Source organism: Anomalospiza imberbis, chromosome 2, assembly GCF_031753505.1.
Source record: "Anomalospiza imberbis isolate Cuckoo-Finch-1a 21T00152 chromosome 2, ASM3175350v1, whole genome shotgun sequence".
In the NCBI taxonomy this organism is placed as follows: domain Eukaryota; kingdom Metazoa; phylum Chordata; class Aves; order Passeriformes; family Viduidae; genus Anomalospiza; species Anomalospiza imberbis.
This window is the reverse complement of record NC_089682.1, coordinates 66,822,128-66,966,306: the sequence shown is the minus strand read 5'-3', so window position 1 is coordinate 66,966,306 and position 144,179 is coordinate 66,822,128. Positions and strand designations below refer to the sequence as shown.

Genomic DNA, 144,179 nt, shown 5'->3' with positions numbered 1-144,179 from the left:
ACAAGAACTGAAAACAGATGACAGGAGAGGAGAGGAGAGGAGAGGAGAGGAGAGGAGAGGAGAGGAGAGGAGAGGAGAGGAGAGGAGAGGAGAGGAGAGGAGAGGAGAGGAGAGGAGAGGAGAGGAGAGGAGAGGAGAGGAGAGGAGAGGAGAGGAGAGGAGAGGAGAGGAGAGGAGAGAAGAACTGTGATGGTGTAAGACAAACCATTTCTGTTTTAAAAATTCCATCAATAGTTTTTCACAGCTGGATATAATCCATTGGCGTAGGTCTCTTGGTGCCCATAGCTATAATATCGCAAAAAGTCATGGCCCACCAGCAGAGCTCTAAGGTAGCCGTCAGCCACCCTCCCACTCCTATGATTCACATCAGCTTTGGAAACTAGTACAGCCCATGACACAAAGCATTACTCCCAAGTCTGCTCTAATTCAGGAGAAAACTCCAGAAAGCTACAGCTCAGAGCAACTGAAAATCCACATCGCAGCATGCACTGCAGGGACTTCTTTCATGTGTCTTGAGAGGATTCTCCCTCCACCAGCTGCAAGCTGTACAGCCCTTGTATTCCTGTGAAGCAGTGTTCAAAGAGGAGTGTGAAGAGGAGGATGATGATCTGCCTGCTTGAGCTTCCTGAGGTAAAGAGTAGTTGTAAAACACTGTAAAACCATAGCCAGTTAGTGATTAAAAGGTGATACTGCAAATACTTTTTAAAGCTGCAGGTATTATTAACTACAGGAATTTAAAAATAGCTGCATAGACAATTTCAATTTACTTCAGAGGACAAATCATATCCAATGAAAAAAAAAAAAGCCTCCTGGAAAGGGTTAGAAAGCACAAGATGTTAGAAAATCTATGACCATTTGTGGCATTGCATTCTTTCCCCCGGTCCCGCACAGCTCCGGAGAGCCTGGAATGACGCTGCTTCTTGGCGGGACCCAGAGTTGCCGCTTGCTTCCGGGTGCTTCTGTGTTCCGCGCACCGGGTTGGGCTGGCCGCGTTCTACTGCCATGCACGAGGGGCAAGGCAAAGAGGAAAGAAATTGTCCACTCTGTCCATGTGGTCGGCTGGAGGGCTTTATTGTTGCATGGAGCTGTGATGGAGAAGCGTGACTCGCTCCCCAGCACTGTGTGGACAAAATGGCCCCAAACAAAGGAAGGAATGGGATTTTATGGGGGCGGGCCGAGGGACGCGCAAGCCACCCTCGCCCAATGGGGGCAGGCTACGAGGGAGTGACGTGGACCGGGGTAACCAAGGGGGACATGACAAGGGCGGACACGGGGCTCCGGGGCGAATGGGGTTGCAGGGGCAGGGTAACAGACACAGAACTCTCAGGAGTGGACGGGGGGGTGGTTACAGGAGTGATGAGGGGAAGCTCCAATGGTAATTGACCCGGAGCGGACCACCGCGGGGGGGAACATGGGGGTACGCAGGGGTACACAGAACCGGTTAACTAACATATATCAGAACCCCTAATCTGAACACAAACCTGGGATGCAACAACCATTCAGACAATTGAGCACTGGACTAAGGACATCTGTAGGATTTTCCCAGGATCAGTTTCTTACTCTTAAATTTGCAACTGCTGTATACATGCAAGTACCTACATTGGTAATGATTTATTCAGTAAACGTGGTAATCAAGCTCTTTCTCATCTGCTCTGAGCTTTATTTAATGTCTGTGAAAACGAAAGTGTACCATTTGGCATTTATCTTAGAAACTCAGGTCAGCCACTCATATTCAGGAAGCATTTAGAAGCTGTCCTTTCATCCACTGGAGCCACCCTATTGAGCAGCATGAAATCAATGACACACACTGTCTTTATATCCAGACCCAATGTGAGTAGTTTAGAAAATAATTGATGGCCTGTTTCTGTCTGCATAATGTATTCAATGTGCAAGCAAGCAATCGACTGTCTGGACTGCTGCACTTGGGCTGTTGTGCTTGAGAACAGCCACCATTTCCCCCCCTGCATGCAGCCTCCTGCCCACTGGATCTGCATAAGCATGGTTTCAGGTTCTGCCCCTCTTCTGAGCTGCTCTGCTTCACATGTTGGAAGTAATGCTCAGCCCACTGGGGTGGGTTCACCTTTGCTGTCCACCAGATGCCCACCAAAGCCACTTTATCACTACCCTCCCCACTTGGACAGGGGAGAGAAAATATGATGAAAGGTCTGTGAGTTGAGATAAGGAAAGGAAGAGATCATTCAACTTTTACCATCACCGACTCAATCGTGGGGAAATTAATTTAATTTATTGCAAATGAAACGGAGCAGGATAATGAGAAATAAGGAAAAAAATCTAAAAACACCTTTCTCACAGCCTTCCTTTCTTCCCGGACTCAACTCCCAGGAGTAAAAAATTCACTTACTTCCATTCATGGAGTGTCAGTGTCACAAATTAGCAGCCATTGTTTCATTTTTCTGTTTGAACACAATGAAATGGTGTCTCCCATTCATGGAGAAATTCTGCTACATTGTAATTAGAAGCCACTCTTAGTACAACCTGACAAAAAACATTTTTCTTCTTAAAGATCTAACTCTTTGTTGACTGCCATGTTTGCTTTTGAATTGTCAGTTGCATAAAACTCCATCCCAAACCCCATAAATAAAGCATTTACCAGAACAAAAGGATGCACTGACAATGGTGTCTTTTTCCAGAGTACTGACTTTGAATGGTATTTATCACTGTATTTATCAATACAGTGAACACCTCCCCTTCTATACAGAAGTTCATTCTGCTCTTTATTTCACAAAGATATTTTCAAAATAATGAGCATATCCATCTTTTACAAGTGCTGCACATTTAGACTGAGGTAAATAATAATTCATATTAGTTTAATGTTGAGTATTATACTTAGCTGTGGACTTCTAACAATAGAATGGGTACTGGTACCCATTTATAGCTACAGTTCTGTATGTAGCATAAAAAGAAATGGCACCATTAACTTTATCCCTTTTTTTCTTTTTGCTAACCCTTTTCATTATTCCTTCTTCCTCCTTTCTCAGCTGAAAAGTCTGAGATAAGCGTGATGTCAGCAGCAAAAATAGTAAAGTATTTAGCAGTTAAACAAAGGTGTAACTACAAAGAGGGACTGAGGTGATAAAGAGCTGCTTCATGGAAGCCATGGCTGCTCATAGTAAGATCTCTGCTTCTGTTAAGGTCTCTGCCTCTGTTGGTTTGCATTAAAGGATTACATACAGTCTGGAAATAATTCATATATATATATATGTGTGTGTGTGTGTGTGTGTGTATATATGTGTGTAGTTATACTTATATGTGGATATATATATATATGTGTGTGTGTAGATAGATGTAGATATAGATATAGATTTGGAAATCCATCAATTTACATCACCAAATTATATTCTAAATAGGAAAATTTTGGTGGAGACTGCTATTGATTAGCAAGGGGCAATCATGACTTCGAAATTCAAAAGGTGATATCCTGGTGCATGTGTGCCAGTCTTGGTTTGTGGGTAAGCTGCATATCCCAAAAAATAGGCATATAGTCTGACTATACCAGTAAGCTTGTTAGAAGGTGAGTAAAATCAGTGTTCTGTGATAATCTATATTAAATTATAATCCAAAACCTGGCATGATTCAGAGCTGAGCCTGCACTTTCCCAGGCACAACTGGCACACATACTATTCCCAGCAAGGTTGGATGTGGCAATCTCATTTTGGAGGGTGGTAAACCTTAAGTATATGGGATCCTACCTCATGCTTAAAAAAAAAAAGGATCATGCCTTATTTTGGTTACAATTATAGAATTTGTTCTATCTCATAGATGCATTAAAGAGGGGGTCAACAAGCACGTGGTTCCTGATGTAGCCAAGAAGTGTCAGAATCTCCCTTGTCTTGAAACAGAGTGAAAATTTAACAGGGTAGAAATCCATTTGGATTTAGGTGAAATGTGCCGTTTTTGAGCTTGCTAGCATAAGTAAAATATGCTGTTTAGTCTGGTAACTCTGAAGCACTAGTTAAACTGCCCCAGCTGAGGAGAAAGAATGCGAATTTCCAAGCTGAAGAGATAAGAGATATAAGATAAGAGAGACTCCTCGAACCTTGAAGCAGACAGGGCAGGGTGACCCAGGAGTTCTTTCTGTACTTTCTAATAAAAAACTAGCTACAAGTGTAACTAGCTGTAAGTGTAATGCGAAATCAGCAGAATGAATATGCATGAACCTATTATGAAGTTCTATGCATATGTAAACTAGTGAAGAAGAATAAAAAGGGATCGGGCATGCATGTCCTTTGAAGGTTAATGACCCCACATGCGTCCAGCGCTGTAATAAACATACTGTCCCTACAAATCTTTATAGGAATTGTGGGGTTTTGATTTTTTGTCCACGTTTCAGTCTGTAGCTGGAAGAAGAGCAGAGCACGGGCAAGGTGGAGAGAGAAAACAGATGTTTGGTGTGCAAGGTGCTTCTTTCCTGTGTGAAGCAATGTTGTGAATCAGCCATGTCTGGTGTAGCCAATGGACACAGAAATTAATGCCAGAATCTTCTGAGTCCTGTTCTCCCTACCACTCCAAGTAAAAATGCCTACAATGTCCTTTTTCAGTCACAGCTTGCTGCACAGCACCAGACCCAGTGATAACCACTAATGAAAATGGGACATAGTTATTTTTTCCTTGGCTTGTTCAGACAAATTAAGACAGTATGAAAACAGAAATATTAGCTGCTGACATTTACCCACTGGTTCTGGTAGCACAGCAGTAGGATGCTTGAAGGGAAGTATGGATGTGATTTCTGCTCAGTTCACTCAGTCTGAGTCAACCTCCCCTCTGTACACTACAGCACTATAATTAGTAGCAGTTCAATTGCATTTCACAAATTAAAGTGTTGTGTAAATTGTTCCCCTATTCAGCACAACACTTCTGCTCTTAAGGGATAATCCAGACCAAAGAACCAATCTGAGACTCCATGGAGAAAGACTACCGTTTCTCACAGAGCAGAGGGGAGAGAAGCAAATGAGCAATGTCTATTTATGTATCTGTGTTCTAGGTATGTGGTAGTTTGTAAAATTTTAGCCAGAAGTAGGATTGAAACTAGTTGATCTTTAAGGTCTCTTTCAGCCCAAACCATTCTATGATTCTAACATTTTGCTAGTGAAAGGCTGTTAATGTAGGAAAGAAGAGACAGAAGCAGAGGAGGAGACCAAATATTGCTAGGATAGGAAGCTATCCTGGACAAATCCTCCCTTCACTGTATAATAAAGCTGGTTTAAGAACCTGGGAGCAGAGAGGAAAGGATATCTGAATGCCTAGTCAAAGAGAACATGGGCTTTAAATGCTATTTAGTCCTCCATGAAGATTTTAAAACTCTGTACTGAGGACACAGAAGGCTTTTTAACATAGGCTAATGCTCTTGTGTTAGCAGCACAGTGGGTCATGTAACAGAAGTGGTTGCCTCATCCTTCCTAGATATCACAAGTACAACAGGGGACAGCAGCTCCTTTGGAACATCTCCATATATCCTTAATCAGGCTCTAACCTCTACAGCATTATTTGAGGTTGGAGCTCCAGGGTCAGACAAGGCACTTCCTCCTTTTGGGGGTGCAGACACGCCTGTCTGAATTTGGGCAGCAGCAAATAATGAACAGCACTAAACAGCAAGCTTGCAGTGGTGAGTTCAGGGATGCCAGCCCTTACTCTTGATACTGGACTGCACCTGGGCAACTGTTAAAATATCTGGAGTGGAGGACTAGACTGTACATGTCAGGGGATTGAACTCTGGAAGCTCAAATTTATGTCTGCCAGAATATGCTCCTACTTCTCCCAAGTAAAACCCACCTTCTCCATGTAGCATATTTAAAGCACAATTCCAGCAACAACTGTGCAAGATCTATTACCAGTCTTTTCAGTGTGAAAAAGTTAAAGTACCTTCTCAGACAGGGAAAAGTGCTTAGTGCTTGGGGTTTTTTTGATAAATAATCAATTTTATGGTATTTTTGGTGGACCAAATGGGTTCAGAAGTTAAAAGCATTGGTAAGACTCAGCCCAAGGCTAATATTAGAATATTAAATGATAGGAAGATCTGAGTCAAGATTTGAGATTTGGGCTCAATTTTACTTCATCTCATGGTAAACATTATTAAAACTTCTTAAATGAGAAATAGTGACAATATTGACTAAATTTTAATTTTAACAACATGAGTTGATGTCTTTCTTTTTTGTGAAAGAAAGGGTTTTTTAATGGGAACTTTCCACATTTGGCCATCATTTAGATCATCCTTTGTAGGGAGAAGATAAAAGACAATTTCACTGGGAGGTGGTCTGAAGTTGTTAGTGCTGCTGTCCTGTCTTGAGGAAAAAGCAAGACAAATTTTCAAGAGAAAAAAGAAGTAGCAAAGGAAGCAGCAAGGATGGAAAACACAGTGTCAGGGAGCAGCAGGGGAGACATAAGGTACATGTGACAGCGAGGGACACAATAGTGCCCCCCCTGACATGGCCCCAGCTCACAGCACCCAGCTACAAGAGCTGAGCAGGGCCAGGATCCAGCAGGGAAGGATCCACAAAAAACCAAGGGCAAGGCCCTGAGCCTGATGAGGCCACATCAGAGCTGCCCTTGAGCACAGGCAGCCAGACTTCAACAAGGACTTGGTGTATCGGTTCTGCTTTTGGTGTTCTTATTTGTTCTTTTTTTGAAGAATGTTAATATGATTCAGTCAGCTGCTCTGTGCGCAGGCCAACTTTATCAGCAGCATTACTAAACACACTTTCTTGGCTAAGGGAGGAAAAAAGTAAGAGAAGAATAAAAGACACAAAAAAGGTACAAGCAGGGGGGAAAAGGCAAAAGAAGCTCCAGATCTAATATTAAGACATTGACAAAGCTGGTAAAGGTGGAGATGAGGGATCTTTTGGGTCCCTCTGTCTGTCTCAAGAAAGTTACGCTAACTCCCAAGATGGGACATGCCAGCGCACTCATACTGAATTGCACTTCCAGGATGTTAGAGAAAGTCATTTGTCACAGGTCCAAATTATACTCTTTGTGTCGCTATATTAAAAGCTTCAGCAAAGGATCTAGGGTTAAACTGAGTTTTTTCCTACTTTCTTCATCTCATGCTCTTAGTTTCTTACGTTACCAGCTCTGGTTACTCTGGGTCCTCTGGTTACTCAAACCACACCCTTTTTGGCTAATATTAGTATGTCTCTTTGTTTCAAATTATTCAGTTTCTTAATTTTCTGCTTCGTCAGCTTCTACAAATACTTTTAGGTAACTGGCTGGATCAGATTCCTGTTATCCTGGCTAAAGTTAAATATAAGAAGACACACAAAGCTTTGAAAAATTGCAACCTTTTTCTTCTTAAAATATGTATCCACAAATTGCTCAAAGACGCTTCTGTATTGTGTAGTATTATGATGACACAGTCTTATTATTAACACAGTATTAATCTCCACTGGGAAAGACATGAAGTTCCATTATATGCCATTTCAATAGGGGGAAAAAAAGAGAAGCCGAGGAAGAACTGAAATACAGAGAAAAAAAATCAGCTTGCCTAAAGCTACACAGAAATTCTGCAACATTGGAAGGACTTGAATTCCATCTCCCTAACATATAGGCTAATACCACTCCTGCCTCATAAAAGCCTTTGGCAGTTTTATTTGCAACAGACCTCATGTATATCATATTAATGTGATGAACAGTGTTCATTTCCATCAGCACTGCAGATGAAAGAGGAGAATTTCTTAAGGCAAGGCCATTTAGAGGCAAAGAATTAACAGAGTTATTTTTAAAATATCCCACTCCCTCACCAGTTCATCACCATCACTATTAATTAACAAAAAAATATTGCAGTTCGGTGAATAACCTCCCTGTGTACACTGGTCAAAGTGGTCCCAGATGTGTTAGTGTGCAGTTCCAAGGTAGCATGTCACAGCTGGCAGTGGCAGCTGATAGGAGTTCCCTAAGTGCAGCTCCAACTCATGCTCCCAGTTCCAAACCAGCTCTTGCCTCCCATCTAGTGGCTGCATCCATGCACCAAATAGTTTATTCAGATTTTTTTTTAATTAAGGTACTGAACAAGTAAGAATCTTGTCTGCAGTAGAATAATGTAAAAAATTAACCCACATTCTCGGTATTTTCTAAATAACTTTGCATAACTTTTTAGAGTAACTTCAGTAAACTCAGTTACTCAAATATTGTTGGTTCCTTCAAAAGTCACTATAGGATCTTCAGAGCTAGGAGATTGAAAAAATAAATCTGAACATGGAATTCTTCTATTACCTCCATGAGTTTGAGCCCTGTAAGGAAGCTGTGTTCACAAACCTTTCACTGCCGATGTTAAAACAGAAAGCTTACTTCTCATCTCCAACAGCAAGGTTAAAATCTTGTGTGGAAAACTCCAGAACAGCAGCCTGTAAGGAAAAAACTAGAGGACTGAAAGAAGAATAATAAAATCGCAAAAGTGAGCACAGACTCTTGACTTTACATCCTCCAACAACCACAGAACCTGGAAGGGACCTCCAAAGATCATCTGGTCCAGCCTTTCATGGGACAGGGAGCCTCCATGAGATTAGGACCCTGTCCAGTTATGTCCTGAAAACCTCTGGGGAACAAGGATTTCCCTCCCTCCAGCCATGAGCTAACCTCCTCCTGTTTTGCACAAGCCATCTCCAGAGGAGGCAGGGTCAGTAGCTACATCACCTGAACAAAGAGGAGCACCAGCCCAAGTCACACCTGAGTGTGGCTCACACAAACAGAGCTGCAGCAAGGAGGTGGCAGGAAAGATGCCAAACAGCAGAGCCTGGTTCCTCACTGCACCCAAAAAGCAAATGTGTGTCCTCAAGGAGGGCTGCAGCTAAAAATGCCACTCAGCATCTGTAGTGTACAGAGTGCTGTATGTGGGGAAGGGAGGGCAAAGCAGAGATGTTTCTAGGGGATAACAGGGCCCAGGACCAGCCTTGGTGCAGCTGGCTTCTCACCCATTTGGGATTGCTACTTTTATAGGACATTAATCATCCGCCTTGTTGGCGAATATAGCCGGCAGAATACAAAGCAGTGAGTTATCCCATGTGAGAATATGCTGGCATTTATTGCTAGTCAATAGGTACTGGTAGTACTTTGGTGGGAAACATCTCCTTTTGAGTTTACTTCAGTATAGGACCTATCTATTTCTGGATTGTATTCAGCATCTAAGCACAGCTCAGAATTGATAAAGCCAGAGATACTTTTTATTACCAGCATGTACTTCTACTAGCAATAAGAGTAAATTAAACAAAGCCTGGGCACAGTCTTTAGACACAGCAAGCGATTATTTAAACTGTTTAATTGTTAGGATAGAGCCTGGGGTATTTTTTTACGCTCAAAGTCTCCTAAATAACTCCCAGGCATAATTTAGGATTTGGCATATGCCGTGCATCATTCTCAATTGAATTGTCGCCCCATTTTGAAGGGGAAAAGGGCTTGAAAGTTGGCCCCTGTGCAAAAGAAGTAATTTAATGTGGTACTATAGGCATTGCCTTTGGCTACATCCATGCTGCTAGAAAATAAAAGCACCAGACTAAAAGTTTAAATAATGTTCCCCTAAATACGTAAAATCTAGAGTTTCAGGAGCTTCTATAAACAGCTTCCCCTCATCATGGGCTGCCGAAATCAGAATTCTTTTTTTCCTTTTTTTTCTTTTTTTTTCTTTTCAGGAAGCAGCTCACAGAGTTCAAAAATTCTACCAGTGTTTGGAGCAGTTGTTTATAAAAAGCCTCCACTCTCCTAAGAATGCAAGGAAATACTGCAATTTAAATGGATAATTAATTTCTTATTTGTCTTGCTATTCTTTAAATAAAAGACAAAAATTCCCTGGTGATGTCTATTCCTGAGTAAGGAATTGTGTTCTGGATCTTTATGTAGTAGTGGTATAGGGAAGCATTTCCTTGATAAAGTCAACAAATTATAGAATCACAGAATGGTTTGGGTTGAAAGGGACTTTAAAAATCACCCTGTTCCAATCCCCCTCTCATGGTCAGGGTCACCTTCCAATAGACCAGGTTGCTCGGAGTCCCATCCAACCTGGGCATTATATAGATCAAATAGTTAATTTTTTAATTAACTAATTTGCATGATTATTTACCAAATATTAACAAATGTTAACTAGTAAGCTCAATTTAGTTAGTTTCAGTTCTAAAGAGCTCTAACTAATAACTCTGAGAATGTGTCCAGCATTTTTCACCACTCCTAATTAGGTTGTATACATCAGGAAGACCATGCAGGAAAAAAAAAAAAAAAGTGTTTTACCTAGAGAATTACAGGAATTACCAGTGTGCCATTGGTATGTAAAGAATTAATATTGAGTGATTATAAGTGAATGCACAAAAGGTTGGAGATTTGCAGAGTCCTCTAACTACTGGCCCTTAAATGCACCAGCTATCCTGATTTAAAAAGTACTATCTGAAGTACAAAGTAGCCTGAAAGAAACAAAAGTACTGCCTGAAAATGATGTGCTAAAAATTCTATAAAACACCTCAAGGAATTACCTAATTAAATTTAATTCAAAAAATCAGCCCTTTTTTGGTTTTCAAATCTCACTTGAGCTATTTCTGCTTTACAAGTTAAATAGCGGCTTTGCAAATGGATTGGACTGATTCTCAGTCTCTTCTACAGCCCTTATTCTCTTCTGCATCCAATATGATATAAAGGAGCTTCACCATAGGCAGTCTTATCAAAAGTCTGACACAGATAATGGTAACCTTCCCATAACTTAAATAATTTTAGTGTGAGGCTCTAAATAGTGACAGATCTCAAAGCCTGAAGTATTAATATGGATGGATGTATCAATTAATAAAGAACCTTATACTTATTTAAGCACAACCATTTTTATAAATACATGCAGAAATAATACTTTGAACCAGTTAATTTAGCAATGATTTTCTGCATTGAAATTAATGAGATCCCATTGGAATAAATATTATCATAGCTGATCCAAGGCAGAAGCATAATCAAGCAAGATTATGGAAATAACGCACTATCATCATAAATGCTAACCATATTTGTTTAATAAATTATGCTTCAGGCAGAGTCCCCAAGCAAAGTATCCTTAAAACCCAAAGATTCTTGAACTCTGTTTCCACTTCTGAATGATGGATGTGCAAATCTGTAAATCTGTAGTAGGCAATGGCCAGAGCTAGGTACAGAAGATATTGTTTAAAAAAATTAAAAGTATGTTAAAAATCATCATAATATACTTTCCTTTTTCCACTGAAATAAGCTGTTTTTCTAGAAACAGCATTCTTCTAGACAACATACTACAGTGATGGCTGTGGTGTGACAAGTGCTGTGCCTGAGACAGAGTTTGAAATCTCCCTGGCAACAAAGTCCCAGCTGTGTCTTTGTCTCAGGTGGTAGTTTTGTGTTGAGATCAATTGCAAAATAAGAAATACTTGCAGACTTCAGCCAATTAAGGTCTGTAGTGTGATGTCTGCACAAAGACAGCATACAGTTATCAAGCTATTTTGCACGTGTCAAGTCCATTGAGTTTGTATCCAAAGCACATAACTTGCTACATTTTGAAGCCTGTCTAAATGGTACCAAACTTCCTAGTGATGATGATGGTTTTGTGTTAATGTATACAGTAGTGCAAATACAGATAAGCAATGCTAATTCCACACAGGAGAAAATATATCACCATACTACATTCTAATAACCTTTATAACTGCCTCTAAACAATTAGCGCTGAAGTCTTTTTAACTCTTTCATCACTGTGAAGAGATTATGACCTTAGTCTTTGTCTTGGTTACATACTTAATTCACATTGCACTCTTGGGAATCACTGGTGGTATTAACATCAGGAGACCATTTTATTTTTCTGGTGCAAACAGCAAGATGTTCATAGGTCCACAGAGGGTAGTTTGGGAAGCAGATGTTGGAGATGGGGTGTTATTTGTTTGTATCAAAACACTTTTCTCATCTATGCTGCTTATAATAGTGTTGCAGCAAACACAGGGTTGATAAGGAGTGTGTGAAGAGCTGAGTAATTCTTAAAGCCTTTCTTCTGCTTGAAAAAGTTAATAACTACTTCAGGTATGCACAGATTCTGCAAAGAATGTCTCTGTACAGGAACTATACATCTCTGAGTCTTGAGCTGCTCCTTTTCAAATTCAGGACAGTTGGAGCAGGAGAAGTGGGTAGGCAAGTAACAGCACTAGTCAGTGTAATCCTTCTAAGTATTCTGCACCAACATAAAGATCCCTTTGCAATGTCTACACATAACCAACCTGATAATTTAAGTAGTCCTGAAAAAACCAAAATTTTCAGGCCTTGCCTCACCTTGAAATTAGTTTCCATTCAGCGATGAGTTGTCAATAATAAATACACCAACAGTTGTATCCATGCTTGGGCTTGTAAGGCTTGGTTGGTTTAACATAATCAGCACAAGTGTCTTTATCTATTCCAATTGGTCTCATAAGAGGGGGGAATTTCTAAGCAGGGAGAAAAAAGCCTAAATATTCCTAGATAGAGAGCACATGTCTAAATGCTATTTAGATACAGCAGGACAGGATGGTAACAGAACATGTTTTAATATAAGCCAATAGTACTTCCAAAGCATGTATTTGAATACTTTCCTGGAAGAAAACTAGTTAGAGATTCCAATGGCGTTTGCATGAGTGATGTTTGCTTAAATAAATGTTTGCATTTATTTAAAGACAAAGAGTGGGTGTTTTTTTGTTTCCAATTGTTTGTATTAATGTTCAGCCATAGCTAAGCCAGTTTCTTCGATAATATTCCAATGGCCTCAATCTCTACAGCATAAAGACTTAACTAAACAATAAATGGGACTGTTCACTCTTAGCTGCTATGGCTGATTAGTAAGGTTGTGTTCCTTGAGGAGTTCCTGGCTAAGGAACAGTCCTAATGAAGTACTGTCATGGCTCCCATTATAGTAATTAAACTCTGAAAATTACCAAAAATGGCAAATGTCTAATGTGGTTCAGAAAACAGCTGGTAACAATATTGCTCTGTGGCGCCATTTGGTGACAGCAGTGAGGGCCCTATTCTGTCATCAGTGATCTGGTGTGATTACAATGGGATCATAAGCATCAAGGGAAATTTATCCCAAAGTACTAATGTGGTGCAGGTGAACAAAACTGTTCCCAAGTCAATAAACAACATTGGGTTTTTTCCCCTGTTTTTTTTTTACAAGAACAGGGGATCAGCCACTCATTTGGGCCACCTGCAGTAATGAAATGGACTTGTCATTTAATGCTATTTGCAAACTTATTGAGCTCAGTCATAATCTAGTGAGATTTCTTCCCCTGCTGCTTCCTCCTGGAGAATTGGCCCAGTGTGCTGAGTGGGAAGAGTTACATCTACATGCAAGACTGTCTTTCTTTGGTCAGCATTTTCCTGAATGCAAAGTGCAGGTAAGTCAGCATGGCCACTCCTGAAACACAGAACTCAGGAAGAAGCAGGCAGGAAGGTAACACTCAGCAACAGCCCCAGGCCATTCACACATGCTTCTTAATAAAAAAAAAAAGTGCTTTTAAAAACTTCATCAACCATGATAATCTCGATGAAATGGTCTTCAGCTCCTTCAGGAATTGAAGAGGATCCCCCCTCTTTTCAAGGATATGATCTCTTAAGTAATCTTTTCAAAGATATGGTCTCTTAATCAGTGAAAGGAAATGATCCCTTAAATCAATAAAACCACTGGAAATAGACAAAGTAACATGATCCACAGTAACAGAACAGCACCACTTCAATTTCACAATCAAGCGTGCTGAAAAAAATGCCTGGTTTTTCATTCAGAAAAAATGGGGGGTTATAAACAACAAAAAAAAAAGTTGAGGAATCTACTTTTAAATTAAAATATCTCTTCTACAAATGCAAAGACAATGTGTTTAGCATCCAGTTGGAAAATCTGTATAAATATTTTCCTGGTGTATCTACCCTGCCCTTCCTAGAGATGAATGACAAAATGTTCAGTTCTACTCTAAACAGTGAGAACTGTCATTCTAAAGTAAGCGGGCCAAATAAATCCTGGATTTACAACAGGTTATGTTATTTCATGCTTAGTGAACTGGTCTTTCACCAGCAGAAGGTCTGCAGTAGATAGGTCACAACAGCCTAGCCTCTTGCCCTCTTGCCTACTGTGACTTAGACTGGAGCTGAAGGGCACACAGGGGGACAAGCTGTAGGGCACTGATAACAGAGGAGTCATGCTGTGGCCATGCTATTCAGTTCTCTGTATTATGTTCTAAAACTACTTGTAAGTTAGATATAGTCCAAATATTCATTAAAAATTAGGTGAGAAGCTATTTGGACAAAAATTATTTTTAAAATACAGTCTTCCAGGCTAACATGGAATGGAAACCAAGTTCTTATACAGCTTTTGCATTTTAGTTCTCTTTGGTTCTAGCTTCCTTTCTGGAAGCACATTTCTTAAAACACTGGCCACAGAATCATTTGTCTCTTTGTGCCTGGGAACAATGCAGTTTTCACTGACTATTTTTCATTTCTGTTTATTTGCACAAAATGTTTCTCCCCATGTGATAAACCATGTTATTTTGCTGCACAGTCCTAAACCTGAAACACTTTCAATGGAGTTCCCTTGGGGACAGAGGAATGGAGCCTTAGAATCACTAATTGTGTTTCTAAATATGTCTCACAGTAGCCTAGCAGGCTGTAAAGAATTCCAATATCTATAAGGAAGAACTGGACAAAAATAAAATCTTATTGACAAAAGCCAATACATGGCTAATACAGATGAATGATGGAAATCTGCCAATAATGGCAATGTCATTTCCTTCTCAGCTGTTCTTGGGGGCAATGCTCAAATTGTTTTTCTCATTGACCCCTTTCAGGAAAACAAAATCCTTTCCTGCCCAATATTTATTGACCAAATTTAGAATGAGACAGAATGAAATTATATTGACATAGGTTAGCCTGTAGGGTTTAATTAACACCACTGAGAAGTCTGATGCCCAGAAGGCACAGCTGCTTTCATATGGCATAAGCTGGTAGAGCCAAAGCCAGGAAGAGAGCCAAAGTGCCAGTGATGAATTCTGCATCTGTGAGAGCAGGGCTGCTGGAGACCTCCAGGAGTTAATCTGTAGGGTTTGTATGTGCTCCTTGCCAGAAGATACCATATGGCCCACAGCCTTGTGGAGTAATATCTCGAGTTAGAATCAAAGTGAAAAGAACCAGGCAGGGAATATTGATGAATCAGTCTTTTGTGTTCTACAGAGAACAAAGGAAGGCTCCAGCCTGCTTCACTGTACATCAGGTATGCACATACACACGAGAATCATCTATTCTCATCCTTCCTACTGCTTTGATATCCAACCCCTGACTAGACAGTTCAAGTAACCCACCCAAGTCAAGGGTTTGATTGCCAGCAAAAGATGCATTTACTGATAACTCTGTGATACAGAGAAGTGTGTAGTAGGTTATACTGTTCCCTTCTGAAGCATCCTGGTGGTCAGATCTTAATCTGAAGAGCTTTTCAGGAGAAGTCCAATGAGGACTGAGAAATGCTTTTGGATAGCAAAAAGAAGAGCTGCTTGCTCCCTACCTTCCAGAGATACTTTTTTACCCTTACATGTTCTTTTGTCACTTTCTTTGTCCTCATTTTAGAGAGTACAAGACAGATGTCACAGGGCAGCCTTTCTCCAGAGAGCAGGGACTAGAATGAAGCAATACAGCCAGGTGAAATTGCTCAAGCTCATCCCATGGAGTTCACTGGTTCGGTCTCAAAAACATAATTAAGTGGCATGAAAGGTACCTGAGCCAGTTCTGAACAAGGCAGCTGAGGCACCAAAAACTGTTTAAAAGCCCTGCTTGAGCCTGCAATAGTCAAAGAAAGTGGAACAGACTGAAAAGGGACAGCAGTGTGCAAAGAAAAAGGGAAAAAGGCTGGAGAAACCTGGCCAGCAACTAGCATCCCTTGTGAGCTCTCCATAAAGTGTCTTCATGCAGAAGTTAAATTGTTTGTCCGAGTTTCATTTATGCATGTGCACTAGTGGGCTACTGTCAGGGAGGGGAGCTTTGGTGGTCTAAATGCTCTTTCTGAAAGAGTAATATGGCCACTAAGAGGAAATTGCAAACTAATCACAGAAAAGAACTGTAAAAGGCCCTTAAGCAAACTGTAAAAGCTGTATAATGTTCACACATGCAGCTGGCCTGTGCTGCTGCATGACCACCACAGCACACACAAAATCCATCACTGTAAGAAACATCCCCTCCCTCTCATAACTGACAACAGAAGATGCTCCTATGTGACCAATTCCCCTTCTGTAGGAAGGGTTCACACTCTTTGCAGGTATTCTTTTCTATGTAGAGATTGTCAATTTTGCAGTAGCCACTCCCTGAAGGAGTTTCTGGGCTGGCCAGATTCTGCAGCCAGGATATTAGTCAACTCACATTTTCATTTCTTGGTAGCCATGACTGGACTTCAGCTATATTATATATAATATATGCTATACAGCACATAATATGTACTGTGTACCTTATATATATATGTATCTTAGCTTGATGTTTGAAATTATCATGGCAATAAAAAGATATGAGGCATCTAAGACCAGATGAAGATCCAAATAGTCAATTACGTTTTCAGGCCTGTAAGAATCCTTTAAAATATGGTTTTAGATTTGAGCTTCGTAACAAGTGAAGCCTGTTTGTACCTGGAACTGTGAAGTTCTGTTTGGCATAAAAAGTGAAGGAAATTTTGATATCATTTATTTTTTCACTGGGACTAGGCTAGATGAGTCTTCTGCTGCTGCTTCAGCATCAGAACACCTAGGACTGGAGAGGCAGAAGCTGACAGGATCAATTTGACAATGCTTAATGAGAGGACATTTCTCACTCAGCCACTGGATTTTGACAGCTTATTTTGAAATCTTGCAGTGTTTGCATAAGACAAACAACAAAGAGTATTCACAAGTTAAGCTGACATTATCTATCCAAGTTTTTAACTGTGAAGAGCTTCAGTACTGAGGAAATATTTTACTCTTTAGATCTTTTTACTTTAAAATTGTTGAGCCTGTTTATTCTCCTAATTACCCTGTCAAATAGTCTGGGGTTTATATTTCCATTTCTGTTAAAAAACTTCTGATTCTAGTTCTGAAACAGAACTTTCCACATATGTGGGGAAAGGCATGGCCCATCCGATGAACTGTGAAATTGGCAATGTGAAAGGAAACAGATGAAGTAATATTTTTCTGTGCAAATTTGCTTAAACAAGACTAAACTCACTGGCCTAAGTAATTAGTAGAAGATAAATGCAACAAAGATAGCTGCAGTATTTCCAGATGAAAACATCAAGCTAGTGCTTGACTTGATGAGACTCATCTGATATACAGTGATTATGTCTTTTCTAATTATCACAGTTCTCTTTTCCTTATTGTTCTAACAAAACTGTTGAAAGAACTTCATTTTAAGTCTGGAATCCATAGAATTCAAAATACAAATTTCAATCTTAAATGAAGTTAACATAATTAATGGTAATTTTTTAAGTTTCCTTTAAATTATGGTGGGACCTGACTCTCACAGGATCAGTAACTTTTGTTTTTCAGTAACTATTGTCTGGAATAAAAAAATGTAAAGGAAATCAATTGAAGTGATTTGAGCACTGGAGGTTCAGAATTCCCATAAAGCATGTGTAAGGTTGTCAGAGTGGTCACACTGGGTACATACACACAACTGGTGTTATTAAAGTTTTATACTTGCATGTCATCTTACCCAAGAACAGACTTCCAAAATAGCTTAGCTTCCATTTAGGCCCAAAAAAATACAGAGTCAAGTATTTTTTGGTCCATTTCAAGTACTGAGGTGGTTTTGAAGCCTTATTTTCACAGCTTTCCTGAAGCCTAAAGTGTGCAAGAGTGAGGTTCTGATTATGGTGCTGATTCTGACCTGCCAAAGATATTTGGAGAATTCCCAGCTAGCTCTCTGCCAGGCAATACTCAAGTGGATCTGAGAAAGATCCCTCAGCACAGCTCCCAAAACACAGTGTGGGTGACACTGCACAAGTTTTTGACTTGTTCCTTCAGGGGAGAAAAGCTAATGGCTGCCAAGTGCCCTCAAGCCCTGTGTCCAGCTGGCAACATGTATCTGCAGGTTCATGTGCTGAAGACACCACACCAGTTGGCTCAGAATCAGCTCTTACACCATTACAGACACCCCAAAATTTGAATATGCAAAAGAGTAACCTCATTGCAGGGCTACAGGGGTGCCAAACATCATCCAGAGGAGACCCACGTCCCAGTCTAAGGCAGTGTGGATGCTGAGGGACTTGCCTTCAGCTAGGTGGACTTGGCCAAGGGTGCCAAGAACCACACTCACTGAATTGTGTGACTGTGCCCTCAGCATACAGTCTGAATGCTAATGAGCTGCAGCTCTCAGAACTGCAGCCCTCTTCATGGCTTGAGGACACATTAAAGTGTGCTTTCAAGTTGCTGCCAAAACTTGTAGACCACCTGCAGAACCACAGCAGCTGAATCAGAAAGCATGACAAAACAGCTAAGTTAAAGTTGCATCTTCAGTTTTGGAGTTTTGTACAGTTTAACTGCTTTTATTTTCAAGCTTATTCCTCATTTAGATGGTGAAGCATTCTACAGCAAAGAGAATTGTTTTAGTTGTTTGGAAAACAACCGCCCTACCAGGTGTAACCTAAAAGTAGAACTACATAATATAAACTATTTCTAGTAGCACCTTGATACCTTGTTTAAAGGATAAGATTCTGCACCAATGCTACATTTGTTCTGCTGAAGTAACCAGACCTGTACTCATTTACACCAGCTGCTGCTTTGGTCTATTTGTCAAAGTACATCAATTCTTTAGACATATCCATGGTTGATGCTACAGGTCTTTTATGAGTTAGCCCAACTGGTATTAATTTTTCCTTGAGATTTCTTATTTTTAGATCTATGCATTAAGTACCATTAAGCAGTCTTTAATTTTAAACTTTTATGTCCCATTATATTACTTTTAAATTGTCAGCCAGATGATATAACAGGTAACATGATGGACACATCTGGCATCAATTAAGACTTTAATGCTAATAATGGTCTAAAAATATAGATGATTGGAATTACATGAGAACAATTTTGTCAGAGCATATTTAGACATGTGTAGGTCTATTATTCTAATGGTAAATTATCTTATCCTATGGCTGTCTTGGCTCTTCCCAAGTACAGCTGAAGGTCAGACTGATATTCCAGCCTTGAAAGTGGAAGAGACCAGCAGAGGGATTCTTGTTCTCTAACTAAAAGTAGAGCAAAGTTTCCTTCTCAGTTACGTTTGTTGCACATTGGTTGGAGGCACTTTACATCACTACTGCATGAAAAACGTGGAGAAGTTAGCGCAGGTAGAAAGGAGACTGAGAGATGCACATTGAGACTTGCAGCTTTTACATCTAGTGGAGTTCTCCATGGGAATGGGAGAAAAGAGAAGATTTTTGGTTTGCTGACTAAAATTATTCCACTTCAGTGGAATAAAGTTTCACAGGAAGTTTTTATCATTTTTCTACCTTTTTTCTTTTTGTCTTCTCTATCTTCTCTGTACTCAGAAGAGTTTCATTTCCCTCTTGCCAAGCTGCTTTGTTATTTTTCAATTTAAAAAATGCAAAAAAAAAAAAAAAAAACTGAAAACTGTTAGGATTGTTCATTCTATTGCAGTTAATGTCTGAAGAGGAAATGAGAAGAAAGAAAATATTATCAAAACTATGAAAACTTCTAACATATTTTATTTCTAAAAGTTGAAAGAACAAGAGCTTTTTGTTTAATTTTTGAGATCAATAGATGTTTAAATGAGGACAGATAACCCACTCGCAATTGAAGGAATCCAGCTGAATCCATAGAAAATTAGGCTGATACAGAGACTCTTTGCAGTATTTTTTTTCAGTCTGACAAGAATAACTTCTATAATTTCTATTCCTCCTGTTGCTCTATTCAGGACTTTGCATGAGCATAAGGTTGTATCTGTTCTGTTTAATTGAAACTTTCTTACCTAATCTACACAGAAACTATTGAAAGTGTTGGACATAAAAGCCTATAATGGCTGAATAAAGAAATTTACTCTCCAAAACTTTCTAGCTGTAACTTAGGTGTTTCTCATATCTCTGTCACTATACAGCAACTTCAAAAATATTTCACCCCTAAAAACTGGAATCGGTAGATAATTAATACCTCCCACACAGGAGTAAGTAAGTGACAAAATAAGTGCTTAGGCTATTTAGGCTATTCCTAAAAAGAAAATAAAAGTAATTCTTTCCAGAAAAAAGTTTACAAGAAATGTCTATGTGTGTATGTGTGCATGCATGTGTATGAGGAAGATTCTAATCTGACATGAAAATTGCATACTTGGCAAAGAAAAGCTTCCACATATAGGGCTTGCCTTTCTGGGTGGTTCTGAATGGCTGATTGTCATGTGTAATGTTTTGAAAGGTTTGAAATATGTGATTTTGTTAGACAGCAGGGCCCAGATCCTGCCCATCCCTGAGAAAATGGCCTAACAAAGCCCTGGGTAAGAACTAGCAGTTGCCATTATTCAGAATAACCCTTAATTTGCCTTATTGTATCACAGCAGTTGCCCTCTAAGATACGGGATCCAGAGTCTGGAAACCATCATGCATTAACCAGTGGTGCTACTATTACTGTCTTTACCAGGTCACATTGAACAACCAAGGAGGTAGAAAGTCTACTGGCATTTCATTCAAGAGCAGTTCCAGCAGCAAAGCTAGTGTCCACATCTGACTGATGGTCAAAGATTGCACCTTTTCATCCACTATTAAGTACTTCTAACTCCCCATGCACAGCACCTTCAAACCCTTTGTAATTAAGTGACCAAACCACACCAAGCCCTAGATTGCACATTTTTATTCTGTTTCATACAGACTTTAGGTAGCGTGTGGAGCAATAAACATCAGGGTATACCATGGTTTGCAGGAGTGGTGGCATGGAGTTGTAAGAGCAGCTCTGCTTACTCACCAACAAGTACCTGGAAAATCTTAATTTCTACATGTGGCACAAGGAGACGAGGGAAGATACTGAGAAGTTATGTCAAAGCACTGTTATTTCCCATTTACACTCAGCCTCACACTTCTCCGCAGGCAAGGCTGTGTCATTCTCTGAGGAGTACCTGGGCCACCTCCTACCAAAACAGAGTTAAAGCAAAATGCAGGTAGCCCAGTCTCCATAGCACACCTCAAAATAAGCTGCCCATTAGTATCAGAAACTCATCTCCCAGGTAAAATGTCTCAATCATGCATTCAGCAATATTTGCTTCAGAAAACAAGGTGAAAAAATCTATCTCCAAAAGATGACTTAACAGTAGGAAGGGTCTCTGTGAGCAGGATTAGTCTTCTCTCCAGTGGAGGCACCCACATCCGTCTCACGTGGATTCATTAAGAAGCTCCTGTCAAGATTCCTTGCCTTTGATTGTCACAGGCAAGCGCAGCATGGCAGGTTTTGTTCTCCCAGTATCATTCAGCTTCAGTATTGGGGGAATCAGGCAGCAAGGAAAGAAAGGTGGTAATGGCATTGCAGAAATCACAGTGAACTGTCACCTAAACCCTGTGTACTACAGGCCAAGAAGGATAAATTCAGCAGAAACGGGTGCTTTGAAGGATGGTCATTTCAGTCAGAGGAGGAGAAAATCTGAGAGGAAAGCTCACAGATGGGCTTGTTTACTCTAACAAAACAAGAGCTGAGACATAGCTGGCTGAGAAGATATACAGTGAGGAGAAAATATATGTAAGGTAAAGCAAGAACATGTAGCTGTAACAGGTTATGAATAAGTTTTAATCTTCAAATTGGAGGAATGTCTTTGAACTCTGCTTGAATTAAAACTACTTTTCAATTTTCTGGTTATAAAAGAGGATGATGCATGATGGCTTTCTGTACCATGAGAACCTGGACCCACTTATCCAGAAAAGCTTTTTGCAGGTCCCAAACCTCTATTTCTGTGCTGAATTTTAAAAAAACTCTCCTAATCTCTTGACACATTTTCACAAATATCGAAAACATGGAGAATTATACAGGGTTCAAAAGACCTGAACATTTAATGTGAAAAAGAAGCTGATTGTTTGATTTTTATTTTGAGATTTCCATATCTATTTGAAAAGTGACATCTAACCTAAATGCCTTTGCAAATCACTTTCCAATTCATGTCACAATTTCAAAACTTTGTGAATGAGTAATTTGAACCTGTTCATACCACTGTTACCTTCTAAATAATATCAAAGATGAAATAGATGCATCAATGAACATGTAGGTTTAATTAAATTAAGTATTATAATGTTATAAAAGGAGCAATAATTATGTTTAAAGCAGATTATACTACATGGAAAAGGAAGGTTTTTTTATATCATTCTTCTTTTGATTTAAACACGAATCAAATGGTACCTATGAAAATGCTGAATGCCTTAATGAATAGTTAAATGCACAACAATAGCTGGATATTCACCAAGAAGCAGTAACTATTCAGGTAGAAATATAGCAACATTAAGCAATTATTTATAGGTAACAAACTAATCTATCAATAGAGCAAAGGAGAAAAAAAATATTTTCCAGTTGTTACTGTTTGGAATCTGTCACCAGCTTTTCCTTTGATCTGACCCTGTCTGACACTGGCAATAGTGTGGAGTGTTTGCTCAAAAGCTCAATTCCTGTAGAAGCAGTGCAGCTGCGGTGACCACTCCATCTTGGGGTCTAGTGCTAACACTGGAGATTGCTTCAGGCGAAATTGTCACCAAGAAAATTCAAAGGTTTCAGAAAAATAAATCTAAATCAAAGTTGCCTGCAAGAGAGAGCAGCAAACGTTACTGCATGTGTAATAAATGTCCTAATAAATGTCAAGAAATGGAGCATTCTTCTGTGACTCCAGTAGGTGAATGCTTATCCATGACCACAGGTTAGAAACACTTGATGTGCTTGTGCTTGATTCACAACGGCAGTATATTTGTAATGATCAATAATGTATTAATTCTTTAATAAACATTTGAGGAACAGAATCTAAAGACCTAAACCAGTTTAAAATTTTGATATTCCTGGCAGTGATGGTTGTGTCAGAGGCTTGTAACATTTTCTTCCACATTCCCCAAAGATGATGATAAATTGGGATTCTTGAAATTTTAAAAATATGTTATGTACTGCAGCCACAGATTATTTTTGGTCAAAAACCAGTGCATATCAAAGTAGATGATGAACAGATTTTCTCACACTGTCCTGTCTCCAAGTAATGAATTAGCAAATTAGAGTTAACATTTACTAGTGTGACAGATACCTGTAGAGTACAGAAGTTACTAAACCACAAACATATGCTTCAGTAAATTAAAAATTAAAAATAATAAAATAGGGAAACACATTTGGAAGCAGTAATTTTTAAAAGGTTCAGAAAAAGAAAGTGAGCATCATTCTCTGTGCCTCTGTTGTCTCTGGCAGCACCCTTGATCATCATCCCACCTCACATGCCATAACCTCTTACAGTCTCTGTAAAGTTAGTCCTGTGGGGTACTTGAAGCAGTGAAAAAAAAAATAAAAGCAGAAGCTGGATTGACGTGTCCATTCTATAAGGTCTTACTTCATTTCCCTGCACCTTCCTCATGTTAAGCAGAGGAAGAACTTGAAAGTAACTCAGTCTTGAATATCACTGCTATTCCTCCTAACTCCTTCTACAGCCCCTGCAGTATGTGAAACACCAGAATTCCAGCTGAAAGATAAATAGATGCAAGATGAGACAAGAGATTATAAACCCCCCTGTTCACATCTTTGATTTTTGTAACAAAGTACTTTTTATCATGGCTTTGGTTTTTTAGGGTTTATGTTCTTTTGAAGGGACACAAGGTGGTGGGGTGGTATATTGTATTTAGTTTCAAAAAGAGCAAACATTGACAGGAATGGACTTGTCAGGGAACGCTGTAGATGGGCTTTCTGGGAACTTCTGATTTCCTCCATTAAGATTTTCTGTCCTGCTTTCCAAGCAGCAGAAATAACCTGGCACTTGCATTTCCACCAGAATACAAGAAAAGAGATGGCCAATGGAGTTGACATTTTGGTTGTTTCCTTCAGTTTACAGAGTATATAACTTTACATTGAGAAACTAAGTCTTTTAAAAACCATTATTTATTCTTACAGGAAAATGGAAAGCTATTAATGAAGGCTGACTCGGGATCCGGTCCAGCAGGGTGGCCCACAGCTGGCTAATCCACAGGTGCCCAGATAGATACCGGGGAGACAAGAGGACGCTCAGGCTGCTATAATCCAAGGGGGTTTTATTGAAGGCAAGGCATAAGGTGAGGGTAGGAGGAGAGGTGCAGGGAGACAACCACTCAGGAGGGAAGCAGATTCTGAGAGCCCCAAGGGAAGACAGGACCAGAGTATATAACAGTGGAGGAATGGGAGTGGTCAGGGTACAAACGAGCCAATAGGGAAGAGGCTAAGGGGAGGAATAAGGATGGAGTGACATGAACAGAACCAATGAGGGGACAGGGAAGGAGTGGTCTCACAGAAGGAACCAATGAGGGTAACGAGGCCCAAGAACTTTCTAGAACAAGTGAGTAGAACAATTGTTGATTGACATAAACCAGTAAGGGTACAGTATTTGATGGACAAGTCCCCTTATACTTGTGCAACCTCCCATGGCAGTTCAGGGACCCCTCCCACACATTTAATAGCAATGGCAAACCTTTCCAAGATGATGAGAATAATATTTAACTCATTTTTATACTGGTGTCTGATGTGATTTTAAAAATACATATATTGTTTCTGTTAATGTAACCTTGGAACAAAGACAAGAATGAAAAAAGCTGCCTCTGTTTCAGACCTTGCAGTATGCCAAGAGTTTGAAAACACAGTAAATTATGCAGTTGTCAGGTAACATGTGGGAGATAGGGCTCAGAAAATTTCAAGCTCCTCTAGTTTACTCCAAATGGTGTTTTCCTCCAAAGATGATTAGACTCTTAGGAAACACCTGCAAAGGTAGACCTAATTAAAACCCTGATTTGCCTACAGAGCAGGTGACTACCTTGCAAAAAATGCTCTCTCTATAAATCTGTGTCCTTGTTGCACTTCTCTGTTTATTCTCTGAAATTCTTCTCATTTTGCTTCTTCTGTGGACATTTCCCTGAAAAGAAGTGTAAAGTCAATGCCAAAACCTGGCTCAGTCTCATAAATTACAAACTTCTAGCTCTCTTCTAATTTCACAGCACACCAAAATTCAGAACAAACCTTTTATACTGAAAGCAGACAAAACTAACCTGAAATATGAAATATTGTCACTGAGTTTTCTAAGAAATTTTGATGACACCTGGTCTCATACATAGTTACAGCGGAGGAGATTTCTTCTCTTCGAAAAGACCCTGCATTTGTGCCTCCCAGCTTGGGAAACAGGCAGGAGGACACCAGTTCTTGTCAGAGCTGGTCTCACTGCCACTCTACATTCACAATCTGTATTATTACCCATATAGCCAAATGATCCAAATCCATATTATCCAAATATGCTGAATATTCTTCTCAGGAGCCACCCTTTTGCTGTGAGGGCTCATTGTCTGCCATTCACCATCAGTAATAACCAGACCTCCTCTCAGACCTGCCCGCTCCCGTTGCTGTGGGCTCTGCTGCCATCCAGTGGAAACCAGCATGAACTCTAAGGACCTCACCTCAAAACCCGGGTTGTGCTGGTGTGTTAACGCCACAGGAGTCACCCTGAGGCTGCAGGGATGGATGGATGGATGGATGGATGGATGGATGGATGGATGGATGGATGGATGGATGAATGGATGGATGGACGGACTGACGGATGACCCACAGCAGAGCACGGCTGACACCAAAGCTGTCTCCTCCAAAATATTCTGCTGGAGACTGTGCCATAGGGCAACCAGTGAGTAGTCGTGCAAGTCTGCTCTGTGACAAAGGAGCATCTACTCGTCCTCATTGAAGTGTTCGAGTCAGCAGGGCGATTTCTAGTGCACAGACATATACCCAAAACCTTGCATAGACTGAGATGTCCCTCAGGGTGACAGGCAGGGGTGCAGCAAGGGCAGGAAAGATGGGGTCTCAGAGTGAGAGTGAGGGCAAGGGCAGTGCCATTCCTGACCACAGAATCATAGAATCACAGAATGTTTTGGATTGGAATGGACCTTAAAGATCACCTCATTCCAACCCACTGCTGAGGACAGGGATGCCTTCCACTAGACCAGGGTGCCGAACCTGGCCTTGAAGACTTCCAAGGATGGGACATCCACAACTTCTCATGTCTCACAGCACTCAGTCAGAAAAGCACAGTAGGTAAAGGGACAAGGACTGGTGTCAGCCATAGCCCAGGGATGGCCAGCCCAGCCAATGGTGACAAGCAGGTCTCAGTCTGTCAAGTCTGGTCACAGCCTGAGCAAACAGCACAAGTATAGGCTTGTCCCAGTGATGCCTTCCCATCACTGCTGCTAAAGGTGAGCTGCTTTGCAGCATAAGCATTTGGACCAGCACCATGATCCCCTTTGCTTCCCCACCCTCTGGGCATACATATATCTCACAATCATCTTTTTGGTGCAGAGAATGACTTCTCTGTTTGTACCACTGACAGTGCCTGCAGACTTACCTAGCTGGCTTCTATGTGCTACAACATCATTTAGAGTCATGTTCAACCCACAGATGCAAGAAAATATCCTAAGAAAGAAAATAGCAAAATAATTTTTGCCATAGTGATTTTTGTGCTAGTATGTATTGCATAGTGCAGATCGTGCAGAAATATTTTCTAGGCATCAATCAGTGAGTGATGAGTGCAAGGAGAGCAGCAAACAGCAAGCATTTAACTCTTTACACAGGAGCAACTCCATTTCCCTTCCAGCACCAGGCGCAAGGTTGGCCGACTCTACAGCACAAATCACATCACCAGCTGCAGTAGCCATCCAAGCACCCTAAAATGTTAAATCAATGTTCAGTTGTGACCTCCCATAGTGATAATTTCTGAGGATAGCCTATCTCTGACTGCAGGTTTCACCTGGGAGCCAAAGACTCTTTTCCTAAGCCAATTTAACCACATCTGCAGACCAAACTACAATTCCAAATGTTTAGAATCAATTTTGCCCACTGAGAGGTAGTTTGTTTTCAGTTTAGTGTAGACAGTTTATATTGCAAATCTCAATTCTTTTAGGAATGAGATGACACCTCAGTTTTTCTGGTTCATCTTTGCTCAGGATTCAAGAATTCAGTTCATCATGCAGATATATATTAGCAAAATATTCATCCATGTCAGTATTTATGTGGTGTATGGGGCAGTAGTGTTGTGATCCCTTGACACATTTAATGCTGGATTTGTAGCTAATGAGAGAACTTCTATATACTTCTTATACTTTTTATAAACTGATCAGGGTCCATCCTAAACATACTCTTCTATTCCTTTTAGTCTCCTTGTATTTGCTTTCCAGGGAGTTTAAAATTTTCCTTAATTCTTAAGGAAATTCTTAATTCTTTCATGAGGTCATCATTTGAGTGTTTTCACCAATGTTGCATTTTAAATCATCTTCATTCAGTGAATATTTTCTCCTTTCCCTGACATGTCAATCCTGATGTATTTATACGGAACAGCTGTATTACTTGCTAACTTTGGTTTGGAAGGATAAACAAGCTGAAGTCTTGCCAGATTTTTCTGCATTAGTAATATCAAACAGGCTTGTACTTGCTTTCCATTGCACAAATGTGTATGACCAGGTAAAAGAATGGCAATTGAAAGTAAGAACCAAAAATACTGCGGAAAGGGGGAAGCCACTCAAAGCTTTGTAAACAGGGGTGGAAATGTGGTAGATGTCTCTGTTCTACAGCCATACTGAAAAACCACAGCAGGAATTTGGTCTGAATGGAAATATAAATGTATTTCTATTCAAATGTTCTACAAAGAAAACTGAGACAAATAGTTTTGGTTTACATGGAAGTTTCTTATTCAGTCCTAAATGAAGTGTTTAATTTAGTTGTCTTTTTAATTATTTGGTCTTTTTGTAGGCCCTGCAATCCTCTTTCTTTTTTAGAAAAGAAGTCTGTAGGTTTCAGGTAGATAATGTCAAAACAAACAATTTAGCAATACCAAATATTTCATTCTGAAAACGTTAAAATGAAATGTTTTGACATTTCCCCAATTTATCCTCCTCTTTTGCAGTCTTAACTATTTAACTATTAATCAGATTTGACATGACCTCACAGTTTGCTTAACTAAAATGTCATTTTTTGGCAAAGTTACTGATCCTCAGAACAGAAAATGGTCCACATCTACCTACTGGATCTGCCTCATCTTACTCTTCATCCTGTCAAAAAAAGGTGGTTTATAGCTGTATCAGCAAAATGACAAGTGAAATGTAGAGGGTAAACAGGTTTCAGTTATTATCTGCTTCTCCGAATAGAAAAACTAAGAAATACCAAATGTAGAGGCAGATGGCAGGTTTAAAAAAAAAAAAAAAAGTATTTTTACCACAGAGTTCCTTTGTACAGAATATTATGAAGACTAAGAAGTTTACAGGGAGTAGAGGGATAAATTTATGGAAAAGAGAGCTTAAGAGGATGGCTGAAAACACAGACATCATCTGTGGTTCATAAAAACGCTGAGCTGCAAACTGTTAAAGGCTGGAATAACATTTTGGAAAATGATTGTTGCATGCTTCCTCTGTTCCCTGTGGATGTACCTCTGGACATTTTCTGAGGAAGGATACTGAGCTAGACAAACCCTTGATCTGACCCAATCATCTGGGCTGAAGTGCATTCGTGCAAATAAGGCAAAGGAACAGAATTAATGAAAGAACCAAGCTTGGCTGCTCTGCCCGTTGAGCACAGCTGTGTTTCAGTGGTACAAACCTTATTAAAAATGTCACATTTGATGTCTGCAATGTTCTTCTGAGTTCCTGCTCAAAAGTGAGCAGCTGCCCATCTGGGAAGCTTTAACAACCCGGATATTATCTGTTTTATTTCCCTATTGGTAAGCTTATGATAGCTTGACCCATCAAACTGTTTACTGTGCCACACCAGTCTACTTTATTTCTTTTTGTCTTATAAAGAGATTCAGATATGTTGAAAATAGCAGTGTCAATAAATAAGCAGAAGGCATCTACTGATGTCTTCTGCCAAGAAAAGGAGAGTGGGGTGTCATGGTTTGACACTGGCACGATGCCAGCGCCTTCATGAAAATGTACTGTTTTAAATAATTGCTGTGAGATGTGATCAGGAACAGAGCAGAGCAGGCTCAAGCTTAATAACAAAGAAAAGAACTTTATTAAACTACTACTACTATAAAAACTACAAACACTAAATCCTGGATGAAGACTTTCCAAAACACCCCTCCTCCTCCCACCTAATTTCCAAACAAACTCAACAGTGAGACACCACCCAGGATCTTGATCAAGTTGCCACCCTTCAGATATTCAAATACTCAGTCTTTCAAGGGAGATAGGAGTCTCTCCTGTGCTACGGACTCCCCAGGAAACACAATTGCCACCCTTGTGTTTCCATGTCACACATGGCAACCGCCCGGAGAAAATCTGCCATGGTGACACTCTCCATGTCACAGTGCTCTCACCACCGTGCATGGACAGACTGCTCATAGGGCTCCTTTAAGGATGCTTTGCCATGGACCAAAAGAGACAACAGTTCAGTTTCTCATCTAGGGACTACAGTCCCCCCCCATTTTCCCCTGGGGCTGAGGGTTCAAGAACAGAGGTCTTCTTCTCCTCTTCTTCTTCCTTGAAGATAGAGGGCTTCTCCACACTTTCTCCAACTCTCTTCTGTTCTCTCTACTCCTCTGCTGGTAATCACTGAAACAAGTCTCTTGGCACACCAACGCACCACCCTAATTGCAGCTTCTGTTAGGAGAATTTGGTTCAGTCTATGGCTAACAAGAGAAGTCCAGCCACAAGCCACTCCATCATCGCCTTCCAACTCAAGAATTTCTTCTTCCATCATCTCGGATCTCAGACTGTTTCTCTTCTACTTTAAATCAAGGAGGAGTAATATTTTACAAAGCCTTCATTTCTCAGGAAAGGGTTAAAAGCTCAGTCTCCCTGGACAGCTGATATCTCTGCCCAGCAGCCGATTCCCAAGGCCAAGGCTGGGCACCTTCCCCCCACCTCCTTCTCCTCCGCGCCGGCAAAGTTACAGGTGCCGTCCGGACTCTCTGTCTCTTCCCTCTGAGAGGGGGATGACAAAGACATCTCCGCTTCTCTCCACCCTTCCGTCCATAGGAGCTGGCTCGGTTCCAGTCCTTCTACCCCTCGGCTCACCTCGACCAGGCCTCATGGCTTCCCCTCCCCCACCCAGCCCCATGGCTGGGCAGGGGAGGTCTGCACAGCACCCTGACCGGAACCAAAGAGACTGAGCTCTTGGGAGTTCCTGCTTTTAACCCCCTGTGTTCTCAGAGGCGTATCCCTATCTTCAGTGGTCACTTCAGGTGCCAATATCCAAACTTGACCACTGATTGGTTTGACTCAACTTCCTGAAAAAATCACTTCCATGTCAAACCACGACATGGGGAAACCAATATAATTTAATTAAGACATTTAATCAATAGCTTTAAGCCCATCAAACACCAATACTTTATAGTTTCCTTCACTTTGCATAAACATTTAGCACAGCACAGGGGTTAAACTGCTCCTCAAACCCAGCTCTCTCCACTCAATGCTGATTTCATTGTGTCCTTTAAAGAAAGGGCTGGCAGCATTACTCAGCTTTCTCTTCTGAAATGAGCAGAGAGAAAATTAAACTCATTAGGTTTTCTGTTTTTTTGGTTTTTTTTTAAGCCACAGTCCTTTAGCTGGGTTCTTAAACATCATGGTGACAGCTGTTGGTCTCACTTGAATATGTATCCTTGAAAAACTACTTGAAAATCTGCTCTATGATTCATAAAAAGCATGTTGAAATTGCTGTCATTGGAGTTGAAGAGCCAATGTGTGGATCACTGCAAGAAGAGTCAGGCTACAGAGAGGAAATTCCTAGTTTTGTAACACCTGTAATAGCTTTTCCATTAATAACAACTCAAGGAAGTAATTGCTTTTGCCACTTTTAGAGACATAGGAAGTGTCTTCTCAAAGAAAAAGATGGTAATGCCATACTATGTTTAAAAGTTAAATAAGTTCTCGAAGCCTTATTCGAGCCACTTATAAGTGGCTTATCTCGAAGCCACTGTCAGGGCCTGAAGTGTCACATTGAGTGCTCACTTCAATTTGTGGTCCCAGTTAGAGCTACAAACAGCTGGAAATGAGCCCAGTAAGACACAAAACACACTGCTGAAGTACTTGGGCACAGCTCTTCAAGTTGTGCATGCTATTGCACGAAGGAAGAGAAAATGAGGAAGAAAAATAAGGGTGGAGAAAAACAGTGGAGCCATAAGCATTTGTACCACAGAGAGATGCTGCTTTAAGAGGAATAGTGAGAGGCAGGTAGGTGTGGAGAAAGAGAGGAGGCCACTGTTATTAGGGAGGGTGCCAAGAGAAATGGTGGGCTCAGGATGAAGGAAACTGACCCCTGCCTTGCACTGCAATAGTCAACCCTTGCCTCTACCCGAGTGCTCCCAATGCAGTGCCAGCCACTCAGACAGGACATCCCCCAGTGAGGGTGGGATTCACTTTCTGCCTAAAGAAGAGTTCTAAACTAAGTTGGAGTTGCAACTGGGATCCTGAGGGTTTTCTCTGAAGTAGGGTGTTGTACTGATGCAGCAGTGGCTGCTAGGTGGGTGTTCAGGAAGTCCCACCTGGGTTCCTTATTTCACCAGGGAAAGGTTTCATTTCTATGTCTCAATTCTCATTCTGTAAAATGAGACTATCTCCCCTCCACCCTAAAAGATTCTGTGACAGTAAATACATGCCTGGATATTTTAGTTATAAAAAAACACGTGGAAAGTTGCAAAAGGATATTAATATCTTTTTGTTTTCAGTGTAGGCTTTAAAGTTCTAAAGCAATAAAGAATATTGGTCATTCACTGAATGAGGGAAAAGTTGTTGATAAAATACAGCCTGCAGATAAAAGTATTTCATAATGCATCTGATAATTAAAAACCATGTAATAATGCAGCTGGACAAGAAGACATAGAATTGTGCAGTGCTAACCTTGAAATTTTAATAACATTCATTTACTTCTGACTGGGAAGCACACATCAGAGATATCTCAGACCACCAAATGATAGAGCATTCACTCCTTAATTGCTCTAAAATATGCAGCAGACCTTTGCATCTAGTAAGATGCAATTTTTGAAAGTATCTTTTTCCTAAGGTGCTATCAAATACTTCAGAGATTAGAATCTCAGAAAGCACATAAGGAACTGAAATTACTCGTTGCTTCATTGTAGTTTTGTGCACCAGCTTGCTCACAAGTACAATGGTAGGGTTGATGAATCCATATAAGCTTTTCTGATATGCAGTCATACATCTACCAATAGACACACACAAGCACACCCCCTACCTCTCTCATTATAACTTTCCCTTTGTCTGAGTCTCTATCATTGAGGGTATTTTAGAGTTTCAAAACAACCTTTCCTGCACTGTGTTTTTCTTCCAAAATATTCTCCGGTGTTTGCCATTTCCTCCTGGTTTGGTGGCCTTTGCAAATCTGACAAGAAGGCACAGTCTCCAGACTGTTGGTAAAAATGCTAAATGGGACAGGTCCCAGGACAGACCCATGCAGTATCCCATGTGTTAATAGCCTCCAAGGTAGAGTGTGACCCATTAAATGTGACCCTTTAAGCCCAATCATGCCACCAGTTTTTCTGATTTTGTTTTACTCCCCTGCAGCTCACAGTGTCCTAACTTGAATCCTGCTTTTTTTATTAGTTTTCCTGTCCACATCCCTATGTAACATGAAAACATCAAAACGCTGGTGGTAACAAACATTGATAAGGTATATATAGGAATTTGTGTTCTCCTGGGAGACAAAGGAAGTTGCATCCTAATAAACATCCTTACAATAACACTGAGCAGTCATATTAATGCAATGATTGTGAAAATGCCACAAAACAGACAAAAGTCCAGGTTCACATGGTGCAGGAACACAAGAAGACAACAGCCATTAGTAAAGACATTGAAAAAAAAGAAGATACCTTAGGAAAAAGGCACTGAATGCTAATTCTCTGCTGCTTGTCATTTTTTCAGGGAAACTGGACTCTTTCCAAAGTCAGGCACTTTGTGCATTGCTGTGCAACAATGAAAGAGCCATTTCAGGTCAGCAGTAACTGTAAAATGAATGGACAGCAAAGGAGTGCCTCATTACTCAGCTTGACTGAAGACAGACGAATATTTGATGATCACTTTTATATTCTGTCTCCAAAGATGACCGCAATTAAGCCAAGCCAAAATGTTGATGGCTAATGGGATGCCACTGAGATTCAAATGTTATGTAGAATCCCATGGTATGTGAAGAGCCAGTAACATATTTCTGTGGTCTAATTAAAAACAATGTCTTTGTTTTTACATTACAGAAATGTAATGCACACTGTGTTAGTGCAAAACATTGTCCTAACCAGAGAAGATGGAACACTTCTGAGAGCTGAAAAAAAGCCCAGCTTGGCCAAAGGATCAAAAGGTCAAACATATTTCACCATTGTTTTTAGTTTCCTGCAGGAATTATAAACAGAAGGATCTTTGAGAAACTTAAGCAAGAAAAATAGCTACAGCAGCACCTGAAACTACAGTGGGCAGAGGAATTCCAATGGCATTCATTGTAGCCTGAAAGAAGAAATTGCTCACTTCACTGGGTGAAATGTATTAACCTCTAAAAGGCAGTGAGTCAATAAAAATTATTTAAGACTTCTTTCTGGCCTGAAATTCCGTGAATCTATGAATACCAGATGACACCTATGCAAAGCCAACTGCTTATCATTCATACCATGATCTGCTTTGTTTCCTCAAGTATTAAAAGGACAATGTTCTTCTTCTCCATCTGCCTACTTGCACATCTTAAAAGAGTATGTAATCATATACCAGAGACTCTGACTTGTTGCTGCCCTCCATGCAACCTGCTTGGAAGCTGTGAACTTGGGATACATGCACAGAATTGCAGGTGTGCTGCTACAAGCATGTGATAAAACTGAGAATATGACTAGTTCCCGGTTCTTTTATTTTTACCAAATTCTTCATTCCAAACTATGGATTTCCCATAAATCCCATAGGTCTCACAACACTGCCAGGACATAAACAACAGTGACTTCAGATTGTGGCCCCTGGTCTAGTCCCACCACAAGACACAGAAGAAGACAAGGGCATATTTGAGTAGAACAATTATTTAGCCATAAAGTTTTGAAAAGATCTTCCATGAGCCAGGGAAGAAATTATAAGTGCCTCTTTAGGGACTTAGGGAGAATGAATGGTTTTCCAGAAGTCAGATGGATGGGAAGGATGAGAGGCAGAGAGGGGGGTGTTTGGGAATCCTCTCTTGGTGCTCAGGCTTTGGTTTTATGGAAAGCACTCCATGTCTATCCCTGGCTGCAGCAATCAGCTGCTTCCCTGGAAAATCAGAGGAGATTTTATCGCCCTGTGCCACAGCTCTATCAGAGGAGTCATTCTGCAACTTGTGAAATGCCAAGAGTTTTCTCTTTTCACCTCTGCTTCTTTTCCCTCACTTTTTCCAGTGCAATCTGACAGTCACCTTCCTGTGCAACTGTGCACCCTCATACCTCAAGGGTGCTGGGGCAGAGTTTTGTACCCCTCTAACCAACATGCTGTCATCCTCCCAGCTTTGCACTCTATACTCTGGACCACAGCCATGGCCATTGCGTGGGATTTCTTATGAGAAGCAATTGCTACCACTGCGTGAACCACTCTTTTTGTCTTTCTCTTCTTCTTCACCCTTTGCTTTGTAGCTTTTGATGTATAACATTATGTTAGGGAACATGAATTGCCTAGTAGCTGCCAATAGGAGATAGTGATTTAGGTAGCCAGCATTATCCAGTGATACATTTGAAAAAAGCTGAGGAGACCATTGGCATGGGCAATGTGTGTGTAATCAAACCATGCTCTGAGCAGTATGATTAGCACAAGAAATAGGGATGATTAATAAAGAGGTGGAGTGCATCCAGGTGAAACCACCTAGTTACTGTAGAAAGAGTATCTGGGAGAGAAAACCAGACAGAGCACCAGAGGCGATTCATAGGGAGTGCCCACCACTACTACCAGCACCAGAACTACCACTTCACCTCCCAGCTAGCTGCCATGGAAGATTCCTCTTTCTGTATCCCTTTCCCTTTCTTTCTCATATTCCTTTTCTCCTTTCTTTTTTTCATTTCCTGTTTCCTTTTCCCTTTCTTGATTTTGTGGATCTTTTAATCTTTCCTTAAAATAGCCATTCCTGCCAGAGCTGATGTCCCTCAGCTTTTTTTATATCATCACTCATATACAGACACACTCTCTGTAAAACATCTATGTGGATGTTGTTGGATAAAACAGCTGGGTAATGAGTCACTTCAGTGATTTATTGCTGCTGCTTGGGATGCATAGGGTTTCCACTTAGAAGTTTCGTAACTATTTCCTATGAATTAATACAAAATAATACTTAACAAGCCTAAAAGATCTTGATTCTTCTTGTCTGTTCTTTCTGCAATATAAAAGCTCTTGTCCACAAAGTTCTGTATCTTTGTCTCTCAGCCAAACACGTCTTTGAAAGAACTGCACTCTCTGCCTCTTGCTTTCCTCTAACAGCCTGGAAGAATTCCTCCTGGATAGTTGCTGTCTCAGGAGTACTACAGGTCATCTCGGAAAGCTGTTTTGTTACTCATTTGTGGGAGGCAGCAGGCACCAGTAGACAAGACAGTATACAGAGACTCAAGTCTTCAGGGTCTGTTCCTGTGCATGACTCCCTTTTCCGTGTTTTTTGGCAAGCTATGCCACATTTGGGCCTTAATTTCATTATCTGTGGTAAACAGAGCATTGATACAAGGTTCTTACAGTGATCTGCAAAGTACCTTGACTCTAAAGATGAGAAGGGACTTAGATAAGTATGGGTGTTCTTGCTAGGCTGAACTTGTTGGCATTTTAATCTTTATGAACAAATAGGTCCTAAAAGTAGACCATTGTGAGGTCAGTTTATTTAATTTCACCAAATCTAGGAACTTGGTGACAAAGGAGAAAGGAAGCTCCTGGAAAATGCATGGAGAGGTGCCTGGTCAGGTTCCCCTTCTGTTCTTTTATACAATCTGTTCAAATGAAAAATCACTCATTCACAGATAATGAATAGAAGTGAGACTTATTTCACCTGATTTATGCATACAGAAAGTAGGAATCTAATTCAGACATCTAATTTTCCACTATAGTTGAGAGGGAGACAATCCTGGATGAGCAGTCCCTCCAGCTGTGAGGACTGTGAGGATACTACCCTGCACAGTGGCATCTTAATCTGGCTTCTGTTTTTCTACTAAACCTACTGTAACTGCAATGTCCTGGCATTATCTGTACAGTTTTGTAGTTGTATTTCTTTGGTTGCCCATAATCTTTTTGTGAAAAAAGCAGTCTGCTGAAATCTCCCTTCTTGGTTTTTTTTTCAAAGACGTGTCTTGTTCAGTGACTCCAGAAATTCTTCTTACTATTCATTAAATTCATGATTTGACATTTTTTCCACATATGTGGATTTTTTTCCCATTTCAAGTACTTTGAATTGGAAGATAATCTATTTATTGTTTGTGTGATAGCCTGAAATTCTTCTGTATTTATCATGTCCCATAACACAATGTCATAAACAATTTTTGTCAGCATGTTTTCATTGAACCCTAAAAGAGTGAAAATAGTTAAGACATCAGTCACTGGACTACTCCTTAAGGAACTCCACTCCTGACTTTCTTCTGCATAGTGCATTCCCCTTCAAAGGCACCTATTGCTGTCTCTCCTCTATCTAATTCCTATTCACCTGAAATTTCTTCCACTAATTTGCATACTTTCCAATTTCCCATACGGCTGGTAGGCCAGACAGATGACATCAATGCCATTTCTTTTGTCTAGAAAATAAGTTGGCAAAGAAGGATGTCAGGCTATTCAAATGCGATTCACATTCAGTAAACTCAAGCTGCAATTTATCTCATTCTCCATTTTTTCGTTGTCTTTGGTTTCTTTTTCCATGAAAATATGTGTTGGGGCCCTGAGGGCACTCAGTACTTAATTGCCTGATCAGCCTTGCCTGAGGCCTCCACCCACACCTGCCAGCTCCTATGCAACTGCTAGCCCTGTTTGTTCCCTGACAGTATTTTCTTAAACTTCTCATACCTTTGGGATCAGAATAATGGGCCTGTAGTTACACAAAGAAGCATCGCTAAAAAACACCACTGGGTTTTCATGCTTTCCCTGACTTGAGGTCTGTGCGGACGCACTGCTATTAGACCAACAGTTTTGTGTAGTCTCAGATTTATTTACAGAGGAATCTGTTAAAGATCACACTCTGTCCCTGACCTGAACTCACCAATTTCACTAACACTTTTGTGTGTGCCTCAGTTCTGGTAATTTTTACTTCTACATTCTTAATCACAGAGCTATCCTGCCTTTGCCCATATGTTAAGCATGATCATCTTTACTAACAAGTGAGAAGCTATTAGTAAACAACAACAATGAATGCTTCATCAGAAAACTTCCTGTAGACCCTCCCCCAGTCAGATTGTTAGGTATATGCCAAACATAGAGGCCTTTAAGAAAATTTGAATATTTAAAAACTTCACTCAACTGGAAACCTGCACCCAGTTGCCAAAGTTGCTGTCACAAGATTAGTGACATTCTGCACTTCAGCTCACATAATTTAGTCTTCAGGCATCTCAAGGAGCTGACACAGGTGTCAAGAGACAATTTCCAAGGCTAAATATTGGAGACTGCATTTTAATACAGTACATTATTACCAGCAAATATTCTCATCTAGCAGCCATGCACCATATGGTTATCTAGTTTCAAGCAGATTGGTAACCCCAGACTGCCTTAATTCAAATAAATCATGGCATTCTCTTAATATATTGGAGACTGCATCTGTTATCCTGCACCTGTCACTCCTGCAGCAATAGAATGATTTATGGTTCTCAACTTCAGGGTGTTATGAAGTGGCAGATGGATAGATGCACATGCCACCATCAGTTTGGGGACAGATGGAAGTGTAGCAGTGTCATAAACTTCAGACATTTCCTGATAATATCAAAGCTCTCTTTTCTTTTGGGAAACACACCTAGTTACTCACCAGCATTTCCATGATTGTTTGATAACTAGAACTGTGCTTAACATCTGGTTTAACTCATCATATATGACATGAAGTTTGCTTAAAAAATTTGTCCCCACTGGAGAAATGAAGATCAATACATAGCTTTGAAATACAAACAAGAAAAAACCTCTCTAATTATTTGTTGCCTGCAACTCAATTTAAAAGTGATTTTGGTGGAATTGAACGTGTTTGCGTGTGCGTGTGTGTGTGCGCGCGTGCGCGTGTATGTACACCTTAGAGAAAACAGACCTCCTACTTATTCAAAAACCAGCAATGAAAAATATTCATAACTTGGCAACTTAAAAACAAGAGCAATCTTATTTTTATGTTGCTCTTTCGTAAAGATAGGATTAATTCCACATAGCCTTAAAAATGTAATAAAAACTTGAGTGTCTTGTGGCCCTATGGACAATGAAAGGCAGCTCCACTCAGGTTAAAAATACATGTCAAAGAGAACTATCTTTTAAGTAAATGCAGAATACTTTTTTAAAATTTGTATGCCAAAATTACATCGCTTAAAAGAAGATCAACCCCAAGACTTTTCTAAACATTAAGGTTAGGACATAGCATGACTTGATCAGTTTAAATTACTAATTCATCTGTTTGCCCTATTTTTTTTCCACAAGGTCCTTACCCTAGCTTTCATCTATTACTTGACTGAATAATCATATATTACTAAGAACCTCTTGTTGACGTCTGCTCTTTTCAAGGTATTTAAATATAGCTGTTAATATTTTCAATTACAGACTGTTTGAACATCATGAAAATAATTAATGTAGCTTGAAGTATTTCCAGACATCTTGAAGACATTTACTTTGAAGAGTCTTGGTTTTTTTTAACTTTATGATTTCAGCTTTCATAATTATCCCATTGTATGCTTGGAGAGCAGCAGAACATGGTTTTCTTCATTATCACATAAGCATAATACCTTAGACAACAAGATGAGGCAGATCAGAAATACATTCTATATAGTCTTCCTTCTCTTTCATGACCAAATTGGAGCAACTGAATTTCACAGAATCACTAGCCTGGAAGAGACCTTCAAGATCATTGAGTCCAACCCATGCCCTAACACCTCAACTAAACCATGGCACCAAGTGCCACATCCAGTCTTTCCTTAAACACATCCAGGGTTGGTGAGGATGGTGACTCTACCACCTCCCTGGGCAGACCATTCTAATACTTTATCACTCTTTCTGTAAAGAACTTTTTCCTAATATCGAACCTATATTTCCCTTGGCGCAGCTTAAGATGCACTTAAGATTAATTTCTAATGCCACGTAATGTTACACATTAGTACAGGCAGTTTATTTTTGATTGCGCCTTTTGTTCATAACAAGAATTTGTAAATGACACCTGAGCTGCTCTGAAAGTTTCTGTAACAAATGGTAATATGAGAGTCTTGCATTCACAGTACTTTTTTGATGGTTGCTTACCTGGTTCCATGCCAACTTGCTTGCTTTCTCAGTAGCTACCAAAGGACCTAGAAAGATTTCAGATTTCCCAGTTTTCAGCTCCGTGACTACCGAAGATTAAACATGACGGCTAAATTTACTGATTCTTCAGAAAATTATTGGCTGATTAATGAAAGAGCACTTGATTAGTTACCTATACATTCTGGTCCTTAAGAGTTTCATACTGTCCCAAACAAAAAACCCTGTTAGAGCTTCAACTGCAAAACTCCCAGACTCTTCTACAGGCCACCAGGCAGGATATTGTGGAACAGGAGACCTCTAGATCCCTGGAGTATGTCTTCAGTTAAATATTAAGGAATTCTGACTCCATGAAAAGTTCTGCAGTATTAATTACTCATCCCTGTTCTCAAAAGTATTTTTTAAGATGCAGAATTTGCTTTTTCAACAAGCTATGAACTAGATGCCATGCACTAACAGATGTTACTGTATATCTCAGTGGACATCTCACAGCTCACTAGAGTTTTCATATTTGTTTGATGCCATGCTGCAAGATTTTCAAAGATTTTCCATATGCAAATTTGCAGCTAGAGTGCTTTAAAGGCTTTACAGAACAGCCTATAGACATCTCATTCCACTGATTTCAAACGTGCTTTTGCATTCTGTGTAATGAGAACAAACATTTCTGAGGTAATCATTATTGCCTCTGTGGCAAATACTCTGCAACAGGAGACCATGCTCTGCAGAGTAGAAATTTCTCTATATATTATGAGAATTACTGGTGTTCTACCATTGGGCTTTAGAGCCCAGAAGGTATTCAAAACGCAAAATTACTGTCAAACTGTGTGCAAATTAGCACTGTTTTCTGAAAATTGCATGTATGGATTTCCATTCCTGAATGGAAACTGGTCTTTAATATAACATAACTAAACTTTAGGACAGCTGGAGAAATTCTGCCTTGACAGAAATGCAGCAAATTCTCTGTATTTTCCTGACAATTAATAGATTGCAAATCAAGACAGATTTTCACCAGTACTGAGCAATGGAAAAGTACTAGTCTTGGAGGAGATATAAGTTAATTTTTCTATTAAAATTGAGATGGCGCAGACAAACCACAATTCTCAGTCAACAGCTTTACCCATATGAGAAACAAAATACTATGCCAACCTTATGCTTTCAATTGAAAATACATTCCCAGTGTTATTAGTTATTTAAGGATGGATCCAAAACCTGTGGAAGCCTGCCATGTATTTTAATAGACTTTGGAAAAAACCTCTCAGAATCATAAACAGATTAATAGTAAATAGAGAATACTACAGAAAGCAATCTCAATGATCGTTGATTATTTCAAAATGCCTACTGTTGGAAGCTACCTATAGAATGGAACTACCTGTAGAAGTTATAAACATATTTCTGATTTATTAAACTACATATGCAGATATACCTGCACACAGAAATAAACATTCTTCGTGTTTTATCTTTTGTTTTCTGCATTGTATACATAGGTTATTTCAACCTGAAACTCAGCAGCCTGAAGAAAGCCGTAAAGCTGGTAAAAATTCTGAATAAAATAGAAAAGGCAAAGAAATCGTATGTCTGAAAGTCAGAGAGAAAGCTTTGTTGAGTTTAAAATATTTCTGTAGATTACCAACAATTATATACAAATGGACTTATTTAAGAAATCAATGGTTGTCAGATTGGTATTCTTGAAGGAAATTACTAATGTCACCAATTTTCTAAATTTTCATAATTTTTTTTACATTTAGCACTATTCTAATAGTTCTAGATTCTTTGAATACAGTAATAATGCAGTAATTCCAGGCTTCATGAGAAGCTAAATTAAGTTTCTAATCCCTAGAGCTAAGGAGAAAGCAGCATGCCAAGGTACAAAACCAAATAACTAACAAAAGGATCAATTAAATCTACAGGGGTGTTTTATCACAAATCATACTTTTCAGAACCACTAGGATTTAGCAGCTATTAGGAACTACTGTTAAGAATACAAAAAATGCTAATCTTGCATAACTTGGGGTCTTATGTTCTCATTATGTGATTATATCCTCATTCAGGCTTTGTTAATCAATGTAATTTGGGGGTTGGAAGTAGGATTTTGTTGGTGAGGTAATTTTTCTTATGTTACTGGCAGTCCTTTTATTTTTCTCCTGAGATGTATACTTGTCTCAAAAGAAGACTGGAATCCCAGGCAGTGCCCCCAAAGGAATCATTTGAGTAGAGTCAGTCAAAGAGAGAGCAGCAGCAAGAGTTGATACTCGGTTCAGAAAATATGACCTGCTGGAGGAAGTTGAAAGAATCAGGATTGTTTAGACTAAATGAAAGAAAGGACACCATGTTTGTATGCTCCTACATAAAATATTGCCAAAAAGCAGAAAAGACTAACTCGTTCTGCATCCCTGTGATGGACAGGATGAGAAGTCACAGGATTAAGCTGCAAGGAGGCTCGCTTAGGTTAGGTATTTAGTAAATGTAATTTGACATGGTTTCGCAATAGCCCTTTAACATGTCCCTCGCAAATCCTATCACTGAACATGTGTTAGGGAAAAAGCAGACATAGAGAGGATATTCCTTATATTGCTGGTAACAGGAAAAAAAATACAGCATTGAATATGAGTAACTTCTTAGGTTCTCTAAAATGTGGCTGAAGAGAAGAAATTAAGAGGTGAAATCAAGAAGGCTGAAGAGTAGAAATTAAGAGGTGACTTACAGATGCTTTTTCTGTACCCTTCAAGTGTACATTTTATCATAATGAATTCATAATTATAATTATAATAATGCAGGATTCCCCACATGCTAGAAGAATTGTCCCATCATTCCCATCCAATTAACAAAAATTTATAATTCTTTTTTTGAGCCACACTAATCCTGTCCCTTTTAAGACATTAAGAACTAATATATACACTCAATCACAAGTTTCATATAGCAAGAGTTTGACATAAAGGGCTCATTACGCCAACCACTGAAATTATAAATTAACTTCTGCCAATTACAACTTCTTTTTTTAATCCACTAGAAAAAATATGTAGTTACATATATTTACTCTTTTTACCTGGAGATATCAAAATACTTGAGAAATTTTAATTATCCTCACAACAATCCAACAGGATAGCAAAGTTTTAATGTGACCTACTTAAATCATAAGAAAATTGAATGACAAAGACTAAGTCACTTTCCCCAGATCATGCAGAAAATAAGTGGCTATCATTAGAGCATATTAAATAATTCTTCTATTTACTAGATAGTGCTTCCTCTCTAACCAAAGTAATGTCATGATTGCTTATTTATGGCAGAATCGTGCAGAAGTAATTCTGCTACATTGCAATAACTGACGGAAATAAAATGAGAATCTGGTCTATCAGGTGTAGCATTTCTACTTCTGCTGTCATTTGGTCTTTCTCTCAATTTTAACATACAAATTTGGTGTTCCATAACAGCATCTGAACAGATTGAGCTTTCAGAACATCCAATTCACTGGAGCTGAAAGTGGAATACTTCACTAGGGAGAACATACTCAATGCAAGTGGTTAAAGGTCACCTGCAAGGTATTCTGCTTTCTAAACTGCATATGGAAATAGTATTTCTTGTGCAGTACCATAACAGAATAGCTGTCCATTAGGCAAAAGTAGCGATGCAGAAACCTCGTTGTGATAACACGGTCTTTCAATAATGTAATTACTTCATTTATCTTACAACTTTATTTAGGTTGGAAAAGATCGAGTCCACCCATTAACCCAACACTGTAAGTTCACTACTGACCATGTCCCTAAACGCCCCATCTACACATCTTACATACCTCCAGCAATGGTGATTCTACTTCTTCCCTGGGCAGCTTGTTCCAGTGCTTAACAACCCTTTCAGTGAAGGCATTTTTTCCTAACATTTAATCTAAAATTCCCCTACTACAAGGCCATTTCTTCTCATCCTGTTGTTTGTCACCTGGGAGAAGAGACTGACCCCAGCCTCTCTACAACCTCCTTTCAGGCAGTTGTAGAGAGCAATAGTCCCCCCTGAGCCTTCTTTTCTCTAGGTTAAGCACCCCCCACTCCTCGTTGAACTTGTGCTCCAGACCCTTTCCCAGCTCCGTTGCCCTTCTCTGGACACACTCCAGCCCCTCAATGTCCTTCTTGAAGTGAGGGGCCCAGAACTGAACACAGGATTCGAGGTATGGCCTCACCAGTGCCGAGTACCGGGGAACGGTCACTGCCCTGCTCCTGCTGGCCAACTATTGCTGATACAGGCCAGGATGCCATTGCCCTTCTTGGCCACCTAGACAACAAGCACTGGCTCATGGTGAGCCACTGTTGACCAGCACCCCAGGTCTTTTTCCACTAGGCAGTTTTCCAGCCATTCTGTCTCAAGTGTGTAGCACTGCCTGTGGTTGTTGTGCGGGACCCAGCACCTGGCCTTGTTGAACCTCATACAATTGGCCCATCAATTCAGCCTGTCCAGATCCCTGTGCAGAGCCTTCCAGCCCTCCAGCAGACCGACGCCACTGCTGTCTGTGAACTGACTAAGGGTGCACTTAATCAAGATTTCATTTTGGTGAATCCCAGTGAAACAGTCTTTGCTAAGTTTACATTTAGTTGTCTTCAATATATTTTTGTCTCTTGAAGAGTTTTGAAGCTATATTAGGTTCCTGAATTACTATTTCTAGGCTTCGTCTATACCTATTACAGCATAGAAACTAAAAAATAATAAATGCCTTACACTTCTAATTGGCATTCAATAACTCTAATTTTTTCTTGTCATTCTGGAGTGATTCTTAAATGTTTCTGAATGCTTTGAGAACTCCAGTTCCAGATTATCCTAGCAATGAGGGTATACCAACACACGACATCTTCAACTACACCAGATTTCTCAGAGCCTTGTCCAATCTCACCTTTAATGTTTCCAGGGATGGAGCATCAGCTCCAGTCTGGGAAACCTGTTCCAATGTTTCACAGCTCTCACAAAAAATTGCTTTCTTTTACCTACTCTGGCCTGACCTCTTGCAGTTTAAAAACATTACCCCTTGTCCTATCCCATTCTACAGGTCCTATTAAAAAGCCTTTCTCCATCTTTCTCCTTTTAAGTATTCAAAGACCTCAATGAGCTCTCCCTGGAGCCTTCTCTTCTCCAGGCTGACCAACCCCAAGCTATCTCACCCTGTCTTCATATGAGAGGTGCTTCACCCTCTGGTCATCTTCATGTCCCTCCTATGCACCTGCCCTGACAGGTCTGTGTCTTTCCCATACTAAGGACCCCAGAGCCGGGCACAACACTGCAGGCAGAGTCTCATCAGAGTGGAGTAGAGGGGCAGCCATCTTCCTCGGCCTGCTGGCCACACTGCTTCTGACAGAGCCCAGGATACACTTGGCTTTCTGGGATCCAAGCACACATTGCCAGGTCATGTCCTGCTTTTCACTCCCCAGTAGCCCCAAGTCCTTCTCTACAGGGCTACTCTTGAGCTGGTCATCCCCCAGCTTGTGCTGATACTAGGGCTTGGCCCAAACCAGGTGCACACTTTGTACTTAGCCTCTCATGAGATTCCCATGGGCATACTTCTTGAGCTTATCCAGGTCCCTCTAGATGGCATCCTGTTTCTCAGGTGTGTCAGTTTCACCACTCAGCTTGATGTCTGCAAAATTCCTGAGAGTGCACTAGATCCCACTATGTCATCAATAAAGGCATTAAAATTGCACTGGTCCCAGTACAGACCCCTGAGGGACACCACTCACCACTGATCTCCATCCAAACACTGATACATTCTTCACTTACCCTCTGGATCCAACCATCCAACCAATTCCTTACCTCCTGAATAGTCCATCCATCAAATTCATATTGCTCTAATTTTGACAGAAGGATGTTGTGGGTGGCCATGTCAAAGGCTTAGCAGAAGTCCAGGTAGATTACAGCAGTAGCTCTTCCCTCGTCCACTGATACAGTCACTCCACTGTAGAAGGCCACTAGCTTTACTCAGGTTTTTACTCAGTTTCCTCCCCTGTGTGTCCCTATATGTCTTGCTGACCCTTGACCCTTTGTGCTTCATCCTGTTAAGCCATTCAGATTATTGCAGATAGAAACAGATCTACAGAAGATGGGAAGAGACTCTGGTTCCTCAAATGAATGGGTTTTGTCCACCTAGCAGAACACATGCAGTAGGTTTTGTCCAGCTCTGCTTTGCTTCTTCTGAATTACTGTGCAAAGTAGTTGCATAGTGTTATATTAATAGTCCAGTGGCTTTCATTGAGTGCTCACTTAGCCATCTCTGCATTGCTTCTCAGAGGCCCACTTAATATGGTTAAGCAAATAGCTCTCAAATGTCTTTAACTTCCTTCAGTGAAAAGCTTTCAATGAAAAACCATTATAAAACTAGATCCATAAATTCCTTTGCAGAAAAAATACAACAAATCAAACAAAAGAAGTGAGTTAGTTCTGTGATATTTTTTAAAAAAACTATATCTTTAAGAACACAAAGATGTTTGTTATTTTATTTCTAAGCTTTTCTCAATGACTTTTTCATATTGAGGTGTCCATAACAGTTGATTGTTGTGACAGCCTCTATTATCTAATAGCCCTTTAACAGCTCTGTGCACTGCAGTCTCCCATATCTTTTCACAGTAGGATCTATATATTCTCCCTGCCCCAAGGGCACTAACAAGTCTATAGTTCTATTTTTCTCTTATTTTGCTTACTTTTTCTAGGAAGACAGTATGATTAATGTCTCCCTAGAAAATGTCAGGCAGCATTCACTCCACTCTAAGTCAGCCAAACCAGTTCCCTTCTAGATTTATTAAACAAATCAGTCCTTCTATTACAACCAGCACTATTATTACTCATTAGTTGCACTGCAGGAACACTGCAGCACCTCAGTTCATCTTGTTAAGGTATTCCAGCAACACACAGCAAATAACTGAACCCGTTCTCATAAAAAAAAGGAGAAACAATGGCTATGACTAATACATGAGAGAAAATGAAAACTAATCATAGGAAATATTTTATACCAAATTGATTACAGAGGGGAAAACAGAGACAATGAATGTGATTTTGGTGACAGGTAGGCAAGCTACTCATTATATGTAATTACAAACAAATGCTGTCTTCTCCAAAATATGAACATGCCAGTCTGGAAAAGGCAGTGCATCCTGGAGCAAAGGGAGAATCCTCTTTTTCTTCTCCAAGCAGGAAGACTTATAGCAAAGCAGACACAGAACCTACTACACATTTGTAAATTCCTTCCATCCTATATTGTGATTTTAATTACCACATATCCGTGATCTCCCAGCTCTTCATAACCAGCCTGGTATTTCGAAACTGTGATCTCCTTAAGGGGATAAACAGACCCTTGAATCCTTAAAAGTTCCTGTTGAAACAGAACTTCACTGACATTACTTCCTTTCAGGAGTTCTCATTTTTTTCATATCCAATATAATCTGCCCTCTGGTGCATTCACATCCTGAACAGTGAGTATGGTCATAGTGCTCAAAGGACAGTAATATTCTGAAAAATAATATTCAGAAGAGAAACCTCAAATGGCATGGTATGGATGCAGCTTTCACTTTCTCCTTGGTGCCTCTAATACAGGCTGTTTATTTTGGCATATTTGAAAGACCACATTGTTATTTGTCCTAAAACTTGCTAAAGATTGATTTGATAATCATGCCAAGTTTTTTCTGTTTCTTTCTGTCTTCAGTCCTAATAATTCAACTCATTCATCAATGGCAGTGAAGGAATGCAATGTCTCTTGCTGTGCAGCACTTGCAGAAGTATGAGTCAAATTACCAATTTACATGTGCAGAAATTGCCATGAAAGACTCAGCATGGTTCCTATATGTTGTGTTTCTGAATTCACACAACTGTAACTACTCTATTTTGCCTACTTTTCTGACTTTCACTGTATTTTTCAGAGCAGTCCTTGACACAGATGCGTTCAGCCTGCTGAGGATACCCTGCCCTAACATCTGCACTGAAATGCAGATCACTGGAAACAGAGAGGTTAGCTTCAATTCTTTGTCAATTATAAACTTATATTCTGTCCTTAAGAAATTAAATTTGAGGAACACTCAGAACCGTGTGATCTAGATCTACCTGCACCTATTTCCTGCAGCATTTAACTGAATTTTCAGGTGGAATCATCCCAAATGTAAATAGAAAGGATCAGTGTTCATCTGGAAAAACTCTGCTCATAATTACCATTTGCACGCACTTTCAAATCTCACAGCTATTGAAGAATTACTCTTTATATTGCATTGGACACAGTCTGAACCAGTGTGACTCATTTGCCTGTGCTGGAGATCTTGACATATCACAACACAAGAGCTCCTAATCTCAGAGTCAATATACGGTTAATTTGGAATAGGAAATCAGTTTGCCATGCAACAAACTTAATAGGAGGTTTGGATAAACTCTGAAGTGTCTGGAAGACCCACAGAAAATAGCTCTTGATAACAAGGGCAGGTGATCTGAAAGAAGGCATGCAAAAATGAGCCACTAATAATGGAGTTTGTATCCATGGAATTTGATGTCACAAGGACATCATTATTGTTAAAGTTAATCATAACAGAAAATAGTTGGTTTAACACATGACAAAATAATGCAGCTAGCAAGGCAGCAAATGCACTTTTATAATTTGGCTGCCTTTATATAGGTACTGCATTTTACAGAGCTGTGTAGCAACACAAATTCTGCTCTGCAGCTGTGGTAAAATCTACAGCAAATACTTTTTTATTTTCTTTTCAGCTTCAACAAAACTAAAAAACTGAAAGATTGTAAATAATGCATAATTGTCTTTATTTTGTATCTTATCTTATAAATACTTTACCTTTATCAAATAGAGGTAATGGATTTTTTCTCTATACACTTTTAAGTCTGTATGTTCATAAAATTGCAAACTGGATACAAGTTTTACAATCCTCCTATTTTTACAGTGCTTAGTATGCATTTCATCATAAGTAGTTGTTCATTTTTTCCTTCCATTCCAACTTCAGTGCTGAAGAATCTCATGTACTGATATACAGTTGGGTCCACTACAAACCAGCAAACAGGGTACTCACATATTCTGATCCTTTTAGTCTCAGTAAAGTGAAAATATAAATGCATACTAAAGTTATGGGTTTGAGTTTAGATGTTTCAAAGGAAAGGGAAGAAAAGAGGCACTATCTTAGGCAGCAAGACAGCTGTTGTGTTAAAGTACAATGTCCCATAGGATAAGGATTGCCACAGCCCCTGGGTCCTTTGAGGAAATTCTCTCTCTTTACAAATTCAGACTGTGCCTATTAATGCTACAAATGCCCTGTTTTCATCCTTGCTGTTGCAGGCTGTTCATACTTTCTCCTGCAAATAAAGCATACCCTGTAATCTGTTTCTTGAGCAGAAGTAAAAGCAATATATTCAAGCCCTGTACCATCCTAGTTTCTTTGATCACAGCTGGGTGGCAATATAGACTAGAAGGACTAATGACTTAGAATGAAAAAGTATTTCCCACACATTCAAACACAGTTACCTACCATTTGTGCACCTTCCTCAAGTAACATGAAGAAATTTAGACAGTCTTTTCAGATAAAACAGGAGTTAAAACCTGGGTACCAGATAATCGTGATTCTAATTAGCTGTGATTTTCTTTCAAGCCTTTGTTTACCTCAGCTATTTAGACTGCACTTTATCATTAGACTGCCTTTTCTTTTCATAGTTATACTTACATTGCAGGCTCTGTAAACTAATTATAACAACGTTTTTGAAAGTCATTTAGTCTTTAAGTCCATGAGGCAAAAAGGACCAGGATGCAAGACTCTTTTCCTGTCATCAAAGCATGTCCTTTTCCTACCAGTCTGTAGAATTCATCTCTCTTTATTTTTTCCCTCTGGTTTTGAAATCTTGTACACACACTAGCCTATCTAGCTCCAAAAAAATTGATAGAAAGTACAGCCTTGCGGAGAGCCTCCAGACTATGAAGGGGTCAGTTTACCACAACTATTTTTTTTCTAAAATTTTCTAACGTCAGAGTTATGATGCAAGAAATATCTCACGGCATTAGCACCAAAGTCCGACATCTGGCCTTCTGATTTCTGAAAGACACAGAAATCAGACATAAAAAAGATACACACTCTGGTAAAGCCAGGTTACCAGAGCCCTGCATCTTCTTTTTCCAAATATAGCCCTGCATCTTCTTTTTCCTCTTGCTTTCTCCAGTTGGACCCTTCAATGTGATATGGAAAGTCAGAACACCATCAATGTAGTGTAAAGGTACGGTGTAAGAGAATTTTCATGTTAATCTTCTGGCAATGAAGAAAGGAAAGCAATAGTAACATTATGTAAACTGTGATAATTTCTAAATACTTATAAAATCCTTTAGTCATTATAACAGTCAGTCTTTTTGTACATAGAATTTGTTCATCAGAAAGAGCAATAAACTGAATCAAGAGCTTCAAAATGTACTAAAAATATAGCAGCCATTGAATACAATGTGAGACAATGGGAGAGGAAGAGGCGTGCAGCAAAGCTGGTTGCTATTCAAGGATCACTTCCTCCAGGCTCAAGAAAGATCCACCCCCAACAACTTAGAAATCAAGCAAAGGTCGCAGGTGGCCAGTAAAGGTGAGAAAGGACCTCCTGAGTGAACTCAGACATAAAAAGAAGTGTACAAGAGGTGGAAGGAGGGGTGGGTTAGGAATGCCAAGGCCAAACCAGAGTTGAATCTGGTGAAAGATATGCAGGGCAACAAGAAAGGTTTCCACAAGTACATTTGCAGCATAACAAAAACTAGGAAAAACATAGTCCCATGCTGAATGGAGCAGAGGAACGGATGACAAATTACATGAGAAAGGATGAAGTTCTCAATGCCTGTGCCTCACTCTGGCAAGCCCAGTCTTCAGGAATCCCAGGCATCTCAGGCAAGATAAAAATCTGAGACCTAGGGAAGACATACCTTCAAGAAGAGGAGGATCAGATGAGGGAGCCATTGAACTGATTTGATATACAGAAGTCCTTAGGACCAATGGGCTGTCCCTGCAAGTACTGAAGGGGCCAGCTGATGTCACTGCAAGGCTACCCTTGATTATCTCTGAAAGGTTATGGCAGCTGAAGACAAGAAGAGAACAAATGACATTTATCTTCACAAAGAGCACTGAGAGAGATTTGGAGAACTAGAGGACAGTCAGGTTGACCTGAGTCCCCAATAAGATGATGGAGCAAATAATCCGGAAAAACATTTCCAAACTCATGAAGGACAAGAAAGTGACTGGGACTAGTCAGCATGGATTTACAAAAGGGAAGTCATGCTTATCCAACCTGATAGTAACCTAACTTGATGGATGAGGCAAGAGAAGTGAATGTTGCTTAACTCAACTTTCATATGGCTGTTGATGCTGTCTCTCTTAATATCCTCATTAACATCCTGACAAAGTACAGGCTAGACAAACAGACAGAAAGATGGATTAAAAACTGGTTGAACAGACAGGTCCAGAGGGTTGTGATCAGCTGCAAGAAGTCCAGTTGGAAGCAAGTCTTTAGCTGTGTGCTCCAGAAGTCAATACAGGGGCCTATGCTTCTTTAATGACCTGGGTGGTGGGCCAGAGTGCACCTTCAAAGAGTTCAAATATAATACCAAACTGGGACAACTGGAAGATTGGTGTGCTGTCAGAACAGATTGGATACATTGGATGACAGTAACCTCCTGAAGTTCAGAAGAGGGAAGTCCTTCCCCTGGGGAGAAATCAGTGGATCAGTTTATGCTGGGGGCTGACTGACTGACACACAGGTGACAAGGCAGACAAGGACCTGCAGGTCGCAGCAGACAACAGCGCTGACCGTGAGGCAGGAAATGTTTTGTGACAAAAAGAGTCAGCAGCTTCTAGGGCTGCATTAGGAAAAGTGCTGCCAGCAGGTGGAGGTCCACTCAGGACTGGTGAGGCCAGATCTGGAGTACTGAGCCCAGTGCTTCCCAGTACAAGACAGACATGAACTTACCAGAGTGAGTCAGAGCAAGGCCACGGAATTGATTAAGAGAATGGAATTTGTTTCATAACAGGAGAGGCTGAGAAACACAGACTGTTCAGCATGGAGAAGAGATGCCTTAGGGAAATCTCATCAATAAATAAATATAAATACCTGGTGAGAGGGAATGAAGAAGAGGCAGTCAGACTTTTTACACTTGTGCCCACTGAGAAGACAAGAGGTAATGGGCACAAATTAAAAAACATGAACTTACATTTGCTTTTGTGCACTCTGCTTGAACAGTGGGATTTGACTTGGTCTAAGGAGATTCTTTCCAAACTAAACAATTCTGTGATTCTGTGAGAAAACAGGAATGAAAAATCAACGAATTTATCCTAAAGTGATGCTGTTCATAAATTAAGACACAGTAAAACATGCTGAATGCCTCATTCTCAGGAAATAAAATAATAATTTGGTCTTACAGAAAACCTTGTATTGCAAATGACTGAAAGAAAAGCACAGTGTTTCTACAGAAACACTGTGTAGCTCTGGAAACCAAAATTGTCTGCAGAATTATGAGTATCAGTCATTTTGAATTATATTAGAATACATTATTGTGAGGAAAGATAGCAGAGTTCTAAATGAAAGGAAATACAAATTCTGCTCTCTTTTAAAAGCCCTACTTTTCTCATTAAGAAAGCCTTAAGAAAATTCAAAGCTTACAGGACCTACTGTTATTGAAGCACAAGATACCTAGTGGTAACTGCCAAATTAAGATTGTCAGGTTGAACAATCTGGTAAAAATAATACATTTTTAATATATCGTACCTGCTATGATGTTTGTCCTATTTAAGCAAAGGGGAAAAAAATCTGAATTTTGAACTCGGAATATAGTCCATGCCTTCTGATTCTGTTTTCTTTGTTTCTTGATTTAAGTTTTAGAAAAGGCATCTCTGTATAATGTCTGATAAAGGAGGCTTGAGATTCGGTGTACATTCTTAGGAGTGACTACAATGCAAATAAATAGCATGGAGGGAGAAGGTGACAAAGAGATAGAAAAAAAAATTTGAAACATAGTTCCTGTTTCTGGTGGAAAAAGAAATGGAAGGCTGTTACCTAAGCTTTGGGAGAGTCATAACATGCTGGAAAATCTGGCTAAATCATGGATTCACAAAGCCATGAATCAGAAGGCTAAAATGATCTTTTTCTCTCATTTCCAAAAGAGAAAAATCTGTTGTTTCTGAGGTCAGACAGAAGAAAGCAGGGTTTGGCTGCCTCAACATTGATGTCTGGTACTACAGAAGACACCATAAAGTAACTAAAATACCTAGCTTGTATGAAACATAAAGGAAAATATTCAGGGAGTGCAGGAACCCATCCAGATAAGAAATAAATCATTTAGGGGCACATACCATTGCATTATTCACAGTTACAGACCTTCAAAAGATAATACAAAGCTCCCTAGATTTCAGTATGCAGTCACAGACAAATAATAATCTGAGAAAGCAGCATGCACTTGTATTAACTTTGTGCCCGAACTAAAAGCTGTACATAAGAAAATGACTGTTCAAGATGTTAGAGAAATACTCACATGTAATCTAAGGATTCTGGAAAAAAACCCTATGGATTAGGACAGAATTATTTAAGCCACTAATTATTGGTATGACTGCAACCTTGAGAAAAAATCTGCCAGTAATAGAACGGAAAAAGCCTGAGTTAGTGATCCTACTGGCAGAATTATTGTTGAAAATTCACAAGTTAAGGCATATAAATTACAATGAACTGTAGAACTCACAGATGGGTTTGTTTCCATACTTCCTTTCATCCAAAATTATAAAGTAAGAATGAAACCTTCAGCTTCCAAAGCAAAGTATAATGAATAAAAAAGCTGAAAGTTATTTTTACTTGAAGAGAAAATATGCCTCTCTCAGTCTGAAATCACTGTTCTCTGAAAATAAATTATATTCTACAACCAGTGATGTCTGAGCATGATCTATAAAATCCAAAGCAACCAAGTTTGCCAAACACTTCACAGCTAACTAGGTACAATTCCTAAAAGCATCAGGAAAGAGAATGAAAATAAGGGAATGTAAGAACACCAAAAAAGTCACACAACCCTAACTGCAGTACTGTCTTCTTAATCAAAATTAGTTACGTGTAACTCATCTAAAAAAACAGTAACTTCCAAGGGAGGAAACCTTCTCCTCCATTAACTGCTGTTTAGAAACACCCCATTTAGATCTCAAAATAAAATGTGCATAAATACACTGTTAATAATCTGGCTTTGGGACTCTCTGAAAGGTTGCAGTTTTCTACTGGTAAACCAAATAAACAACACTTGAATAACTACTCTTAGAAAAATGTCACACTTTTCAAACGGGTGTTAAGTACATATCACTTCCTGTTCCCCCACATTCAAAAGTGTATTCAAAAAGTCTTTTCAAAAAGAAAAACAGCAAGTCAAGGAATCAAAATTCTATTAAATAACATCTTTCATTTTCTGAGACATTGTTTTGACAAGCTTCTCTATATAATTTCATTAGCAGCAGCATTTATAAAGAAAGAAATGTCACACTAAGTAATGGGACTACATATTCAAGCCACCTGTGTATTTTCTGATATACTAATTTCTCTAGATGGTGGAAAGTATCACATTGATGTGAAAAGTGTTTCCTGAGTTTAAGATTCAGTTCACTTAGCTTTAGACATAGAATATAGTTTTCTTTGTAAACTAGGTATCTTAACTTTCCTTTCTACTCACTGGACAGAAATAAGGACTTTGAAGGCAATTTTCAACGACCTCATTTTAGTTATAAACATAGGAAGAGACTAATTTGGCCTAGAATGCTTATTTATGTTCACAGACAGAAGGTCAGAAATTTCAGCTATAGACAACAACTATGTAGGTCTTTCCAGGTCTTGAGACTTAGTTTAACTTCATTTGACCTAAAATCATAGAAAACCAGCGTGATTTATAACCAGATTTTGAGGAATTTGTTGCATACCTAAATGACATTTTCACAGAGTAGGTAGACTAAACAATTCCTTCTCTAGTTATAGGTTTAGCCCATGAAGTCCCATCCTCCTTGTTTTTCTCTCTTCAGTCCACCATTGCTTATACTTTTGGGCCTGAAATTTGGATCATTTGTCCTTGGTCCCCAGCTAGAGAAGGAATAGTTTTGTCTACCTACTCTGTGAAGAGAGCTTACTATCCCCTAATATGAAACTCAGAACTACACTCTAAAGCAGTACAGAATCTAAGAAATACAAAAGCTAAAACCTGAGGCATCACCTTCCCTAAACTATGCACATACTAAACATGTACCAACAATAACTGGCTTTCCAGACAGTGAGAAGGATGCAGAATTATAAGCCTGGGTGCACACTAAAAATAATAAAAGATATTTCCAAATTCACCATTTGTATAACAACATGTCAAGTTTCATAACTAAGAAAAATAACCTACTAGACCCTGAAAAATTACAGAAGGCAGAGACAGAAATATTTGCAGGTTTGGTTCCATGTGGCAGTAACAGATGACTGGCCATGTGGCTTGGAAGAGCTCTTAGGAAAAAAAAAAAAAGACAAACATTCACTTCCCAAAACTCAAGGAAAGGACAGCAATGTTGTGAATCTGTTTAGACAGCACTCTCTAATATGGAAATATGCAAATATGCATATTTCCATATTAGAATATGGAAATATTTGCATATGCAAATATGGTTACTCTCTTAGCACTGATAAAGACCTCAACACCTCACAAGGACACATGCTTTTTTTTTCCCCAAAGGTTTGGAAAAAATGCAAGAAGAGCATAAAAAAAATCTTTATCAGCATGTCAGTTGGTGCTTTGATCTATGGAACTCTTCTTTCAAGCAGAAAACTTGGTGGGAAAAATCCTTTACACTCTATAACAAGAACCATCAAAGCAGCTTAATTTTAAATGGTCAGAACTGGCTGATTTTTAGCACAAAGATGCTAAACTGCAACAAAGATATTTACAATGTTTCTAAACAAATAAACTATTATTTCAAGAAATATATTAAAAATTGTATTAAAGACCTAATTTTCAGACATGGTAGTGCTTAAAAGCCATATAAAAATTCTAATATCCTACTGATTCTGAAAATCTGAATGCAACCCCTCTGATTTCAATGCAACTCTAACAGTCATTTTGTAAAATAATCAATTATATGTTTTGAACCACACTGGAAAACAGGAAATATGTTTTCATTACAACATATTAACAGAAACATTACTTTGCTTAGATTTATTTTTCTTTGTCAAGAGAATGCAAGATGAAATTGCATTAAACTACTTTTAGCTAAAGTGAGTGAGAAGAACAATCTGTGAATGAAGAATGTATATGAATCATTAATGCCATGGCCACTGAGTTATTGAATCCCAGACAAGAGAATTATTGGATGAGATGACTTGTTAACCAAGCCAAGACTGTTTCTTTCGTATTCCACGCACAACAAACCGGAAATGGTCACTGCTGCAACGGCTGAAGATAAAGGATAGATAAACAAATGAGAATATAGTTAATAGTATATCAAATTTCTGTGTCTGGAAATTAATCCAAATAGTTTGCTGAAAAGTGTATGAAGCCTATGACAAATTTCAGAGCTGAGTCCAGAATTTATGAGTTCAAAGAACCACCCTTCTTCTCTAATTGTTAAAAGTTATGATCATAAATTTGGCCTAGATAGTTTTTTTGGTTTTTTTTTTTTTTCAGTAACCATACATAAGATGGCCTAAAATCCATTGCTCTCAAGCATCCTCAGATACTTCAGGTGATCTCTTATTCTATTGAATTGACACAAGTGCATGGTTTTGGCAGGAAGCATGAAATGTTTCAGAAAAATTGCTACCATATAAGTGTGTCTAGCCCCATCTGACTGGTCTATATACTCTGTGGAAATAGGAATTTTGGGGATTGGAGAAATGAAACTAAGAAAATCTTGGACACCACCACTGGTGAGTTTCCAGATGACTAGAAGTTGTCCAATATGACACCCATTCACAGAAAGGGTAGGAAAGAGGATCCTGGTAACTATAGGCCAGTTAGCCCGATCTCAGTATCTGGTAAGGTAACGGAGCAGTTTCTATTGAGTGTAACCACACAGCACTTACAGGACAGGCAGGGTATCAGACCGAGCCAGCATGGGTTTAGGAGGGGTAGGTCGTGTTTGACCAACCTGATCTCCTTTTATGACTAGGTGACCCGCCTGGTGGATGCAGGACAGGCTGTGAATGTTGTCTATTTGGACTTCAGCAAGGCCTTTGACACTGTCTCCCACAGCAAACTCCTGGAGAAGCTGGTAGCCCACAGCTTGGACAGGAGCACTCTTTGCTGGGTTAGGAACTGGCTGGATGGCCGGGCCCAGAGAGTGGTGGTGAACGGTGCTGCATCCAGCTGGTGGCCAGTCACCAGTGGTGTCCCTCAGGGATCTGTGCTGGGGTCAGTTCTGTTCAATATCTTGATTGATGACATGGATGAGAGTATTGAGGCTTTCATTAGTAAATTTGCAGACTACACTAAGCTGGGAGTGTGTGTCTATCTGTTGGAAGGTAGGATGGCTCTGCAGAGAGATCTGGAAGGGTTGGATGGATGGGGAGAGTCCAATAAGATGAAGTTCAGTAAGTCCAAGGGCTGAGTCCTTCATTTTGGCCAACAAAACCCCCTGCAACATTACAGGCTGGTGTGGCTGGACAGTGCCCAGGCAGAAAGGGACCTAGGGGTACTGGTTGACAGCCGGCTGAACATGAGCCAGCAGTGTGCCCTGGTGGCCAAGAAGGCCAATGGCATCCTGGCCTGTATCAGGAATAGTGTGGCCAGCAGGAGCAGGGAAGTCATCCTTCCCTATACTCAGCACTGGTGAGGCCACACCTTGAGTGCTGTGTCCAGTTCTGGGCCCCTCAGTTTGGGAAGGGCGTTGAGACGCTTGAGCACATCCAGAAGAGGGCAATGAGGCTGGTGAGGGGCTTGGAACACAAGCCCTGTGAGGAATGACTGAGGAAGCAGGGGAAAAGGAGACTCAGAGGTGACCTTATCACTTTCCACAACTTCCTGAAGGATGGTTGTAGTCAGTTGAGGGTTGGTCTCTTTCACCAGGCAGCAACTGATAGAACAAGAGGACACAGTCTTAAGCTCCACCAAGGGAAAATACAGGTTGGATATTATGAAAAAGATTTTTATTGAAAGAGTGATAAAGTATTGGAATGGTTTGCCCAGGGAGGTGGTGGAGTCACCATCTCTGGATGTGTTTAAAAGTTTGGATGTGGCACTTGCTGCCATGGTTTAATTGAGGTGTTAGGGCATGGGTTGGACTCAATGATCTTGAAGGTCTCTGCCAACCTAGTGATTCTGTGATTCTGTGAAATACCCAAAAATCACATCAGTAAGGTCTATCTGCCTGTTGAAGAAAACTTCCTGAAGAGTGATACTATTTCAGTCAGCAGAATCTAGACTGGATATAAAGATGATTAGAACTGGCCTTTCGTGGCTTTTACCCACTACAGCCTCAGGCAGCAGGAAAACCCGGCTAGAGCTGCCCTTGCAGAGACCGTAGCTGCCACGTGGACGGGCACTCCAGGGTTGCGGAGTGTCCCGGTGTAGGTTAGCAGCTTTGGTAGCTTCATGCTGAGAGGAAACAGAGGGACAAGAGAGGCACACTTTGCCAGCAAGGCTGAGAACTTTTATTTCCCACATGGTCGGAGCGGTGGTCGGAGCAACCGTTCCCAGCGCCAATGCAGGGCAAAATGGCGCCGGGACAAAGAAAGCATTGGGTTAAATAGGGGGCGGGCGGACAGGGGTGGAAAACCCCCTCGCCCAATGGGGACAGACAACAGGGGAGTGACATAGAACATAACAACTTATGGGAACATAACAGAGGTGGGTACAGCATTCTGGGACAAATGGGAATGCAGAGGTGGGGTGATTGGCACAGAACTTTCTGTGAAGAAGCAGGGAGTGGTTACAAGACTGACATGTAAGAGCTCCCGTGGTAGACTGCTTGGAGTAAACCATTATGAGGGAAAATAGGGGTACAGAGAACCAACCTAACTAACATTTATTAAAATCCCTAACTATACCAACCCAACCTACAACAGCCTTTAAAGATCATTGTGACTTTGAGAGAAGTAGGTAAAGTAGAAGGTTCTTTATAATACTGTGAATTGAGTGGGGGAAGCTATTTTTAGTCCTCAGTTTTATATTTGGGTTTTCAATTTAAACTACTGGGAAGGTGGAGAGCTGAAAATATTGCTTTAATATCTCCCCAGCTGTGTACTTTCTCTGATAAGATGGAAAATACTAATATCACCTTATATGTATGCAGCTGCCTTTGTCCCACAGGATTCTAGGACATCAACAAGCTATTCATAACGAAAAGTATATTCACTCAATCATAGATTGCAGCAATCAGGTAATAGTCAGGAATACAAAACAAGTTAAATAGGAGACTTAGCAAGGATATTTTGTGCACTGATCTCACACAAATCCCTGTGCTTATAGCTCATGATTAGACAGCCCTGTAAGATAATAACTTAATTATTCAACAGTTGAATTTGAAAAGTAGGCAGCATTGGAAAGGGAACAAAAATTGAGCCTGTCCTGGGATGTAGAGGATGCAGAATATAGCATTTCTAGTCAAAGGTAATTTTTTAGCACAGTGTTCCTAAACATGTGCAAAGATGTGCAATATAACTGTGAAGGATATGGAAAGTTTCAAAGAGATGGAACTAGAATTGTTTTAAGGCAGAGGAAGAATATTCAAGATTGTGAAAGGATCACTATAGAACAAATCCACGGTGGCTCTAACATTACTAAATAACCATGTTATTTAACAAGGTAATAACCATGTTATTTAGTAGTTGCTAGTAAGTAATTAGTAATTAATAACTAATAATAATTTAGTTATTAGTAATAACCATGTTATTTAGAAAACAATTAAGTTCTTAATGAACCATCTTTTCTGCAGACCTTTGTCCACAGTATATCTGGTTTTATGCAACATTATGAGAGTAGCTAATGACATTCTGGAAATTCCATTCAAATGTTCTTCTTCATAACTAGTGCAAAAGTTTGAGAGGAGGATTGATTCTTCATTTAGTATTTGTTCAGTTCTCTGTTTCAGATAACCTATAAGCCTTTCCTGCTCCAGTAGCAAGGCAGTGCTCCATGAATGGCAGTGTACTTATATCCACAATGAACTTGACAATTAAGTAACACAAGTACATCGTAAAATTGCACCAAAAAGCATAAGCATTGTGTAATGGATATGATTTCTCCTTCCAATTCTCCTTTGCCCAGCATCAGTGTATGTACAGCTAGCAACTAACATCCCAAACAACTCCCAATACGCAAGGGTGATTTAGGTCCTTGCTGGCAGAATCTCATTCCTCTTACTTTAAAAAGTACTGTTGTCCAACTCCCTTCCTCATGTGCTCTGCACCTTCCTTGTCTTTCATCTATCTAGTCCTTCCTCAGCCTCTCTCAGCTCCTCCCTTTATCCTGGTGTTTCTCACACACCACAGTGATATCTGTAAGGACTGCTAAAGAACCATCTTCATTCTCAAGTCTTGTGTTTCAGACAGGAGGAAGCAAGCAGAAGATAAATCTCATTGCTCAAAGGCCAGAGACACAATTAAAACCAGGGCTAATTTCTTTCCTACTTTCTTGTTTATCACTTTACAGCAATGGTAGTAGCATCTACAGTATGTACACACACACAAAAACACACAGAAAATTCTGATCTAATTGCTACTTCCTAGAAAGAGCAGAGGAAAAGGTAACTTGTCAGAGGTTGAAGTTCATGACATTCAACAGTGATGTTTCCTGTTTCCCTGTTCCAAAAAACATGCTCAAACCCTGGAAAATTATTTATGAGAAAAACATGCAATTTGAAAATGTCCAGTAGCCTGAGGAAACCATTCCCTGGATATACACTTTACTGTTGCTATCTTCACTGCTTTGCCTTAAGACCTGATGGAGGTCAGGCTGAAGCTAGCAAGTAGCAGAAGAAGGCAGGTTTGAATGCACTAGTAAGGAAAACCACAGCCCCTACCCCAGCTGGCTCAGCCTAATTGGGCAGGGAGGTCAGCAAGAGCAGCTGCTTTGAGGAGAACTCTGCCTTACTCCCCAGAAATGCCAATCAGAAACTTGGCCAAGCAACCCTCAAGCCATGAAGGGGCAAAGTCTTGAGTCACCTGTAGCAATTTTCTTGCCACACATACTGTGTTGGAAGATGGAATACTTCAAGAATACCTCTCCAAGAATCTTCTGCTCTAGCCAATCAAACACTCAAAACAAGTGTAAGATTCAGACATCTGTGTTTGTGCATGCTTGCATACCCAAGTGTGTGTGTCTTTCTCCATAGGTCCTGCACATTTTTCCCCACTAATTTGATTAGCTATCCTAAATAAAAAATAAAGTGATCATGGCTTATATCTTTCTAGCCAGTTAACCTTTTGGATAATAGCATAGTGCTTATAATATAATAATTAGTTATGCCTGCAATAAAGTTGCAATGTAGTCTTATGAGATGGCGGTGTTCAGGCTGGGAGGGAAAGTCAAGGATTAAGGCCTCACCCTTAGAAGTAATTGGGTTACTCTGTGAACAATCCTCATTTTCAGCTTGTAGAAAATGTAGAGTATTTATTTTAGTTTGAATTTTCTAGGAAAGCTTTGCTTGCTTTTGCTTTTTGTGCCAGGAAGGTGAAGCAAAGTTTCCATTGCTACTGGTGGTGTTACATATTTGCGTGCACTTGGCCCCACAAGAACCACACACACTAACCCAAGTCCCATCACTGTGAGCTGCCAGCTGTTAAGCAGAACAGGATGTTCAAGCAGATGCAGTATTTGCCCAGCCCAGATGCAGCCTTGAGCATGTAAATGCTCAGAGCAAGCATCTGCAGAAGGCAGCAACAGCAAGCAAATACTGTGCTACTGTTATTTGCACTCTGATTAGAATTATGGCTCTCAAGGTCAGAAGGGTGAGTTTAGATGTTAGGTTGATAAAAAGCTCTTTTCTGTTTCTAGAGAAAAGCAAGAGAATGACAAAGCCAGTATCCTATGTGCCTGCCTCTGAATTCCCAGCCAAATACCTCTTTACAGTCAAGTTAAATGGGGGCTTAACTCTCCCAGGCAAGCCAAAAAGCTCAGTCCTCATAATGCACTTCTCTAGAAGGTAACACAGCAATACTTTTAAATTGCTCTACCACTGTACCCCAATACTAATTCTGAAAATAATGACATTCAGTTAATTAGAAAACTAAACAGGAACTCCAAAGATAAAAGAAATAAAATTAGTTAAGGCAGAGCACCTGATCACCCAAATAGAACGTGAAAATATCATCTTACTCTAACCAATATAGCACTGTATTCTATATGAATACATTCTTATGCAAGTGAGCAATGTGAACTCTCATGACATCTACTCAATTGCTATCTCTGAAACCCCAAATGACAACTTAAATGTCAGCACTGTTAATTATTTCTCTACAAGGTATTGCAACAGAACATTCACTTAATGTGCTTGATTCAAAAAATAAAAACTTAAATCTATGCAACGTTACAAAACTTCCAATTATCTACACTTCCATCATTAAATTTAAATATGACCAAAAGCAGATTGTACAATTGTTAGCACATATGTGCCATTGAAAACTAAAACTGTCAAACTATCATAAAATAATTTACATTCAGGATGAAAACAAACCAGTTTGTTTCCTGTAATCCCCTCAGACAGTACAAAGTCAAGTTTATGCTTTTAGAGTGTTTATTTCTTTTCTATAACTTGCCTATCTTAACCAGAATAATTTTTAATAAATTATTATGTCACTATGATACAATATAGAAACTGAGGCAACTGTGGCAGGATATAAAGCCACAGATGAAATGTACAGTCTCAAGTTTAAGTCTTTTTTTTTTTTTTAACTGCAGACAAGATCACAAACAACCTTTGATAAGAAAAAACAAGTTAACCAAGAAGTACTTTTGTCTGTAGAGCTAGAAACCATCCATATGCTGCCAAACATTTTTATATTTTTATGTTTCAGTAGGAATAACTACAAAGGAAAGACTATGCCATACTGAAAGATGTTGCAGTAATGCAAAACACTGTTATGAGTTTCCAGAAAAATATTAGCAGCAAGCTTTAAACAAGTGATTGTTCTTTTGTGTGGAAAATATCTAGCACTATACAGATAAAATTCAACAAAGATCTTAGGTCAAAACAACCTCATGCAAATGCTCCAGGCTTGGGTCAGAATGGCTGGGAATCTATCCAGTGGAAAAGGACCTCGGGGGGCTGGTCAATGAGTGGCTGAACATGATCCAGAGTGTGCCCAGGTGGCCAAGAAGGTCAGTGGTACCCTGGCCTTTATAAGCAATGGTGTGGCCAGCAGGACCAGGGCCGTGACTGTACCCCTCTACTTGGCACTGCTGAGGTCACACCTCGAATCCTGTGTTCAATTCTGGGCCCCTCACTTCAAGGACATTGAGGGGCTGGAGCGTGTCCAGAGAAGGGCAACGGAGCTGGGGAAGGGTCAGGAGCACAAAGCTGATGAGGATCAGTTGAGGAAGCTGGGGGTGTTTAGCCTGGAGAAAAGGAGGCTCAGGTGGGACTTTATTGCTCTCTACAACTGTCAGAAAGGAGGGTGTAGCCAGGTAGGGTTCAGTCTCTTCGCCCAAATAGCAAGGGATGGGACAGGAGGAAATGGCCTCAAAGTTGCACCAGGTGAGGTTTACATCCTACATTAGGAAAAATTTCTTCACTGAAAGGCTTGTCAAGCACTTGAACAGGCTGCCCAGGGAAGTGGTGGGGTCACCATCCCTGGAGGTACGTAAGAGATGTGTAGATGTGGTGCTTGGGGCCATGGTTTATTGGTGGACTTGGCAGTACTGGGGTAGATGTTGGACTCCATGATCTTAAAGGATCTTTTCCAGCCTACACAATTCTACCATTATTTTTTGTCATCCTTAGAGACTGACACAGAAAGACTAATTTGTAAGTGTCACAAAAACAGGCCTAATGGCACCTTTATCTCCTGCCTGCATTCTCCCAGAGCACTACCCTTTATTTTCAGGTTTCCTCTTATAGGATAAATTCTTAAAATTCTCCACTCCAAGATTTCAGCCTACGGTGTGACATATCAATTGGTTTACCTGGCAAATCCTACTAAATCCAAACTCTTTCTGTCCTTTCCTTCAGTGATTTCATAAGCAGCTTAAGAAAAGAGCAGTTTTCAGTTTAAACTAGAAACAAAATATTTAGAAACAGTACTCTTCATCTATGTCTGTATTGTGTCAGGATTTATCAGCTCCTGCCAGTAAATTAGTTAGGCACTTTCAGAATCTTCAGGCACATTTTATGCCTGTCTCATTTTCACAAGTAGAAATCCCTCTTGCAAAGGTTCTTTTTTAAATGTCATTCTTCTGTTATTGCTTACATCTTACGAGTCTTTTTCATAGATTTTATTGTCTTTCAGTGACTCCTGCATAGTTGTTGATGGATGGCTTATACTCAGCTATTCCTTTTCTTTTCTGTAAATTAAGTTGGGGTGTTCATATGTATTCAAACTAACACACAATGCAATTAATAAACTTTTATAGGGCTGCTATGAATCCATCACATAAATATCACTAAAATCATGTGGTTTCTATGCTAAAGAAATGAGTCTGTTTCTTATGAGAATTATACTGAGCTTACTGGAACAAAATGTTCAATCAAATCTGTCATCTGAGATTGCAAAGTTGTGAATATATCCTGTAAATACAATCTGTATTTAAAGTTAAATACACAAATGAACCTTAGGTTTTACCTGCTATTACATATTGTACTACAAACCCAACACATATTGAAGAATTCAAGTGACAAATACCTAGGAAGTATAACTAGTAGGTATATTATCATTTATCACTGAAATTTTATCTAAATTACGCTACTCCTTTAACACCACCACTTATATTCTGGTCTGAAAACATTCTATATTGAATTGTGTATTTTTGCTGTTATTAGAAACTCTCACCTGCTAGGTTCAGAATCCAACATTTTGACTTGTTAAATTCCATGCCATTAATCATTGCCCAGTGCTCCAATCTGAGATCCCTCTGCAAGGCAGCTTCCTAGGTAATGCCTAGTTCCCCTCGTTTTTGTAAATACATCAGTGTTGTACTTTGTCTTGTTTGACATTTGTTCACACTCCGTTGTGTACCTGCCCTGATCTACTTTCTTTTTTTGTTTTTCCTAAAAAAATGCGCTTATAACTTTCCATAAATTTTAATCTAAAAGCTGATTTGAAATTAGCTTTTTTTTTTTTTTTTTTTTTTACCAGCTGGCTTGCTGGCTGTCACAATTTGTAAGGCATGTTCTTTAAAGTCAACAAATAACAGTTTTGAATCTCATAAGAAAAGCTCTAGTCAAGAAATGATGTGGATGAGCAAAAGCAAATAAAAAAGGTCAGAAATTTGATATGGGATTTTTTTAATATAGTGGGGGAGGCATTAAGATATACATAAGAGAGTTAGAACACAACTCCAGCTAGTGGCAGTGTAATTGTCCTCCTAAAAAGCTTTGAAAATGTAGATAACTAATTTAAGCATTATTTTTCTGTATTTTTTTAAATTGCCCTCCTCCCAGTTCCATTTAGGCATGACAGATGAAGTTAAATTTCTGAATAACTGATTACCACTGAGAGAGGGTAAGACAGGGAGGAAATTAAAATATATACACTGGGAATATGGCTGAAAAGTTCATTTTGATTGAGCAGATGAAAAAATAGAAATTTGCTGGCAGTTGCATTAGAAATTACTTCGAGTATATAATACTTTCTATCATCTCAAAGCTCAGTATTCAAAATAAATAAACCCAAATTTCTCTATTGAAAAAAATCTCAAAACTATTTAAATTATAAGAAATTATATTTGAAACATTAACTCAATTACAGTAAGTAAATAATGAATAAAAGTGTAATGAAGTATTAAAAGTGTAATGAAGAAAACGTTTTCAGGGCTCAGAGTGCAGCAACTGGTCCCACAGCTTTATCCTGTCATCCTGACTGGCCTGGCTACAAGGGAAAACTCTAATTTTCTAGAATGAATAGGCAAACCTCACCAGGGAGTTCCTGTCACCTGTGCTAGGTGACCCTGCCTTGGCCGGGGAGTTGGACAAAATAATCTCCAGAGAGAAGATCTCCAGAGGACCATTCCAGTCCTAATAATTCCATCATTACTGTGACTTTCCTGAAACTCTGCATATAATTTTAGTCCCTTATTCAAAAAAAAAAAAGAAAATTAAATCATTTTTTAACAGCTTGAAACAGCATTTCTGCTGACATGAAAACCATCTGCCACAGTATAGTATGTAGGAACCCAATGAAATAGATTATTCCTTAGAACTGGTACTAAAACTGCTGTTCACTTGGATAATTTCAGTAAACATATCAAGAAAAACAAAGCCAAAGCTGGACATGTAGTGCACAGAAATAGACTAGCAGGTCCTGAAAGTGCTCCATGAAAATTTCAGGACAATACATACCAAGTGAATACTACCATCCTGGTAGAAAAACTCACTGGTGTTTGAAGAAATGTAAACTCCCTCACACTGTTACTGTTACTGTAAAGAGCTGAAATAGCTGTGATTCCTAAGAGCATTTTGTTGTTCAGTAAGACAGACTGAAGGCCGCAAGAATGGAAAGGCATAAGGCCAAGGTCGTTAGCAAAATAATCTGAAAATCGTTGGATGCTCTTTGACAAAAGCATAGGTAGTCATTCAGGGGGGAAAGGGTAATGTTCAGCCTTTCATTATCTAGTAACAACAGAGTTTTAAGGGGAAAAGGAGAAAAGAAAAGAAAAAAAGAAGAAAAAAAAGAAGAAGAAAAACCCACCTTGCCTACTGATTTCTTACATTATGTTAAAGGAAAAGTACACCTTCTTTACCCCGGGTGGTATTTTCCCGTGGTGAAATTCACTCCGGCTGCCTTCGCGTCGAAGGAGGGACGCAGGGAGTGACCGCGGGATGCCCGCGCCGCTCGGGGCGGGTACCCGGCCCTGTCCCGGCCCTGCCCCGGCCCTGCCCCGGCCCTGTCCCGGCCCTGCCCCGGCCCTGTCCCGGCTGCTTTCCCGCCTCGCCCGCCGCCCTCCGCGTTACCGCGGCGACGGGCGGGAGCCGCGGCGGGACGGGTGCCGGGGCTGGCCGGGCTGCGGGGCTCGTACCGCGGCCACAGCGGCAGCGGGGGCGGCAGGAGCGAAGGGGGGAGCGCGGCAGGTAACGGGAGGGGAGGGGGCGGCCGCGGAAGCCCGGGGGTGCTGTCCGTGCCCCAGTCCCCTCATGTGCCCAGCACAGCCAAGGCTGTCCCTGTGCCGGTGTCACCTCAGTGGCAGCATCACCTCTGGTGCCCGGTCCTTTTTCAGCCAGTGCCTCTCTGGCGGTGTCACCTCCCGTGCGGGTCCCCTGTGGAGACAGCGCCGCTTTGGCAATGTCACCTCAAGTGCCTGCTCCCTGTGGAGCCAAGGCTGCAGTGCCATGTGTCATTGCCCACGCGTCTGTGGGCACTGCTACCCGTGCCCGTGAGAGCCCACTGCTCTCCCCCTCCAGGAATTAGGAATTAGGGCTGTTTCATGCTCCCCCGTCACCCCTAACATTCTTGCATGCAGGCAGGCATGCCCCCACGTCCTTGTGTCCTGCTGGACGCTCAGAACCGGGCTGGTGTCCGCAAGAGCATTGTTCTGATCGTCCTGCCGAGGTGTTTGAGGGCTGCGTGTCTCAGACTGCATCCGGCAGGCGAGGGAGTGACCAGTCAATAGGAGCCCGAATGGTGTTTGGGAGCAGAAAGGGCCGCGGTGGAGGTTAATCAAAGGTACAAATGTCTGATGAGCGCAGCCATGGATCTATGGCAAATTAAGATTCATGTGCTTCAGAGTGTCTTCGCAAATCATTGACGTCACACAACAGGGAACGATGCAGAGCAAATTTCCATAGGGAGACCCAGAGCTAGGTACAAGCTCAGCACCACCTCTGGTATCTCAGTGCTGCACCAAGTGTGGGAGCTGCTGTCAGAGAGCTGAGCTTACTCGCGAAGTTTTTGTCTCGCCCATTTCAGCCTGTAATTAGAGCTGCACTCTCCTGTGCTTGTTGTTTTTAATGAGGAAATTGCATAATATGAAAGAAAAGCATAGATCTATCCAGTTTGCCCTATTTGGCTATGTAAATGAATGCATTTAAGAATCAGAATTATTTGATTTTTGGTGTTTTAACAGGTTAAAACGACAATCATTATTATGGAGGAGGACTTAGAAGTGTTCCAGGAACAAGCTGTGACTAAGTACGTAATGACTTACTCTCTTGGGAGTTGAATATATGATGGAATTGAATTATGTATGCTTATTAAAAATGTGAAACAAAAAATATTAATTATTTTGGAAGAAAACTTGATTCTATATTTCTTTTGCTTTCCATGCAAACTATTTCCATGCAACTTCTCCAGCTGCTGATAATTAAGACAAAACATCTTATTGCTTTGGCTAGTACTCTACTCACTGTTTCTGTTAGTTATTTTAATGTTTTAAATATTCATACCTGAACCAGAGGTGGAGGGGAGAATGAAAGCTGTGTAGGGTTTTATTAAGATGTTAAGAAACATTATTTCAATTTTTTTTTAAAAGTACTTGAAGTTGCTAGGCTACAGCAATATAAACTTATATATCACAGTTCTTAAAACATTAAGAATCTTGAAAACAAGATTAATTGCTAAAGCCCTAGCCTTATTTTGCACAGATAATAACTAAAACTGCTCTCCCCAAGTATTAAGTGCACTTTTCATAAGAACACATAATTTTTTATTTTTACATAATCCAAGTTTAGTTCTTTTAATGTTAATCTAAAAAATATGTTAGCACAAAGTCTTTCTAAAGAAATGAGAATACGAGTACGATTTTATGTAGGACCTCATCTCATTCAGGATCTTCAAGGAGCACAAAAATATACGAACTTCCCCACATAATGACTTACACCAGAATATTTATCCATCATAATTTTGTAAGTAAACTTACTAACTACTTTTCAAATAAACCAGTTTATTCTGCCATTATTACCAAGAAACAACACAACGTGATATGACACATATTAAGTGTAAAAGTATTTGTTAAAATAAAAGAGGCGTAATCTATCATACCTTATTCTGGCCCAAGAAAGTTTTTTATGGGACTTAAAAGTGTGGTGTGTCATACTGAAGAATAATGCATAGAATAATGCATGCACTTTTCATAGTAGATATAAATTACTGCAGTAAAATATTCTGATCAGTGTGGTGCCCCCTCCCCCCCACCCCCCCCCGCAGAAAACCCCAAAGCTATTGCTGTTCTTTGGCTACAAGTCAGAAGCCTATTTCAAAAATTCAGGATTCTGCCTTACCTTTATTTTAATCAATTTATGAAATTTCAGGCTATTTGCAGATGCATGTAGAAGAATTTATCCTATCATAAACCATAATTCTTGCTAGCTAGGTATTTCCATTAACTATACAAAGAATCTGGAAGAGTAGTTTAGGATATACCTTCACTGAAAGGAAACAATTTCAGTCTATGCTGACAGTATTCCAGGGAAAATGCAGTGCCTTTAAAACTTGGTAAAATGGCTGAGTAATGGTGGTGAAAATCATGACAATTACATTCCAGCTCCAAAGACTCATAAATCACAAATTGTCTATCCATAGATGTGAATGATTCAGTATGGCTGAAATTTGTTAAATAAGTTGGTTTAGTTCTTAGAATGGAACTTTGGGGTAGAAGATTCTATCACAACTGGTTTGTATATTTCCTATTTTTACAGCAAGGTTTGCAATAATTAAATGAATTGACTGTAGAAGCTGTGGTAAATATCCAAACCTAATAAATATACTATGTAAGACTGAATAAGTTTTACTTTGGTTTGCATAAATATGGCCATACTTATTTTCCTATTTGTGAGCAAATGTAAATAATAAGGGAAGAAAGTATAAATTCAAGACAGACAGTATGAACCTTAAAATTCTTAAATCATCTGTTTTTAAATAACAACTTTATTCTAGAGTGTATGGAAAATACCATTCTTTCTACCATTCATTTTTCTGTCTGTTAGGAAACAATCAGAAAAATGCAGACCTGTGCAGAACTCCAAAGCAAAAGATGGATAAATAGAGCTAGAAAGGTCTAACTAGTGCAAAAATCGTTTGTGATAAAGAAAAAGGCCTGGAGGTGGTAAAACTTTTTATCTGGATTTTTGCCTAAATTTGGAAACATTTTGTTTTACATGAAGATAAATAGTTATTAATGACAGTAGAATATGACTCATCTCTATTTTCACTCATTTGGAGTGAAAATCGTTTGCAGAATAAAAGAAGACTAAGAGCTTGCCTACACCACTTTAAAATGAGATAACTTTAAGTGTTTTGAGCTGTTTCAAAGTAAATGAACCAAAAAAATAGTAGCTGCCACTTGCTGAAGTGCAAGTCATTACTTCCCTGTATGATGAATCCATTTGATGTATGCATTCAGCAAACTGGGAATGCTGAATCCACATGGGTAAAAACCCATGCATATTTCTTTGCTTATGAGAAAATTTGTTCTTTGTATGTTTGTTTACATATGTCTTACTAAACAAAAGAAGCCATTGCATTCCACATCCAGCTATCAAAATAAACTCTATGACTGTGGTGCCATATAATTGGCCATATTCTGAGGGGGCTAATTTACACTCTTTTCAAAACACTAGTGGACCAAAGCAATAGTTACTGCAACAAGTAGCACCTCTCTGCTAGCAGATGGGGATGACTGCAGATCTGTCTTCAATACCAGAGCCTTGGTACAGGATAGTTTTGGTAGTAGAACAGCAGCAGTAATCTACAACTTCACATACAGATTTCCTTTTGCAGTTGCAAGTGTGCTTAGAGGAACCAGGTGAGGAATTAGAGAAAGTGAAGATAAACTGAGAAGCTCTTTCAGAAGGGATTTTTCTTTCAACAGCTTCATTTTATATAATGATGGCTCAAGGTTCAAGAAGCATGCAAGAACTGCTAACAGAAATTTTTTTTAGCAACAAATGCAGAATTTGCCATGTGCAGGAAGATCTGAAAGAGGCAGGTGAAATTTAAGAGTGAAGGGTGTCAGCCACGGTGGATCTGAAAGGGTAATCTGATGATGTAGGCTAGAAGTTGCATTCTTACTTGCATAACAATATTTAGATTATTCATGTGACACACAAAAAAGCAAGTACCTGTTTCTGAAGGCTAAAATCACATAGCTGAGTCATTGCTGGTGGTTCACCAAAGTGTTGCTATGTGACATTAGAGGAGGCTGGAAGTGCACAGGTCTTCACAGCAGTATCAAGGAAAAGGTAGTCCTGATGTAGCAGGTAGACCTGATAAAGCAGTATTGCTTTATCTTCTGTTTTCAAAATCCCATTTTATATTCCACCCAGAGGCAGTCAAAGTTTACCCATCATTAACGCTACTTTTGAGATGGGTTCCAGACACTTAGGAGAGGGGTATTTTTGTTTTGAATGATATACATCACTTGCTTGCACTTTGGTTATTGTCATCCTATGATTCATATTAACTTTCAAAACATCATTACCAACAGTTTTAACATTAAAAAGTCATTAAGATTTCTGTGCATTTAAAAAGCCCTTCCAAGCTTAGCACTGATACTGTTACAATTCCAAGGATTTGTGAATGTAAAAGAAGTTTTAAAGAATTTAACTTCAAAAATCATGCTAAGTTTTAATTATGATGTTATAAATCTAACAAATTCTCTTAATTTCCTGTAATAATTATCAGAACAAGGGATGTGCACAATTTAAGCATCAAATAAAAGATTTGTGATAAACCCATATCTACATTAAGTAGCTGTTTTTTCAGTTTAGTGCAGTCAAAAGTTGAGCATGCAGGCAAACTCAAGATTGATGAAGTCAGATTCCACCTACATTTGAAGGCATAATTTAAGTTTCCCATTTCTTTCTTTCTGTTGTTGAAAAGTGGTTAGTTTGGTCACAATTAAAACAGAATTGAAGCAATGTAAATAAAAATTTGTTTTCTCCCTTATATCTTATATGAAAAAATAAATCTCTTTATGTTTTTAGAGCTTCTCCATGTGAAGCTGAACTTCAGGAATTAGTGCATCAAATTGACATCATGGTAAACAGAAAGCAAGTAGAATGGGAAAGAAAGATGAGAGCTTTGGAAGCAAAGATGGATATCCAGGATCAAGAATTAGCAAGTGCCCAAAGCAAACTGGATCAAAAAGGTCAAGAGGTATTTAAGAATATCACATTCTATAAAGAAAGTATTTATTCTGGTAGTTTCTTATTAGTATGCTTTAAATTCTCCATAAGACCGTTTGTTCTATCATGTAAAAATACCAAACACCCCTTAAAGGTCACTAATTATCCTTAGTGTTTTGTTTTAAAGTGTGCTTCTGTTCTGAAAAGTGATTGTAAAAATGTCATTGAAAATCTCATATTTCTTCTATTTCCCTAAAGTCTACATCAAATATTCTCAGGTTATCTGTAAAAAGATAGTTCGATGTTTTTTCTAAATGCCAGCACTTCTCATTTCATCCGGAATTTTTAATGGAAGAATGCAGTTCAAAAAGGATCCCAAAATTATGTCTTTGTTACTCCTATTTACTCCTGATTTTTAGCATTTTACATTATATACTGTCTTTGTATGATAATTTTACTCATTGCGAAGACTTTGATTTTCTTGGGAAATTTAAAGCCCCAGTGTACCTGATGTTGTCTGTATTTCACAGTCTTTTCTTCTGAATAATTATTCAGAAGCATCAAGAAATCCTTGCATAGCATTCAGTTCTAGTTCAAGCCTGCTGAATTTAAGTGTTGACACGAGGGCATCCTTGTGTGAGCTCAGTGGCTAAATTGCCTGTGGGAGTTTTGAAAATGGAGTGACTCTCCCTAATGAGCAATTAGGAACTTGCCCTTAGTCCCTGCAGTCAGAGGAACCAAGAGAAGAATTCAAGTAGCCCATGCTGAAAGCATCAATTTTTTGCTGTACAGAGACATTATCTGAAATACTTCAGCATATTCTACCAAGCTTCCAACTGCCCCTCCAGAAAAAGCACAGGTGCCATGTATGCTCTCTGTCATATTTCTCAAGTCTCTGTGAAACTCAGTAATAATTCATGATATCACAAATGGCACTGCACTTAGGGAGCTGAAATGAGTCCACAGTGTCTCCTGGTAATTTGTACATAAATACTGGAAGGTAATTTGTATCATTTTATAAGCCATGCAAGGAAAATTTTCACAATGGGGAACAGCATAGTTGGGTTAAAAAAGCTTTTGGGAATGGTCTTTTGTGACAGACTGGTGCAATATTATGACTAAATCATAACATCAGTGTGTAATGAGATTTTTTACAATAAAATCCCTAATTTGATGTTGACACAATCTATGTCTGTGGTATGCAGTTCTATTATCAAGCTACTGATTTAATGCTTATTTTTAATATCTCTTCTTAAAGCAGTGATCTTCTTTCAAAGTTTCAAATTACTTTCCCAAAAACTACATATTTTGAAAAATGTCAGAAAAGGTACTTTAGAATGCTTATTTTAACTTTAGGTGGGACTACTTCAACAAGAATTGGAAAACTTACAGAAAACTAAAAATGAAATGGCTCAGAGTTATGAAACTCAGCTTCAAGCACTGAAATCTCAAGTAAGAAAAATGTCAGTTTCACTATTTTGTGATTGCAGTATAAAAACTTACACATGCCAAATTGTATAGATGTGCCATCATGGATTTGGGAAAGATGGATCGTGTCATACAAATGATGATGACACAGCTGCCTACCAGTCTCTGTTGTAATTTATGTACTGTTGTGTCAAAACTCTTTGGAAGGATTTTGATGTGGATGTGACATCTGTTATGAAGACAGATACTTGATTTCCTAACTTCAGACTAATAAACTAAAGCCTTGGTGAATTAATAAAATAGGTAATTGGATTCATGCTAATATGAGTCTGATGCACATTAGGGATTTTAAGATTTATACTGTGCTTATCATGTCTTTGCTGTATCTTTTTCTGGTTTTAGTTTCCTTGATTTACTCAACTGCTAAAGTGGCCTGATAGCTTTCCATAAGGTATAGATTTCCTTTGTATCAAAACTGGAGTAACCCACATTAAAGATGTTGGGAGTTTGTTCTGACTTTATTTATTTCTTAGTGTTCATGCAGACCAGAAAGCCAGTTGTATCCTGGGCTGCATAAAAAGAGATGTGGCCAACAAGATTGAGGGAGGTTGTTCTCCCCCTTTTCTGCTCTAGTGAGACCCCACCTGCAGTGCTGTGTCCAGCTCTGGGGTCCCCAGTACAAGGAAAATTTGGACCTGTTGGAGCGAGTCAAGAGGAGGCCATGAAGAAGATCAGAGGGGTCTGGATCATCTCTCTGGTGAAGACAGGCTGAGAGAAAGGACAAGGGTTTTAAATTGAATGAGTGCAGATTTAGACTGTACCTGAGGAACAATTTATTATTTTTTTCAGTGAGGATGATGAGACATTGGAACAGGTTGCCCAGAGAAGCTGTGAATGCCCCATTCCTGGAAGTGTTCAAGGCCAGACTAGATGGGGCTTAGAGCAAGCTGGTCTAATGCAAGGTGTCCCTGTTTATGACAGGGGAGTTGGACTAGAGGATCTTTTAAAAATCCCTTTCAATCCAAACCATTCTATGGTTTTATGATGCAGTTTGGCTATGTTTGCTCTGCACCTGTTTTTTTGTTTCTTCAGTATTTTCTACTTCAGTCATGAATATAAATTCATAGCAAACTTGAGTTGATTCTGTTTCTCAGCTTTTAACAATTCTGCGTTGTTTTTCTTGCTACTTTTCTGTTCCCTTCACTAGATTCTTCTACCAGAGACATAGTGTTATAATTCAGAATTTTCAGTCACCAGACTTATACAGTGATGTCAGATCACATAAATTGGATATCATTATTTTCATTTAGAAGTGATAGTACACCTGAGTCCATCAAATGAATAAATGTATTACTTATTTTTAATGTTATGTTGTCTTTAATTTATCTTTTCTTTTACAATTGAAAACGGATTTGGAAAACAATTCTGTAAGTAGGCAGTGAATGCTTTGGCTGTTTTGTAATTAACACTTCTAATCATTTGGGAAAGTAGCTAGAAATAAAAGCTGGTTTATAATTTACACAAATTACAGAAAAGTATCATCTTATCATGATTGTTGAGAAGATAAACATCACACAATGAAAATGAGTGTGACATTTTATGCATAAGTAGTGAGGTATCTTTTAGCAGTGCCGAACTATTCTCAAAAATATAGTAAAGCTCTTTTTTCTTTATAGCATTTACTGCAATATTTTGCACTTCTTAATTATTTTTTTATCCCATGCTAAAAATGCTTGGGTTTATGTAACATGTTTTTGCTAATATCTTCACTGAAATTGAACCTTCTGAAATTGAAAGTCCAGGCAATTTTTCTTAAAGATTTTTATTTTGGAGTGTTTAATTACCCTACAAGTCCTTTCCATGGGCAAATACAACCTGTTTTCTCTTTTATTTTTTTTAAGAACCTGACATTTTCTAACCTACAAGCTTTTCTCTTTAAACCTGGTTCTATTTCTTCCTCAAATTCTCCTTTTTAGTTACCACTCAGACTACTTAACCTTTCTTTAGGTTTCTTGATTACTTCTTCTTCTATCTTTATGCAAGATAAACTTGATAGAACTTTGGATTTCTAGCTCTTAATAATATGCGTCAGTTTCCCAATCCTTGTCTCCAAACATTTCGTTCTCTCAGTCATCCTATTCCTTTATCTAAAGGTTCCAGCACTGATGCTGTTTACATTTTATTTTCCAGTCGTCCCCATTCCTCTCCTTTGACCAAACCATATTTCTTCATGAAATATCCACCTCATTCACCTTGACTGAAAAAGAAAACTGTTAAATGTCTGTGTTAAGGGGCCTGCCTTGATTCTCCATGTGATAAAAAGAAGTCTGCCTGTCAGAACAATTCCTAGCACCTATACTAGACAGTAGGACTGCCCCACTCTGCTCATCTAGCTTTTGCCACATTTCCTTACTGAGTTTCTTTCCTTAATAACAGTGCTGCATTGTCTGCAATGGAATGGCTTTAATGTCCCCAATTCTGAGCCACACAAACTCATATCCTTCTGTGACAATATTAATCTTTGCCTTATCTCCTTTGATTCCCTTCTTTTGGTTCTTATTCTCACTCGGAAGTTATACTACCTTTTAAACTGTAGAATCTTACGAGCTAATTTAGTTTTGCACAAATTGTGTGTTGCTATTTACCAATAGCATTGTATCTTTTTCTACAGAGGTATTCTTAAAATCCCGCCGAAGATTTCTTCCTTCTTAATCTTGATAGAAATAGTAAGGATCACTTTTTCTAGCTATCAGAATGCTACACTATTCAGAATGAATTTCTTTTCTGTTTGATGAGCAGTATTCCGTCTGAATTTATTGTGTGCCTGTTGAATGCAGTAAAACCTATATTTTTTTGTATTAGGGAAATAATTCCTAGTGTATAACCTGAAACTCTTAGGCCACACTGTTGTATTCATTCAAACATGCAGCATTTTGTCATAACTAAATAGCAAAAACTTCTGAGGTTCATCTGCATTACTTTGATCCTTTTTATTTTTATATTAATGTCTAATAGTTATTCTCACTTTGAGAGTGATGAAAATCTCTCAGCAAAAGAACAAGGATCCTTTCACACTCTAAGAACTTTGCAACTAATTTCCTCACTTAGACACGTAAAAGCTACTTCTGAGCTATCCCAGGCTCCCTTTAGAATCAACAGAAAGAAATGGACACCCCCAGAATACAATTCATCTCAGTGTATGACAAGAATTTAAGATAGCTGAAATGACTAAGCATTTAGAGGCAGATTTTTCTGATGCAGAGTATCTCAGGCTTTTATGTCTAACTTTCAGAAATCTAAACTAAGATGGATTCTACCCCAGAACTCACTAAAATGCCTCTTTTTTTGTCTAACATGCCAAACGTGCGAACAGAACAACTTGGACCTTTTAAAGCAAATATCTGGGCTTAAATGGAAGGATTTTTGTCTTTCAGTCTCGTTTCCAGCCATCATAACATCCAGACAATAATCTGCCTTTAATATCCTACTGTCATTAAATATCTAAGATTCAAACTAAATTTTCTGATTTTGGCCACTCAGTTCCGTTTTAGACTGATTTACCAAATTGTTGGATCCTGTATTACCCAGCCTTTTTAGCATAAGCATTCCAATACCTTTCTTATCTGAATTGAGTCTTCCCAGGCAGATCACATATGCCATAATATATTCAAGAGCAAAACTCTTATTTGAAAAAGGGTATCTTTCATCCAAGGTCAATGAGTTCCATATTGTTTGAGCCTGGATACTCTGACTCATTTTAAATATTTTATCTTAACTCTGTTCTCTGACAAAGACAATTTCAAATATAGGCAGCTTCGCTGCAAGACGTTTGATTTGGGTTTAAAGGTGATAACTCAGCTCTGGTATGCCCATGTTACAGCACTGCTATTCAGACATTCCAAGCTGGTGAAATCTGTGCCTGGGCCTCTTCATGTCATGAAACTTTCTAGTCCAGGACAATCTCTCTTCTAGTCGTTTTTTCAATTAGTCTTTGCTGTCTCATATTATGATTCTCAAGTTCATTTCGAATGTGTCTAGAAAGTTTCCAGATTATTTTTTACTTTGTTTCTTCTGGACTTCTTTTGGCCATGTTTATTATCTGAACAGACCTCAATTGCTCATTCAGTGTTGACTCAACAGGAGTCCATTCCATTTCCAAACAGTAGTTCACTTTGAGCTGTTAACAAATATATAAGATTTTATGGATTTTGTTTGGTTATACAAAGAACTTTATGTGAGAGTCAGGTTTTAAGTCATATATATTTAAATGTAAAGGAACTAAACAACAAGACACATGATCAGTATTTATTAGAAGCTTCTTTTCTGCATAATATTCTTCCCAAAGTTCTTCCACTCAGCCTTCCTCAAGACCATATTTTAGTGTTTCCTTTATCAATATCCTTGGGTTTGCTTTTTTTTTTTTTCCCAAAACCAAATGTACATATTCCTACAAAACAGTATCACTTTTCTGTATCAAATGTGTTAACAGGCACTAGACAGACCCTTTGTTTTGTGCAGTGTAGTGAACTGATGTGAAAACTGGCTGTTTTTATGAAGAGGCTGGTTCTTCTCCTGGTACCTTTTCTTCTGTGCCTCTGACTCCTAAGCCTTTCATGGTGACATCAGTAGGCAGTGTCTGTTGTCTGTTTAGTGTCTAATTCTGAGACCCATACAGTGGTACCAGGAGAGTGCCAATCATCACGCACATAACATTTCAACAATTTTCATCATAAGAAAGAAGCACGCAAGTTTAGTGTACATTAATGATAATCTTTCATTCTGACTAGTGAAGCACCCTTTAAAAATGTCAACACAAGATGGCAGTAAACAAGTATAGAACAATCCATAGAGGAAATGACTCTGTGGGTAGGAATGCCATGGAGAACTGCAGCAGAATTAAGCAGCTGTCAAATGAACCCACTTGAACAGTTAGTTAATATTTATATGACAGCTTAGTCTTGTTCATGTGTGATAACTTTATTAATTGATTTTAACTTTATTAATTGATTTTTTGTTACATTGATTAAACATTTAGAATGCTAAAGCTGCAGTTGGTGATTCTAGTTTAAACAAAACTTTGGCCATGTGGTCCTCCTTGATAAATTCTGCATGTTCAACTCTACTTTTGTTTTTAGTTCTCAAAGTTGATACATAGTTATGAAAAGCTACAGTCACATCAGTCAAAACAAAAAAAGCTCCAAAGTAGAGAAGAATGTGGGGAAAACCTGGAGACATCATCTAACCCAAGGAATTTATATGTGAAACTTGAGGTAAGAATAGTTGTCATTATATTTTAATATGGTTTTAGAACTAATCTTTGATTTAAAATTGTAAGCTTTATTTTGCTCATAGTTCTACAAAATTATATAATTGTCTTGCTTTGGCAAGAAAGGTTCTTAATTTTAATATTATTTAATAGTAAAATTTTTGTAAATGTAGCTATAAATAAATTTTACTTTTTTCCTGATGAATAGACATGTACTAGATAACACAATCTCTTGAGGTGTGAGAGCTTCTACATATGCAGGACACTGTCACATAATACCTATCATTAATTCAGGACAACCTTGACCACTTTGGGCTACATAGAAAAAAGGATTTAGGACTGGAAAACTGCATGTTGCACATATATCCTGTCAGCACCCATATGCCTGAAGCAATCCATGACCTTGACCTCAGTGCCTAATTTCCCCAGGCAATGTATAAGGAAGGATTAGGCACTTAAAAATACATCCTGCAGAATCCAGCATACTGACTGGGGGACTAGATAATAGATGCTGAGGACAGGATTCTGTCATAATCTATCTCTTTGGACACGGGCAGGATTTTGGTGGACTTATTCTTGAATACAGGAAAACACTGATTTTTGTTCATAATTCCCAGCCTTGACTTCTCAGAGGTTACTTTATGATCTGCGGAATAATCAGGTATTTATTGGACCCACAGGAGAGTTAGGGAAGATAGAGAGCTTGTAGAGAGCATGCCCGCAAGTGGGTCTTCTCTACAAATACTTCTCTGGCTGCTTTCAGTGGGGCAGAAACTGATATCCAGTATTATTTCTTATAACTGAGCAATATCATCTCTGGATATGCTAATTTTTGCTTCTTCTTTTTTACTTATCCAATAAATTTTCTGATATCCTGAGCTAAATGAAACAACTTGAAAAGGAAGAATTTTGGAGCTTGTTGAAAAATAACATTTGTATGTTAGATAGAAAACTAACATGGGAAGATTATACTTCAGATTCTGTCTTGAAAGATTTTTACACCGAGTCCTCCATTTCTGGGAAGAACAGTCTAATCAGTAATCTGATGAAGCATAGGATGATCACAAAATCCATGTTTTCTCTGTTGATCCCTTGTGAAGACCATAATAAAGTAGTGTGTGCTCCACATGCTTACTGGACTGGGTGCTGTAAGCAAAGCAAGGAGAGTGGTACCAGTTGATATGGGAGCTGCTTGCCCAGCTCTAAACATTGGGAGGACTTAGATTTATGATACAGATTTATGATGTAGATGATTTGGACACTTTGAGGACTTTGCAATCAAGAAATTCAGCACTAGAAGACTTTAAGTAATTTCCTACTTTCAACCCAAACTAAGCAGGGTCTTAGGATCTGTATTTTGGACTTGCCTTTTATGTCATTCTGTAAGATACAGGACTAACTTCTGCAACCTCCAGGTTCCTGTATCCACATAGACACATCCCAACTCTATATGATGTTGGCTGTCTCCTCCACATGGAAGTTCTCACCATCAGAAAATCTACGATGCTTTGGACTGCAGCATAGCTCCCAACATCAGCTACTACAAGAATAATAAATGGGCTGTACATCTATCATTGATATATCACTACTGTCAGATAATTTGAGAATAACCTTACTCAAGATTAAAATGTGAAAATATTGTAAGACAATGATATAATTTGATTAATTATGCAGTATGAAAAATGAGTGCTAGGAATATATTCAGAAAATCTGAGTATTCACAAAATAATTACTGTGGTGAAAATCTACTAAGCTCAGCAGTGCTTTAGTAAGGCCTTGAACTTGCAGTCCTTACTAAATAGTCTGAAACTCCGTTTGTATCATGTTTTATAAAATAGGGATATGTTTATTGTTTTAAATGCCAAAGCAGACACCAGGAAAGCTATGAAAGAAGATTTGTATTAATCTGTGTTGAGAAATAGTCAGGTTTTATTCAGCAGCAAAAAAAAAAAAAAAAAAACCTTATTGTTTTAAATTTGGGGAATATGCCAGTTTAGCTTAATTATAAAATATCATCTGTCTTTTTGGAACAACATTTCCATTAGTTTTCAATATATAAATCAGTGTACTGTTGTTTTGTTGAATTTTCAAACTAAAAGAGCAACACCTTTAGTAACTGAAGTTCTCCTTATTTTTAGTATACTGCTTTTCAAATATATTTGTGAACATATAAGGTTTGGCATGAGTTTAAAGCAAATTCAAATACACTATAAATATGAATGTAAGTGCAAATACAAAAACAATATTAGATAAACCTAATATAATAGAATTTCTTAAACAGCTTTTTGTTTAAACTAGATGAACTGAGAACCTGAAGCAGCAATTTAAAGAGAGCAAGAAGTAAAATTTATTCAATGTAGCTGCTGTCCCATTAAAAACAAAAACGAAAAGTGAGCACTTTCTGTCTGAATATTAAGGGTTTGATTCCCTACTGATTACCCTTCTCAACACAGATACCGCTTTAAAGTCACAGGAACTACTATCCAAATTTTGTACCATAGTAATAACTCTAATATTTTATTGTTTTTATTCAATTGTTATGTTTACACTCATTGTTCTCCGATCAATAGCCTTTAAGACTGGTCTTTCTCTGATGGGGATGACTGGATGGCTGGTTTATAGAATTGTTCTTTTTTTTAACTTCTATCTAAAATTATGGAAAGACTATGTATTAATTAAAACACTAGGTATTTCTTAGAACAATACAAATTACAAAATTCTTTCAATTGAGGAAAGTAGATATTTCCTCTATGTTTACTAGGCTTGTTTTGCTGTCTTTCAGGAATTTAAGACAAAATCACAACAATGGGAGAAGAATGGGACAACCTGTGGAAATAACCCTTCTTATGTAGATATGCAACCCAAATTATTGCCTGAGAAATGTAATTTATTTCAGGTAAAATTCCTACCTTCCTGCTCTAGGAAGAAAATGAATTCTTTGCTCAGCTAGAGCTTACTTAAACTTAATTTTTACAAACTAAGCTTACAGTGAATATTACAATGCATGTCTATATTGATAGTGAATACATGGTAAGGCAGAACCATACTGGAAGATCTAATGATACATGCAGTTATTTTAATTTAGTTTTTCTCATGAAAATGAGAAAATGAATAAGGATCATGATGAAAATGTTAATATTTCTTTAAAAAAAACCCAAACAATTACAAAAACCACTGAATGTTCCTTTTTACTTTTTAAGCATATTATAGATATACTTTTTCATGTTATTTGCTATTATGCAATTAATTGTGACAAGTTATTAAAAAGTATCTTACCAAGTAAATACTGCATGCCATTACAGTGTTGATGCAAGTATAAAATTCCTTCAAATCTGATAGCCATCCTTTTTTGAAGATCATAAATATACACTAGTATCATTTATGCAGAAAAATGAATTTTCATATGCTACTCCAGAATCACTCTTGGAGTTGTTTGTTGGATCACTTAGCGGTTTTTTTTTCCATATTTTCCAGCCTTCTAGTTACCATGCAATTCCTTGGTTGACTTTATGATTATTTTTTACTTGCCAATTTGCATATTGCTTTTTTAAATATAGACTATTGATACTGCATATTTTTATTTTTTTAATTCCTTCTATTCCTGAAAAAAATGTTATTTAATGATGTCGTGATGACCTATCCTTCTCTAAAAAAAAAAACCCAGAAAATAACTTACAAATTGACTGTGCCACAAGACAGCTTGAAAATTAAGAAAGGGGAAGCCAGTCATGTTGCTCACTGGTAATTCCCTTTTCCACTGTTACTAAGCTCATTGGATCTTAATCTAGTGAAATACTTTCTTTACAATTCCTATGAGACTCTTTACACATATCCAGAGTTTCCAAGGACAACAGTTTTTTTGGGTTTAGCTGCTGAGAGCATTATATTCCAGCAATTGAACTTTCATACAAATGTGTTTAAAAAGCAAGTCTTTGACTAGATAAAACTATTGACTGATGACATGTTGATTGTACAGTTAGACAAGTCAAAATAGAGCACTCAGGGTGATCATTCACAGTTTTCTGCTGAAGCTTTCATTGCCATCAGTGAACTTGCTTTGAAGACAATTTCCTTCACAACTGTAACACCAACTATTTTTTCAAATCCAAGTCTGATGGATTGTTACCATTAGCTGTTTCAAAAGTGTTAATTGTTCCTGCATCTTTGCCTCAAATTTGTCTTTCATGAGATCTTTGATTTCCAGTTGCAGTCTTGCACTATATTTTCACAGGATGTATTGACACTTTTGTATATCAGAGTCTATAACTTGGATGTCAAAGGGACCTTAATTTTTTATCTATAGAAATGAAACTTAACCTACAAAATTTTTTTGGCTTTTATTTGATATGCAGCCAGTGGTCCATTCTGCTTAGGTTCTCAGCCAACACAAATTATGAGGACATAGTCAATAACATCAAAAACTGTCTAAAGTATGACTTTTTGCAGTCCTTGTCAGTGAAATACAGTGGTTTTAACCCTGTTTTTTTTTACTTCGTATTTTCTTGCCCAGCTTGTTTTCTGCACATGATATATGATTTCCAGGTCATATTTTGTTGTCATTTTTCAAGTAATTCTCAGTCTTCTGAAAGATTAGTGCTGCTTGTTAATCTCCCAGTAGTGGGATTCATGTGGATAATTTTTTAAACAGCAAAAACAGTTGCCATAGTAATTATGCTTCTTCACAATGCCTGTGGAATCAGAAATACTGGCAATACCAATTTTCTGAAGTTTTGTGTTTAGGATTTTAATTGGTACAAGAAGCTGCATGGGGTGTAGGACTCTGCCAAATGTACGAATGATTCTTCCCCAAGTTTAAGGATAATGATCTCAAAGAAGTGCAGTTCCTGTAGTAACCGAGCTGTTTGTACATGACCTGTGCAATGGTAGCCCTCTAGTCAAAGGTTAATATCTATCCTGAGGCACACACACACACACACAGCTCCTGCTGAGTTCAATGAATCAAAGAGGAACATTTCTCTCAAATTATTTCTCACAGGTAACTGCTTTGAGTAGGTCATCATAATCACCTTTTTCACAGTTGAGGCTCATTAACATTAAGTACTAGGAAAATACACAGCACAGGAGAAAAAAAATCCTTGAAAAACTCCTGTGTCCTTGAAGGTTTTGGAAACTTTTTTTTTATTTAACTGAGGGCAAGTAATTCAAACTGTTTGAATTTTGTCATCTTTTCTAAGCAAATCCAGCTGAAGACAGGAATAGTCTTATGATTTCAGTAGTAACAATTTGGTCCTAGCAATTTACATACAATTATTGAGTTTAATTTAAAGTATTTTCTTGTTTTGTAGAAGCAGACCCAGAATTATCATCTCCAAATATGCAATAGGAAACAAAACCAAGAAGAGCTAATTACCTATACCCAGCCCAAAAGTAAAAATGATGATTTGATTATTGAAAAGCTAAAGGCAATTGTGAATGAAATAGCAAGAAACAAGAATAAACTGGTAGAGGAAAACATGAAACTCCAAGAGGATCTAAGAATGTACCAAAATCAGTGCCAGGTAGTAATGGATTTTTATGATGACTGTGGAATTAATGTTGGAAAATCAAGATGAGATGCCTACATAAATACACTATAGATGTATTTTATGCATGAACACAGAATAATCTGGGAGCAGTATGGGTTGGGTTTTTTAGTAAAACAGAAATAAATTTGATTTGTAGAAATATATTTTTTCTCTTGTCTATGTATCTAGGGTTTTATAACTCTCCTATATCCATAGCATCTACATGAACTTCCCCTAGTTTGCCTCCTTGTATATAAATGACTGCTGTGAAATCTCTTTATCTGGTTTACACCTTGCTGTTCATTGTGCCATATAGCTAGTAAAGAAGTATATACAAACATGTATGGTATATTTTGTTCATTTTGAAAGGAGATTATGCAGTCAATTTTTTAAAAAAATTTAAATTTCTGGCTATTGTAAATAACCATCAGGTTTTATCCCTAGTTCTCTGTTTTTCAGCATAGCACTGATCTATGAACACAGCCATTTCCTCCTCTTCTTTTCGTCATGGTATATGAGTTCTGACAAGATTGAGATAATACAAGATCTTTACAACCTTTTTTATTATCTGTGTTTGAAACATATCAGGAATGAGATTTTTGTTGATATTTCTTTTCTGGTGACATATACCAGTTATGCTTTTGCTTATTTATTTAAACACTCCTAGGTTCAGTAATATATTGAATGGTGTATAGTAACTTCAAATCCTTTTGGATAAAGATTTGTTTCTGTTTGTAGACAGTCTTGCAGAGTGCTAACAGTATATGCAATATACTTTATAGGAATTAGCATATATGTGTCAGGGGTTAATTTCAGATTTTGTTGTCAGGAGTTGTCAGAAGAGCCAAGTTTATACATGTCATTTGCACATTAGTTCACTGAGTCTTTTGCCTGTAAACACATTATCAGTGTGCAAGCAAAACTTCTGGTCTGGGGCTTGTTAAAAAGGCTGTCATCAAAAGCTGTGGGACTAGAATATGCAGTGGAACAAATCATGGCAGTCACAGCAAGTGGATACATGCTGTATGATGGAGATATTGTGCTGTAGCCTTGAAGAAAATCTTCAAGCAGGAAGAATTTTGGAATCATATATGCAAGAGAATACAGGAGCTGTAGGATGCTTGAAGACACTTTAAGTAGAAGTGGAGCTAGATGTACATAACAGTGTCATCTGAAGGGCAGAAAGTTGCAGAATAACTGTGTTGGTGGTGTGGAATGCTGTTATGTTAGTTAGAAAAGCTGCATTTGGAAATAGCTGCATAAGGGAAACACTGATGTCAATGAATGGTGAAAAAGGGTAGCTCAGGGAAAATATTTTTTTAGGAATGTCTGTATGAGAAAGAAGAAAGTACAAGGCCTGTTGTCAGTCAGAAAAAGTAAGCAGGTTTGAGTAAAGGAGAATTAGGTGGAGGATGGCAATAGCTGGACATGATATAGATAGGAAGGAGGAAGGAGTAGATGGGAATCTTGGTGTGGAGAAATTTGATGGGAATGAAAGCAAGAATTGTTGAGCCTCCTATATTCCTTTATGCCTATGATCATTTCAGTGTGCTTCTAATTACTTCACTTATACTATTAATTAGCAAATAATAAAGTGAAATGTTTGGAAGAGCAGTTTGTTGACTTTACAGAAAATGCAAAGTTTAAAATCTCTAAATGGAGACTGCAGTCTATTCCTCTATCCTGTGAATTATCTGACAAACTTATCTGCAGCCATAACATGAGAGGTAACCTGAAGACATCACACAAGGGGCTTGGTTCTTGAAAAGTCAGCATTAGGTCAGCTGCTGGTTAGTAATTTATGTAAAATACACCATATAATTGTATTTAAAAGGTTGAATAGTGTATTGGGTTTGTGTTGGGAAGGTTTTGGTAATGGGGGCACTCCAGGGATGGCCTCTGTGAAAAGGTACTGGAGGCTTCCCCCATGTCTGACAGAGACAATGCCAGCTGGTTCCATGATGGGCCCGCTGCTGGGCAAGGCTGAGCCCAACAGCAATGATGGTGGTACCTTGGGGTTAATGTATTTAAAAAGGTGGGGTGGAGGGAACCCTGTGCAGTGGGGAGAGAAGAGTGAGAATATGTCACAGGAACAGCCCTGCAGACACCAAGGTCAGTGCAGAAGGAGGGGCAGGAGGTGCTCCAGGCACCAGAGCTGAGATTCCCCTGCAGCCCGTGGTGCAGCCCATGGTGGTGTCCCTGCAGCCCATGGGGGTCCACTGGGGAGCAGAGAACCACCTGCAGCCCCGGAGGGACCCAGGCCAGAGCAGGGGGATGTCTGAAGGAGGCTGTGGGAAGCCTGTGCTGGAGCAAGCTCGTGACAAGACCTGTGGCCCTGTGGAGAGGGGAGCCCATGCTGGTGCAGGTTTCCTGGCAGGATTGTGACCCCACTGGGGCCCCCCACTGGAACAGCCTGTGTCTGAAGGACTGCACCTCATAGAATGAAGCCATGCTGGAGGAGTTAATGAAGAACTTCAGCCTGTGGGAAGGACTCACCCTGAGTAAGTTCATGGAGGACCATCTTCCTTGGAAGGGACCCACACTGGAGCTGGGGAAGAGTGTGAGAAGTCCTCCCAAGAAGGAAGGAGCAGCAGAGATAAGGTGTGATGAACTGACCACAGCCCCCATTCCTCATACCCCTACAGAACTGGAGGGGAGGAGGTAGAGAACTGAGGACTGAAGTTGAGCCTGGGAAGAAGGGAGCCATGAGAAGGTGTTCTAAGATTTTGTTTTTATTTCTCATTACCCTGCTCTAATTTGATTAGCAATAAATTAATTTCTCTGAGTTGACTGTGTTCTGCCCTTGGCAGTAACTGGTGAGTGGTCTCTCCCTGTCCTTATCTCAAGAAACAAAGAGCTTTTCTCTTGTTTCTCTGCCCTGTCCAGCTGGGAAAGGCAGTGACAGTGTGGCTAAGGTGGATACCTGGCATCCAGTCAGGGTCAACCCGCCACAAACAGCTTTGAGTAGAATTAGAGCAAGAGCTGATCAGGAAATTTTTGGGACTTTGTTTTGATTGGCAAGCTAGAAGAACCAAAACTTTTCACAGAAGGAAAGAAAAGATTTAATGATTTTTTCAACTTGACATAGACTCTTTATATGAGATATTTTCTAAACAAATCCTAAAGTTTTCTGCTTCAAAATTAATTTTCATTTTAACCAGATGCAGTAGATATTTTCTAAAATAATAAGTGATGCATATCTAATTTATTTTTTTAACTGATATATGAAACTCTGAAACTCTTGACCTGAAGTTCTGTTTCAATTATTATTGCAGCTGCTGCTGTGGCTGCTGTTCTTCCTGCTACTATTTTAATTCACAAGAAAATACAATTTATGTAAATATGTGTGCTGACTGCAGTCTATCACGGAAAATTTGACTTCGGCCACACAATTGTATGGAATTCATTTCCCTTATCCACCCCAGAATGAAGTCAGAGGGGTAACCATCTCCCAAGTTCATATGTTATAAAACAATTGTGGCTATTTCTTGAATGTTGGAGGCATGAAGATGAGAATAAGCAAGCCTTACAAACAACTTTAACAGTTCATTAAGCTTCATTTCACTTGAATATACCCAGAATTGCATTTTGGAGTTTAAAAAGCTCTCTTGGTCTTCTTGTAACAAAGGATAAGATGAATAAGTCTGTATATGCAGCCTCCCCCTAAAAAACTCAAAGAAATGCAAAAGCACTTTGTATCCGTCTTTAGCAACCCTTTCAGCCAGAGGAAGACCACAGGCTTCCTGGGAGGAGGGTCATTCTCATAGGAGCCTCTAAGGGAAATAAACCTTTGAAGTTCTTCCTTGCAGTGCAGTTTCTGTAATCCAGTTCTCTTTTAAAATTTTAAAGGCTTTATTTTTGCTCTTAAATGGAAGCTATATTCAAATAAAATGAAGAAATTATGAAAAATTAAGAAAATATGAAATTATGAATATAGCTTCTTAAATGGAAGCTATATTCAAATAAAATGAAGAAATTATGAAAAATGTCAGTGTTTTTAGTGTAATAGTTTGAAAGGTAAAGGATCAATATCCTTGGAAAAATCTTTTTTTTTTTTTTTAATCTGAAACATGCTTTTGTATCTTAGGTGAGAAGAAATACATATTCTCTGGATATTACTATTGCAAGCATTGATTGTTATTGGTACTTGTGTTATTTGTGCGTTGTATTTCCAGTATCTTATGTTTAGTCTGTTTTCAGGATATTTTTGTGAAATTCTGATTTTTTTTTTAATTCATGTTTTATCATGCCAAATGTAATATGTGTCTTCAGGTTGTCTAACACTTTATCAGTCAGAAATAAAAGATAAAGCAGAATAAGGTTTGTCAAGTCCCTAAGAAAAATCTTTTTTCGATTGTTTGAAAATGTTGTGATGTTCATTTAAATAAGCAATTAACTCCATGCAGATGGAACTAGTTTTGAAGAAGATTTATGCAGCCTTGTCATTTCTAAAGTTTATAAATTTGGAAATGCTATTAGGAAAATAGAAAATGGAAGTCACTTATGGCACGAATTCCAGCATGTTCCAGGATGCAGAACCTGCTAAAACAAGCAAACTATATATTTTAGATGCATTTAGTACAATAAAGAACTTCTGAATTATGTTTCCTATGATAATTTCAGAGGCAGATGCATTGGAACATTGCAAGGGCTAAAGAATATTCAGAATCTGATTTTTAGATGAGAGGAACTGACATGGAAGCAATATGTTTTTCTGAAATTAAAATCATGTATATACAGGTATTGAATATGATGTGTTAAAAACCAGCATTTTAAGCTGTCTAATTTTATTTAACTCTTTGTGTATTTGCTTGTTTCTTTAGAACATGGAGGCAGACATCTCAGAAATGAGAAATGAGCTTCAGTCAAGGGATGGTCTCTGGAGAAGAATACAACTGGAATGCCAAAAGTTGTATACAGAATTATTGAAAATCAAAGAGTATAAAGATATGGAGGAAATTCAAATAAAGTATGGAAGACATATTTAAATTAACAAGTACTTCTGAGCTAATAACTTTTTTCTTGTATTTGTTTTAAATTAAGTCTGTTTGAAAAGATACTCTGGATTCAAATGTCAGCTTCTAAATTTTAGACTGGATATTTTCATTGACAGTTATATCAGACAATTTCTGGCAATAGATACAGGCTATGTTAAAAAGCTTTAACGATGACTAGATTTTTACAGATCAATGCATTTCAGATACTTCTACCTGTATCTTTACAGTCTTTCCTTTTCTCAGCATTAAAACTCTTGAATAAAATCATCATGGTTTTATGGCTTATCTAATCTGCTGTAGCCATTACAAATTATATGAAATACCAGTCTATAAAGGCTTTCAGGAGTCTTTCTGCACATAGTTGTATTGTTCTTAATTCCTAGACATCTCCCAAAATCCAGCCTGGTTTAGGCCAAATGTTGGTTATGTTTGGGGGTATTTTTTCATCAGCACGTAGGTGTTCTACAGTGTGGAGAGGATACTGCAAGGTAAAGAGTATTGAATGTTCTGGTTGTTTCATGTTTTGTTTATTTCTTACTTAAAGGCATCAATCATCTTGTGTTCAGCTTACTGACCACCTAGAAACTAAAAACACTGAGTTATTGCTATTTGCAGAAAGTCAAGAACACCAAGAAGAAGAGCTGAGCAAGGTATTTTATATAATTTCCAGATCTTAATTGCAGTATAGGATTTTTAGGAGAGAGTACTGACCTAGGGTATGTGCATATACTGTAGAGAGCAGAAGGATGCATTATAGGTTCAGGAGACCATAAAGTTTTTTATATGGAAAAGATTTCGTATATGGCTGCATTTCGTTGTGTAGCTGTAAAACTGACATTCTGATTCTGTGTCTACCTACTTCACTGAAATAATAGAAGAGACCATGCCTACACATTATTGTGATTCAGATAATACCATGCAACTAAGAGAACCTCCAAAGCTCTGATTAATTGGTAACCTGTAGAGCTAAACTGTAATTTGTAGGTAGTCTCAGAGGTAGGATATGCAAACAGATCAGCTGATACAAGTCACTGTGGCAGGTACCCACACGAGGCTGAGCTTAATCAGGTACCTGCCCCATGGTCTGGGGTAGAGCTCTCTCGTTGGAGCTACGCATCGCACTGCGTTGCACGTTTCAGAAGTGCTGTGAGCAAGCAGCAGCGGCATGGCACTGTGGAACTGTGTATGGTTTGGCTGGCTGAGATACTTTGGAAGTAGAGGATGCTCAGAACTCATCTTACAAGCATGTTGTGGTTTTGCCAAGTAGCAATGTAAGCAAAATCACAGAACTGTTAGGTTGGAAGGGTCCAATTCCCTGCCACCTAGAGCAGGTTATGGGAATTTTCGCCAAGTGGGTCTTGAATGTCTCTATTTGGATGCATCTGACTTGGGTTCATCATTTTGGCATGATCTAGCCGTGATCTAGCTTGTAGGATTTTTTTTTGATTTATATATATTTTTTTACAATTCTAATATTTCAGAATGCAATCTGTTACTCATTGTGTATAGGACTGCAAAAAGTTGGTAAAATGGCTTCAAAAGTTGTTATGCTTGTTTTTGTTGTTCTGTTTCTTATACAATAAAAAAAAATCTTTCAGTACTAAATTTTTGGTTATAGTAGAAAGATTAGGAATTTTTGTATTGATACTTTGGAGAACTCTGCAGAGGAGGTTTTGAAGAAAGTTTGACCTTAAATTTTTACAGGTAATGGCAGGAAAAATTCTCATAAAACTATTTTCCATATCTACCCTTTATTTCTAACATATTTTCTTATTAAAGAGCCTCTAGATTGATTTATTTTATTGCTCCTAAGTTAATTTAAGCTTCATCCAACTTTTTTTTAATCTAACTTTAATGCAGTATAAATAAATCATACTTAAATTTATTGAATGGATATTTCCTTGGATATTCTTTGCCATGAATTCTAATTCTATACATGATTTTATTATCATATTTTAAAAGGTTAATTGAAGCATATTGTACTTTGTTCATTTCTAATATTAAATAGACAAATGAAAATACAAAAGAAGTGAAAAAAAGATGTAAAAATAAACAAAGATTTTTGCACTGACTTCCAAAGACATTTTATTTTACAGTTTCAGAATCTCTGGTTCAGTTAGAAGAGTTGGTGTCTTGGAAGCAACGGCAGAAAAAGTCACTGATAAGTAGCAAGTGATGCAATCATATTTACTCCACAGCATTTTTTCTTTTTGAAATGTATTTGCTGCAGATAAGAAGCCATGTTTATCAAGAGAAGCAGTCCCATTGCTCTGAGCAGGAAAGAATGAAGACAGAAATCTCTGACCTGACAGAGGAGCTTCATCAGAAAGAGATCACTATAGCAACTATCATGGAGAAAGCTAGTCTTCTGGAAAGACAGTTAAAAATGGAGTTAGAGACAAAACACAAATTGTTAACAAAACAGCAGGTATGCAAGTAGGCAAAAGCAGCCCACATCATTTTGCTCCACTATTGATAATGACATTCATTATCTGTGGAAAACAAGACATCTTGTTTCTTGCTGTAGTTTTTATCAGTGGTGCTGTAATATCTATGAAGTATTACAAAAGCAGCCAAATTGATACTGGAACAAGAAATCACCAGTAAATGTCAACTGTACATCTAAATAGAAATTCATTCTGACCATCACATCATGTCAGCATTTTAACATGCAAAAGATCTTGAAAACTTCCAGTTTGTGGTTATTACATATGCTTTAAGTTTCTAATTTTTCAGTGTTTTCTAAAAATTTTGAAGAATGTTACAAATCTGCGTAGAAAATTCAAGTAATTTTATAGCTGGAAACTGTAAGATACCAGTGGGGATTTTGATGGCAATTTTTTGTTTAAAAAAAAATTGTCATCTTCATTACTTAGTTTGTAAAACAAAAGAACCATCATATTTAGAGGTTTCTGAGTATCTGTGTTTTATGAGACGGTCACTACATGTGGAAAACTGTGTTTGAAGTAATACTTTACTTTTGACAATAGTAAACTTAGTGTTTGGGGAAAATGAGAGATACCTCCTGCTGTGTGGTGCTCTGTACCAGGTATTTCCATATCACTAAAATAATGGATATCATTTCTAGACATCATGAATAGGATTTCACCCAGTTTCAGTGGCCTGTAAAATCTGTCCCTCTTTCTATGTAGTAACTGCATGTGAACTTCTTGTTTTCCTAAGTCATTACTTTCAAAAAGGTAAATAAATCCAGAGGTATTGTATTTGTATATATTTTATAGGTGGCTTGATACTTCTTCCTACATTGGTACTGCTATATTTAAAAATATTATAGTAGGTTCTGTAGTTACTAATGTATATTTTGTAAAATTAAGCTTAAATATATCTATACTCAGTGTTATTCCAGTTGAGAATAATATTCTTGTATTTAACAAGTAAATTAACAAGTATTGTTGTGGCAAGCACATTTCTCTCTCTCTCTAAGGATTTTTATGAAGGTGTACAGAGAGAAGTGAAATGTGCTTGCCACATATTGTTGTTGTATTTAAGAAGTAAATTGAGAGTAATATCCTTGTATTTAACTAAGAACTTAATCTTTTTCTAGTTGTTGGAATTCCATTACCAAGTTATCAAATCTGAAAACAGACATCTAAAAGAAATGGTGGAAAGCCAGGAGTATGAAAGTTGCACGGTAATTTTTTCTAACCTATGAAGTATGCATAGTATGCAAGAATAGTTGCTTATATTTATACTAAATGTAGATTAAGATTATGGCAGATATAGAGATTCCTGGCTTTCATTAATTAAGTAAATAAAAATAAGGTGTGCAACATAATCACAACCGAGTGGTATTCACACACAGCCTGAAGATGAGTATAGCTAAGAGTAATTGTTACCTTAATTGTATTAAACTACAAGTTAAATTTTTCAGTAACTGTCTAGACATGAAACAATTTCCGGGAGCTTATTTTTTTGTAAGTGTTATCACTTATTTAAGTTTAAACAGTCATCATTCTCACAGACAAAAATATGTCCCTTTTTTTAATATCTTACCCCTTTGTTCACAAGGTATTTAAGTAGCAGTGTAAAAATCTGACACATTTTGCTCCCACCCAGCTTATTTTCAGAGTTTAGTATTTATATCTCTCCAAACAGCGGAGCTTTAAAATTTAATTGATAAAAAGTGTGCCATAAGATTATCGAGAACTATGGTTTATGAAGGTATAATAAATTGTATATATGCTGTTTTCCACAAAAAGCTTCAAAACATCCCCTGCTTACAGAACATCTGCAGTTACTGTATCACTAAAAAAAATCCCACTGGAATGTTGTTTGGAAATACTGATGTAAATACATTTTGGGGGGATTTGTAGCTTGTTAATTGTCATAAAAGAATGTTACATTTATCCACACCCTTAAAACAGCATGGATGTCCATCAGTGATGTCTTACCTGCACATACATACACACTATTCTGGGTATCTGTGTGTGTATATATGATACATTATTGTGGAAGCATAGATGGATGTTTGTATGCATGTCTAACTCTTCTCTGCAATGACACTTTTCTTGAAGATTGAGAAGAGCTGTCTGAGAAAGGACCTTGGAGACATCACATGTTTGTTATATTTTAACAGTAAAATCCAGTTACTACATACACCAAGGTCAATACATGTTTCAGTAGATTTGTGGACTTAAAAATTCTTTGCTGCTTTACTAATGTATTGTGAGGATCTAAACATTAGAGATTATGATATATTTGATATTAAGATTCCAGGCATTGGAGAGATTTTTATAGACATATTCATGCTGTACAGTGGAGCACTACACAGACCTCTGAGACCAGTGCTAACCTAAGTCAGTATGGTGTTATGCATCATCAGGCAAGGTTACTTTTGGGGTTTAGATACCAAAAGCAATGTAGCTGGTCCAGCTCAGTTTTGGAGTTCATACCATTATAATTTACTGCTGATTCTACAGCTATTAGTGGTAGGATGACTTAGTGCTCATTCTGCCACTCCTCCCACTTGTGAGACACAGCTGAGCCCCTGCTCCCCCATAGTTGCACAAGATATTAAATTTTATTATACCTTCTGCCATTTCCATGCCATCTTGGCTCATAAATTCATCCTAAAACTGAGGAAGGCAAGGTTCATGGGAAGAGATGGCATCAAATCAGTGCAAGGAATAGAGAAGCTTTCAAATGCAGGAGCACAGTTGTGCCAGCAGTGTACTGAGAACCAAATCTGTAATGAGTTACTGAGTTCCAAGAGAATGAGGTAAATCTAGGAATATATGAAAGCACAACTTAATGAAATGCAAGGGGTTTTAGACTTTTGTGTGTAATCTGATTAACCTTTTGAGAATTTCCTGGTGATGACAGTATACTGTTATTGCAAATATATTACACAATGCAGTGCAGTTCTCTGCAGAGAGATAGTTCCAAAATAGCTGGCTCAGGTGTGCAGCATAGGCTTCATGGATTAAGTGATAGGACTAAAAAAGGAGCAGAGTATCCTGGCTAGACATCTTCTAGAGCTGATTTCCATCTTCCCTTCTTGATATCCTAGTGGATGGGGGTCTTTAGCCCCTGATCACAGTGCACCTGCGGCTTGCACTTTCAGTATTTTGCCTTGCACACCATGTGGGCTAACCCAGCTGAGAAACAGGGTTTAGTGACAGGGACAAGGAGCACTGTGCTGATGTGGCTTTACTCACTGCTTCTGAAACTGAAGGTGACTGTCTCAACACACATATTAAACTGTGCCTGTACACATACTCTGTATCTAGTGTAGTAATGAACTCCTATCATTTTGCTTGTTATTTTTGGAGGAATTGTTACTGGAGGGAGCAATACAGTCCGCAGCAATAGCTGTTATGGTTGCTTTTATGTCATCAGTTTTACAAAGCAAGCAATAAATTTACAACATTAATATTTTGCATGCATGTTTGCTGAGAAATTTTAATTTGTTTTATTGTGTTATAGAGGCTGTTATCCCTTCTTTTCCATTTATCTACTGTGATTTTTTTTTTCTGGAGGCAATTCTCTTGGTTTGCTCTAAATGTTGCATGATTATATATGGTAGCTAGGTCTTTTCTTTAGCACAGAACATTGTTTTTTGTTTGCTTGTTAAAAATATACCCATTTACTCTGGAAAAAATAGCTTCTTAATGATGGTATTATCTCCTTTCACAGTGTATAGATTTATGTAACAAAGAACATGGAAATTTCACAGCTTCTCTTCACAAAATGAAACATGAGAATTTAAGACTACAAAATAGCCTTGTTAAACCACAAAATGACACAGAAACATCGATACTGGGTCGCATGGATACATATAGGGAAACAGAGCACAGCTACCAAGCCCATTCAAAGATGCAAGAAAAGGAAGAGAGGTAATATTTAGATTGTACACATTTTTGAAACTTCATGTGTTTTGGAAGGTGTGACAGGGCCAAACTGTCAAGTTTTTTGCTGTTTCTGTTCATTCAGAACTCCCACCAATATAAATATCAGACCTAATTAGTATATTTGTAAGGACTTCCTACATTTTTCTGGATAGGATAGCTAATGGAAATTAGCAATAAATGAAGTCCCAGAAATGTTTAATATCTGTTTTAGTATTTAGCACATGACACTTTAAAAACTTTTAATGTGCCACTCAAGCTATTCTTAGTTCCAGGTTTTGCAAGATAGAGCAGACTGTATTTTTATTACCAAATAAAAACAAGACCAAGAAAGGCTAGAAAAATCAGCTTGAGAGGTAAACTTCTCAATGGGAGGTTTTCTTAATAAGCAGTTTGAACCATAGGCCCTGCTGAAAAGCTTTGTGTCCTCCAGTTTCATTTGTTGGAAGTTTCATTAAATGTATTTTAATGCCTTGTCTGGTTTCAGTGTTCTTGGGTGACCTGATTTTTAACAGAAACAAAATTTCATATGGCCTGAGTAAGTCATTACTACAATAAACTCCTTGTTAGGGAAAAATAATTAGACTTGAGAATATTCAGACTCATAGAAATCATTTTAGTGATTACTTTCTTCTTATTTCCCTGTATTCAGTGAGCCATTGAATTACCTTCAAACATATCATAATCATGGCATTGCAATTAAAAAAAAAGGAAATAAACACCCTGCGGAACCGTATTTCACAGTACAGGAAAATAAAATTAATAGGAAGTTAAATATGTTGATTATTTGTAATAAAGAACTGACATGATAGCATTAACATAAAATAATTTTGTGAAGTAAAGTTAAAATAGTTGGATACAAAATTGAACATGTTAAGATTTCAAACTCATACATTTAGGTTTTGGCAAAATTTAAAATTATTCTCTTTCTGCAGAATAGAGAGGCATCCATAAATGGAGCTAAATGTAGCTCCATTTTGCCAAAAATTTATTTTTAAAAAATGTTGTTTTGTGTTGGAGATAGCGTTCGTGTGTATATAAAAATAAATAGTTATATGTATTTATATATATATGCATATGCATAATGCATTAATATATATATGTATACACACACATACACCTATTTTTGGAAGTAGCAGGTATGGCTGATTTCTTATGAAGTTTGAAGTTATGTTGAAGATGTTGCTGAAACAAATACTTGTAAACCGAGATACAGATTATTCTGCACCAGTTGGTCTCATAACTTCACAAAATTGGTCATTGCCATTTTTGCTCATGCTTCAACTCCTCTAAAGTGAGAAAAAAGTAAGATTTTTTCCCATTTTCTCAGGATTTACACTTGCTGTACATAAGAGACTGTGCAATTTAATTTATGAGAACATAAATATTTGATACAATAGAATTATGCATGTAATTCACAGGATTGTGATTTCATAGCTGTTGGAAGATCAATCAAAACTGTGAAAGAGACACCTGTGAGAGTTGACCTTTCTCACAACAGAAATCTCAGCCTGACTACTGAATACAATATAAATTTCTTATTATTGTAGTTAATATGATGAAACAGATATATTGAGCCTAGATTTCAGGATCTAAATCATTCATTAGAATTCCTAAATGTAAAGCTATTCAGATAAATAAATACACAGATTTTAAAACGTGCAAATTTGACATGTACTGTGTATGCTCATCACCTAGCCAATGTTTTTATGATTGGGCCCTCTCTGTACTATCAGTTCTCTGTTCCCAAGCAGGAAACTACCTCAGGATTTTTCCAGAAAACTAAAATTAAATTTTCAAGCATCAGATGTATGAAGATAAACTAGGAAATTGGTCTTGGTTAAGTTAAAATCTTGGGTATATTTATTTTATTCTGAGTGTAAACCCTGTTATTTCTGGTTTAATTTGCAGTTCTGTTTCCATGGTAATTATGGCACTGGAGAAGGGGCACAAAAGACTTCTTTTATATGGCAAAAAATTAGAAAGCATGGTATTTGTGCAAGGGACGGGTGTATAATCTACAATATGTTTCAGTTGTGTCTCTCAGTCGGTACTGGAATCCTGGGCACAGGCACCCTCATGTCTTAGAGAGGAGACCTCTAGAGAAAACACAGGAAATTGCAGGAAGTTATACTGGCTATCCAAAAAGCAGAATGATTTCTTCCTTCTTTCAGTATGCAGCAAATTTCTAAATATTAGAAAGTAAGATACGCCGAAATAGCATCTTTTTGCTAAAAAAGGACTGTGCCCACATTCTACCTATAATCACCTTAATTACTGTTTTCTTGTGTAATTATCTTACTTCTAATTACCATTTACACAAGCTTTCCCCACTCTCAAGATTTCAATCCTTTACTTAGACCTTGACCATATGCAGGTGATTTAAATTTGGGCATTTTCAAAGAGGACTCTCTGATGAAGGTGATCTGTTCAGTTTGTTTCTTCCAAATTTAAAATATGCCCGTGAGTTTTGAAATAAAAAGCTATTTATTTTCCTCAAAAATATGCACAAAATAGGTAACTGATCAAGCCAAAGTGCACTTGCATCATGTGGGGAAAGTGAAGGGTAAATTCTAAGATTTAATGCCTGCTAAGGTAGCTGGGGATCACTTAATGGATGTGTGTTTGCACTGAGTGTCTGTGTTAAGGAGGTTTTTGGAGATCAAACTACTCTTAGTCACACCACTGTATCAGTTATTGCAATAGATAAAGTGGAAGCAGTAAAAACAATTCTTCAGGAAAAGGCTTTTTATCCACTTTAAAATTAAGCTAGCCGTTACACTTGCCAGGTAAAAGCAACAGCACAAATTCTTGAAGACATTCTGGTCATTAAAGAGCTGTAGTTTTCTTTCTCAAGACTGGTTATGTCAACCAGCAAAGCTGAGTAAGGAATTTGGGGTTTTGGCATCACTGAAGTCACTGACTGCACAGAGACCAGGCAGATTTTATGTGTGAGTCAGGAAAAGTAGGTCCTGTTTAAATTCCCTTTGTGAGAACACTGTTCTTTCACTACTTGTCCCCTGTGTCACCATGTCAACAGTGATATTATTTGTGTGGCATGTGTACATGTTAAATACTCTATGACTAATCCCACCAGAAGCATTAGTTGTTCAGCTGCAGTAATAGTGTATTTGCATTGGCAGTGTTAACAAATGGACAGCTTTTCACAAATTTGCAGATTGCATTTAAAGTAGATCTATGTTCTTAGATATTATTTTGCACATGAGCTGGTAGAAGTTTAAACCACAACTGTGGACACCATCCAAAGTAAAGGCTCAGTATCCCTATCAAAGCACCTCAATGTAGGTTTCATGTTTTTCCAAAATACCAAGCAGCCCCAGCAATCCTATGGATTACACTAGGAATGGGAGAATGGGAGTAACTTTTAAAACATTAGTCCATTTTAAATTAATTTTACTTTTTTTTTGGGAGAGGAGGTGCAGTATCTGTTTTTATTATCTAAAGGCTACCATAACCCAAGTCAAGTAGGCACTCAAGTCTGAAAATTCTGTTCTTAGAGGAATTATAACACAACAGTAATAATTTTTATTAAATACATAAAGAAACAGTTCCGGGAAAAAAAGAACACAGATCACATAGACTTTACTATGGGTTTAGAGAGAAAATTGCTTCCAAAAAGGTCAGAACACAGGATTAAAAAAACGAAAATAAACTGTGATTTTATTATTCATGCCATCTATCTTCAGTTGTGGCAGGATTTTTTTCATGATGCCCTTCATCCAAACCATAGATGGAATGGATTTTAGAGTAAAAAAAAGAAAAAGGTATTTTCCTGTGCCCAAAGAGCAGAGTATATTTATGTAAAGAAAAACATGAAAGAAAGGGGGAAACTCTGTGTCCATAAGGGGGAACATTTTAGGTGATTTAGAAAACTGGAAGGTTTGGTGAATAGTCTGAGAGTTTTATGTTAGCATGTATAATAATAATATTATTATTGGAGTAAAAATAAAATTATAGTAACAAATAATAATACAGCATCATGCTTATAATTTACTTTGCCATAGCATTCAGATTATCTTAATCACAGCTTCTTTTAAAATCAGAAAAAAAAAATGTTCTTCATTAGTTCTCTGAGTTGTTCTGCACAGTCCATGTACTGAACACTCAGTTTCCTGTTTTAGGGCTGTTGTGGTTTAACCTGGCAGGTAAACAGCACACAGTCGCTTGCTCACTCCCCCACTCACAAGGAAAGAATTGGAATTAAAAAAACGTAACATTTAAGTGTTGAGATACAGTTTAATAGGACAGAAGGGGAAGGTGGTAGTACTAATAATAGCAATAACAACAACAATAATAACTCTATAATTAGAATATATGAAACAAGTGATGCTCAGTCATAACAGTGCAATTGCTCACCACCTGTCATGTGATGCCCAGGCAACCTTCCCCCAGCTTTTTATTGCTGAGCATGCTCCCATATGGTCTGGAATATCCCTGTAGTCAGCTGTGATCAGCTGCCCCAGCTGTGTCCCCTCCTGACTCCTTGTGCACCCCCAGCCTCCTCTCTGGTGGGGTGAGCTGAGGAGCAGAAGAGGCCTTGGTTCTGTGTAAGCTCTTCTCAGCAATGACTAAAACATCCCTGTGTTACCAACACTGTTTCCAGCACAAGTCCAAAACACAGCCCCATTCAAACTACTGTGAGGAAAATAACTCTGTCTCTGTGAAAACCAGCAGAAGGGCTTATGTAAAAGCAGGTGCATCAAGGCTCCGCAGCCACTCTCTCCCAACACCAAATATTTAAATTAAGATTAGAAAATGATGGTGTGATCTTTCTGCAGAAAACACTGTCTTTTCCCTGCACTTGGCAAGTTCTTTTTATTAAAAAAAAATAGTACTGAGTAGCACTGCATACTCTTGAATATTTATTAAATTATATTTTAGTGGCAAAGAGCATGCTCTTAAAAAGCTTTTATAGCTGCATTTCAAATTACTAGAGTGTTTTAGGATATTTGCAATGATAGAATCTGTTCAAACTGCTATCATGTTTTAGTAGTTACCTCCCAAGATTAAAATTTCATCATAAGCACAGACCTCAATACAATGGAAATTTTTATCTCAGCTACAAATACTGTAACATAAAATTAATAGAATCTGAAATAAGTTTTTTTGCATGTATTGGTATATAATACAAGGAAGGATGCAATTGCAAATTAGTGTAATTTCAAAAACATCTGGACAAGCGAGTTTCAAAATTGTCTGCTTTTATTAATACAGTATCAGAATCGTTCAGTTAACTATTTTGGGAATAGCAGAAAAAATGCCTTTTTTTTTTTTTTGAGGTGCTATTAACCCTAATAGCTTTTGCTTTCAGAAATACAAATTATTAGAAATATGTACTTGCACATCAATTCTGACCACTGAGATACAAGAGTTTTGTAAAATAATAATAATGTGCTTAAAAATTATTTTTTAAGCTTGAATATTTCATTTATTGTTACAAAAGCATGTTGTTGTACAATTTTTTTAGAAAGTTTCTTTTAAAAAGCTAATATTTTTTTAATATTAATCTCAAAAGTGTTACCATTAAATCAGTGGCAAAACTATCATTGCAATAAAAATGCAGAATCAAAGATTCCTGTACTATTTTTTGTTTAAGTATTTTTTCTAAATTCTAGCCACTTGAACATAGCTGTTTAAGATACTATTAGATCAAAAATGACTAATTATTCAACCACTAATAATAGGTTTTTTTCTCTCCTCTCACATTTTCATATTTTCTCTATTTGTGTGGCCGAATTTACTCCGGTTCCTAGACATGGCCAAAGAATGCTTGCATAGCTTTTTCCACTGGAAAAGGGAATGGTGGCCATTAGCAAAGGATAAGTAACAAACACTTAAGGAGTATTGGCATCTTCAATACCTGAAGTGAGTTTGTGTTTTAGTTTGTTCTGCCACATTATACCAACCAAGGCAAGGTTCCTCAAGCTAAGCTCCAGGGAAAGGGTTTAAATTAGGGTGGTTTCATTCACAGCTGAAACAGGCAGAGAAAGCACAGTGAGGGTCTTACAGTAACCTAGGTGGAAATTGCTAAATTGCTGCAATGGTAATGCTGAATCTTATGCCCATAACTTCATGCATGAAGCAGTTTTGAACAGCTAAATAATCGAAACTATGTAAACAAGTAAAATGAAAAATCCTTGGCTTTGCTGTGATAGTTTAAGAGTTTTAACTTGGTTTCATATGTAGATTTTTTTTATTTTAGATCCTTCCACAATAAAGATTCATGGGAAGTGGAATGTCAACAGACTGCTATGCTCACTGCTGGTGGATACCACAGAAACTGCAGTCCTGCTTTGTATGGCCAAGGCAATATCGCTGGTTCAAAAAGTGATAGCACTTTATCTTCTCATCCACTTCACAGAGGCCATGCAAAGAAAATCGATTATAAATCTCCATTACCACCAGTGGGGTGTCCTTTGGGCCTTCCTGGGCCATTTCCTGCAGTGGGCAGAACAGGCAGCTTTCAGAGCCCTGCTTACAGTGTGGAAGAAATTAAATTATCGGTAAGTAACTATTTTCCTATAACACATATATTCTCAAAAATCCATCTGTGGACCAAATGTAGCCTTGGAGGAGCCAAAAATTAGATCACTCTTGTTGTCATTATTATTTATACAGTGCCAGCCCAGCAAAAATGGAAATACCTTATTCTAACAGAAATGCTGTTTTGCTGTTTTTCTGGAGATTAAACATCCCCTACTGAGCCATACCTCTGTTCTAATAACAGTGGTGATAATTACCTGCCATTATGTGACTGTGAGAAAGATTTCTACATTTTATTGGCTTCTATATTGGGGCACTTTGCTTCATATTGCCTATATAAGAGCACTCTGCTTCAAGTGTATTTCCATAATGCCTGCAAACTTACTGCCTTAAATGCTGTTAGACAAATCAAGTTCCTATTTGCTCTACATCTCTTTGATTGATGGATGAAATCAGAAAAATCATAGCAACTATTTTCCATATGTTAGCTATTGTATTTGAAAAGAAACAGAAATTATAAGTGCTGTGATTCTTACTTTTCTTGAAGTGAAAGAGTAATAGGACAGCATTCTTTCTTTCTGTCTTCATAGTATGGAGACTATTACCCTCCATGACAACTGGGACAAATCCCACTTTGCCTAAGACAACTTAAGAAAATCTTTCCATAATTATTTGGCTTTAGACCTCCCTTTAAATTTGAGATTTATCCTCTCCCTTAGTATCTTCTCTTCTTCCTTAGGACTCCACTACAGGCCACTATTGTTTTGCACTTGACAATTAGCACTTTCCTGATCTCAAACCATGAAACCATACCATCAGTAGCAGTGAAACTAAGAATATAAGTGAGGAATGAACTACAGGCCTCCCTTTGTCCAGCTGTGATACATGGATCTTTGTAACCAGGAGATTCTCAGCTTCAGGGCTCTGGCTGAACCTATAGAGAGAGTAGAGGGAAGACTTCAGCATTTACTGGGGGGATTGACAGGCAATTGTACCTATGGTTGTTGTACCCTGGTTCTGCTGTCCACTTCAGAAACAAATGCACAGCCTTTCCTATCAGAGACGTGGCTGCTGCAGAGCTATCTCCGTAGTCCAGAATCTCACTGTTGATAGGAGGAACCATAATGATGGTGTGCTTGGGAAGCAGGGGTTGCAGTGCAGCCCTTCACTGACTGGTCCCATCATCTTTGTCCCAGTAGACTGAGAACAGTGAGAACCCTGTAGTCCCAGGTGTTTGACCTCCCTTCCATTTTTATATTCTTATGTTTCACAGGAACTTTAAGTAAACAGGTTTTGGTTTCTTATGGCTTGAGAGTTTTCCTCTTTAAACTGCTAATCATGAAAAGAGTTATTTGGACTTTTCCAGATAAGTCTGATAAACACCAATTCTTCTCTCTTCTGTCAGAAGTGTCAGACAGAGACACCAAATCACAAAGCTTCTGTTTCCAGACAGCCTGGGAAAAATGTCCCTTCTAAGACACTTCTGCAAGCTGCAGGGAAACTATTTCCCAGCTGGCACTCAGGCCAGCGTCAATGCCAAGACTTTCCAGCTGGTGTGTGGGCAAACACATAACAAAACTATTAAGCAAGAGATATTTCTCATGCAGAGTCTAGGTCCAAAACAGTGGCATTGAAGCAGGTACAAGTTCAGACCACTGAAATGAAATCATCACTCAGGCTGACATTGGATACTACAGCTTTAGTGCAGAAATCATTCAACAGTCTGTTACTCCAGAGTTCTGTGTTCAAATGCAAAGCTGTTCCATTGAGGAGAAAGAGGGGGGAAAATACACAATATGTTAAACTGGAGTTTTTTGACAGAGTTCTGAGGTCTTCAGGGGTATAGAATACAGGGACAAGACCCGTGTGAAATCTCCAGTATATCCAAAACTTCAGAAAATCCTATAAGGCTCTAATTTTCTAAAGAATATTTGTAGTACAAATTGAAAACATCAAATTTCCAGGTGATGTTCTGATACCTACCAAATTAACTCTTGGTATTGAGGGAAGAGAGAAAATAGTCTGTAGGGCTTTAGACAGTGACTTATATCTCTCTTCCTGGTAAAGACTCCTCAGACAAAGATTGGTAAATGTTCCACTGCAACCTCTGCCTTTTTACATTCTTACTTAGAGGTGGCATGTATAGAAAGAGTAATTCTTGCCTTATAATAAAATAAAAAGCTCAGCTGGGATTCACTGGAAATTCCCATACCCCAAAAATTCTTGTTTCAAGGGTTTCCAAATCGAGCAAAATACTTTTTCTTTTAAACAGTACTTAGGCTGTGCTCTCTTTCTGAAATGAACAACTTCAGAAAACGATTGGTTGATCTTTCAGTCATAAATAGTTTCTCATGTTTCTATTCTGATGATAGACAGTTGTTTGTTCTGGCTTTAAGGCTTGGAAATACAAGACTTAAGCTGTAATAATTAAAATTTAAATTAGGCATTAGGAAATGTTCTAACATTAGTATAGGAACTTAGTTAATAAATAGATTGCAGTGGGAAGTTGTGGAAATTCTACCACAGGACATCGTTAGGAATTATTTTGACAGTCTTGATATTACCCTGAGGCATGCTATAGTCCATGCCTCTCGCTCTTAGGTATTACTATTACCTAGCTACGTAGGCCCTCTAAAAATCTTCCTATGTCACTCAGCAATTTAGGCATCTCAAATTTAATTTTCATCTATGAGCAGAAGCATATTTAAGACAGCACCTGCTGCCTAAGATGTATTGCAGTGTAGTGTTAGAGGAAACTGCTCCCAAAACATCCCAAATTTAGTCACTCTGAGACTAAAATTAGCCAGACCACTAAGACTAATTAGCCAGCCAGCCAGACTACTCTTGGTATTACAAAATCTTTCCTGGAAAGTAGAAGCAGCTAAACATGAGAAGACTCTAACACTGGGGTTTGACCGCTCATGATTTGACCAGGAAATGTTAAAATATCCCACGCGTTAAAGCTTTCTTGATGCCCTGCTGAAGGTGCATCCAAGAATGCTAGAACAACTCATGGGGCAAGTAAGAGATGCCCTCTAGGCAAATTAATTAGGCAGTTCCAATTAATTAGGCAGTCTCTCTCTCTCTGTTTGAGAGAGCTAGCTTCCTGAAGGGCTCCTCCTGAGCAATCCAGAATGAATTCTTAACCAATTTGGGTAGTTCTTATTTAAGGAGAAGACATACTTAGCACATATGTCATCTATAGAAATACGCATCTCTGTCAGATGCACTCCTTCATTTCCAGCAAATGATGAGGCAGAAAGGTGTTTCTCATTACTGGTATACACCAAAGAAATATGAGATCAGCTGGCACTGCAGAAAAAAAAAAAATAGAGTCTTCCTTGCCTTATTACCCAAACAAGTTAGATGGAAAGCTTATGATGTACCCATCCCTATCCAGTTGCAGTTAGAAAACCAAAAGACATAAAAGCAGTAATATCTGAGAAAAAGAAATTCAAAACCAAGAACCATGAATCTCATCTGGGACATGGATTAAAGCACTTTCTTTGTGGTTTTTCTTCCTCAGAGGCCAAAAGTAAAGACAATAAAGAACATAATGAAAGAACAGACCAGAGGCTTGGAACGCAAAATGCTGCTAACAAGGAATGTTGCCTTTTAGACTTGCTTAGATAAAACCTTCTCTCAAAGTGCATGAAAAACAATGCATTAGGGACCTATCTAAAATCATAGTCTGTGATGTCTGACCCTCGGGTAAGGAGCTGTGGGGAGCCATGACCTGCTTATTCTAAGTGATAAACATTCTTCTCTCAACTCTGAGGAAATTCAGAAATGTCTCATTCAGAGTTTACAGTGTATTTCAAAAAGAAACACATCAAAGTGCCAGTTCAAGCAAAGGACATTAACAGTTCGGGAAGACAGCTCGATTGTGAGGCCAGTCTTTTTCCAGTGAGAAGCCAGTAATTCTTAGTATTGTTCTCCTGAATATCTAAGGATTTTTTCTAACTTGATGTGAAGTTTCTGAGACTGGCACCTCTGTAAATCTGCAGTCCATAAGGAAAAGTCTAACATGGCATTTTTCTCTAGGTGATGACACCTATTAAATTTGTATTTCAAATTCAGATTTTCCCAGTTTCACATGCTTCTCACTGAAAGTGTTTTATTTGCTCAGCATTGAATCAGTGATTTCATAGCTGGTATTTAGTAAGGGAGACACATAGTGATTCTTTAAAGCCTCCAAATCCAATGTATTCTTCATAATACAAAAGCCTTCTTCAAATAATTTAAAATAGTACTAACAATTCCGTCACTGAATCTTGACAACACAAGGAGATGTATTTGTGACCTAGGCCATGAAGGAATAAATGGCATGTAGCCATGGCATTCACAATGTCAGGAAAAACTCTTCATATGGGAACAATGATAACTTGTGAATGGGAAATCATGCACGTGTTTATGAAGAAAATCAAAGGCAGGTGATGTCCCTCCATTTTCTTAAACTTTAGAGAATTAGCATTCTTTTTCTTGCTAGTACAAGGATTGAGAGAGGAGTGTTATGGCAAAAAGTGATCCAATATCTTTAGGTTTCTTATTCATACATGTCAAATTAAGTCACTTTATCTTGCCCATCATTTAAAAACATTCTTTTAGACGGATTGAGAAAAGGAAGAGTCTGCTTTTTCTGTGACTTTCATTTTAGGAGCCCTATACATCAGGAAGCCTCTCTCACTCAAGAAGGATGGTATTAAACTCAGAATTTATTTCCAGCTATCACTCACTTCTGTACTTTGAAAAGAAAAGAGGTTTTCTATAGGAAGTCTCTAAATTTCATCTCAGAGTCTGCTGCAAAGAGTTTGAATGGATTGGTGCTTTAGAGCATTTTTCTAATTAGTGTCTTTTAGCCTTAAAAGCTGCTAAAGAGCAGTTTTCAATGAAGTTGAAAACAAAGTCCAAATCTGTCTCTAGTTGCTGTGGAAATAGGGAATACCCATTCTGATAGAGTGGAGCCTGGAGTAAAAATTTGTGGATGTAATATAACTGGACTTTTCCACAGACCATCTGAATATTTGAATTCCTATTTGATGTGCTAACACATAAACTTCAAACATTTTTAAATTCTAGAAAAAAACACTGAAATTCTAGACTAATAACTTAATCAGTAACTAAAACTATTTAAGATATGGTTTAACTAAGATTAAAGATGTCAATCATTTTTCCCAATATATGACAATATAAAAATAGGTTACCTCTCTTTTAATATTAAAGCTCCTATACTAAGTTTTTTTCCTCAGCCAAATCTTAAAAATTCATGCAATAAAATTGCATTTATCTCTACAAAAAAAGTGTTGAATGTATTTAAACAGGCATAGTTTCATTAGTAAAAGAAAAAATATTTCATATTTCTTTTGATAAAGATATTCCAATGAATGCATCTTAGGTATTAGCAAGAAAATTAACAAAAATTGGTGCTTAAAAATTTAGACCTTGTTCCAGCAAAGATTCACACATGTTGTTTGCTTTATACAGCTCTGCATCCCATGACAACCATCTAAAGGCTGATTATTGGTATGGTTTGTGTCTGAGTCTACTAAATGCTCATGAAAAGAAGAGAAGATTTTTCAGTCAATTACTTGCAGTGAACAAAAATTTAGTACATCTGCTAGAATGTCAGGGCTTGGATTAATAGTCCTGAAATGATCACACGTTTTCTTCCTTTCCTCAGAAAGCGTCATACCACAGAAGCAGAGAGCTAAAATTACAGGAGACAATCAGCAGTATCCAACATAGTTATACTCTGTCATTCCAAAAAAGATTATTGTTCTCTGCCCTGGTCTACATTATACAAATAACTAACATAACCTGTAGATGATAGATTTTGGAGGTTCTGCAGCAGCTTAATTCTGTCTAGTGGGATATTGAAATTTTTAATGGCCAAGCTACATCCTAATGCTATGAATATCAGAGATAATCAAGCACAATGTTCAGTTCATGTCATTTAGGCACATGGATGCCTTTAAAAATGTATGCCTTTAAAAATGGTGCTTTCTTGAAGAGGTGTAAAGCATTATAGTGTTATTAGCTGCTGTAGGTCAGGATGTTTTTCACATCTAGAATTTGATAATACAAACACGTTGTAGCACTTGTTGGTTTTTCCTAACCATGATTTTCTATTCATTGCTCAGTCTCCCCCTGAGATGTCCTTCCTTGCAACAACAGAAAAGTTCCTTCAAGAGGAAGAGAAACATGCAAGAGAATTTGAAGAACGTTTAAATTCACACCTTGAAGAGCTGCAAAGATATTCTGAAAATACTCTAAAAAAATATGCCAGGATGCAGCAAAGCAGGCATACTTAAGCCAGTCACACAATTAAGAAAAGCAAACCAAGTAATCACCCATGAGTTTGTTAGAACTAAAATCTGTAACTAGCTGCTTAATGTATTTAGGCACATTGCCAATAGCATGTATTTGTAACACCAAGTTTTCAAGAAAATCATCATTCTCCTACAGATTTAAGTATATTGTAACTTAACTATATGACAAAATAAACTCTGAACATATTCTAAAATTTACAGGTAGGTTTCGCGCAGTTAAATTGTGTGCAGCAGAGACCCTGTTGCAGCACTGTAAATTAAGATACTTAAAATTCTGTAATGTACAAAGGGCCAATAAGTGGAATTATTCCCTTGAAATCAGAATCAACCAAGACAAATTCTCTAGATTGTACAGAAAAATAATAAAGGTCTTTAACCATGTCTCAGCTTCTGGCACAAAAAGCGTATCTATGCTCTGGTGATTCTTGGCTGTGGAAATAGCCCCTGGGCCTCTGGAAATGCTGCTCTGTGAGAAGAACATTAAAAGACCAAGCACATGTTTTGAAACCACACATATTTCCCCTTTTACCAGACCGATAGACTTTACCAGGGGCAGAACCTGATCTCAGGCACTTTACATTAAGACTTTACAATTTTTAAAACCTGTGTTCAAAAGCACCTGTTTTGGATTGAAGTTTTCTTACCATGTTGGCTCATTGTTTAATTGTATTGGAGCAGTGAGGAAAAACTTCAACTTCAGACAACATGTGATCAGTCTTAGGTAAGGGCCTAAATTCTTCACATTTTCCTACATCATAGGAAAATATTATATAACCAAGCAGAGTTAATTCAACTACATGTGCTGAAAATCTGCATAATATTGAGATTCCTTTTATTTGCAATTCACACTGAATTCTATTGCTGTGCAAGCGAAACAGAAATTATAGACACTGTTGATGAACCACCCATTTCAGTGAATGAGATACTGAAGAACTGCTTTCCACCATATACTGTTGCCAACTTCCTGGGAAAATCTGGATAAAAATAATACCAGGCTGTCAAACTGCTCCAGTTTGTGAGTAAAAGAAGTCTCATTAATATTCAGGACCATGGCTAAAATGTAAATTGTTTTTCGATTCTATATTTCCACTAAGACAAAATACACTACATCATACTTACACAAAATACCAAGATTTTAAATACCACTTTGGCTCAGCTTGCAGTAAAATGAGCAATGAAGATGAGGACATCAAAGAACCTTTTACTGGAAAATTCAGGAAAATTACTAGACTCAGCTGGAGGAACAAGGACTGAATAAAAAGATGACAGAAGGACATCTGAACAAACTAAATATATACGTACCCTTAGCTTAGGGGGAGATGCAGTTTTAAAAGAATTAATGAAGAAATTCAGAAACCTCTGAAAATAAAGCTAAATTTTAAGCTGGGAAAGATCGGTATAAGCAAAAAGACAGCAAAATACTGCCTTTCAGAAGAGCAAAATAAATAGCCAGTTAGCCAGAGTCTTTTGTCACTCTCAGATTCAAACATACAAGATGACAGTCTGCTCCAGATCTTCAAAGAAATGTATATGTCTGCCTCCAGTTCAGGCATGAGGACACCACTCAAGGCTGGATCTGTGAGATGATGCAGAATGAGTGAATGAAATCATCAAAAATGGGTACGAATTTTTTTTTTTCCTAAAGCTTTTTAAGATCTGGGCAAGCTACTAATTTTGGCTGATAAAATACCACAGTTAGTATCAGCCTGGCTTTTGTGCAATGCCATGTAATAAACTGCCTGTGAGAAGCACTGAAAACTGTGAAGTACCTGTATCTGAACAGCCTACTTGTTCCTGTTATTGCCTGCTCAGAGAGCATTGTGCCACAAATGTGCTGAGACACAATGGATCAAGGTGCCATTTTTAACACCTACTAACCAGAAAGTCTGTCCTTCTCTTTCTCAACCAAACAGCAAAAGTTGTTTATCTGACAATCCCCAATTTAAATGAGACCATCGCTGCCATAGTATAGAAACCACCGGTTTGAATACTTTAGTTACATTAAAAGGCAGAAACTCAACTGAGCAGGTGAGAGGTTTCTGAAGGAAGATACATCTTCCTGATGTTAACCTGATGTTATGCCAAAAAAACTTTTTAATGATGGACAGCAGAAATAATAAAGACTGAGAAATTACTCATTTATGGACAGGGGTTGGACATGGATGTATATTGTTAAAAAAAGAATAATCAGAAGGGTCCAAGGCTGTAAATTCCTCAAAGCACCAATAAAAATGAAAAAAAAAAAGTATTAATCATTAGGCTCATTTGACAAGACAAGGTGCAATCTTCAGGAGCTGCAAATTGCCCCAAAAATACAGAAAATTTCTATTCTACTTTGTGAATAGCAAGGCAATGGAAAATTTTTATAAGCTGCTGGACTTTGATGATTTTTCAAAGCTGTACTGAAAAGCAATTTTTTGGCTCCCAGTTGAAAGACTTGTTTTAAATACAAAGAACAATGGTTCAGGCTGCCACCAGCTTTTTTTTTTTTTTTTTTTTGGCTGAAGGAAAAACAGAGGTCAAATGCATGCAGTTGCCAACATGTTTCATCAAGATGTAATTTTGAAATAGTTGGTGGCATAAGAGCTGCCAGAGCATTGCTGTCCAATTCACTTCCAAAAACTTTCTCTGAGGAGGCTGAAACAGCAGTTACTGAATACTAAAGAGCCATTTAAAAGTGGCTCACATGAAAGTTGGATATGCAGCACATTTTCTTCCATTTCTTACTCTCTCATGTATGGGAAATTTAGGAGTATAAGAATGGAAGAGTGTCAGACAGTGGGTACTCTGAGCCAGTGTGGAGAGGAATGCAAACTGCAGCAGCAAAACACAGTGCCAAATGAACCCAAAAACGAACAAACAATCACAGGCACGGCTCTCTTCCTTTCCTAATGGGTAGACTTAAACAATGGCCAATAAATCTGTATTGTGATCAGACAGTACAGGAAGTGCCTAACCCCCCCAGTGTCACTGTTCTGGCTTTGTTGTAGTGGAACTGGTTCTAATTCCTGGTTTAACAGCGCAGAAACAGCGCACAGAATCAAGCTTACCAGCACTTAATGATTCCAAACTCAACTAAATACCACCAGGAGGAATGAGAAGGAAGCCGTCAACAGAGACTGCTGAATGCATGAGCCAGGTGACTGCACATCTACGGTCTGTCCTGACGGCCATCAAAGCCTGGATTACACAGCCAGCTCAGGTATGTGATCTACTCCTCTCACTCCTGCTGCCCTCTGCTCCTGCATCTCCCACAGACTCAACAGCTGGCAGAGTGCACTGGGGAGAAGGTCCTTAGCTTGTATCATTCCCCTCTGGCTTTACAACCTACAACAGCCAATTACATCATTTACTATCATTTTTTCTCCCGTTTAATTCCATTCAAAATAGCTATCCACTAGATTTTACACACAAACTGCCTTGCGCTAGGAAAATCTGAGTTTTCTCACACACAGCTTCTGCTGAGAAAATGCTAGGTTAAGCAGAGTTCATTGGAGTTGGGTAAACCAATGTGGGAACTGTGTGTTTTCTCCCTCGCTGTGGGAATCAGATCTCAAAGTTCACTGTGTTGGAGTTACTCTTTAATCACATGGACACCCTCAAATCCATAAATAGGCTGTAATTTTATGTATTGCGTTTAAGTTTCTGCTAGTGGATTGAGCAATGCCTCTAGACTGTGATATGCTGCATTCCTGCGTCCCTTCCTAAACCAACAGATCAATCTGTTTCTTTCACCTCTTCCACAGCTACAGGAGTGTTCAAAGCTGTACATGATCCATCTGGGCACTGAATGTAAACTTTCTGAAAAAAGAAAAGTGAATCCTCTCTGGTGTGTGCATTTAAACTGAACATCAGTGAGTAAGTAAATATTTTCTTGTAGAGGGATTGAAACATGAGACCAGGAGCCAATCTCTCTGAGCTCTTAAAATACATGTAGTTATTCCTTCAGACCACTGCAAGTGCCACTGGCTTCTCTCACCTGGCTGTGGGGAGCTGGGGCCATGTGTAAGGCAGCTGGGCATTTTACCCACTGCAAGAATATTTGACACAATCGCTTTGTTTTCTTAGCACTTCGCAGATATTTATAAAATTCCATTCAAACTTTGGTGTTTAAGTATTTGACTCAGATTTGATCTATGCTTTGAAAAATCAGGTTTAAAAAACTGCTTCTATAACTTGATTTATCAGAAGGCAATGGCAGGTTTTTAATGACTTCACCTGATAATGAGCACTCTTGGAATTCATAAGACACTGCTGAAGAAGTATCTCAGCATGAGTTTTCTGGAAAATGCTTGTAATAAATCATTCAATTTTGCCCACAAGCTACTGTATGCTGGGAAAAGGTTTGAAACCCTATTTCTAAGACATTTTTGAAGGCAACTGACAGTTGGAGCAATACATACAGTTAAAAAAACAGAGGCACTGTTACACCTTCAGCTGAGAAGCTCACACAAGTTGACATTTGGGCAACCACCATTTATTTATTTCCCCATTATTACTCAGTGATTTTTGACAGTTTCTGTCTGCAGAGGCATCATACCTTTTTTCCAAATCCACATTCTCATATTCAATACTAGTAAAAGGGAATTTGGTAGAAAATGTCAGAATCCAACTTTATTGTTTACTAGAGAAAAAAATACTGGGTTTTTTTGAACTGTGAAATCAGCTCGAGCTTCTACATAAGGAACTACTTAAGGAACCATTCAGAAAGTGTAACACTATTTTCCTCTCAATTAGCACTCAGTAAAATTGCACATTTCAGAGAATTTAAATACACATCTTTAATTAGCTATAGGTTCATATTAACGGACATTTGTCTCTGAAAATATTATTATTGTGACCTGAAGAATTTACAGATGGCAAGAGATAAAGGAAGGGCGTAAGAAAAAGCAGCAGAAATGTAACATCTCACTAGAGGAGTAATCATAAATGTTATCTGGCCCAACTGACGTTTTACCTATTTAGTTGTTATCAGCCAGTTCATCAGTTCATTGCTCATATGTCACAGACTCAACTCTTGCAGAAAATGAAGGTGGGGCAAAACCACATAAGGACTCTGAACAATTTTGGGGAAGGCTCTCTGAATTATAAAATCATTGTCTGGGCTCATAAAAAAACTGCAGGTAGAAGGAACTGAAATAAGCTACTAATCAGAGATGGGGAAGTCACAGGAACTTCATTAGAGCCATGACAAAGTATTACAGAACAAGAAGGGTCAGAAATCCCTGGTTAAGAATCTTTGGAAGAGGATGATGAGGAGGAATCTGTGCAAGAGGTTATCAAAAACTGCACTTCTATTCTAGACACCCAAGACACCAAGTACTCTGCAGGACATGCATATTTAAATTGCACACACTTTTGGTCACTTGCTCAGGCACAAATTTTATTCAAGCTGAACAGCACAGTTGAAAAAGGTGCAAACTACCAGAGCTCCACTGCAGCCATCCCTGACTGAGGATAAAATAAAAATATGACAAGGATTTGGTGCCTAGGAGAACAGAAACAGCTGGGAGATGACAGACTAAGCAATTACCGTTACAGATTCATCATTTGAGAGCTCCCCAGCTGAAGGAAGCGGTGCAAAGCACAGATAATTTCAGTGCCAGCACACGGCCCGCTGAGCACAGGGGTTTGCCAGCAGACTTCCCGCTGGCCGCTCTGCAGGTAAAGGCTCTTGCAGTCAGACCACACTGGCCATGCTGTCTGTGCAGCTCGTTGTGCAGATAGCCCAACTATGATGCAAGCTGCAGGGGGGAACAACCTCACAGTTCATCCAAACTCCTTCTTTTAGGTTTTAGTAAACTTTGTATTTCAAAAAAAAAACTTGGTCTTCAGAGCCAGTTTTATTCTAGACACTCCCAACAGCAGTAGCACCGTGTCAGGAGCCACGGCCACCCTTGCACCATCAGGTATCTGCATTGTTCCCAGTGGAACCGGTTTATAGCCAGCCATAGGCTCACCCTACTGTGGGAATATGGGCCTTAGGGCAAAGTACACTGCAAGGACCTGCATTTGCTCACCTGAAGTGGTTTCTTTTTTTGTAAAGCAACTTTGGGTGGCAGCAGTATTCTGCACAGGAGCAGTACATGGGGATGATGCAGGAAACACAGCCCCCTCTTTCACTGGCACCTCAAGTGAAGAGTCCTGCTGACTTCACTGGGACTATGCCTTAGCCAAAAGACTGCACATGAGGGAAAGACTCAAGGGGTCTTTAACTTTCAGCACAGAAATATTTCCTGCCATGCACCAGTGCACCAGAGCATCATGTTCTTCCTTGTTTAGCCTGCATTTAAGCAGCAGTGAGGAGCTCTCAATCTCCTTCCCCAAAATCTTCTGAAGGTTAATGCCTATTGAGTGCCTTAAAATACTTGAATAAGAAAGGGCTGTAGTAGAATACAGGGTCATTGAGGCATTTTGATGAGAATTTGTAGCTTAATTCCATGGAATTAAACTGCCCAACCTGTGATCACAGGTTCCTTCCAATGAGGGGATGGGGACCAAAGTTACACTGTTACATTCTCCATTCTTAATAAAAGAAACAATCAAGGTTTTGTATGCAAAATCACTTTTTTATTGCCACTTACACAGTTTCAAATATTGAACATTGAGATAAGCAACTATCTGTGTTTATGTAGTTTGTTATTATTTACTTCACCATAACCTGGCAGAATCTCCCTGTCTAAATTCTGTAAGATTCCATCCAGCAGGTTCTGAAGTATTCACTTTGCATGTTGGCATCTCACACCAAAAAGAAATTCTTTTTTTCACTATATAGTGGTTGATGAAAAAATTATTACACAATGTAGGCTCTCACAATGTCACTTTTTTTTTTTGCAAAATAATTTGAAGATTCCAAGTAAGACTTCTTTTATTCAAAAAATAAATATATCCTTTCTGAATCAAAGCACTTCATATGACATTAAGTACAAAGAAGAAATGTACTTCTTTGGAAGTTCTGAAATAGACATACAAGAGCTCATGGGAGCAACATTATCTGTAACAGTGATAAAAGCTGAAAGCTGATTTTTTACAAATTTATAGCAGAACATGATTCCCTTTTACAATATAGAGCTTCAAACAGCTTTACGAAAAACACCGTTTTTAAAAGTCTGAAAGGCACATAACTGGACCATAAAACGTACTGGCACATTCACTAATACGTTTTATGTTACATTCCTAAAGAGAATCTGTGGGACTCTAGCCAAGAGAAAGACTGAAAATACCAGCAAGATCCTTTGCAAAGTACTAAAAGAGTGGCAGACAGTTCCTTTTGGCCCTTGGTAAAATTAATATCCCAAAGCTGGAGAGTCTGAAAAGCTGCATCATTCAGTTGTATTGGGACGAGTCGCTACATAAACAAACACAACAATCAGCAGTACTACGACAGCCAGTGTGGGAAGCACCACGGTGGTGATCTGTTGCCGGGCCTCTTGCATTGCCTGTTTTCTCTCCTTTTTATCTTTGGAGGTCTCTTTTTTGGGTTTTCCTCTAAGCTGCCTCATCCTCCTCTTTGGATCTTTTTTTGCTGAAATGTGGGACCAAAGGGAGTGGAACAGCAGAAGATTGTCCAAGGTCTTTTGAAACAAGAGGCTGAAGAATTCTTTTTCTGTGGAGTGGTTGGCTGTGCAAGAAACTGCAAAAGAAAGAAAACAATTATTTTGAGCAAGATCTACACATATTCCAGTCATTAAAAACATTTGCAGCTCCACTTGGTAAATCTTTCATCCAATGGACACCAATGCAGCTTCTTTCAAGGAAACAGAATCATGGAGTTCAGCTCATCAACACAACACCCATAAAAACCAGAGCAGTTCATCATGGTGTGTATCAGTCCAAGAACCCTGAACTTGTATTGTACTCTGTTAAGCCAGAAACAAAGCCCAGCACCATACATTTTATCCTCTAAGACAAACAAGGTAACACAGCTTAAGACTTAATGACAATAATCTGAATTAGTCTTGCATGAACACAGGGTTCCAGCTGCCCTTGGAGGAGGCAGAGAGGAGGGTGCCAGCTCAGGGGCTGTGGCTCCCACAAACTTGCAGAACAAGGAGGGGCAAGCACACACCCTGACACAAGCATTTATTGTCCACAACAGGTATTTATTGCCATAAAGGGTAGTCCAACAGGAAGAAATGGGGAGAAAGAGCTGCTTAATTTTATACTTCTGGTTCTGCTGCCACACAGCAAAGTCTAAATCATAACATGACTCAGTGCTGTCACTCTTATTGCAGCTGACATTGACAATTGAAAAGAAGCCCAAGTGATAACAAGTGTGCTAACAGACCACTGATGTAGACAAGCAGTCATCAATAAAGTAGAAAGTAGTTGCTCTAAAGCATCTCCTAAACAAATTTTAAATATAGAAGTATCTACAAAGTGAGATTAACAAAAACACAGCACCGTATGAAAGCCTCTCTGAAATGAGAGTTAGTAGGGGCTTAGTATTTCCATACCCAAAGTTTTTTTGCCCCTGAAATGCCTGGAGCTGTGCAATTTTCTGACTGCTCAGCGAAGGTGGATGCCAGCCATTGGCTACATTCTTCTCCACCACATCCCCCAGTTCTGCCATGGCACAACACCTGGACACAGGCCACATGTAAATAAACAGAGATTTGGAGGGCAATAATTACAGGTATCAAATACTGAGTTGAATTGAAATAAATTGTGTACTCAGGTTTTTCCATCACTAATATACTCAGAATAAAATGTATGTAGAAATTAGTGGGTTACCGCAACTTCCTCTTTTCTTTCCCTCTTCTTAATATCAAAATGCAAAGATGACTTTAATGTGCTGCTGTAGGTGAGGAGCATATATCAACAAGTAAAGGTGCAAAGCTCTGTTCACCCCAGACATGACTTCTTCTTGATGTGTCATCTGTGGTTGATGCTACAAGTTGTCTTATGACTACTTTTTTGAAATCCAAGAAGAGGTTTCACTGAGAGTGAGATGCTTTCTTTTGCTGTTACCACTCAATCTCATTCGTCAGCCTGATCACAAAAGCAAAACAGAACTAAAAACACTCAGAAAACAAGAATCCTCACCTAGAGGTTATGTGCAACTACAAAGGACTTTTCATCCTTTCTCACAGGTAACAACCAGCCTGCTGTGAATCTCATCCAGGCAATTATTTTGCATCTTTTAAGGTACAATGTAGAATAACTCTGCTAAACTTGGACTGATAGAAGTGGCCAGACTATCACAAAAAGCCTGTGGTACTAGAAAACCAGCAACAAGGCAAAGAATCAATACTTCTGGCTTTATATGGTCCATCCTGGATGCAGTCTAAACAAATAAACAAAACCAAAACAACCATAAAAAACTCCAATCCCAAAAAAAAAAAAAAATAGGCTCAAGCATGAAAAGATCATAGTGTTCAGCTAGATTCATCAATTCTATATCCCCTGCCTGCACATCTTTCAGGAAGTTGTTTTCTGATCATAAACTTAGCAAATTCAGCTTGCAGTCTGAGGCAAACCCTTCATTTTGGTTTTGATAGAGCACAAAAGGAGAATTTTGGTGGCTAGGATATTTTTTAAAAGAGGAAACAATAAAATTCAAGTCTTAAAAAGAATCAATTCCTTCTGCATGGTACAGCATTAGAATCAAAATATGTCACAGATTTAGAGACCACAAGTGGTCAATGAACTTCATGATGGAGAGGCAAAAAAGGATTCGATGGCACAACTACATACAATATCCTGTTCCCATCTTTTAATCAAATGGGCCGTGTAATTTCTAAACTTCCATAATTTTCTTCTCAGCAACTCTTCTTCTCTTCAACTCTTCCTGACTTTCTTCTTCTCTTCAACTCTTCCTGACTCAGGGAGGAGCTTTTGATATATACCACCTGCAAACCATGGGTTTCTGGTGTGGTGGTGTTATCACTTCCCTAACTCCTGAACTTCCTCTGGGGCAAAACAGATTTTTTACCCCTTCCATTTCCATTCCCTCTCCTGCTCTGCTCACAAGATTTATTACCAAACTCTAGAAAAATTACTATGCAAAATAGAGTTTTACATTTGTCCTTTGGGATAATTAGCCAACCAGAGCATTTCAGGCTGTATTTTGGTATTATTTTCTGTTTCCACTGTTAATGTATGTCTGCAGGTTTTGTATCTGGATTACCCACAAGACCCAAGAAGTGATGGACAGTAAAAGCCTCTGGGACTTTCTGTGTACCACAGTAACAAAGAGGAGTTACCATGAAACCAATCTCTCTAACAATAAATGTATGTCTTGCTCTGTACAGCATCACTTACTAGCCAGACACTAAAAACATCAGGATGGTTTTTTAAGTCACTTTTGAATGAATATTTCATTCTGAAACAGAATTATACCAAGTTAATTACATACACTGCCTAACATCTGACAGCTTAGAACAGAAAGCCTTCCCACAAACATCAGTACCACTTGAATTGCAAGCTGACACTCTCCAGTTTGGGAATCTGGCATCAATCTCCAAATACGTATCCAATAGACTGTGTTATTTGGCTTTGCTATTGGCAGAGATGGACTTGTACAGAAACTGACCCAGAGTTTTCAGAGAAATGAGCCTTAGGTTTCATCTTAACTGAACCACAAAATGGAAGTGGTGAATCTCTGCAAGTTGCTGCCAGGGTCCTGCTGCCACCAGGTGCCCAGCCGTGACTGCCAGGAATGGACAGCTGCTGCAAGAGACAACACTTTCCCACAGGAAAAGTCCAGGATGTTGTAGATTCTGCTATGTACATCCTGGAATGAAACAGCCCTGAAAAACCAGTGCTCAGCTGGATTCAAGGGAACTCTACAGCCCATGTTGTACAAGCACATTCAGAGTGCTTTACATTGCCAAGCCTCTTACCAGCTCCCGTGGACTTCACTGACTACTAAAAATTATGGGAAGAAAGATCCATAAAGCACATCAACACAGTGACATGGGCAGGATTACAACATTAGGGTCTTGTTCCCTGTGGCGTGCAATGTCCATGAGAACAAATTATCTGACATTACTGAGCTACATCCTCCCTCAGCCAGCAAACACCCTGCTTGTGCTCTGGGAAGGCTGAATGCCAGTGAAGAGAGGAAGGAAGTAATACAGCATTGGTATAGGTGTAATTAACAGTCTCATTAGCAGTGCTCATTTAAAACATCTCAGAGCAAGCCACTATCAAAAGGTCAATGAGAAAGTGATGGCCCACAGGTCCTTCAGTCTTGTGCAAAGTCGAGCTTTGGACCAGCTGCAAAAGCTCACCTTCCCTCCTCAAACAGAAGATGAGTCCGCTTTCCATGCCAGTCTCCCCTGAACAGGGGAGGGCTCACTGCCACAGGCTGCACACATCCCATCCTCCTGAGGCTACTTCCCATGGGTATTAACTGCTCAACTGGCCCAAACATCTGGCAAGGGGGAAAGTGATCACCAAACTGGTTCAACTACTGCCTGAACTGGAAAGCCAGCAACTCCCTCAGCTGGGACACAAGCAGAACATCAACAGAAGGGATTAACACTCTAGCAAAAGTGGCATACCTGTAGTCCACAACACTATGACAGCAGCCTGGCAGTAGCCAGACACAGTAACTTCACCTTACTTTTATCAATTTTGAAATTTAAAATTCGATAATAAAATTGCATGGGGTGATGAGGTTATTTTTAAGTTCACTATAGCAAAGTTTCCCCCAAAAGCAGAAACCTGCTGACTAGAAAGAAACAATCTTGATTGCCAAGTAAAGGAAATTAGTGTTGACTTGGTAAAGTTGTTTTAAACGCCCATCTCACAAAGCCTAGCCCAGCTTGATACTGAAGAGCTAAGGTTTCCAGGAGAAAAAAACAGTAAAAAAAATCAGACTACCGAGGAGAAAACTAAAGGTAACATTCTTCATCATTCTTCATCGTTCATTGTTCTTCAACGTAACACAAATTCACTAATTTAGTATTCTGGGTTGCCTACTAGATCAATTACATGCCTCTTTGCCCATCATCAGCATTCCTTTTTATATACAAAAGTGCTCTTCATTCTGTCTTCTGGGTTAAGTTACTCTGCACTGTTTCTGCAGCTAATGTCAAAAACATGAATTGGTGGACTGAGTCACTGAAGTCACTCATACCAATGCTGAAGTATTTGACAGCATCTTAGACCAAGTCAATTGTAGCTAAGCAGGGATAATTTTATACCAGAATGCTGTAGTGGAACCTAACTGATATCCTTCAAAATGTACTAACAATCTTCCTACCACATCTATGCCAGGCTGTCATCTCCTTTTTTTTTGGTAAAATTAACCCTGAGCTTCAGTAATCTGCAGTTAACAGCTCCTCACACCACACAAGGCTATTCCTGTGAGTCTTGAATAGCAGCCTCAACTCAGGCTAGACCATGGAATATCAGGCTAGCTCATGGAGTATTGCAAATTTGCATATCCTTCCACGTGCAACACATGCACAAAAGATTTTATCTGCACTTAGGGTAATTGTATGTCTCGATGTCTAAAGAACTTATTATCACCAACCTCACAGCATGAATGTATTAACCATGTTAAACTGACAAATTTTTCTCCAAATCCAAAATTACAAGTGTATTCAAGCCAATTTGGCTCAACCTGGTTTCATGATCCTGCTATTGACACTCCAACTTTCCTGGAACAGCAAAACAACTTGAAATTCAAACAAATAATCTGACAGGAATTAATTTTTATAATTTAAATTTTCCCTTAGGGGTATGGATGTTACTGAGACATTAAAAAAATCAAATAACAAACTAGCAGACAATCTGGACACACAGTATTCAGACTGCCTGCCAGCAGTTGGAAAAAAGGACATAAAACATCTAAGCAGACAATACTCTTCAGATTATTTGAGCATTAAAAAGCCCCCAAACATTTAGTTCCCAATCACCAAGACACACCAGCATCAGAGTTAGAAGAAGCCAAACCACTAAACTTATCAGCTTGTTACTTATGTTTGCTGCTGGGCTGATTACTTCAGGGTCATGCAGCCAGAGCTGCTGTGTGGAAGCTGGAAGAACCATTGAGCCCAAGAGCTGGAAAGAGGAGGTAGGGACCCTGTTCCAAGGACAAGAGGAAGCCTGGCCAGCAGGGAACCACTGCTCAGTACTGTGTGGTCATTAAAATAGGAGCACTCCCCATCCTCATGACTAAGACCATCTCTTCCACCAGAGAAACAGGATTGTTCCTTGAGTGCTGCTGAAGCCCCAGGCCATGGCACAGTGTCCTCTCCTTGCAATGTCCCAGCAGAACGGACGCCTGGGCTCTGTGTAGCCAGAGCAGCAGGGCAGGGCCTCCTACACACAAAGGTAATCCACCTTACCTCACAGAAGTTCAGCTCCCTGCAGCTGAGGCAGTGACTGCTACAAAGGGACAGCAGCTTCTGACAGAGCAGAAGGAACCCTGATGTGCTGCCCCACCCAGCATGGGGAGCCCAAAACCCACAAGACAGCTGAAGTAATATCATTCTTATTTCCATCCTTAACAAAAGTGGGGTCTAAGCAACAGAAATGCTTTATTTCCTAGCTTTGAAACCAGGCGAATGTTTTGTTTTTTTTTTTTTAATGAATGACTGAACTGCATGTAATACTGTTACACAAACCATGGGTACTATTTTTAATAAAGGACAAGTCTTATTTTAGGCTACCACACAGAATCACAGAATTGCACAATCAACTGGATTGGAAAAGGCCTCTGAGATGATCAAGTCCAGCCTGTGACCAGATATCACCATGTCAAGTAGACCGTAGCACTAATTGCTACATCCAGTCTAATTTTAAACACTTCCAGGGACTGTGACTCTGCCTCCCTGGGCAGCCCATTCTAATATCTAATCACCCTTTCTCTGAAGAAATTCTTCCTGCTGTCCAACCTGAACCTCTCCTGGTGCAGCTTAACACTGTGTCCTCTTGTCCTGTCACTGGCTGTCTGGGAGAAGACTACAACCTCTTTTCAGGTAGTTGTAGAGAGTGATAAGGTCACCCCCTGAGCCTCCTCTTCTCCAGGCTTCTTCTCCATGGAACACAGATTTATTTTTTTTTTTATCATTACTTCATACCTGATTGTACCTTGTGGTGACATACCACATTTTGGATGGGGAATTTTCCTTCCTGAAATTCTAAGGTCTGGCCATTGCAGGACCAGCATCAGCAAGGTCACCAATTTCTAAGGTGATTTGGCCAGATTAGACATGCAGCTAAATGGGAATTTCGAAAAGTATTTCAGTAGGAGTCTGGAACATATGTACAAGCAGGAATACTGGTACATGGAGCTCTAGATGAGGCCTCCAGAAAGTACAGTTCTGGAGAGTATGCAGCTTTTCCATCCACCAAGGTCCAACTTTATTTTACCTCACATTTTAGTTCTGGCAGATGTGTAAAAAAATAACAACCTTCACATCTTCTCTGGAGAACATGTTCATCTCTTAATGTGGCTACTATGCGGGAAGAACTTGCAGCAGCACTTGGGCCAGTTTGCAATTCATCTCCCACACAGAGACAAGCTAAACCTGCCCGTGTTTGTGTCAGACCTATTAGGCACCCAGTGCATTGCAAGACTGGCCCTATGGAGGAAGCTTTTTGGGGAGAAAAAAAGGCAAAAAAGCTTAATTTTAACAGTTTTCAGGCAACTGCAGCAGTACATGTCCAGCAATATTTCCATCACATTCAAGTACAATTATTACACTTCATTTTTAACACTAAAAGTAAAACTATAGTTAAAAAAAATCTTCATTATTTGACTGGTTCTATGTAATCACTTTTGTGAGTGACGGAGCAAAGATTTGCTAATTTGACTGTGAGTTCTGAACCCTAAAGACTGGGCCTGCCCAAAGGATTAGCAAAACATTTCAATCCTAGTCACATCCTCCATGCCTCTCCCAAACCTCCCCAGACAACTCACTCTGAACAACACAAAAGCGGTTCCATGATGAAGTGAATATTCCAGCTACAGGAGACCTTCTTATGGTACTGGAGCACAGTTCTGTGCAACCACTAAAGAGCGGAACTTATTATCAACTGCATAAAAATCCCCCAATTTTTAATTTGTACAAGCCATCCCCTAATAAAACAAACAATGACTGCAGCAACAGCCAAAAAAATAACTTTCCTTCTCCACGATCAAAATGCTCTGGGTCACGCATTCCTTTTAAACTGAAGCTGCACAGCAGAATTGATGCATACCTGAAGATAGTGCTTGCAGCGCTAAATTTGGGATCCTGTCTTTAAGTGACACTGTCATGATTTCAGAGTCTGCTAAAAATGAAGAAAAGCATTAAGAGAAAAATTTTTGCTGTGTGAAAAATGGATTTTCACATTACAGCATGAGGCCAATTCTTAATATCATAAAAATTTACCTCAGTCTATTTGACTGTAGCAAGGAATTACAATTAGCAAATAAAAAGAATCCTGTTTTCAAGGGTGAAAGCTTTTAATTATACACAGAGCAGAACAGAACTATTAAGATTCTGTTTGAAGTCAGTTTAACATTATTTTTTAGTGAGAGGTGGTGGCTTTTTTTCTAAAGCTGAATTGACCCATCATTACTGCAACATCACATTTACTGTAAATGCAGCTTTGAGAGTCTCCAAACTATTCACATCATTTGGAAAATGAAAGCCATCACTGAATGCTGCCAGAAAGTCAGAGAGAGCAAGGCCACCAAAGCAGAAAGCTATTTCTGTATGATTCTCACAATTCTAAGGACTTGGGTATAGCAAGCAATCTCCATTAGAAACAAAGAGCTGTGGATCTCTGCATTTGGGGAGGCATTGTTAAAGAGAGGCCAGGTGACCTGCAGTGCCATCCTATCTGCCCTGAATGCAGCAAAGAAACCGAGCAGAATGCAATTAAAACAAAATAAGTAAATAGGCAAGTTATTTTGCTCCATGAACAGGTGGATAAATAACCTGTATTTTTCCTGGTAGAGAACCAACATCAAGACAACTTTTCCAACAGGCAGTCCAATGAAGAAATACAACTAATGTTTACTGAAAACACAAGAAAAATAAACATGTAATTTCTGCCACTGCATGAATTAAATTCCTAGGGGAAGCTATAAAAGAAGAGCTTGGCATTCTGCATCTCCACAGCTACAGATGATTTTGCACATAAATGCAGTAAACCACAACGTCTAGCATATGACTTGGTATTATGTGTTTGCTCAGCTGTTTTCATAAAAGGTAATTTTCTCAGCTGTTCCTGACAAGGCTCTTTTGGATACAAAACATTTATCTTTCCAGTATATTTACATAAATTCAGTCAGTTTGTAATACTAAATAAATAATAACCTAGTCACTGTTGTCAGAGCTCCACAAAATTTAAGTGCTGCTTTCCCAGACCAACCTTTGGCATCTGCCAAACGAGGCAGCAACAGGAATCTGGTGTGAAAACAATGTTTCTGTTCTCCAGTTCAGCTGAGTCAGCCCACCCTGATCTCGAGTGTCACTGCTCACACCCTAAGCTGAACTGTCACCAGAGGGTAGCAGCGCTCATTTCTGAAATGACGACGACCTGGATGAGAAACACACTTTTCCCACATGAGGTCTGGTTGTTGCTTCCCCTGTTCAAACTAAGGGGTTCCAAACACAGTCACTCTGTGAGACAGCATCACTATAAACGCCTTTGAGACAGATCCCCGAGGCATGTGCCCAGGCACAATGCCAGCAAGTCCATAGCCTGATGTTACAGTTTTGTAATGCAAACAGGAGAGTTGAGGGACTGTCACTGCTTTTCATTACAATTCTACTGTCTTTAAAACTTTGGCACTGAAAGGCTAGTCCGGGCTAAAGATTGGCAGGCAGAAAATCCTTGCCCACAGCAAGCAAGGATGGAATATTAAATCTAAAACCACAGAAACCACAGAGGCAAGAGCTGAGCCTGGGCAGCAGGTGTGTGTGTGTACACCTGAGTGTGCACTGGAGAGGGGAAGGATGCAGTGTGACTGACAGAAGAGAAAAGCTGGAAGAACAGTCCAAGATAGCACAAATCTAGAACATCCAGAAATGTGTACTTCCTGACCACAAGACAATCTGTGTCAGAACTATTTGTGAAACGGTTTGTTTCTTCAGAAGGCACAAAGGGAAATCTTGCTCTTCTAGCTCAAACATACAGAACTATCCGGCACAGGAATATGCAAGATGGATGTGCATGCACCTGGGCTCCTGAAATCCCCCAGACAGTTCCACAGGGGAAAATGGACAGCACTGCACTGACAAAAGTACTTACCATTTTATTCTATACAGTATCTTAGAGGTATTCACAGATTTAAAGCAAGCCTGATGCAATGTCAGAACACACTGAATGAGGGATTCAGATCTCAAACTCATCCCCTTTGGGGCTTGTCTGAAGTTCTGGTTTTTCAAGCTTTTCCTGGCATAGATAGTTTTTCAGTAGGAGGCTGAGGAAAGACTACCAGCAACATGCCTGTCTCTCCCTGCTTCTACGTGTGACAGGGAAAGACTGCATGACACTGGAGAGTAACTCAATCACACAGAAATCAACTCAAATACAATCTATGAAGTGGGTACCTGTTATTCCCCTCTTTACTCGCTTTCCAAGCTTTATTTTAGAGCTTATGCAGTGCTACCATTTGGCAGATTTCATTCCCATCTCTGCTGCTTTCTACACACTCATTTCATCTGGATAATCAAGTTATCAATGAATAAATAAAAGCCTCCACCTTACACTGGACAAGCACTACAGTTGTAGCTAGAGCTCTTCCTCCAGCAGCCAGAAATCTAAACCTTTCCCAAATTCCTTTCAGTTGCAGAAATGTTCTCAACATCAGTGTGAAAATAATGCAATCAGGACACCTCTTTTTCTGAAGGGGGGTGGGAGGAGGAAAGATAAGAACTGAGACTTGCAACACAGGATGGGTGGGGAAGTTTTTCTTCCTACTACTGGTCTCAGTAAAATCTCATTCTGTTTACTCCCCAGCTTAATACTGAAGTCTTATTACATTTCACTAAACAATCCCACATTATAATAAAGCAGTCGGCTTTTCTGCCATGATTGATAGACTTTGCAATTATTTAAGGGGAAGACACATAATTACATACAGCTAGATTAGGCTGATCAAATCCCTGTTAGTGTCTGCCAATATACACATAATAAGACAGTGTGACATTAATGTAAACTAATTTAAATGCAGAAAGTTTTATTAAGACTTAATAAAATTACAAACAGAAAGAAGGTTTTGCACATTCTAACCAAAGCGAATTGCTCAGCAAAGCCACCATATAAACACAAACCTGTTTTACCTGATAGGCTCTGTAACACATATTCTTGCACCACCTATTTATTTATTTATTCTTACTTACAGTTCTACTGCCAAGACCTTCCCCAGCTCAAAACCTCGGAAGCAAAAGCAAATGCTGTGGAGCCATGTGAGTAAGAGAGTCCATTATGAACAAGCCCAGGTAGTCAGAGAAGGATGTCTCAGAAGTTCCTCTATAACACTCGGCAAGCAACTATTGATCAGTACCACAGTTCAACACAGTACAGTACAGGTGACCTCCTTTTAAAGCACTTACCAAGACCAAAACATCACCTCCCCCTATGCAACACTAGTCACATTCACCCCTCTAATTTAGTCCTGTACAGCCTCCTTTTCCACTCGGGTTGTTTTTAAAGCAATCTGCTACATTCACAGCATCATTCTCAGAGTCACCAGTGATACAGGATACTGCATTAACCCCAGTAAGCTTAGTGCATGACTAAGCTTCACTCCCTGCTGCATTGCTCCAAGGGTAGTCATGCTTGTGCACTACCTTAGTTGTCCTTTTCCTGTAACTCCTAAGGACGTGGTTGCAATGATTTCCTAATTATAGCTAAAATACACTGAATGCTTGGTATGGCCCTTTGTCTAAGCCCATGCATGCAGAGCCAGGGAGATCTGGGTATGGATGCCAGAGGTCCAGTTGTCTACACACATTCCCTTTCCCCCTTCACTCAGTGATAATGACTCGTTCTGCATATGCACATTATCACCATTTCCAACCTAGATGCCCTTGCTGTTTCTGTGCCAGGCATTTTCCAAGACAGTGACCCAACAGGAAGGGTGCAGGAGCAACTGTGCCACAGCAGTCCTTCCCTCCACCATCAAGGATGCCTGTGCTTTGTTACTAAAAAGTATGATAGCAGATCTTAGAGCAATTCACTCCTCCCCAACACACTTATTTTCCCATGCTAAGATTTCCTGCTATACACCCTGCCAAATTAAATCAATTTGAGTATCTTGTTAAAGAAAAAAAAACACTGTAGATTTTGATCTATTTTTATTAGTCTGCCAGTTGAGCCTGTTGCTCTGATCTGGCTTACTTGACGATTCCTTAGCTGCTATGCTCAGCTACTTCTCTGCAGAGGCCCTACAGTATTTCAAGAATATTAGAAAGCTCTGAGTAAGATACAGGATCCTCACCATGGCCTTATCCAAAAACACCACAAAAATTCTGAACAAGTCCATTTCACAAACATGAACATTTCCTGCAGAATTACGTCTTGTCAGCTGGAGGAAGACAAAGAGGGAAACAAGGAAAAACCTGAGAAATCTAAGTGCTAGAAAGGATTACAGTGCAATCTCCTGGAAAATATATTAAAACTCAATACCGTCTTAAAACTGATGAAAAAAAATAAGCCCGCCTGTGTTCAATCACATCCCTCCAAAGCTCTTGGCCAACCTCTCCATGTTAGAGACAAATCACTGTTAGATAACCTTTTCTGAACAAGTCTATCACTTATTCTAGTTTATGTTCTGTTTCCTTTGGCAGCACAGCTATTTAAGTCATCCTTCTAATCCAGAGCCTATGGTAATTTTTCTTTTCTGTTCTAGGGCAATTCTTCAAAGCATCATAAAGGCAAATTTAATAAGCACCTCAGTTTGTATTGCTTTCTATTTATAATACTGCAAGCACCTGCTGCTGCTGAGATCTAAGCACATATCTATCTATCTTACTCTGCATAGACTGATTCGGATTAATCTTAATAGTTTCATATTTTAAAGCAATTTCAAGAAATATTGCTCCAAGCTGCTGGGTGGATTGGTTGTGGGGTTTTTTTTTTCTCTTTGGGGTGTTGGCTTTTTTGTTAGGTTTGGCGCTTTTTTTTTTTTTTTTTCCTTCAGTGTTTTTTGTTTGGGTTTTTTTTTAATTCACATTGTGGTACCCCCCCCCCCCCCCCCATTTTTATTAAGATACTGCTGACCAGCTCTTAAAAACACAACTCATTTTGCCTCCTTCTTTAAACCAGCCACATTTGATATGTGTATTATATATATATTTATCATTTTACTGGAGTACTCAGTAGATCCCTCTTGTCAATTTAACAGCAGGCACTCAACAATCAAACCAAGTTACTCCTGGAACCCCAGCAGTGGAAGTCAAGTCAGCACTGGAGCTCATGGACGGTTTTGGGAGCTGTGCACGTGCAGGGAATGGACATTTAAAGGTTCATACCATAATCCAGTACGTGTAGGGTTTGAATCACGTATTATTTGACCTTCTCTCAAAAGAGGGATATATTAGTTTTTAATCTTATCCAAGTGCTTGCAAACATCAAGTGACAGCTAAAGCTACACAGTACAGAAGTTAAGTCCTATGTCTGACCTTTTGAGAGGGGCTGAGGAATCATGTCCTTAGGCACCTCTTCAGAGCCTGTCTTCCACAGCTTACAGACAGAATATTAATGGCTGCACCCTGGGCTGTGGACATCCTGGTATCTACAACATCAACTGCAACTGCTCTTGCTGTTATTTCATTTGACAAGATGACAGATAGGAAGTTTAATGCAGTGGGGGGAAAGGAAGAAAAAAGTTATGATGCAGTGCAAGTAGGTGAGCAAGATAATGAAGGCCAGAAAGAAAGCACAGGAGAGCCCCCTTAGTGTGCAGGAAAAAAAAAAAAAAAAAAAAAAAAAAGAAAACAAAGACAAACCAGCACACAGAAGAAAAGCTGCATGGAAGTAAAATAAAGACTGAAAGAAGGGGATGGATGAAGAGTCCATCCATCAAAGAAGACTGACAACAGTGATGGGTCTCACTTCTGCACTGTGTGTCTTTGCTTTTAGTGGCTGACAGCTGAGGTTCGTACTTCTCATCCATCTCCGGCCTACGTATTTAGGTGTAATGGAGCAGCCTCCTCCACAACCCATCAGGAGACCTCATGGAAGACTTCACAGGATACTCTGCAGATAATTTAATCTCAAGAGTGACTCTCATTCCCATAAACTCCTACTCCAGAGGGGCTGTGCTATGTGACTCCCTGCAGTATATAATATGGGCTTTTATGTAGGATTTTAAGTATTCCCATTAAAAACACACCTCTTTATCAACAAAACAGAGTCTGATTGCTGTTTTTATTCACCCTAATCATGGCAAGATTGTTGTTAACTTCATGACAAAAGCATGCTCATGAATACGTAAAACAAAGTTTCCAAACCTGTTTTTTACTGGCATTTGTTGGAAAATTAGGGAAATGGAAAGGCTCAGAGACAGGAAACATCATTGTAAGATAATCAGTAGTATGCCCTCCTCTTACTTATCAACAACAAAATCCAATACAGACATTATCTTGGGAATCCATGGATTTTTACATTTTCTCTTAACATGATACAGATTTCCTCAGAAAATAAACAAGGCACAGGGAGACCTTGCATGTCATTTATAAAGAAGAGATGCCATTTATCCTTCAGCTTCTGGCTGTGGATTCCAAATTACTGTCCCAAAACATCTGTAACCTTCATGTGTTCTCATCTTCTTTCACAATTACTTCTTATCATCTGCAGAGGTCTTGAACTTTTGCAACAGCTATACTGAGTAAATCAGCTATAAACAGACATGCTATTGATACTCCAAGCCAACAGCTAATCATGATTTCTAGTCTTTCAAGCAAATAGGACAACTTAAAATGGCAAACATTGCTCTATCTACTCATCCATAAATTAGGAGTGACAATTGCAGATTATTACTCATTCACTCAGAGCATTTGTTTGGCCCTGAGAGAACTGGCTTTATTCCAAGAGCTGGCAAACACTGGTTAATATACATGTAAATGTTTTATTTCTCTTGGAGTAGGCAATTTCACAAAATGAAATACCGAATTAAAGATGACCTCAGTTCTTCTGCTGATGCCTGTCTCAGATGCAGTGCTGCTGGAAGCCTTTGCAAGCTTTTTCCACACCAAGTCAACAGGGAAAAAGACACCTTTTCTTTTCAAAGTGAGACAATTTCACTGTGGAAACATGAAAGCTTTTATATAAATATTAATCACCACATTTGTCCTGGAGTTAAGTGGATGGAGACTGGCTTATATAAGGCTGCAGTACTGACTTGAAAATAGTGAGTGAGAGGTACTGAAATGGTTCTGCAAATACTGCTCCAAATAAGCTGTTCCTCTATACAAGAACTGCAAGGAGTAGATTAGCGACCCCAATATTTAATTTGAGGGTACTATAAAATAGCACTTCACTGCTGAGAGTGAAGAAGGGGAATTTTGTCCTTTGAATTCCTGATCTAAATGTAAAGAAAAGGAAAATGTTAATTTCCTCCAAAACTGCAACTAATTTGAATGGGGAAGAAGAGACAAGACTAAGAAAAAGAATGGACGTTCAACAAAGAGCAGGGAATAAACTAAATACCTGAGCAGAAAACCCAGCAGTGGTTTAACAGAGCCTCTTACTAACCAGACCAAAATCTAAATATTCAAAATAATACCAAGTGTACAGTACCCATACTCTTGAGCATGAATCTCCAAAACCCAAGAGAACCAACAAGTTCATTCGAGGTGAGGACAGTATACACCAACTCCAGCAGGACTCTGAGAACCATCTTTTTCCTACAAAGGGCTGGAGGTATCAGATCTACTTACTCCTCCTATGATATAGGCCATCAGCTATTGCTTACCCCTCTTTCCCACAGAGAAGTGAGATTTCTTTTCACAAATCAACCAAGTTTTGAAACTAGAACTACAACTACAAAGCAGATTTCTGAGAAGGGGAAGAGAGAAGCATAACCTCTTATCTACTGTGCTGTACCACAGGTATCACCTCACTTTCCTTGAGGGCACACTGAAGTTTCAATCAGTTGAGGACGCTAAAAATAGTTCAAAATTGTTCATAAACCTAAACAGAAGTGACACAGTATTTATATACTTCACAACAGCAAGTATAGAATGAAATACAAAATAAGGTACAAAGCTTGACTGAGATCACAGTGACTTGAGGGAACCCACAAGCAGAGACCATTCAACAATTAAGAAACCTCCAACTATCAAGACAGCGGCAGTCTAAATTCACCTCCTCTGAGTGAAAGGAATACAAGATGAACAAACATTGATGGGAAGCAACTACCAACAGATGACACCTTCAAAAGATTCAGGACTATATTTATGTGGCAAGAGCTGATGACAAGTTCAGTTCCCATTTGGCAACTCATCTTGATTGCTATTGCAGTGCTCCACAGGTTTCAGCCATGTCTCTTCATGGACACAAACAGGACACCAGATCTGTATTTTCTGGAGATATATACATTAAAAACTGCAGATATTAGAATTGCTCTCCTTCACATTCTGCATTTGAACAGGAAAACAATTTAGATTTTACAGGCTACTACATTAACTAAAGCTACTTTTGAAAGATTTTCCATTATTTCTTCCCAAAATGATATTTCTTTTTTTTCCTCACCTGTAGAAAACTACTGCTGAAGCAAGCACAGTAACTAGCACTTGACATGACTTTGAAACTTGAACCTAATGCTGCACTTTTCCATGCTGCTTTCACACAAAGCACACCCTCCCCGCTCTTGTGTGCTACTGCTTACATGGCACCTGGAGATCTCACAAGGAAACCTGCAGGAACAAAGGGCAACACAACAGAACATGACAGTGCCGGCCTCAGCTCTGAAGAGGATTTTAAAATTTATAACAGGGTCTCACTTGGCTGCTCGGTGTTCTACGTGGCTGAAATGAATACACAAGCCAGGCGGAACTGCAAGAGAGGCGCCTATAAAAGGTGACAGCACTATTACCAGATAAGCCAGCAGTTAGACATCACTGATTACCACGCTGGACAGAGATTTTAACTCACCTAGAGAGCAGACAGCTAATCAGATTTCTTAATGGGCTTCTCTCAGTCTCACTGGGGCTGATGCATGCTGCATACAGGATTTGGAACGAGGTTTTTCCCTGAATAGCACATACTGCTTTACTACAGGCATTCTGTTATCATCTTGGCTTACACTTATATAAAATACCAGATGGAAGTTACATGAACAGTCATTAAGAGGTTGTTAATCATTAAATTCAAGTTATGCCAGGGCAGCAACAAAGCTGACCTCTTGAATAAACTGAGCTTGGATACAGGTAACATTGATTTTCCTAAAGAGGTTTCATTACTTAACTCTAGAATTGTGATTTCTTTTGAGAGTAGGAAGTTAAGAGCTAATCCAAATTTACTATTTATTTTCTACTGAAGAGAAACCAGCCCATTTAAAATGCAGACAATATGATAGATCTCCCTCCCTTTCATTTTTCTCTCCCCTCTGAGAAAAACTCAACTTCATAGGACTTCAAACCTCAAGGAGGAGGGGAGGAACCCAGAAAAAAAAACAAACCCTAAAAACCTTTAAAAAAACCCAGTTCATCTTGATTCTACAAGCTTTTCCTTCGGCACTGAAAACCTAATGTGTATTTTCTCCCAACTACTTTTTTCCCTGTATTGTTCTTAATGCTTTCCTAGAAATTATGGTTTTTTAGCACCCAAGTGAAAAACTTACATTTGATAAAGGGAGAGGGACTGTTTGGAGCCCAGTGTCAGTAAAAAGGCACGAGGTAAACACTTGGATATGCTACAGGATACTGAGCCTTTCTGCTATATTTTCTCCTTTCCAACTCATCCTGGTTTTGTTTTTCAACAGGTATCAGAATCAACCAAGTGACTATTACAAGCCATACCATTAAGTCAAAGAATTTCCTCTTCACCTCCTTCAGGTATGATAAAGATCATCCATAAAAACAAAGTGATCCGAGTTCCCCATTTCTCACAGGTACACTAAAATGCTTACACAACCACTGCAGTAATGTTCATGACAAATGGAGTGTGTTACAGACTTGGGGTTTCCTAACTTTCTGAAATTACTATTTTGACTTACTCATATCTTTGGGAATGCAAAACTTAATTAAGTCTAAGAAAATTCTCTAAGAAAAAAGCAAGGAAGAGACAAAGTTATTCAAAAAAGAAAAAATACGCAAAACCTCCACAACACACATCTTTTACAAGGGGCAATTTCTCACTCTCCTGTTTTGAGAACCTTGCCTCTTTCATACTTAAGCTAGGTCTTCCCAAAGCAGGCATCACTGAATGCATTCATCTGGAACTTTTATGTAAACAAAATTGAAAAAAGAAGTGAAAAGCCAAAAAAGGATATTAAATCACAGGATATATACATCCCGGAACCTTGTATGTATCTTTTCCAAGAGAAGAATATAAAAAAAAAATTGGACATGAACCAGAAATAACAAGAGGCAAGAATGTGGAACATGAAAGGCTTTTTACTTAAGGTCCCTCATGTCTTACGAATTTATTAAAAGATGATGTTAGAGCACCTGAATTTCAGCAAATTGCTTCTGAGATGGCTCCTGTTGCAGCAGCTTTTGCTGGAATATTTCACTCTGGCTGTCAGCCAATCTTTGCCATGCTGATGCCAAATAAATGATACCCAATTTCAGTGACAGATGCTGTTGTGTTGACACATAATTAATAGGTTTATATTCAAGACTCCCTGGAATTCTGAAACACTTTATTCACAAGAAATGTAACTGACAGCAGAATTCAAAGGGACTTGCACATAGCTGGTGCCACTGCATTGCTGGTATTGTCAGACTGGAAGGAAGAGATTGTCAACTGTCCAGGGTGGTCAGGAACAGTGAAGACCAAAAATTTTCCAGGGCAAAGGAAAATATGGAGAGATACAGCCTAGCAGTAAAGGTTAACCTGCTCAGCTAGAAACCTACATGCCCAGAGAAACAGGAAATCTGAATGTTTTCAACACAAGTCACATATCCCTTTCCTGCAGAGTTTCTAACTGCGCAGGAGATGGAAGTCAGAGAAACAACACAGCATTGAATAACAAACATGTCCATAATCTTCTTTTCTCTTAAACTTCCTTGGTTTCCTAGGCAGGAAACAGATTAGCAACTGTTAAAAATATATTTACCGAAAGAAAGAAAACATTACATACCCTGATCCTTGCATGTTCACTCTCCTGGAGACAATTTGCAATAAACTTTCATAAATAGCATTTATTTTGGAGAGCAACTATATCCCTCCTCAAGCTAAACACACCTTTGCATCCACTGTCATTCTTACAGGAAAAAAATGCTGATGATATTACAATATATGCCTACAACCTGAGGGTTTTTTTTGTTTTGGTAACAGTGTCATATTATTTTCACACAATGAATAAAAACATGGATGGAAATTTTCAGCAAAAGGTTTGTACCCACTCATTTCACAAGAAAAAAAAAAAAACAGCAAAAAATAAAATTTAGCACAAAGGAGCAAATAAATGCCATGTGGCAAAGTTATCAGTGCTTTATCCAGATAGTATATGCTGTTTAGCAAAGATGCAATGCAGTATACTTGACCATGATGCCTTTTTCTAATTAAAATAAGGTTAAGCTTAAGAATAATTTTGAATTGCATATGGGGATTATCAAATATATTTGAAGTCTGCAGACAAACTAACTGAATACGTATTTTGTTGACAGTTTCTTAAATAGTATTTTAGAACACCGATCTCAGCCCAGAAAGCTTCTTCAGTGTGATACACTTCTGCTGCTTGTGAGGCCTTATCTAGGTCTTAGATATTGTCTGTACTTCTCTACCAGTGCCACAGGAAAGATTTCTTCTTCCAGTCAACTCTTTTCTTTCCACTGTGTGAAAAAGGGACTGATGTTAGTTCTTCAGACTTCGCACACTGCAGCTCTTTCCTTTAATTCTTCCTCTCCTGTGCTTCTAAGGGTTGCTAAGGGCAAAACTGTCACAAGACCTCTCTTCACACTGAATTTCTCCTTCAGGAGTGCCCAGCACAGAGAATACAGATGAAGTTTTACAAGGGAAAAATGCATTTATCATCAAAGTTCCTATCTCTCAAACACCCAAATTTTCCAGTTAGTTCAGCAACACAGAATATATAAAATATCCAGGTTTATATCCTTGCAAAAGCACAAAGTACTTGAAAAGGTCAAGGAAGTGCATTAAGCAGAAAAGCTTTAGAGGCCAGGAGTTCTTTTTTCACTGTTCTGTGAGGCACTGGAAAAAAAAAAAGCCCGAAACAATTTTTGCCAAAACATATCCAGAAGTTATAAGTTAAGCAGCAATTGCACAGGTACTTTCTTTCCAAAACAAAACAACCAACTTAATAAAACAAAAAACCACAGAACAAAAAACTTTAAAAGCCCACCCCAAAGAAATCATATCCCTCCCCAAAACACATAGAAATTTTGTCAGTCACAAAGACAGCTGGGACTAACCTCCCACTGGCATTTGGGCATTTCAGGAACATACACAGAGAATCATAAAATGGTTGGTTTGGAAGGGACCTTAAAGATCATCTTATTCCAAAGAGAACATGAAAAAAACAGCTAAGCCAACTGTCAACATCTTTGATTTACCAGAACCAGACATGGGGTATGACAGGGTGCTACACCAAAGACAGACCCAATCCTCCTCACTCCTGTTCAGAGGGGATCAGATGCAAAGCAGCTCCAGATGCTGTGCCTAAGCCAAAGAAGGCCATTCTCTCACCACTGCATTTTCACTGTACACAGCACAGAAATAACAAAGCTCAAAGGCTTACACAGAAGATCCTGCTCCTGCCTAATTACTTGGAAGTGTGTGCAGAAAAGGCTGCAAGGCACTGTACAGCTACACTGTGTGTGCGTTAGCAGGGGTGTGATTAGTTCAGGAAGAGATCAATGCTAAGATGCACAAACCAACTCGAATATTTCTACTTGTTACTGAATTTGCTCCAAAGATTTATTCCTACAGCTCTTTTGGGGTGTTTGAAAACTCCCCCTGCTCCTCCCTTAAGCACATACTAAAGTCAATAACTTTTTTTTTTTAATACAACAACATATTCAATAGTAATAACTCATCCTGTTATTAACAGAATTTAAAAAGTCAAATGGATTCTCACTCTTACTTCTACTATTGGCTTCTGCATTATGTTCTGTTTGGACACAGAACAGAAAGGTTTCACTTTCTCCCAGCTCAGAAAGGCAGTGCTATGGCTGGAAGACATGGGGGAAAAAAAAAAAAAAAAAAAAAAAGATTGTATGCAAATATTTCTGTTTCTCTTCCTCAATTTATAATGCAATTTAAAAGAAAAGCAAAAGCGTGTTTGATGCTCATTACTATACAATGAGTTTAATGTGCTAAGTAAATTATCAACAGAAATAACTAAGTCATCTTCAACTTTCAGAAGTGTAAAAGACTTAGCAGTTGTTCAGGCAATCAGGTTTCAGATCAAATCTTACTTTTACAGACACCGTTTCCTGTACTCTTAAGTATTTCTCTTACAACTGTGGGAAAGACTAAACAATGGAGGGAAACTGTTTGCTCTGCAGACTTAAATAATAATTCAGCAGCAAGAACCAGCATCAAGACTTTTGAGTAATGGTATCAAACCCTAACATTAAGGCAAAAAGTTGGCATGCAGCCTTTTCCTCTATGCTAAAGTACTTCATCACAAGTAACTCTAAGACTCCAAATCTTCAAATGTACTTCACAGGTTATAACAGTATAAATACAAGCCTCTCCTGTAACAGTTATGAATTCAGAAAACTCAAGTTTTTCTGATGCTGTGCAGCATTAACACCTAAACCTCTCAAGCCACTTCAGACACATCTATCCTGCAGTTTTTGTCCTAAATTATGCTAGAGTTTAACTGTATATTTTTCCATTCAAAGTAGGCTGTGAAGGTTGAGTTGATGGTCAGACCCAGCACAGTAAGTGCACAGGTTTATAAGCAGACCTGAATTTGCAAAGACAACTAACCACAGATGAGCTTCCTGAGCCTTTTTGTGGCATGACTGCAGGCTCAGAGACGTATTTTATACTGGCACCAGTAAGTGTAACAAAAGGCTCTGGGATCTCTTATCTTATTTGTATCATGACAGCCATGTACCTAATCTATGTTTGAGGGTGCACTTTTATAACTAAAAACTCCATCCTGCAGCTTCCTTCTTTTTGTTATGCTTCTAGCTAGGAGCCAAAGTTAAGTAAAATACCTATCCTGATGCAATGCTGACATATAATTACCAGTAAGCAGCCATGCTAAGAACAAACATTTGAGAGGCAGAGCACTGCAGTGAATTTTGGTAACAAATTTATGTAACACACCTCCCCCTCCAGACCTGATGCTAAACACTGTACTATGGTCTCCTTTCCAAATATACAAGCAAAGCCAAGGTGTCAAACCAAACTGACACTGGGTGAAAAAGCAGTGAGACCAATTTATAAACCAAAAGCAGTCTGAGAAAGAGATGGGATATACACCCTGAAGTCTAGTACATCCAAACCCTGATTATCCATACCTTTAGCATGACACAAAGCCCAAAATCAACATGACCTGAACACAAGGGTTTTATGCTTAGCAACTAATAAGGCTTGAGAAGCCTTATTACAGACCCTTCTCAAAAGAGCCTATCTGAAGGCAGATGGTACTTTGAGTGTTAAAGCCTACCCAGCCATCCCCTCTCATTTAACATTTTTTTCCCCAAGTCTACCATCATGCAAACGTAGCTCTTCAACTCTTTAACTGTAGTGTATCTTTATCCTTCATAATTTTTTTAGACCAGTTTATGGAAAGAAAAAATAACCTAAAAAAATCACAGCAGTACCAAGGCAGAACACAGCTACAATCAAAATGGATTGGGTTTATTACTGCCAAAGTCTAAGGGGTGCCCATGTAAGTAAACATAAAGTCACATCATTCTGCACTCCCCCTCACCACACCAGCTCATTTCAGCCTGAAAAAGTCATTTGTGCCTGCAGCAGGGCAGGCCACATTTCTACTCTTCATGTGACAAAGACACAAACACATTGGTTTGGGCAGAAGCAGCTTTTGCACTGATGTTGCTCTTTATTTTCCACTCTTTTTGTGAAACACGGAGACAATTTCTGAGCAAAGCCTTTTGGGAAAGAGCTTTACTCAAAATCACTAGTCCTCTGTCTAGCACAATAAGAGCAGAGAATGTAAATTAGTTTCAATAAAAGCAGCTGGCAATCAATAAGAAAGGGCTGGTCTCAAAGCGTAAAACTAAGAGTTAAAAGGAGAAAAATGTAAGATGAATAAAGAAAGAATAAATATAAACAACACAGGTTGTGCACAGGAGAAAAATCTAACAATGCAATTAAAAAAAATCAGAGAAACTGTCAAAGAAACAGCTAGGGTAAATAGGAAAGAAAAATACCAGAGCAAATAAAAGGACCACAAGAAAAAGTCTAATGGAAAACAAGTGCAATCCAAACAAGATAAAATAAAAATCATGAAAGGGATCAGAAAAGAGGTTAGCTGGCACTAAGGCTTAGGGCATCAGTCACGAGTTCACATTCTAGCCTGGTTCACAGGCTTTGGTAAGTCCAATAATGAGTTTCAGCATTCCTGCTTCCACACATCAAGCCGTTTCACAAACCCTTGTAAACCTGTCTCTTCTGACCCTCTGCCATAACACAGAAAGTCAATACCCACCCACTCTACATGCAGTCAGACTCCTCTGCTATGTCCCTTTACCTTCAGGTCCACAGGCACATGCAGAGGAATGGGAAAAGCCCAGCAGTATTGTTATTTAAAGAAAAAAAAAACAAATCCAAACACTCAAAACTGACACTTTCACTGAATTTCCACATTATTGTGTCTCATTTTGTAAGTCAGAGACTGCATTATGGTCACAGAAGCAGTTCTTACAGACAAGGGAAAATACAAGTGTGGCTGTTGGCAAGCTGCACTCAAGAGAAATCTAACAGTTGAGTGCCGTGCATGCTGCAAAAGTCAGTGTCACAAATCACTTACCCTCCATCTTCCACCTACAAATCCAGCCCCACCTTCTGGTTTTATCAACATCTCCCACCAACCTTGGTTAAGGTGCAAGTAAGGTCCCTATCTTGCGCATGCCTTTAATACAGCTATGAGCAAACAGGAAGGCAGGCAGGTACTCAGCAGCTTTTTACCCCCAAAGAATCTCACCACAAAACTACACAATGTAACTTCTCTGGCCCCGAGAATGCGGCCCCCATCAATGATGTAGCTACTTAAATAGCACACGTGAATTGCAAAAACTGGTGTTTTCTACACTCACCGGAAAATGCAGCGGAAAGCTCACTGCACTGCACACTCTTCCATTTACATTAAGTTTTGACCAGCATACTGATGGACTCGAAAGATAACCCCTCCAACAAGTCACTCATATACTTAAAATTACGCTTGTATTTTCAGAACTTTAATGCAAAGTAATTTGATTGCGGTATGCCCTACCTTTTGAGGTACAAGACTTCTACAAGATTTCTAATGACAACAGTGGTCAGAAACTTCTAGATATAAAGACACCCAAAAGCTCACACTTTTAAGAAAGTACAAAGTGACTACCTTCTTTGCATCTAAAATGGGTGTACAATAAACCAAACAAAGGATAAAGAAGACCAAGAAAAAAAAAAACCCATACTGAAATTAAACTAGTGACAGGGCAAAAGACAACAGAGAGAATATTATCACACATTCCTATCCCCTCAAGATACATATGTGCTCAAAGGGCTCACAAATATCTCATTTCTGGCTGCTTCCCCCATTCATTATACAAAGCCTGCTTCCTCTGTTACCTACAGTAATTATTTCACGGTTTGTCTTAAGTAAAAATATCTCTCTCAAAAAAACCCAAACAAGCAACCAGAAGAAAAAAAAAAAAAAAAGGGCTAGCGGTCCACACTGTTGCAGAATTATTTTACATCTACAACTTGGCCTGTACCTACTGATAAAACAATTAAAGCATTTTAACAGCACATTTCCCTAAGGTGGTAAGCACCTGAAAGACATGCCCTTCCATATTTGCATGGCCTATCAGCAACAAACAGGATTAAGAGCTCAGCAAATCCTCACACAGGCCACATCTGCCCATATAACTCTTTGCCATAATGAGCAGAAAGGAAGGTAGCTCCTCAGCTGTATGCAGGACTTACTGGGAAGCTGTTACTGCTATAATTAAAAAAAAAAAAAAAAAGTAAAAAACAAAACAAACCAAAAAAGAAGCAACCCAAAATGGCATCATGGACACCTCAGGATCTTTCACCCTCTAAAGAAAAGACTCACCTGGTTACAGAACTTGTGGACTTACAGCCCTGCCACTGCCCTGGTGACCCTGTAAAGCCATCAGCATTGGGGAACTCCAGAGAAGACAACAGGCAAGATCTCTTTGTGGGACAATTTCTCCAAGCATTTTCATAATGAATGAAAAACTAGAGACATCTATATTGGCATGCAGCACAAATTTTTACTGCATGTCATGGACACCAATCCACCTAGGGATGTTTCTTGCAGATCATGATGGAGAGATTAGTATGAAGACAGAGAATGCTTCAGAATGCTTATTCTGAAGCACCTGGACCTGAATGAGATGCCAGATCCATTCTCAAAGGGCTCAGACAGCTTTTGGAGCAGCTGAAGCACATCTGTAGCAGTAAAAGCAAAGCCCAGCCCAGTTCAGCAGAGAGAATTCGTGGTTAGCTCCCTCAAACCCCGAGAGCGCTGCAAAAGATCAATGTATCTCTCTGAGCACAGCCCCCATGACAGCAGTGCTGCCTGCTGAATCAGGACCTATCTTCTGTGACTTAATGCAGTTCATTCAGCTTCTCACCACTTTCTTGGTGGAACACCACCATTGGGACAAGCCTTGTTGGTCTTCAAAGTAACAGGAAAGGGAGAAAGATGATGGAGAAGGAAAATTTGTGAAAACGAACAAGGAAACTGCATTACATTACACACTGCCATCACCAAATGTATCTACCATCCAATAAGATAGGTCGTATCACCTAATCAGTACATGTATCTCTTATATATACATACATATGTGCAAAAGCATTTCTGTGTTTATTTAATGCATAGAAAAATATGATAAGATTTTTTAAAAATATTGAAATTGTTTTGCTAGCATACAGATCTAGCAGCAACCAGTGAGCATCCACTCTCTCGCTGCTACTGCAACCACCCCCCTCTCCAAACAAGCAGCAATGACCCAGCCATCAGCTAGGGAGCATTACTGAGGGTTGTCACCTCACACAGGCACATTTCCACTCCACGCTCTGGGGTAGCTGCAAAGCTCAGATGGTGTTCCACAGGCAGGAGGTGTGGGTATGCAGTCACTACTGAACATTTGATGTTCACAGGTTTGAACACAAACCAGTCCCATCAGACTGTGAACACCAATCACATCCCAAAATCCCACCATATCCCTGTGTGCTCAGGACTCCCTAGGAGAGCTTTCCAGTGTCCACCCTGGCAGCATCTGAAGCTGCCCAGCTCTGCAAATCACTTGTCTTCATCTCTGTAAGTGCTGTCCATGCTATTCTGTGCTGCCCTGCATTTGTGGCCAAAAGCTTTGCCAAAACCCTCTCGAGGGGCAGAATGGAGACCTATGCAAGCCCAGGCTGGAAAACGCACTAAAGAAACAGGTGTTCTCCCAAAATATTGGGCAGTATTTGATAACTTCACCTAAAATTCCTGTTGGTAGATGTCCCTTCCACGTTTCCCACAAAGCATTAGGGAAACCAGCAGCTAAAATTGCTGTGCAAGGAGCAGTTCATTTATCTGACAATTTCATTTCAATTTCATTTATCAGTGAAATCAACAAAGGTTGAGAATACTTTTCTTCTTAGCTTCATTTTAGGAGGTCTGTATATTATAAATAGGCTACTAAAAGGCAATTAAGAGAAGAAGGGAGAGCAAAAAGTTATTAAAAATGTACCAACAGAAACTCATTTCACTTTTTTTCAACAGGGCATAGGGGAATTCCTGTAACACTTCTAGTTCATTTCAAGGAGGAAATTCTGAACGACGCTATAAATAACTAACAATCAAATTTTCAAAACTGAGAGAAACACGGAACCCCCAGCGGTTCGACCCAGGGTGGCACCACCCCACAGACCGATAAAAATATCATACAAATTTCAGGCAGGATAGGGACCACGGAACAGAAACCACTCTGACAAGAGAACATTTTAAACAGTCGAAAAATAAGAGAAAGGGTTGAACTATAATCGGTCTAGAAACACAGAAAAAAAAATTTTAAGGTAACCAACAATAAGGGGAACCACAAAACTATGCACCGAACTCATGACAGCTCATCACAGGGACAAAACACGCACAAATTAGGGCACGGTGCTTTAAAAAAGAGACGAACCCCACGTTTTTACATTCAGAACATATTGTTTGGTTTTTTTTTTTTTTTTTTTTCCTTCTTGGGTCACCTTTAATGCTTTCCTGAGCTTTTTTTTTTTCCAACAGGCTGCTTAAACACAGGTCTCGGTCGTTTCCCGGCACAACTGTACTCGCGATTTGGAATCGAAATAAAGTAGATTAAAAAAAAAAAAAAAAAAGAAAAAGAAAGAAAGAAAAAAGAAAAAGCAACAACACATAAACCCCGAAAGTCTTCTACGAGTCTTCGGAGCAGTTGTTATTTTCCTCGCCAGCCTCTCAGCGGAGCTTCCCGGGGGCTGCCACCCAGCCCCGACAGCGCGGCCCGGCGGCAGCTCCCTCCCGCCGTCCCCGGCCGGCTCCCGGCTCCCCGCCCACCCTTCGCCTTCCCAAACTTTCCGGGCTTATCCGCGGCACCCCGGCCGCGGGACGGAGCGCTGGGAGCCCAAATCCGCAGGAAGCCGTCCCGCCCGGGGGCCGATCCCGCTGCCCCGCGGCTCCCCCGGGACGCCGCGGGCTCGCCCCGTGCCCCGTCACAGCGCTCCCCGCCGCCCCTTCCCAGCGCCTCCCGCACCCACCGGCCTCTCCCGGGACAGCGGGCGGGAGCGGGGCCGCCGCGCGCCCTTACTTGGAGTTGCGTCCTCCGAGAGACGGGAAGGGCCGGGCAGCGGCGGGAGAGGAGCAGGGTCCGCAGCGCCGGCCGCCGGCAACTTCCCCGCTCCGCCGCCGCACGTGGGGCTGAGGCGCGGGCTGCGCTCCCCGCCCGCCGCTCGCCGCCGAGGACGTGGCAGCTCCGGCCCTCCCCCGGCCCTCCCCGGCCGCGCCGGAGGCTCCTCCCGGCCCCGCTCTGCGGAACGCGGGGCGCCCTCTGCCGCCCGCCCGGGGACCGCCGGCCCCAGCCGCACCCGGCCCCGCCGCCCCGGGGAGCCCGGCCCCGGCGCCGGTCCCGCCCGGAGGGTACCCCGCGGGCCGGGGAGCTGGTGCAGCACGCCCGGCCTCCTCAGGTGTCGGCCCGCTGTCCGTGTGGGGCGAGCGCGCAGGACAGGGCAGAGAGGTTTGTAAAGGAGAACGCCAAAATAGGTGGGATCGGGAGAGCAATTCCTTTTTTTCCCGCGTACCAGCAGGACGGAAGCGCCTGTTGAGTTGATCAAACTCTGCGATAACGGGCCGAAAATAAAAATGGAGGGCCGGCTCCGCGTCCTCCGGGAGCAGGGGCTGTCTGGGCAGAGCGGCGGGACTGGGTGTGCTGGGGAGCCCTGTCACACGCAGCCTGAGCTGCTGTCATCTCTGCACCAGCGACACCCCGAAACACCTGCAGCTGCTTCCCAGCTCCCAAGGCTTAGGCTGGCTGCCACAGAGACACTCTGCTGTCTTACTGCGGAGAAGGGACCTCTCACCCTGTTCCTAAACAGACAGTAGCTGTAACTGGTGGAAAATAGAAGACCTCAGACATCTATTTGTCTTTTCTTCTTGTTAGGATTACACATTTTGAAAATAAAAGGCGTTTCTTGGGCTTGCATTGGTTGCAGCGCGCCTGACAGCTTTCAGCTTTCTGCTGAAAAGGTTGGTTGGGAGGAATCTTGCCCTTCTTCCGTGTAAATAACAGCTATAGAACTTTTTCCAAGCTTAG

The 144,179-nt window shown here is 39.0% G+C and overlaps 2 protein-coding genes and 4 long non-coding RNA genes across 12 annotated transcripts; 4 read left to right on the top strand and 2 right to left on the bottom strand.

The window, feature by feature from the left end:
• Positions 1-14,016: 14,016 nt before the first annotated feature.
• Positions 14,017-18,454, top strand: LOC137469111 (uncharacterized). Its single transcript, XR_010996344.1, has 3 exons — positions 14,017-14,208; positions 15,185-15,211; positions 17,976-18,454. It is a non-coding gene; the product is annotated as an uncharacterized lncRNA (long non-coding RNA).
• Positions 18,455-20,973: 2,519 nt separating this feature from the next.
• LOC137469113 (uncharacterized) lies at positions 20,974-26,268 on the bottom strand. The gene is made up of 3 exons (XR_010996346.1): positions 26,133-26,268; positions 24,949-25,047; positions 20,974-21,075 (listed from the first exon to the last, which is right to left on the bottom strand). It is a non-coding gene; the product is annotated as an uncharacterized lncRNA (long non-coding RNA).
• Positions 26,269-26,527: 259 nt separating this feature from the next.
• Positions 26,528-28,783, top strand: LOC137469112 (uncharacterized). Its single transcript, XR_010996345.1, has 2 exons — positions 26,528-26,779; positions 28,401-28,783. It is a non-coding gene; the product is annotated as an uncharacterized lncRNA (long non-coding RNA).
• Positions 28,784-67,674: 38,891 nt separating this feature from the next.
• On the top strand, positions 67,675-108,498 carry DEUP1 (deuterosome assembly protein 1). 4 transcript variants are annotated; one of them, XM_068181510.1, is made up of 13 exons: positions 67,675-67,768; positions 71,560-71,731; positions 73,057-73,152; positions 78,264-78,398; positions 81,177-81,290; positions 83,701-83,913; positions 88,743-88,888; positions 89,461-89,566; positions 91,147-91,344; positions 92,482-92,568; positions 95,073-95,272; positions 101,508-101,808; positions 107,929-108,498. In XM_068181510.1, exons 1-13 carry the CDS (start codon positions 67,725-67,727, stop codon positions 108,097-108,099), a joined length of 1,983 nt encoding a protein of 660 aa, XP_068037611.1. In that variant the 5' UTR covers positions 67,675-67,724; the 3' UTR covers positions 108,100-108,498. The 4 variants fall into 4 exon arrangements, with proteins under 4 accessions (XP_068037611.1, XP_068037612.1, XP_068037614.1 ...); XM_068181511.1 differs by lacking the exon at positions 73,057-73,152; XM_068181513.1 differs by lacking the exon at positions 83,701-83,913.
• A 6,167-nt stretch (positions 108,499-114,665) lies between these two features.
• SMCO4 (single-pass membrane protein with coiled-coil domains 4) lies at positions 114,666-143,692 on the bottom strand. 4 transcript variants are annotated; one of them, XM_068181517.1, is made up of 2 exons: positions 143,668-143,692; positions 114,666-115,750 (listed from the first exon to the last, which is right to left on the bottom strand). In XM_068181517.1, the coding sequence occupies exon 2, from the start codon at positions 115,617-115,619 to the stop codon at positions 115,440-115,442; it is 180 nt and encodes a 59-aa protein (XP_068037618.1). In that variant the 5' UTR covers positions 115,620-115,750; positions 143,668-143,692; the 3' UTR covers positions 114,666-115,439. The 4 variants fall into 4 exon arrangements, with proteins under 4 accessions (XP_068037618.1, XP_068037617.1, XP_068037619.1 ...); XM_068181516.1 differs by lacking the exon at positions 143,668-143,692 and adding an exon at positions 143,178-143,352; XM_068181518.1 differs by lacking the exon at positions 143,668-143,692 and adding an exon at positions 132,172-132,216.
• Positions 131,574-135,992, top strand: LOC137469110 (uncharacterized). The gene is made up of 2 exons (XR_010996343.1): positions 131,574-132,096; positions 133,001-135,992. It is a non-coding gene; the product is annotated as an uncharacterized lncRNA (long non-coding RNA).
• Positions 143,693-144,179: the final 487 nt, after the last annotated feature.

Excerpts from the sequence above, each read along its gene's own strand:
- DEUP1 (XM_068181510.1), top strand. The coding sequence starts at position 67,725 with ATGGAGGAGGACTTAGAAGTGTTCCAGGAACAAGCTGTGACTAA. Across the intron at positions 73,153-78,263 it reads TTCAAGCACTGAAATCTCAA|TTCTCAAAGTTGATACATAG; the intron begins GTAAGAAAAATG and ends TTTTGTTTTTAG. Across the intron at positions 95,273-101,507 it reads ATGCAAGAAAAGGAAGAGAG|ATCCTTCCACAATAAAGATT; the intron begins GTAATATTTAGA and ends TTTTTATTTTAG.
- SMCO4 (XM_068181517.1), bottom strand. The coding sequence starts at position 115,619 with ATGAGGCAGCTTAGAGGAAAACCCAAAAAAGAGACCTCCAAAGATAAA.